Here is a 136,869-nt window from a genome sequence, read left to right on the forward strand (position 1 = left end):
CCACCACCTCCACCACCCAACCACCCAACCACGTACCTTCCACCACCACCACCGATTCACGTACCCCCCCCCCCCCCCCGATCTCCTCCCTCGCCCCCCACCCACCCACCCGCCACCACCGCCACCGCTTTGCCAGGAGGGGGGGAGGAGGTTAAAAAAATGCGTAAAAGTGCGATGTCTCATTCCACACGTCCCGGCGAAAATTGGGACCGAAGTCTTAAAGGGGATTCGCTTTCTTCGAGTCAAATGTAAAAGCGTTGTGCGGTGCTGCAGTTGACATTTATTAAATCCACTGCTAGATGAGAGCCCCCCCACCCCCCGCCGTGCGCGTCGTGGTGGAGATCGAAGGGGTGGGGGGGGGCATTTGACCCTACTTGGCAAAGGTCGCGCAACATTGAAGTGGCAGCATAGAAGCACAGCACAACTTTTGATTTTGCTGTACACGTATACGAGGGGATAACACTCGATGCTGCGCGCAGATGAATTAAATAATCAATTTCTGTTCTGCCATGCCCTGGCCATCATTTGCCATCTCCTGATTTGTAATATGAACAATGATAATGCTGAGTCCTTTGTCAATCCACTGCCTTGATGAGAGGCTCCCGACGATGTCACCATACAGCGCTTAACTTCACGGAGGTCTCAAATGTCTACGGATCATTTCCCACTCTCAGTGTGCCGCGCTCCAGGCTTTGACGCTGGGGTGACCACCGGGCTTTCGTCTGCACGAAACTCAGTCTCTGGAATTCCCATCGCAATCGATAGAGACTTCTAAGTCTCGGCTGAAGACCCCACTGCCTGTTTAACAAGGCCTCTCTCTCTCTCACTCTCTCTCCAGTCATCTGGCTTGTTTCTTTAGTCTTTCTCTCCCCAAGTATGTCTCGCCTATTTTCCTCCTTGACACGCATTGTGTGCTCTGATATAAATTGTTGAAGGGTTAATCTAAATTATTATTTATTATTATTATGCTGCTCAGTGCGTATTAGTGTAGGAGGGAGGTGCCACTGTATCAGATATCACGCGCCACCGATGTTTAGCTCTGGCCAGGAATCGAACTCGGAATTTCGGATTCATAGCGCAGTGCCTAAACCACTGCCCGACTGTTCCAGGGGGGAGGGGTGAAAGGCTCCCCCTCCTGTCTTGAGAACTAGAATATTGGTATCTTATTGATATTTCCCTGAGAAAAAATGCATTCATTGCATTTTTATTAATCCAGGGACCTGCCATGGGTTTTCTCGAGATTTTTTTATTTGAATTTTGTGACTGCCCCCCCCTCCCCACTCTCTCCTTTGGAAAGTTTTTCGATCCGTCTCTGGTTCCACGTGGATCTGTAAATGAGTCTTGAAATCCACTCTGTGCAACGAGACACGCACGTGTGCATTTTATTTGCCGATATTTAGAATTGCTGTAACGTTATCATTACCGTGTATGTTCATGATGGGGTTTTCTTTTTTTTTATCAACCTATGTCTCCCTTGAAAAATAGACTTGTATTCTCACTGGGTTCTCGAACGGTTTTAAATAAAAACAAAATGAATGAATAAAGAGGCAGTTTCTTTGCCGTGGTCATTCGACGATGTCATCAAATGTCTTCATAATACACCACACAATTCACCTGTTCACGTTTGTAATGCAACATGTGGTCGGTGGAGCAGTTGAGTGGTGGCTCACCCATTGCGCCGTGAATCCCGCCACCCGAGTTCGATTCCTGGCCACAGCTAACATCAGTGGCGAGTGATGTCAGCACTGATCATGCCCACCCCCACTAATTCTCCCCCGTTCCTTCACCGACCCGCGAAGACTAACGTGGTGAAGTATGGTCAACTCCCCCTCCTCATAACCAGCACGGCGTGGGGATTGAGGATGTCTCATATCAAAAATTATATACACTTCGTATAAAACAGAAAAAAAGAGTCTTATACTGCGATGCGATGCAAGCATAGTGAGCTTAAAACATCAATATGAACCGAATACCCGATACAGTACATTGTTACGTCCATAATAATACAAAAATAATTCATGCAGCAAAATCTCAATGAGTCTCAAGACGATGTTTTAGGTCGGTCCTGCATTTGAATATTTGGCTAATTCCGTTATTGAGCGGTTGTCTTTTTTTTGGGGGGGGGGAAGAAACCGGAGTACCTGGAAAAAACCCATTGCGCATACGGAGGGGATAACACTCAAAGCTCCGCACAAATTGATGCAATACATTTGCTGATACCGCAATCTCGTGGCCACCTCGAGCTCCGGAAAGTTTATGGACTAAGTGATGTGTGCCATTCGAGCTGAAAGAGGGTGAGATTATGGGCCCCATAAAATGCGCCGTTTAAAAACAATCTTTAATAAAATTCACTTTCTGTACTGCCACCTCTTGACTACTTCACAGCCCCAGTAGCGGGTTGAGAAGTTCCACACAAGTCTCTACGTGATCCGCCAGCCCCACCTCTAAAGGGCTTCATCCACAAGGGCCACATAGCGCCCTGCCCAGTTTTTGTGGGGGAAAGCGGGCAGGGTGTAGGGCTGCGCGGTAGAGCGTGGGGTGGCTGGGGTATAACTCTTAGAAAGAAGGTCCAATATTAACAGAATCTACATTAGTGTCTACGTGGTCCGCCAACCGCACCTCTAAATGGCTTCATCCACAAGGGCCACATAGCGCCCTGCCCAGTTTTTGTGGGGGAAAGCGGGCAGGGTGTAGGGCTGCGCGGTAGAGCGTGGGGCGGCTGGGGTATAACTCTTAGAAAGATGGTCCAATATTAACAGAATCTTCGTAGAAAGGCGTGAAGGCACTATGGACTTGCCGTTTTGAAAATCGGCAAAAATTTGATGGAAGAAAAAACTCAACACATTCGACAATGACACAGTGGACCAAAGATGAAGAATATGTAAGGCGACGTTTCGCGCAATGGCCCTTCATAGCACACAAATAAAGATGCCAGACGGGGAGAGTGGATATTAAGGGTTGAAGGCTGCACTTCACACCATGGGCCCAAATCTCATTATCCACTCAATCACTCTGGCCTCTCTATATGCTTTGAAGAAAGGACATTGCCAAACACGTTGACTATTACGTATTTTGTATTTTAATGCCAAAGTATTATTAACGAATGTTGTAGCAGCAGTATCACCAAATACGTTGTTGAAGATTGAGCAAAAGATTTCTCGAAACGTGGAAACACAAAAGAGCTTAAAGAGCAACTTTACTGTATTTGCAAATATGCCGATAAGTTTTGCCCTGATCAACTGCCCACGGATGGACTTCTATGTTGCTAATTCATTCCGAAGACTTAACTCAATGTTGGAAAGTCTCGCACAATCAACGCATGCGTACGCCTGATTTTTTTTTGTTCCTAACTTGCTTTGTTTGATTCCTTTTGAGTTAAGGCACGGAGGGAGTAGTGCTCCTCCTTAGGAATGGAGACTACCCTGATGTTTACACACATCAATAACCCACCTCTCCTCGCTCTCTCGCGTGCAGCAAGTCTGTTTGCTGGGCCGGCAGCTCGAGTGAGTGTGTGAAAGTCAACGTTTGAACGGTGAGAAGTTTTTGGAATGCCTGAGCTAAACGAGGTAGAAAAAAATAGGCTGGGTAGGGGTGGAAACACACAAAGCCTATATTGGGTTTATCATCATCAGCAGCAGCAGCATATACCATGGTCAATCCACTGCTAGATGAAGAGCTCAAGCTACTGCCATCCCTCACGGTCCTGCGACTGGACATCCGTGAAAAAGAGTGCCATAGCTCATCTGATTCTTCCGGTATAGATACATTTGCTGATTCTGAAATAATCTACCGAGCAGCTACACACAAACTGATTTCATGGCTCCATCTCCACCCGGTGGACGCCCTCTGGAATGCGTCCCATTGCTTGGCTGACGCTTTGCCAATCTTCTTGACCCTCGGCCGCGATTCCTCCTCGCCATCACGTGTCCTGCACACGGCCGTTCACCCATTCTGAATAGAGAATGCTTTTATTTTTAAATTTGTAAAAAAATATACTTTTATTTCTTCATGTGAAGGAGACAGACGGTGTTATCTGCTTATTATGTTTTATTACTGCTCCGAACAGTTTTAACTATGTCTTTAACCTGCAGAGTAAGTTCTCTAATCTATGCGCTCCTCTTTCTGTCTCTCATTGTATATCCACGCGTGCATCTCCGTATGCTTCTTAGCCTACGATTCAGTTGATTCGTTGTTTAAATCCTTTATATTAAGTTCACTTGCTTGCTTGCTTACGACCGTGCAAATCTTTCGGTCGTTTTTTAACCCACTTCCCGTGATCCAATCGAGCTGTTTGCATACAAACTCGTTGTGCGTGACAATGTATTTTAGTGAAAAAATGTTCCCAAAATTTTACACTTTTTAGGAAAAAATTAATTATATTTAATTACCAATTGCTTAATGGTGGCAGGCATTCATCTGACCCATAGGTGGCAGCCATCTCAAGCCAGAGGACGAGAGGACTCTAGCCGCCACGCATATAAAGGATTTATAGTGAAAAACTTTATTTTTACGGGTTAATTTTTTGTATTCTAGTTGACGACTGTGATCCTGAACCACGTACCATAGGCAGGTGATACACAATGGATTAAATGCACCTTGGGCTGTTGCTTTTCATTCACAAGATCAGCTTTCCCAAAGCACTGACTTGTATAATATTTTCTGCTACGTAATTAAATGCCATAATAATAATATGAATTATGATGGGGTTTAAAAAAAAATTTAGGATTGAAAAGTTGGAGACATTTTAAATTAATCGTGTCAATATTCTGTGTTTATTACTCCCATCTCTTTGGTGTCGCTATTCATTATTACGTCTGTCAATTTAACGTTTATTTGTTACCGAACCTACCTAGCTAGTTTCGGTAACAACGCCCCGTAGAAGCCACTCACAGCAGAGTTATCGTTGGAGGTTGGTGAGGAGCCCAGCCAGCAGCCAGCCAGGAAACTCGAGGCATAAATTATGTTTAATAGGAGTATGATAGCAGGATGATGTCTCACTATAGCGCTTGCATATCACTTCAGTTATATCTCGCGCAAATGTGCGGGCAGTGCTAGTTTATTTATATTCTCCACAACGGCGCTAATTTTTAAATCCTTTATATTAAGTTCGCTTGCTTGCTTAGGACCGTGCAAATCTTTCGGTCGTTTTTTAACCCACTTCCCGTGATCCAATCGAGCTGACATTTTCCACACAGACTCGTTGTGCGTAACAATTAATGTTCGTGAAAATTTTTTTCCAAAATTTTACACTTTTTAGGACAAAAATATTATATTTAATTACCAATTGCTTAATGCTGCCATGCAATCATCTGACCCATAGGTGGCAGCAATCTCAAGCCAGAGACGAGAGGACTCTAGCCGCCACGCATATAAAGGATTTATAGTGAAAAACTTTGTTTTTACGGGTTATACTTGTTATTAAACTGAGTTGTCTATTACGGCGTCGTTTTGCAACTGACTGGGACTCCGTGTCGCAAAGAGAGGGTCCTTGTCTGTGAGATGTGGCACTTCACCAGAACTGCTTCAAGCAAGCCTGACTCTGCCGATGAGACGCTCTGCGTCGAAACCGGCCCAGAGTTTTGCTCGTCTTGAATCAATGCTGCTGAAGTTATGCTCTCCCACGAGGTCATGAGACCCGATGGGTTGTATAAGAATCACTTTTTTTTATTGTTTGTGTCTGGATAGATAGATATTTGAAGGAGACATAATGTCTGCTTATTTATTTTGATATTTGTATTCTCCACGATGACGCAAATTATTAATTATTGTCAGATGTCAGAAGCGGAACTGAGCCTGGATATTGCTTAAGGGGACGTCCATAAATGACGTCACGCACCTAGGGGGAGGGGGGGTCAGACATTTGTGACGATGTGTGACGAGGGGGGGGGGGGTTTGAGAAATGTGACGTCACATCAAAATGCGCAACTTTAAATAAATCTAGAATTGTTATAACAACACTAATTGTTATAACAACACTCCTACAACATCAGAGTGCAGCGCCACATTAAATACGCACTACAATGACAATAGTTTAAAGCGATTTGAAGAATGTTTTATTTTCAAAATAGAAATATGGTTTTGGGGGGGGGGCAAAGCTTTGTGACGTCATATTTGAGGGGGGGGGGGGTCTGACTTTTTGTGACGCCGTGTGACGAGGGGGGGGGGGTCAAAAATCGTCCAAAATCGCGTGACGTCATTTATGGACGGCCCCTTAGTTGGGTCTCGACCAAGCGCGCAAATGTGTGTAGTGTGCGTGTGCTTGCCCTGCAGAGGGCAGTGCAGTTAAACCCATTGTTCTGTATGACCCACACCTTCACCAACGCGATGAAGTATGACCCGCGTGGTGAAGTATGTTCAAATATCCCTTCCGGCCCCGCAAGGCACGGGGAACCCCTCATCCAGCAGCGGATTACCAAACGAGCCGGCGTGTGTACGTGCCCAGCAGCAACAACAACAAACAACATGTAATCAAATCTTGATTTGAAGCTTTCGTGACTGCAGGAATCCATACTCTTTGGTTCTTTCGGTAAAGTCACGTAGCTATAAAATAAATCACGACGTTTCGGGCGCAACACAAGCGTCCATCATCAGGTGCTGACGCAGCAGACCATGCTTTTCCCACCTGTTGCGCCCGAAACATCGTGATTTATTTATTTTATACCTACGTGACTTTACCTAAAGAACCAAAGAGTATGTAATTACAATTACTGAACATTTTCAAGAGGCTCTGGCTTCTCGTGTGAGGTTCGCCCAACTGCTTGCTGTTGTCAATTCCAGTGTTTTACATTGCAAGTCTCGCGGCCCACTGCGGCCTCTGCTGGCCTTTAGTGCGGCCCCCCGACACAATGCACAGCACGTGGCAACACCGCCCCAACAGCATCATCATCATCGTGCCGCTGTCAATCCCCGCAGTGGTTTCAAATGTGTGGCGGCACTCACACCGGTGATATCTTATAGGCGAAAGTGGGCCCCCTCCCCCTCTGAAGATGAGTGAATAAGGGGCCATTCATAAATGATGTCACGCGATTTTGGACGATTTTGGACCCCCCCCCCCCTCGTCACACGGCGTCACAAAAAGTCAGACAACCCACAAAGATGACGTCACAAAGCTCTGCCCCCCCCCCCCAAACCCATATTTCCATTTTGAAAATAAAACATGCTTCAAATCGCTTTCAACTATTGTCATTGTAGTGCTAATTTAATATGGCGCTGCACTCTGATGTTGTAGGAGAAAACATTTATTGAAAAGTCTATTTAATTAAGTAAAACGTGTTGTCTATATTTATTTAAAGTTGCGCATTTTGATGTGACGTCACATTTCTCACCCCCCCCCCTCTCGTCACACATCGTCACAAATGTCTGACCCCCCCCCCTAGGTGCGTGACGTCATTTATGGATGGCCCCAAACGTCGCTGTAAGTGGACATTCAAGGCGCTTGTCATTTAAGTAGCGGTCGGCGCATGTCCTTCCCCCCCGCACCTCTGACTAGCACGGTTGGCTACGTACGGTGAGAGAGAAGTTCAACAAAGACGAAGATCTCTCGTATAGCCCTTAACAAACTGTTGGGGCAAGTGTTGTTAGGGTGTTTGCACTTATGATGGTCGGCACGGTACACGAGGGGGGTGGGTGGCCAGCACCACGCCCGGCCGCCTTTATCTCCCCAGTGGCGATGTTTACCACACCGCACCAAGTGCTCATTTGAGGCTGAGTCGACCGAGGGGATGCCAAGGACCGGTTCAGATAATCGTCACTGGTTCTGGCCGTGAACGGGAATCGAACTTGGGTCGCCGGGTTCGTAGCGCAGAGCAGCAAACCGCCACACTGCGTGTATTTTGAAGTTACTGCATTCCTGTGCATACAATTAGACTGGAGTTTGATTTCAAATTAACCAGCTACAGTAATTAGTGGTAAAAATCGATTGTCGCTGCCTTAGGTTAATTGAGTAACGTCAAGGCGCTGACACATTTCTCTTTCAACTTTAATTAGATAATTGTCTCTCCACAAGTCTTACGAATTACTTCAAAGCGTGCCGGCATGTAGACAAATAGTTAAATATAGAAATTGCAAGGGGCTTCACACGAAAGTCTTATACGGGCACAAACTCGTTTTGTCAGGCAGAAGTCATCTTTGACTTGGTGTCTCACTGTGCCCCCTGCTGCTCAAATATCGGTCAGGCAATGTTATGATTCAATTAATTTGGTGACACTGCTACGGCTGCTGCTCCGTTGACAGTGGGTGCCCTCCACGCATGCACAACTAACAAAAACAAAGTCTACACATTCGTCAATACCAGCTGTGGCCGAAAAAAAATTTAAATTGTAAAATAGGCCACGTTTAGGGCAATGATTTTTCGTAGCAGATTTTTTGGTTATTTGATGTAGTGTTGTTGACGAACAGTGGCGGCTCCTGCAAAATCTCTCAGGGGGGGCAAATGTCTGGATGATTGATAAGGATAAGGTCCACCCATGCAATGAATAAATTAACAGCTTAAGCATGTAAAGGCAACTTCACTTCCTTAATATTAATGAAAAATAAAGTGACTCTTACAATACATCTTGTTTGTTTATATACTCACTATTAAAACAAACCACTCAAGTTTATTTTATTAAAGATTCCACTAGGTAGCGATAAATTATATTGTTGGATGAAACGTGCCTACGTATGATGACGTTAGCACGTATGATGACGTAAGCACGTTGGGGCTTGCCCTCCCAGAAGCCATAGAGAATGCATTGGAGCGCCCCCGTTCGAAAAAATAACATCTTTGAATGTAAGTCTATGGGGCCACTCGGGGCGATTCTCAGCCGTAGTGAAATCGCCCCAAAAGAGGCGGTACTCCACAGAACGTGACATGACGCTGATTGGACTATATCCAGAGGCTGACAGTGACGGCTAGCGTGACTGTGGTTGAATGACATTGGTGGTGCGTCGCCCAATCGCCCTAATGAAGAAACCGCCCCTGTTGACGAATGTGTTGCTAGATAAACGGGTAAAAAAACAATTATCATATTTTTTACTGGCAAATGAGGTACCAATGGTGGAATGTGTTGAGTTTAAAGTTACGTGTATACAATGACTAATGTCACAACATTTATATTAACATAACTGTTAAGGCAAAATACATGTCAATTAACTGGTGAATGAAGGCCTTCTCACGGCAAGTCGGTCACAGGGGGGTTGTTAGACCATACTTCACCACGTTCGCTAGTGCGGGTTTATGAATGAGAAGAAGAGCCCACGACTGGTTCAAATATCACATGGAATTGGCACAAACATCCAAATGTAGCAGGACCCCCCCCCCCGAAGAGTAGTCTTGGGATTCAGCGAGGCTCTCCTGGGTAAACCAATCAAAAGTTATTTATCCCTCAAATTAGCATTGAGGCGGCGGCGGTCTTTTGTTTACAGCAGTGGTGGAGCTTCTACTTTATAACGATCCGGGGTGAATCTATCCCAAGGACTACCAATCTTGACCTCCCCACAAACTGGTTACTCATTGTATCGACCCCGGAGGGACAAAAGGTTGAGTCAACAACCTCCCCCTCCACCCAACCAGGATTTGAACTCGCAACTTTCCGATGACGAGCCGCTCAGCCCACTGCTAAGCCACCTGACCGGTCCCCTCGGTAAATAAATGACATCACGATTACGATCGACAGGTGACCGTCATCACGCATTGGAATCCAACTGCGAGTCTTGAGTCACGCTGTCGGACTGGGAGTGCAGACGTAGAGATGCATCTATTCCGCGTGGCACACAGGGTGTGACCAAAGTCATTTGCGGATGTCAGATGTTCACCCCACCCTGCCCCGTGGGCCACTCCGCCCACCTCTGTAATCCCCCGGTGGAATCTTGACGTGTGCACACGGGGAAATGTAAATCCACTGCTGGATGAAAGTTTCCACGCGCCTTCCGTTCGTGGTCATTGGGGTTGTTGGACCAATGGCCCAAAACCCAGTAAACGTGGTACGTTGGGTCAACGTTGATCCAAAGGTTCCAACGGCATGCCAATGTTGGCCCAACGTTGCATACTCACTTTAAATGTGCCTAAAGAAGAACATATTCATCAGGGCATTTGGCGTGCTATAGACCTAATGGATCAGAAAACATAGACTAACTGGATACATAGGACAGTTGCTGAAGGCAAGCCGAGATTAAAATGAAATAGAGAGGCAGACGAAAGCAACTTGAAGTGCTTTCAAAATACATTTTATAATGAAAAACAACATGGAAATGCATCTAAAAAGGAAACAAAAGATTTGATTTATTAAATTATTACCTTCCACGACACGGATTGAAAATAAGGACCCTGACCAAAAAACAGGGAACAAAATATTGAAAGTGCACAGAGAATCGTCGAGAAAGGTATGCTGGGAGGTTGTGTGTTCGAAACCGACCCTAACACCTGTGCATTTGGAGTTTGCGTGTCTCTCTCCCCTTGGCCGCGTGGATTTTCCTCCGGGTCCTCCACTTTTTATCACCATATTTAGAATCGACATCACGCGTTGAGAGTATTTGGCCGCTGTAAATGTCCCGGTGATGAGCCACTTCGTTGAGCTATCATTAGTGGCAAGGTCGCTACTGAAAAAGGAGCTATATAGCTCAGTGGTGCCTTACCTGGTAAAATAAAATAAACATTGTTTAGCTTATAGTCTTACTCTGAGAGACAAAAAGCTTGGAGCTTTAAGGCGCTCTTCTTCCACCTCCAACCCAGCTTATATATAAGCTCCAAGCTTGGCAGTGTCTCATTCTTCACCTGAAGACGGCTGCTTGCGTTTTAGCCGAAACGTCGTGAGAATTATTTTATTATGTTTTATTTTTATCATTTTATTACTTCCCTTCTACGTGACTTTACCGAAAGAACCAAGAAGATGAATCCCTGCAGTCACGAAAGCTTTAAATCGAGATACATTTATATTGACAGCTCACCATGAGGGAGGATGGTGGATGGACGAGACTGGTAACGAGATGGCAGCCAAAGGAGGGAACACCCAAGAGGACGTCCACTGGCGAGATGGATCGATGAGATGAGCTCTCACGTACAGCAGCAAAATGGATTGTGGCATCACGTGATTCTTTAGGGGTTGGCAACGTGGGGATACTTGCATCCAGCATTGGATAGAACATGGTTAGCGATGATTATGATTGATAAATCACATATTACGACAATATATCTTTAATGTTTTCTTTCATTTGTAATTGCACTACGATCAGTCTAAACATAATCTGCCCGAGCCGACTTATGTTACAGATAATTTATTAGTTAACATTGATTTATTTTTCCGTAATATTTTTTATTTTTTATTGATACACAGTTGTTTCTGCGCTGATTTATTTTGCTTCCTTGCTGCATTTTATTTAGGGTTTTTTTTGGTAACCCATCAGCTCACTGTTGATGATGAGACTCAACCTTGCTCTCTCAAAATCTAAACATGGTTAAACTTTATCTGGTTGTTATTTGCACTCACATCATGTGTTTGCATTATTTATTGTTGTAACGTTCTTACCCGTCGCCTACCGGACATTTGTGAAAAGGAGCTTTATAGCTAATCGGATTCTTCCAATATAAATAAATATTCTGATTCTGAAACCAGTATTTGATGAGATGATTGACAGCTGTCACGTAGCCGAGTCCCCCCCGCTCTACCCTGAAGAAGGAGGGGCTGGTGGGGGGGGCGGTAGTTTTGATGACATCACTGCCATACCGCCTTCCCATTGGTCGAGGCGTGGCCACGCTAACTTGAATGGGGCAGCAGCAGACGCGGCTTGTGGCCGCCGCGTCCCAGCGTCGTCTGCGCGCTCTCGCCTCCTCTGCGTCCTGGGTGAGTCCGCGGCGTCCGAGATTCTCTCGCTCGCTCCCTCTCTCTCTCTGTGCCGTCGAAGAGCCACCAGGTAGCGCGTGGGCTCTCTTCCGTTGTGTTTATTTAACAACAAAAATATGGTGTTGCTGCGTTCAGGATTATTGCCTTCCCCCCCACCCCACCGGTGTCGACTATATGGTCAGGCCGGTCATCGGTGCGGCTTGGTCGGTTGGTGACACTAGTTGAGATCGGTGTAGGCCGCATCTACGGGGTGTTGTTATCGAGTCGGTTGTAGAATTTGCAATTAATACAATGCGATTTAACGTTTTTTAAAATATATATCGCGAGAGATGGCGACTGATTGGAGATGCCTTCATCCAGCAGCGGATTAGCGATGGCTGATGATGATGATGGTGGTGGTGACGATTTAATGTGTAAAGTGTTGAGGCGACTGATTGTGTTGTGCGATTCGCGTACTCACTGCAGGTGTCGTCTCTGGCTCTGTGAGCCTCGGACGGTGATGCTGCAGTGACGAAATTCCTCAGGATTTTAAGTGTGTCGTCGTTGGCTTATTCTGGGTTTTTTTTAAACCTGGACTTAACATTGAACCTCAGTATTTTAAACGTGCCCGAGTCCGACTTACGTGAGCCCCGTGTTATTAGCGCTTTACCCAAATAATCCTAATTGTGCCTAAATCTGGGCTGTGGGGACTTGGATATGAACAACGCAGAACCCTTAATGATCCTCAGAGACAACGAGCCTCTTATATTCCTACCGAAAGCTTTAACATCCTACATGTCGCCTTATCCTGACTGTCTGAGCTCTGTGCATTTACGCCAAACTCTATGAATCCCAAAGGAGTCTAATCAATTCGATATTAGAGCTAATATCAGTGATTAACATGTCAGTGAGATTTTATTTGTCTTCAAATATAAATGAAGAGGTTGATGCAAAAAACTATAACGCTGGTATTCGTTTCTGTCTTTGTCTGTAATCGGCAGGAAAAAAACACGTACACAACACCTCAAGTGATGTTCTTATGTCCTTTACGTAATGCACTCAATGACGAATGGGTTTTACAATATGCCACTGTTTATATTTTCAATTAACAAATGGCATCAATTCACACAGATATTTACGTTTTATAAAGGAAAATCCTGTAATGGAATGATTGGTCAGTTCTATTTTAATGACTATTTTGTTAAAAGTAGAATCTCAATGTGATTTATAATAAAACCGATCATTTAATGATACATCTGATGGAAACAAATGGCACAATAAAATGTTCCGAGATCATAATTTTCCCCTTTTGCAGGAGCACGTTATGTAATTACGCGCACAGGTATGTCATACACAGTGATGTTATTGATGAATGCCCAGGTATATCCTTCCCCACTGTACAGGAGTCTCATGAGGATCATTTCGTTTCACAACTGTCACGCGAGACTGCTGAAAGGAGCCAAAAAAATAACTACCTAGGCTGTTTATCAGAGGTCGCAAACGGGTTTTGATTCCTTACCCGTACCCGGCTGCACCAGGGTTTGCAAACGGGTACCCGTACGCTACCCGTACCCTATCCGAAATGAGTGACAAACGGTTACTCACCGGTGACTCACGGCCTACCCGTACCCATACCCGGCCGCACCAGGGTCGCAAACTGGTACCCGTACCCGGCCGGGTACGGGTAGCCGGGTATCGGGTAGGGTACGGGTATCGGGTACCCGGTTGCGACCTCTGCTGTTTATGCCTGTACACGTGCCGGTGTGTTAGGTGGATCAATAGTAACATCGCAGCACTGTGAGAAGTGGGTATCAGCTTTGGGGGCTCTTCATCCAGCAGCAGATTGACCATGGCTGAAGCTTTATTGTTAATTAGATTAAGCATTTTAAGTTATGGGTCGTGGTACTTTATTGACGTCACTCATTGACATTAAGGAGTGTGGCATGCCCTAGAGTAGTTATTAGAGTGTTCCTGACCTTTTCCCCGAAAGCTAAAAACCAGTTTCAGGTAAGCACACAACGCCAAGGTGGTCATCTACAAAATAATATGCTTGTGTATTTAACGGTGCCAACATGGTTTGTTGGAAGGAACTGACACTTTTTAAGTATCTTAATGTCGGGGGGGAAATGTATGTCTCCGGCCTAATTGGCGTGATTAATAACAACGCCAGTGTGTTATCGCAGAAGTGTCATTAGGATGTTCCCTGCGATTCAGCTCTTGGAGTTTACTGATCACAATACTTTGCATGTTTGGCGTCGCTGTGGTGTCATTAGCAGCACACGTTTGACTGTAAAACCACCAGCTGATGAAATTTTAGCGCCGTGAGGCAAATGACGTCTGCCCGCGTTAAAGATAGCTTCATAAATGCATGTTCTAGCACAAGTTTTTGGGACTAATTAATTCATCACCATCAAGTTGAATGTAACTTATGTGTACTGTGCATGCAAAAAGTCTTACGTGTCATTCCACTGCTTTTGTAGCAGTTTTTTTTTTGTAAAAATATGCCCCTAACCTGTTGACATGTAAAATCAATGCACAGTTGTGTTGATGTGTAATTAATTGTTGATCAAGGCTTTCGTATAGAGTACACATTGTTGACAGTATTGTGAACAATGACATTAGATTATGCATCCAACTGCATTTCTGCACCAATGTATTTTTAACAGCATTTGTTTAATAATCAAACTACGCTTAATTTGTTAGATTATTTTTTGGTTTTGAAATACACGCGCATGTCAGTTAATATATTCATTATTTATTACTCACAGTCCAACAACAGAGCACAACTCGGTTTTCAAGCCAGCAACCTGCATTTGAATTCTGACAACAGCTAACATCAGTGGCAAGTGATATCTGAACCATTCCCAGACCTTGTTCAACGACCAGCATGGTAAAAATATGTTTCAACAACTACAACCCTGGTCTACATATCCCTTCATGGGCTTGCGCCACCATGTCTTGCCACGCTTGTATTTTTCTACGTGCCCTCTGACCCTCTACGTTCTCAATTTTTGCTGTCTCTCTCTGTTACTGCTCCTCCTTGCGCTCAATCCACGCTTTCGCTCTTTCTCTCTTTCGATTTAAAGCTTTCGTGACAGCAGGGATTCATCTTCTTGGTTCTTTCGGTAAAGACCGTCTCCCCGACAGACCTGGTCTTCATCTGAGGACGGCTGCTTGCGTTGTGGCCGAAACGTCGTGAGAATTATTTTATTATGTTTTATTATTATTTTACTACTTCCCTTCTACGTGACTTTACCGAAAGAACCAAGAAGATCATTCTCTCTTCTTGCCCCCCCCCCCCCCCCATTTCACTGGAACAAACTTCCCCCTGCATTAAGCAGTCACCTTCGCTCACTAGTTTCCACTCCGCACTCAAAACTCACTGATTATACTCTCTGGTTCTTTCGGTAAAGTCAGGTAAAGACGGATGCTTGTGTTGCGACCGAAACGTCGTGTTTTCTTTTGTTATTTATTCTACCTACGTGACTTTACCGAAAGAACCAGAGAGAATGGATTCCTGCAGTCACGAAAGCTTCAAATCAAGACTGAACTCACTCATTGTTCCCGAGCTCACCCCACCACCCCTTAATCCCCCCCCCCCCCTAATAACCACCACCGTTACTGTACCCTCTTCATATTCTCATTACATGGCTTTCATTCATTCCCCATTCATTCAATCCATTCATCATCATTTATTGTCATCAATTTCGCTTTCACTGAATTCATGCATCACAGATTTGCCCGTTGCTTCCTCTCATTTATTTCATTCACCTCATCTCCACCATTAAATCCGTGTGTACCATTGTTATTTTTTTGTAAAGCGCCGTGTAGTTAAGGCGCTAAATCAATTGCTTTAATATAAGAAACGGCCGTGGGAAGGCCATCATCCAACGTGTATTTACAAAGAGCTGAATTTTTATTTATTATACGATCCACGTTCAAGTAAGACAGCTGGTGGAGAGTGAGCGAGTAGACTGTACATCTTCATGAAAGTGGAGAGTCAATTAGAAGTGATTGTGCTTTCAAAGGTAGACATTCATTCACCGGCGTATGCAAGCTTCCTTTGCTATTCATCCAGCTTCTCACTGACAGCACCAAGTTAATTACCACATTGCCTAGGATGGATCTCAAGGACATCTGCATCATTATTCAGCATGGATTTATAATTTGCTTGCACCAGTTAGGATTATAGTCACGTTCCTCGAGGATTAGCCTTAACAATTCGTATTATCACGGTGTAAATGCACGGGAGTATTTAATTCGCACCTTAATCTTACCACTTATTAGGGTCGTTGCGAGTAAGCGGTTTGTTTAGGCAGGTTATGCCGGGTCATGGTCAGAAATAGGAATTATCTATTACTGTACTGGCAACCCTCATCCATTCACGGTAAGCCTCGGAAGGCCCCTTGGTGAATAGAAGTAAGATGACACTTATTTGAGAACAGCTGATGGATGGTTGTGCTATGCACGCAGGCATTCGAACCGCAAGTCTCTTGCAAGCTCACAACGGTGTACACAATTTGTATTTTTTTTTTAAACGCAAAAACACGTGTCATTGAAATTATAAATGCAAACGTATGACTCGCTGCTTTTTTTTATTTTGCGCATTTCGGCTGTATGTTATTACACAATGACATGCGACTGTACAGAGAAAACCATTATAAACAGGTGGATTTTTGATTAGATGATGTTTTAATAAATTATGCTTGCCGTAATTGCGTTCTGGTGGAGCAAGTATGACCGCATCATCAATACTGGCCACCAGCATGTCATTTCATAATGAATCTGCGTGGCAGGGGTGAGCCTATTCATACCACATCCCTTCCACATTGATTCAATGAAGTGTCGTGATTTGGTGTCCAGGTTACCATTCGAGATGCAACAGTCTCATCTATTGTTTGACTTGTTTTCTTGTTAGTTTTTTGTTAGCCTATAAGCACATTGGCATATAATTTGCAGGAATCATAGAATGGTATGTCTATATAAATGATGTATACATGTAGTGGTTGGTGCGTTACTCATATTGTGCGGAGCAGGGGGCAGTTCGGCAAATTCTATGGTTGTACTGTATTTCTAAACATCTACGCCTCTGTTGCCCTGTCTTCACCAACCCGTGCTGCCCAGCGTGATGAAGCGTGGTCCAATCACCCCCATTCTGGCGAATTGCCCGATGATGCTGGATGCAATTACCAGTGAAACGTCGTACTCAAATTGTAAATGTTGTGGTTTCACGCTTCAACACACCGGTGGGCTAAAGCAGTGAACTATTTGTCTTTTGTCAACGTGAGACTTTTTTTACTGATTGGCCGTGTCGGGTGGTGGAGGGTTACGACACATTTATAAATAATGCAATCTAACCCAAAAACGTTGATTATGAATAATATTGGTCGCGAAAGCCTACGTGTTAAACCCCCATAACCTGTCTGGAAAGGGGATGCCTTTATCCAGCAGTGGATTGACAGAGCTGAGAATATTTATCATTGCCATGAACCATATACAAGTAAGGCAGCTGGTGCAACGAGCGAGCGAGTTGAAGCAACATGTCTTAATTAAAGGGCTGTAGTAATAATAATATGGACATTTGATATTCGTGCCATTCTTATAACACGAAGGCTATAACCACAAAGGCTGTGTAAACTTTACAGAACGTTTCCAACTCCGTTCCTCTGCATAACTGGCTGACAGCGACAAATCCTAGGCAGTTATACTCTGTGTACATACCGTGAGTATAACTATCGATTTAATAGACGAATCATTACATTCTCAATCTTGATTTGAAGCTTTCGTGACCGCAGGAATCCATACTCTTTGGTTCTTTCGGTAAAGTCACGTAGGCAGAAAATAAAATATAACCAAAAATAATATATCACGACGTTTCGATCGCAACACAAGCGGTCGTCCTCAGGCGGAAAAAAAATATCCAGCAGTGGAACTGCTGAACATTCTCGCGGCTTGGCGCTTTTCTCTTCCCCCAGAACCCCCTCGCAGTAGCTTTCTTCGTTCTGATGCAGATGGCCCTGTCTAAGCAGTGGCTGAGGATCGCGGAGCGTGGCAGTGGGATGATGATGGCAACGTGAAGCGGAGAGGGGCGGCGAAGGTGGTCTCGAGAGACGGCGGGGGGAACGCCATGGCGGAGGCGCAGGCCACCGTCGAGTTCTCCGTGGAACTTCACAAGTTCCACAACGTGGACCTCTTCCAGCGAGGGTACGTCGTCATGGAGACCACTCGATGATGCGTTCAGGGTTGCTCCGCTGCCGTCGGGTCCCGTGCTCACGATGGACACGCCTCCTTGTCGGTTTTGCCGCATTCAATAAATTTCACCTTTTTTTTTTTTAGACCTGCTTCAAGTGTTACCTTCATCATAATAATCTTAATCAGCCGGCATCTATTGCCTGCGGAATGAAGACTTCCCCAATCCATCACCACCACCACTCATGTTTATACGATTCATCATCTCACTCTTGCGAATAAACTGACCAGAAATTTAGCTCACAAACAAGCATACATCTAAACACGTAAACATTAATGACCGGCTAAGCACAGGGAGGCTGTCCATAAGTTAAATGACAAAAGGGCTCTCTACATGTGTTGGAACAATTGCTGTTCAAGAGCACCTTTAAGGCTGGCACGGCACATGAGGCGGGTGGGTGGCCAACACCACGCCTGGCCGCCTTTGTCTCCCGAGTGGGCGTGTTTACACACCGCACCAGGTTCTCGTTTGAAGCCGAGTTGACGTAGGGGAGGCCCAGGACCTGTTAGGATATCCCTCACCGATGTTGGCCATGAGCGGAAATTGAACTCGGTGACTTGGATTGTAGTGCAGCTCAGCGCTACCTGGTACTCCACCACCAGCCGCATGCATCATCTTTAGCCATTGTCCACCTTTGGTTGAAGGCCTCTCCCCATACAGTCACCATCTACCACGGTCCTATCGTGCCATTATCCATCTTAGTCCTGCACATGAGCTGATCGCTTCGCTCCATCTCTGTGGTGTGTTCTCTCCTTTGGTTTCCATTTTGTCATCAGCCTCGTCCATCGGCCGTCATCCCGCACCTCCGATAAGCACGGTTAGCTACATACGGTGCGAAAGACGTCCAACATACATACAGTCCTTCTCGCGATGCCTTCTGCCCAAGCATACTTTTCTACTCTTAGTCTCTGAGTGCAAATTCCAAGCATGCACCTCTCCATCTGTCAATGTGTCTTGTGTTGCCTCCCTGCGCGATGTTATGCGAGACGCATGCTACTGGTCTTGTTTTTACGTATCGTGTTGCATTTCATATCAGCCTTGTGTATGTCCTCCTTGCTAGACTGTAAACAAAACGTAATGTGTGTATTTTTTTTAAACAGCTTCGAGCTGTCAGATTCACTTTTACGAGCAGGTGTAAAATACAACCAAGTGTCTGCATGTAACTTACAGCTCTGCTTTGAGACCTTCATTAAAACTAAATAATTTAATGATAATCCTTTCTTGCTGTTTTTATTCTTGCTCGTCGAGTAATAATTTTAAAAAGAGGCTATGATTGAGTGTTTACCCACCTCCCTCCCCTCCCCTCTGGAAATACTGTCCATTAGTATGTCACTCGGTACACACTCAAATCTGCAGCCTCAAAAACAGAAATAGACCATTAATAATCCGCACAAGCCTGCTGTACGGATTAGCCTCGTGCAAACTATTGAAGTGCTGCTGTGATGGACAGGTTTAAGCATGGTGACACCTTAGAGTCACTTTCTCCCCTCTGCTTCTCGTCGATTCCAACTGGCAGCTGCCACCACCGCTGCTGCGGTGTAGTCACGGTCCAAACAGCAGAGCTAGCGGTGTTGACGCTGGCTCGCACGCACACGGCACAATGCGGACGTTCGGTGAAGGTTGCCGTTGCAGGACTTTGCACACGCAAATTTTTGTATAACCTGCATTGGTGGGTTAGGGCTAAGCATTGCTTGCACCGCCGAATGTGTTTTTTACATTTTAAATGAGTTCCGTTGCGATTGTTATTTCTTGTCAGGACAACCCTTGTGCACGCCTGTTTTTTGTTTTGCTTCTCCGAAGCTTGTTGCGTAGTCGCAGACATAGCACAAGCACACCGCTCACAGCAATGCTTTGGTGGCGCTGTGTCGAGCATGCTCCAGCATGTTTTGCACTTTTTTTTTTCTTCTGTCGTAAATGTGTTTCGTTGCGAACCATATTTCCTAACTAAGAACGCCTTTGTTAGATTTTGCGTCTCATTAGTTTCGTTTTGTGGTTTGGACTCGCGTAATTATTCTGCAGATGCTGGAAATGCAGGAGCGGTGCATTGGATACATTGAGTGCTTTTCACGTGCGTGCAAGTGTTGGCTGCTGGTTCGTCAAGGTTAACGGACGTCGTTCTGAAAAGGAAGATTCTGAATGCTTTACATTTAAACCCCTTACAGGCTGACGTACCAGGAACATACATTCTTTTAAAAAGATTTTTGTCCCCATAGTCGGTCAACGAAGTAAATAATTCTTTAATTGTATATCAATACAGAGGGTTCATATTCGTTCTGGATGTAAGTGTTGACCCTGCCTGCTATTCGATGTATATAGTACTGTACAAAGTCGGATACCCAATGGTCACATTCTCGCCCTGATCAATTAACCACCCGTAGCCAGTGCAAAATATTTGTTCCGTTGAATAACCGTAGTGTTCCATTTTTATTGATAAATGTGATCTGCTCTTTTGTACATTTGCTTGGTTCTAAAGCACGGTCAAACTTTCCCCCCCATGTTTAAAGCAGTTTGTACCTTATTTTTCTTCCAGTATACGATTTGTGCGCAGAGGTGTAACTGTCATCTTATAAAGATGTAATTTTCACACCTCCGCCTGGTACCCCAGTCCCCAGCGAGTCACGTAAGCGAGATTGTCCTGGGTATGTAATCTGCGATGACTGTGGGGTTTCTGACTACCAATCACAAACACACGTGTGTGCTTTACTGAGTGTTATTTAAGCCAGATCTCAACGGGCTGCCACCTGCTTATAGAGTGCTCCTACTAAATATAAACTTAAAATCGGCGCATTTCATGGTTTGATGCGTTTATCGCTCGCATCATTTAACTTGTTTAATCTATATTTAATACCGATGATCAAGAACGTCTAAATATGTATGTATGTTGAACTTCTTTCACCCTGCACATAGCCAACCGTGCTAATCGGAGGTGCGATAGATGCATATTCATTATAACATGCCTGAGACGGACGTTCTCCGTGGAGATGGAGTGATGGAATCGGCTTGCGTGCATTTGTTAGACGGATTGAGGCATCGCAGGGCCGTGACCGATTGCAACGGCTTGAGATTGCCTTCGCCCATCACTGCATTGATCATGACTCATTGTTCATTACTCATGAATATAAAACTGTCAAGGAAATTTATTCAAAATTGTCAATTATTTTCTGGGTAAGATCGCCTGAATGAAATTCCCATTGTGTGTCATACACCCTCCTCCACCTGACACAGCCATATTAATACTGTTGGCACCCAGACAAAAGTTTTAAATTATTATTGCTTCATCCCACCGGTATGTCGGCGAGCAATACCCAACATTTAACAATTGGGTGCGAAGTTCTGCCGGTAATTACAGCCAGTATCATCACACGTTTGCCAGAATTGTGAAAATCTCCTCCTAGTCTTGACCCTTGAAAATGCGTCTGGATTGCTGCCCAACATATACCGGTGTGCTGAATCGATCATAAATTGACGTGCTTGTTCATGCGACAACTTTTATTTATTTTTCCGTGTCGGGTGGAGGAGGGTTTACCGCACACACATTTGCATTTTACTTGAGCGACCCAACCCAAAAAATCAATTACGAATTGCAACATTGACCGCAGAATTGTGCGTGCTAAATTTAGACGTGTATTCCGTTGCAGGTTTTACCAGCTGCGGGCCGCTCTGAAGGTGCCTCCGCGGATTCCACACAAAGTGGAGGTCAGCTTGCCCCATAAAAATGGTACGGCAATCCCACCGGTGCACTCACATTTACGTGGTCTGCATTCGGATTGGCTGTGCCCTGCCCCGCAGCCATCCGCAACATGTATATAAGTGCCTGTCGCATGCACTGTGCTCACAGATAAAGGTTGTCTGCCAATTAGTGTTCATGGCAAGTTTCCAGTACGCAAGCAGAGGACACTCTTTCATTTTAAGCGTACTTCTGCAACTGCAACGCTTACCTGCACTTTAACATCCACGTGTGCATTAATCCGGGCGCTTCTTTTCATAATGGCACCCTCTTCCTTATTGTTATTCCCTATGAGTATCCTGCTACAGTTGAGTGCAAACAGATGGCGATGAGTTATCGGATGTTCATCGCTGCCCTAAAGGGAGATTATTCTCAATTTTATTTAGTTTTTTAGAGAGGGAAAAAAAGTCGCTTGCATTTGGTCAACGTTTACCGTGGAAACCTTATTGCCACCTCTTTTGCTCAAGGGACGTTAGCGGAGTCTTGTTTCGTGCGACAGCGAAGGGTGCTTATTGCTTTATAACCACGGATAAATTAGCAAGGATGAAAAAAATTGAGTTATGGAGAAAAAAATCGATTTGGAATGGGGATGAGTAATTAAATTATATATCTTTTTTTTCTTGAGCACATCATTGGTTTTGGTGGGTTTATTTCTTTCTAAATCTACATAATGATGATTTAACTCTATTACTAACGATATTGCACGGCTCTCAGAAGAGCTGAAATGTATTGGTGCGTGCATTGCATTGAAAATCCCGGTTTGCATGAAGTTGTCCGGAAAATTGGCTCGTGAGACAATGTATTGAAACCAATAAACCATCTATAATCCCATACTTATAGTGCATATTAAGATTTTAAAATGTCAGCCATCTGAACCTTCAACAGGAACACTTTTAAAGCATTATAATTTCAGTTGTTTCTCACATTTATCATTGCATCTTGGCAAATGACATCTGTCTTTTTTTTACATTATGTGCATTTATATTGTCTATTGGGGAGAGGTGCAATAACTCTCCGAAAGATTATCTAATTTGAGCTAAGCTGGTTTTTTAAGTTGTTTTGGCCAAACTTGGAGATGTAAATAAAATATTAAAAAATACTTTTTTTTTTAAACACGCTTTAATGAAATGTACCGTACTCGTTAATGGCAGAACTCCACGACTCCAGGAAGTGGCCCCGCAGCTTGCCATAGCGTAAGGAACCGTGGTGATTTACAGGCAACGTGAGTTGAGCGTGGACAATTAGACCCGTAAAAAATAATGTTTAAAAATATATATAAAAAATTTAAATGATAAAATATAGTATTGTCATCAGTATGACATACGTATACCAAGTTGGCAGTCGATAGCACATTGGGAAGTGGGTAAAAATTGAGTTACACGATTTTTTAAGGTACGACAACAGACGGAGTGAGTTAAATAAAAGCGTGTAAAAAAACTCTGGCACAAAGGTAAACGTGCAGCCCAGTAAGTGCTTGCTCCCGCCACTGCCGTTGGGATCGCTTCCACTCGAGGGAGCTCGTGAAGGAATTTTGGCCTACTCTTCCTTATGCTGGCCAACTGTCGAGGAAGGAACGGGAGTACCCACACTTTACCCCACCGCAGGCGACTTGCCAATCGACTAACTGTGGTACTGCTGGTGGACACAATCAGCGGGATTTAACAAATAATAAAGATTAAAGAGGTTGCTAAGAAATCTTACTCATGGCTTCTTGAAAAACAAATGCAGATCTCAGATTGCTACACCCATTCCGTGACACTGGGCGCTGCTATGATGCCGGTGGTAGTGTCATCAGAAAAAAAAATCTTTACTGTGAATCTTTATCATTGAAAATGTTTTTGTATATTAAAAAATAATTTATTTAAGTCTTTTTCTTGAGCGCGTAACTGTGAAACGCATGGCGTAAGTGGGAAGTACGGCCCTAAATGGTGCATCTCGTAACTGCGAATTTACGCTGTGGGGTGGTGCGGGGGATGGGAGGGGGGCGGGCGTTATGCGAGGGATGCCTGTATTTGCAAATAAACAAAGCCATTTAGGCCTCCCTGCTACTTGTTCCATATCGATAATTCAGAGACAAACGCCTGTAGCAACGTGTTACATAATCAATGCATGAGCATGAATTATCCTAACTTGGCTATGCACACCTTTATTCTCGCACGTCATGTACGTATGCAAATAGCGCAGTGATTTTTTTTGGTGGGAGTTGTACTTTGCTGCAAAGCAAGTGGCGTGCCATTTTCTGCTTAAAGCCGTAAAGCGATGGAAAGAAAATGACGACAGCACACGAAACGGACTAATTTAAAAAATGTCCTTTAAATTGATGCAGCCCTGCGCAATCGTGCGTTACGTCACGACGCACTGGTCTTACACCTAAAGCGCATCGGTGCATACGCACGCGTCGTACGACGCCTTCGCCTGGGGTTATTGATGAGCCGGGGCTCGGTTGAGACTGCCCGGGGCTCGGTTGAGACTGCCCGTGGCTCGCCTTCGTGCCTGGCTTTTGTTCATTTTCAATTATTGTATATGTAGTGGAGTCCAACTGAGTAACAGACGTTGTCTTAGGGAGCAACACTTTTATTAACTACGAGCTTATATACCCAGCATTGCCCGGGCCAAAAAAATATTTCAAAACTACTCTTAAAAATCTAACAGCAGTGCGTACTGATTGTGGTGGTACCTTCTATCGTTGCAGTAGTACATGCTGACTCTATAGCACAAAGTACTCGTCTTACAGAATGGCATGGTGAGGCCTAGTCCCGTGCAGAGCCTCCGGCCTCGCCTAGATTGTCCAGCCGGCCGAGGTGGCACCTTGGCAGGCTGGGGCTGGGCTGCTACCCCTGACCCCCCCCAGCCACGATCTCCCCGGCTGCTCTACAGTAATATCTATGGCCTATAGTGGTAGCATCTAGCAACTGTATATATTAGTAACTGCACGCATCAGGGTGGGGGGGGGGGCATCACACAGTGAAGATATAAGCTCAGCGTTTAGTGTATTTTTAAAGCATTTTAAACACGAAAGAAAATGTCCCCCTCCCACCTGGGCATGGGCCGTTCCCCCCACCAAAGGCGCGTGAGTTGGTATGGTCGTGCATGCGTCATAAATAAATAAATAGATAGTGCAAAAAAACGCACTAAATCTCTAATTAAACTTATTAAAAGTTGACGGATGTGAAAAAGGAATAGCGCTTGCTCACTGCGGGGCTTACGGCGTGGTACCTGGATATTTTTAATTAACGTAAATAAAATATCCATGTACCACACCTGCAAGCCCCGCCGTGAGAACAAAACGAAGAGTAAACCCCACCGTTGGAGAGCCAAATCCTTCGCAAGCGCGCGAACACACACAAAGCCACAAACCGACAGACAATTTTTGACTTTTTTATATATATGAACTATTACCACAACATACTTTCGGGTGGTGACCATCCAACTAACCACGCTACGGCGGAACTAGACACGGCTCTACTATCCCGGTCCGGACCACACACTGGGTCCCGGGACCGCGTGGCTGGAGGCTTCTTCAAGCATGACATGGATCTCCTGCCTCGCTTCTCGCCCCGCCCACCTTCTCGATCTCTCTCGCCCTTGCCCGAAGGCTCTCGAGAGTTCTTCCCGGACCATGTGACCACCCATTGGCCCCCTCCACCGGTGGCCCCCCTCCAGTATTATCCGGTCACGTGTCTCCGGGTCAGCCAGAGTATCATGCCCCCAACGTAGCCCTAGCTAGCTGACTCTCTTGCTCTCTCAACGGGAGCCCACACCGCACGCTGTGCGTGGTGCCACCGTGCTTAACCGGCGCTCACCCAAGCCACCACTAGGGCTGGTACTACACCCCGTGTCCGGGGTGTACACACAACAGTAGACATCCCGCCGTGGCCTCGCAGGCCCGGCACCACAGTGACATTCCAAGTCACTACACATACATTATCCCTGAACACTGCAGGAGGAGCAGTGCGGCGTTCTTCTCAGGAAGTGGGTAGATGACATGACTCGAGCCGTGCCTGCCATGCAAATAACGTGCCGGAGTGCTGTTCTTCTGGCATTGTAGGCAAATATAAGTACCTTCTGTTGTTTATTTTGGGAAGAATAATCTATCTGTCTTTTTTTTGCTTTGCACAAGTGCGCGCATTTTTCCGATGACTGGCATGCTGGGAGAATGGCGAAAGCCTCCGGAGGCTGAAGCCTCGTGGTGCTTTCAATTCCCCCACCCATATCTTGACCTAGGAGACGAGATGCTTTGTAGCCACTCATGCGGTTGTGCTCATTGTGGTCAAGCACCAAATACGATGGGAGAGTGGTTCATCATAATCATCATCAGAATCAGACTATTTATACTGGAGGAATCCGATGAGCTATAAACCTCTTTTTCACAGATGTCCGGTAGGGGCAGGTCGAAAGGTTACAACAACAAACAATACAAAAAGTATATACGAATACAACTAAACCATTTTTGTTCTTACCAGGTAAAGCCCACTGAGTTATTCACATATTTTTCAAAGACGACCTGGCCACAAATTATTGCTCAACAAAGTGGCTTATCACGTGGAAATATATAGCAGTAAAATACATGATCTAAATGCCTCTTTCTATATGTGGAGGGGAAAAACTGGAGGACCCGGAGAAAATCTCTGAAGGTTAAACTACTGGTGAACTGAAGGCTTTCCCAAGCCATCGCTATATCTCATATTCTTGCGATGTAAACACAGACAAATTAAATTGCATACTGGTCCCGATTACATTAGTCTACAATATAACTTTGGCCGGATATTCTGCGAGACATCAATTTAGTATTATCACTAGCCAAGTGGCCTCATGGGGCTATAATGCGTGCGGGCGGGAAAGTGAGCGGTGGCGACTTCACCACACACGCACATCTGTACGATGACGTCACCCACATCCCACATCATTGAGAAAGGCAACTTCTAGTATTCCGTGAATTAACTTTTTAATATTTAACCCGTTCTGAGTTGTATCTCCCGTATCTGGGAGACTCGGTGAAACTCTTCTGCATGAATAGCAAAAAATAGTTTCTTCATTACAAGGCAGCGATCAAATAGCTGTTTGTTTGCCAAGCTGCTGACATTTCAATCACCTCTTGAATTACTGTGTGTGTGTGTGACCCAGATTTCTACAACTGTATTTCCACCAAGTACAAGTTTGGGGTGCATCTTACTTTCCGGAGCATCTTAAAATGCAGAGGACGTGCTGTCATTTGGCCACCCCTTGGTTTTTTTCTCTCAAAATAACACCTCCAGCCTTACTCTTTGGTTCTTTTGGTAAAGTCACGAAGGTGAAAATTAAAAAATATAAATAATTAAATTAAATCACGACGTTTCGGAGGCAACACAAGCTTCCATCATCAGGTGGGACAACCACAGCAAAAAACATAATTACTATAGTGGGCAGAGAGAGCTGTTTGTGACAAGCGATTATATATGGGGTAAGAGGGGGGGGAGGAGCCTTCTCACCACGCTGCGTTCACTGCGTTTTTCTCATTAAGCCAGACGGGGGCGATGGGGGGGGGCGCATTGAGCAATATTGTTGTCACTGGGGTTTAGTTTTTGTGGTTTTTCGATAAACTCCCTTTAGACCTGCATCGCAGGAGCAGCAACCCTACTTGGCATGCCGGACGCGTGCAGCAACGTTTGGAAGGGGCGAGCGAGCGAGCCAAGCTGACGCCACGGATAATGTGATGCGGCGTAACTGGCCGGGCAGCGTCGTGGCATCCCCCCCCCCAACCCCTTCATTCAACAGCACCAAAGTGCACACAAACACAATCCCGGACCACCAGAGGCGTCCGTCGTGTCGGTCGTTTGAAATTTGTGGCGATCGTGTGCACGCGCTTTGTTGTTCTCCATCCCCGTTGTTGTCACATGGGGTAATCGCGATCGTTTTGTGACGACGCAGATGTAATTGCGTCTGGTTCACAGCACGGGTAGTGACGATTTGAAAATAAAATTCGCTGAATTAAGTGTAAATGCGTGTTTCAACGATGGCAGTGTAGATCTGTCGTGATGTCTGTTTATATTCAATTCAAAACAAGATTCGTCCAGGTGGCGTGCTGGTTGGAAACGTGTGAAAGGTCGCGAGTTAAAATGCGGGTCAGGTGCTCGACTCATCCCTTCATCCATTTGTGGTCAATGAAAGATGTACCTCTTTGTGAGAATGTAACTGTGGTTGTCAGTGATCATTCTTTCTGGGAGTTTCTTGAGCAGCTTCCAGCACATGCAGTGAAAAGTCGGGACATTATGCCAAACAACATGCAGTACGACCCGAAACCGCATCGGAGAGAGTTTTTTTTTATTTAATGGCCTGAAGTGGTTCCATTATGCACAGATTTAAGTTTTAATCCAGTGCACTTATCAAGTGCCACCCCTCGAATCGGACACAATTATCCACTATTGACCACGCACGCTCTTCCATTTTCATGAGAACAGAAAAACTTAAGTGGTAGCCATAGAAATTTTCATTTGCTGCCGAAATACAATTTAGCGTGCGAGATTTTGTGCAGGACTGTGTTTTTTTGCATGGCAGGGCTAAGGTATCCCGGAGGGCAGAGGTTAACATCGTTGTGTATGTGGTTTTTTTTGTGTTTCATCAAAATTAACAACTCAATCGTTGTTTTGTAGCCTGGTTTGTGTCACTTTGGTGGGATATGTGGTTTAACTTTTTGCCAAAATTGTGCAAAATATTGTCAATGATGTTTTAAGCTCTGTCATAAAGAAGGCTGCAAAGTTGGACTCAGTTTAAATACCAGCAAAAAAACAGAGCCCGCCGAACAATTGGAGACGTCCATCAGAGAGTCACGCAATTGGGAAAAGACAGCAGAGTAATTGTACCTCGAAGAGCCATTGAAGGCGAATTGGAGTCCAAATGTTCGAATAAAGAGGCTGACCAAAGAAGTGGCAGGCTGAGGCTGAGCCAGCGCTGCTAACGCTTGTCCAATCGTTGGTAAACATGACTACACAACAGAGATCCTTAAAACAGAAAAAAAAAACGATTAACAGAGTTATTTTCAGAGTTAAAAAGCCATTAAATGTTCATTACTTTACACTGGTACCTTTTTTTTCTCTTTTTTTCAGGGAAGACTCATTATCATTCTAAATGGAATAGTAATGTACCGTACTGTTAAATTGTTAATCCCATTACTCCATTATTTTCCCATGTTTAAAATAGTTTTCCTCTTCATTGTTGTCCAATGTGTGCACGGTGTTACCAATAAGTTCCTGTTGCCGTTCACTTATCTGACCTTTTCACATATGAACCTTATGGCGGTACCCCGGGGTACCATAGTACCCCGGCTCTCGCATAGTCTGTTGATGATCGGCGATGCGGCAATGGACTCATCTCGACGAGCTGTACACGATGCACCACTACGGTGCGTACCACGAGCGTTCAGGGTTTCGGCGCAATCATCCTCGCTGCGTTTCGACATCACGGAGTAGCACTGATTTCGAATTGATTGGTGCCCCAGTCACGGAGTTAAGTACACCCCTGAAAAAATTGTGTCCCAGAAATAAAATATTTAATTGCCTGGGCCATTTTGTATTATTTGGTACCCTGAGGTACCGCCATAAAGATCATCTCCTCCTATACCTTGGTCCTCCAGCCACGCTGTACTGCGCTGTCAAACATAAGTGTGAACGTTGCATTCTTGGTCCCGAGCTCGTTCCTGTCCGTCCGTGATGCGATTCTTAAAAAACGTGCTCCATCCCTCTCCGTTTTCTTTCTGCCACACACAGGAGGGGACCCGGTGTCACAGGCCACGGTGTTAGGCCCCGCCTCCGTGTCCAGCCGCACCTTCCAGATCCTGTACAAGAGCGAGGAGGTTGTGCTCGGTGACGTGGTGCTGTTCAAAGCGCACGTGCTGCTCGACGCACGCCGGGTGAGTCGATTGGCCGATCGCGTGCTACGTCTTCCGTGTGCCTTATGTAAATACCGCAGGTGCGATAGCTGTTGCGGGTAGTACGGTATGTGTATGTATATTGAATCTTTCGCACCATACGTAGCCAACCATGTTAATCCGAGGTGCGGGGGAAGGAAAACAAACCTAAACACAAAAAAACTGTTCTACAGAAATTCGTTTTCAATCCATATAAAATAGTGCATATCCCCAGTGGCTTCCGAATATTGGAAGGAAGACCGTTCCAGACGGCCGCAGAAGCGCATCTGAAAACGCGCGATGCGGTGACCGTCTTTGTTCGATGGCTAGCCAAAAGCCGCGGTGAGAATGACCGGCGTTTGCATGATGGTGGTTTATGCCCCTTGAGATCACCATGGTATTGTGGTTCATTTGTGGCTCGTTTGTGGCAAGCACTTTGTGTGTAATGAGTGCAGTAAATTCTGTTCTTGTTCTGCTCCTCCACCCCACCTTCAACCCACGCTGATGACCAGTGTGGGGAAGTATGGTCAAATATACCCTGTGGCCCGCAAGATGTGTCGGTCTCAAGCCAGCAATAGATTCAGAAAACCGGGCCGTATGCGTACATATGTAACACCATATATTCATACCACTTTAAATTCTGAATGTACCAGAAGAACAAAAGACAGAATCCATACGTGACCCTGTATTGCATATTGTCTGCTTATTTATTTCGTTATTTATTATCTTCACAATGGCCCTAAACGACTTTTTGTGTTGAGTATCATCTAGTTTTGCATTGAACTTGAATCCATATCTAACAGAGAGGGTTATTGTCCGTTAACAACTGAAAGTTTAAATTTTTATTTAAAGCTTTCGTGACTGCGGGGATTCATATTCTTGATTCTTTCGGTAAAGTCACGTAGAAGGAAAATAATAAAATAATAAAAAATATTAAACAATAAAATTCTCACGACGTTTCGACTGCAACACACGCAATCATCAGTCGAAACGTTGCGATAGTTTTATTGTTTTGTATTTTTATTATTTTATTATTTCCCTTCTACGTGACTTTACCGAAAGAACCAAGAATATAACTGGCAGTTTACCAACATTAGTTCAAGTTAGCCTAGCCTGACTGCCGATGAGGCAATGAATGTCCCGACTGGTCCAGAGTTTGACTGTGAGGAACCAGTGCTGCTGAAATTGTACACTCCCAGAAGGCCCCTGTGGCTGATGGGATGTGTGCAAAATAGTTTGTTTTGCTAGAGGGACAGAAATGGGCGGGAGACTAAATGTGTGCGTGTTTATGTCGGAACGGTATTTTTTTAATTTGTCGCGTGCAGATGGAGGAGTCCCTTGCGGAAGTTGACTTTCAGCTCATATTGGAACTGTGTTTCACCGACACAAACTGCGTGTGAGTCATCTCCCTTGCAACATTTTCCCGCCCCCCAACAAAACAAAAGACCACCGCACACGTACACCACACAGCCACCATAAAGATGCGTGTACACAAATGTACAGCACAACTAGGTTCGTAACTGCGCCAGGGGGGGGGGGTAGGTGGGGTGTCGAGTTTTCGACAGGTTTTAACGTACGTACAAATAGACGAAGCTCATCAATATGTAGCGACACTCGACACAGCCGTCTTCAACAATAGGAGTCTTTATGTCCTTAGACACGAGACATGATTCCCTTCACTCCAAGCGTCTTGTGCTCTCGCGTTTCCTCCTCACATATTCCTCAAGCCCATTTCTTGAAGCTTCCTTGATCCACTTTCCCTCCAGCCAATCACCTTCAACTTTCTCTCACGGACCCCAACCGACCTCACTGTTAATCAGCCTCCGTTTCCCGCTCTTTACATTTGGCATTTCTCCTCCAATCCCTTAAATTTTACCCGCCTCTAATCAATCTCCTTTCAGGCCCATTAAGTACCAATCAGAGGGCTTGTTTTTGCTTGCTGATTATCCGTGTCGCCTAGTGTCCACCACGTCAGGTGAGTATCCGTTGGTAGTGATACAATCTATAAAAATATAATCTGCAAGATACATTAATCGAGAGCAGGAGCCCCGCAACTCGATATCATCAAGGGAGAACACGAGCTGCTCCCTTGAGTTCCGGAAGACTGCTCGCAGCATGCGGCATGAAACGTCGGACATCGTGCCAAACAACACGCGGTGAAACCCAAAAACACATCGGAGAGCATGCACAGCACACCCGTTGAAACCTACGTAATAGGAACAGCATGCAATTTGATTTTATATATCATCCAAGCACATCCTGCATCTTAAGATTCTGTACAGGTAGGAGACCCCACACATCAAGAAGACGCCGAAGAGAGGATACACATATTTGGAGGAGAGTGAGTGAAGCAGCAGGGGATTGCATGACACATGGTGAAAGAACAGACGATATGGTAACGTCAGTTGAACACGTAGGCTTTCGCGACCAATATTATTCATAATAATGTTTTTTGGGTTAGATCGCATTATTTATAAATGTGTCGTAACCCTCCACCACCCGACACGGCCAAACAGTAAAAAATGTGTCACGTTTACAAAGGACAAAATAATTCACTACTTTAGCCCACCGGTGTGTTGAAGAGTGAATCAACATAATTAAAAATTTGAGTACGACGTTTCGCTGGTAATTATATCCAGCTTCATCGGGCAATTTGCCAGAATGGTGAGGCTCTCCTCTTGCTCCCGGTCTTAAATAGAGCAGCAGCAGGGTGATGTCATCATTTAATTCATTCAGGTGCAGTGATTTTAGGCAGGGAGGGTATTTTAATTATATAATAGATTGGTAATCATTCAATTGTTATTCATTGGTGTTTGTTTCCCTTATAAGGAATTGTAACTGTATTATATATTTTATTTATTTAATAATACGCTCGATATAGTAACGTGCTTAGCTCGCACTCGCACCGTTTCCCGTCGCTGCTTCTTAGCGAAGTTGGCACACTTGCTGTGTGCGTGCGATGCTGCAGGCAAGACGGCTGGAACCTGATGCAGCCCATGAGCACCCGCACGCTGGCGCTGCATGTGAGTGCTGGCCGTGGCCTGCACCAGCACCGGCCCGTCATGTTTGACTACTTCCACCTGGCGGTGGCGTCGCTGTCCGTGCACGGCTCACTCGTCGCCCTGCACCACCCACTCGTCAGGTGCGATTCCCCGGGGCCCATCCGTATGTCCGACCGTAATTCCGTCTTGTCAGCCTATCCGTCGCTGTAAATGGTTTTCAGTCCATTGTTTTTTCTGTTCAGTCCGTCCATCCATCACTCCGTTCATTGATGCGTCGTTCTTTGATGTAGTGATTTGTCCGTCCAATCCATACATCCATCCATCATTCCGCTGTGATGGTGCATCAGTTCTTTAGTCCGTTGATCTGTCCCATCAGTCTGAAGGAGAATCTTTATTTAGGCCGGAGGAATCCCATGAGCTATTTTTCACAGATGTCCAGTTGGGGCAGGTCGGCAAGTTACAACAAACAATACAAAAAATCTAAATGATAGGAGTGCAAAGTAGAGAAAAGGTAAGCATCATCACGAAAAGGAAATAACTAATAATAAATAAGTATGCAAATCAAAATTGCACAAGTACGTAAATCCCTGCGGATTTTGTAACACTAAATGCAAGCTTGGCCATGGCGGCAAAACGACAACAAAAACATTCCCATACCACACCAAGACAACCCACAGTCCCTCAATAAAATTGCAGTCTGTCCATCGGTCCATCCGATGGTGCGTCGATCTTCGGGTCCCTCCGTCGTTTTGTTCATCCGGCTGTCAGGATGTTTACCTGTCGTTACAGTCCATCCACCTGGCCGTCTGTCTGTCCGTCCATTGCTGTGTCGGTCTTTAGTCCATCGATTGGTCTTCAGTCCGTCCATCCGTAGGGTCATCCATCAATCCGTCCATCCAGCCGTCTGTGCATTCATTGTGCCAGAGTGCAGTGACTGGCTACTCATGCATTATTAAACATTTTGATATGAAACACTGTTAACAAATTGCATATTAAACTTGATCATAGCCGTTGATATTAATTGTATTATATTCTTAGGTTTTTTCGGTAAAGTCACGTAGGTAAAACATTAAAATTAATAAAAGTAAAATAAAATAAAAATCACGACGTTTCGGAAGCAACACAAGCTTCCGTCTTCAGGTGAAACCGTCACAGTCCGACAGCTGTATCAGCTGTATCAGCTGTCGGACTGTGACGGTTCCACCTGAAGACGGAAGCTTGTGTTGCTTCCGAAACGTCGTGATTTTTATTTTATTTTACTTTTATTAATTTTAATGTTTTACCTACGTGACTTTACCGAAAAAACCTAAAAATATGAATCCTTGCAGTCACGAAAGCTTCAAATCTAGAATTAATTGTATTTTAAGTTGTCATTAAGATTGGCTGTTGAGCAGCTTAAACAATGACGTTTGGAAATAGAAAATGCAGGGTTTAAGTGTGCAAGCTTCTGTCGTCTAAAGCATTATTAAACATTAATATGTGAAACAATCTTGACCTCATACATGTGAAGCTTAATCTTAGATTTTCACATGAATTATATTTAAATTTAAAGATTCAGATCTTCTTGTTGAGCAGCTTCTCCAACAATGTCATTTTAAGACGGAAAATGATTGGACTGTCTTGGCCGGTGTGTACAAGCACGAAACATCTCAACATGTTCACCATTCACACTGCCCTACAACAACAAAATAACAGTCTACTAACCTTCAATCACCAATTTTCAGAGTAAGGAGAGCAGAGAGTTTGATTTAAAGTTATACTTCACACTTTAAAATGTGTTGTCTATAAAAACGTCTGGGCTGTAATCCGATTATCCAAGTTGTATGTATGTTGACCTTCTTTCTCACCCTTTGGTTCTTTCGGTAAAGTCACGTAGAAATGAAATAAAATAAACTATTTTGTTATTTATATTCCTGCAGTGACGAAAGCTTCAAATCAAGTTTCTTTCTCACTATACAGAGCCAACCGTGCTAAACGGAGGTGCGATTACTCACCGACGTGGCTACTCTGTTCATTATCTATTGACTATTGGGTAGATTATGCGACTAATCGGATAACATGAAAACTATTAATAAAAAGCCCCTCTATTCCACTGCACAGGAGGTGATGCATGTGCGTATGTTAAACGTTCACACCATACATAGCCAACCGTGCTAATCGGGAGGGTGTGATGGGCAGTGGTTGGTGATGTCATTGGCATCATCAGCCTTGTCACGCTGGCCAAGCCCAACGGGGTTTCCCACCTTCACGAGACAGGATGTTGGGGCGGCCACAATTTTGAAGAAGGCCCGAGTAAAAATGCGGTCGATTACAATTACTCGGTTGACAAATGGACATCATCGACTGATCATCCCAGACATTTTGCTTCTCAATTGGCGATTCATTGTGAGAAATTAAGTTAGGTATGCATCGTCTGCTTCGCAGCGGGCGTTAATGACCCCGAGACGTCATTCGATAAAGTGAGGCCATGCGGACTTGCGTCATGGTCGAAAAATGCCAAATTCATTAGGAAAAGCCAACATAGCATCATCAACCCCTTCTATGAAACTAATGGAGACTATGCCCAGCAAGTTTGAGGAGAGCGCCTTCTCATATGCTGGGCCGTGCTAATTGGAGGTCTGATTAGCACAGCAACTGCGTGCCGAGAAAAATTCAAATATTTTTCGGAAACTTGTAATGTCTTTTATTTTTGACCTGGCTTTCGATGTATTTACTCAGAATTCATCATGTAATGCACTACTCGTCAATATTGTAAGCAGCGCAATAATTGTAACGTTCGCGTGTCGTATATTTGTCGAACGGCGTCTTCGTGATAGCCTTGCTTCATAACGATGATCTTCACTCATTTTCAGAGGGGGGCTCACTTTTGCCGATAAGACATTATCAGTGCGAGGGCTGCCACACCGCCTGCACTCAGTGTTTTCACATTTGTGTGTTGTCGGGGGACCACACGTCAGAGGCCGCACTCAAAGCCCACCAGAGGCTGTCAGTGGCCCACGAGCCTTGCAATGAAGAACACTGCTTTGTAAGAATGGTGGGAATGCCAAATGTACTCGTAATTTGATTCGATCGTGATTATACGAAAAGGCACGGTAGTTAGCATCGCTTACCCCCCCCACCCCCGCCTCGTCTCTCCGCCAGCTTCCCGCGGCAGGTGAAATCGTGGCTCGGACGGAGCTCGCAGACGTTGCCGGCGCGAGACTGCGACATCCCGGCGCCGGAGATGGTGCTGTTCGGCAGCGGATACAGCAGCCAGGGCTCCCCCAATGTCAGTGGCCCCGTGCGTGTGTGTGTGTGTGTGCATGTACGCTAAGCCTCAGCCGGAATCTCTCTCCCATGCATCTCTGTACTTTGATATTTCCCCCAACGAATCCAGGCAGGCATCCTGCGAATAAATGTTTTTTCTCAAGTACAGCAAGTTGATTCAATCCGGTCACCAGTGACTGCACGTAACATTTGGTTCTGCACTGAACCCTTTTCAATTCCGGAACGTCTGCAAGTTGCAGGGTGGGTGTCCCGTTCGCCGCTGAATTAATATTTAAAGAGACGTAACTCCACTGTTTTTAATGGCACTGTGCTCACCGCTGGGAACTGTAGGGACACGACTGCGTCATTGGAATGGGAAAGGGTGAATTTGGCAAAAAATCCACCTCTGAATTCAAATATTGGTTTGACCTGTCTTGTGACAAACATTGTTGTTGTACAGAGCCAGTGGGAAAGTGCTGCCATCTACTGTGTGGGACCAAAGGTCACTTTTCAGAGATCTGAGGTCACTCTGCAAATGGTTGTGCTGCTGCTGTGCAAGAGATTAACATGGATATTTCAATCTCATTCTGTGGCACGCCAATAGACTCAAACCATGCGCCTCCCCTGTGCATGCAGCTTTCCTGACTCCAGATAAGAGTGATTAATACCACCGCCATCATCGCTGTCATCGTCATCATCCCCCTTCTCACCCTCTTTCCTTTTAATTTCGGTCTTCATTGCACCTTTGCACATGAAATAAATATTGGAGGACTGTATGTACACATCCCCCCCCCCCAACTCCTTCCCTCACCTTCTCCTCCCCTAAAAATACCACGTCTCCAAACGTTTCCCCTACGTGAGTCGGGCAGTGAGTCCAACCCCCTTCCCTCTCTCCTGCCCAGTGGGTACCTGGCCTCGGGCTTGTCGTCCGCAGAACATCTGTACCCCTCCCCACCCCCGCGCTCTACCTGTCGCTCAATCTTTGTACCGTGCTATCGTTTAATGAAAAAAATATTATTGGGCTCACTGCCCCCCGACCTGGGTGGGGCGGTGAGCCCAATCTGCCGCCCCCCCCCCACCTTCACCAAGCCCTGTCTCTCCAATCTCGGGCTTTTGCTCGCGGAAATTCTACCCTCTTGTGATGGCTGCTATGTACCGGGCTCGTGTTCAGTTGAAATAATGACCCCCAACGATTATTGGACAACAAATAAACCGGCGCCTGGATGTCACCGTGGGTGTGTGTGTGCGTGCGCACGCGTGTCGGCGCGGTGTGGAGCAGGGCGGGAGCCTGGTGGTGCCGGAGAGCTGCCTGCAGCACGCGCACGAGTTCCACCGCGCCGCGTGCGCTGCCCTGCTCGCATCGTACCGCGCGCTCTTCAACCACTGCGCCGCGCTGCAGCACGACGTGCCCAGCCTCCAGCTGCCCGCCCAGGGTAAGGCCCCCGGGTCGCTCCCCCACCTCCCCCCCCTCCCCCCCCACGTCGTTGTGGTCGAGCTGCCACGAAAGCCAGCGGGAAGGCCTTTTGTATTTAGTTCGTCCCCCCCCCCCCTGCACCTCCAATTAGTACGGTGCGAACGAAGTTCAGCGTACATACATGCATACAGCGGAAAGTGGCCGTAATAGTAAATAAAGCAAAGCAAACGTTATACACTTTTTACATGCGCACATGGTCAATTGTCAGAATTTTTATCAAATGCAGACGGACACAAGCTGGTGTGAGTGTCTTTGGAAAATCTGAGCTCGATAATGAAAAGCAATTAAAGCAATGTGCCTAAAGAGGAAAGTTTTTCATCAGTATGTGTTACCTGCTATGGAATAAATGTTGAAAAGTGCAGCATAGAAGCACGGAGAGGTGCACGCGAGGACTTACACCGACAGATAGCTATAGGAACACGTAACTTCGAAAACAAATGTAGAACAGTTAGAGGCATCATAAAAGTGGGCTTGTACAGGAGATGTCCGCTAGAAGGGATGATGGCCAAGTCGAACAATAGAGTGGCAGCCAAAGCAGAAAGCATCTATCAGAGCAGGTGGCATCTAAGCGGATTAGTTCACTGAATTCTATATAACAGATCAGTGTGTATGACATTAGAATGGCTCGTGCACATACGTATGCTGCTTCCTTCTGCATGCAGCTTACTTGTGGTGTCAACAGTGTTCCGAACTGAGTATTATTGGATTATGTTGACATTTTGCTTTTTTGAATAAATATTTCGGATATCCTTTGGGGTTACCCCAAATTCCAGCTTATTCGAGTCCGGCTTCGAGAGGTTTTACTGTACAATCAAGGCCGGGGTTAAGCATTGTGACTGAGGAAATAGCTGACATCACCAGAAATGTATAACATGTTAAGCTACGTATATTTGAGATGAGAGACGCGGTCTGTAGGCTTGATTTAAGCTTGAAATGGATTTAGCAGTATCGCCTGCAAAGTGGATACTTGTTTTAGACAGGAGAAGCAAGATAGAGGAAGTGAGATATCGTGCCTAGGTTTAGTTGTCATGTCAAAGGATAAATTATATCACTCGGGTAATTCAGACGGCTATGGCCCTTCCCTGGGTTTCTGTGAGCTGAACAGACCTTGCATCATCGTATTGTTTGCAACAGGTATGAATTGTCACGATTGAAATTGTTCATACTGATCCGTATATAATGTGTGTGTGCGTGTGACATCACGGTATGCATTGCATTGCCACGTTTTTTTCCCCTCCCTCATGCGTTTCTCAACTTGTGTTTTACATCTTATCCCCTTGATTTTGTTTGAATGATTCACGGCACCTTATTTAAATTGAACAATTATTTTGTGATGCTACCAAGTTGGTGCACAAGCAAATAACCTGCTGTGAAGAAGGTCCATTGCCTGAAACGTCACTTAAATATTTTTTCTGAATTGACAAATGGGAGTGTCTAATTTAAATTACATGACTAGAACATTGCTAATGCATAACTAGCACTTGAAATGATTCTTGCTAATTATTTAGATTGTCCGGGATTTCTGAATTATTTCCGCACAAGAAAATTGTAGGCATGCATAAAATGAATGATAACATTCACATATTAAATACCATACATGTTTAACAAGTCAGTAGAAGTGATGCTCAAGGAATCATGCTGTTGTACAAGTGTTAGGTTAAGTGGTTTTAATACAATAATAGTTCCAGCTATCATCATTCGGCTTCACAGAACAATGTCTCCAAATAAATTTTGAAAATAATACCGTATCCTGCAGATTATAGACGCTCCAGATGGTAAGACACACTTGTCACCGGCCACCATAGAAGCCAGTGGCCTAAGAGCAGCACAAACTGCATTTTAGTTTCTTGTTTAGGGTCTTTCCGGAAGCAGGAACGCATAGGTTTTTTCCCCCAAGAGTCCACACGACACTTCAGCTGATGAAAAGTGTTCCGTTGGATTCCAGTTAACCACCTTCGATCCTCCGAAACTTCACATGGGCTTATATTTAAAGCCTGCGTGTTCAGGGAAATCTTGAATTGTCAATGAGTGGGAGTGACGGTTAATGTGACGGTTAATTAATAACTTACACATTAACGGTGCTTAAACAGCATCACATTGAATCACTCAATAGACTGATGTACCGGTAATCGATTGTGTAGAAATCGAACACCGGTGTCGTCAACAGTTACTCCACCCCCCCCCGCCCTAACCCCCAACCTCCCCCCCTCACCCCCTGGCCGTATTTTAACACTAACGCTAGCCCAGGCGGGTTGACAGCGTGGCGTGTGTGTGCCGTCGTGCGTGCGGCCAGCCATCGCCAGCATTCAGGGGCTGTACTCGCTTCTGGTGCAGACGCAGAATCCTGCTCCGTACAGCCCTCAACTACGCATAGGTACGTCTGCGCGTCCGTCCATCTGCTTGCAGAAGCAAGCAACACTCGTCAAGAGTTCAAACAAAGAGAACAAAGCAGTTTATTCGAGGAAACCCGTTCACTTACAACAAATTCAGATTTCTTCGGTGTAATTAAACTAAACACTTGTTTTATTTTACCAGGTGAGGCCCACTGAGCTCTATTCTTATTTTTCAGAAGCGACCTGGCCACAAATGATGGCTCGACAAAGGGGATCACGTGTAAATTTATAGCAGCCAAATTCTCTCAACTCGTGTTGATTGTAAATGTGGAGGGAAAAACCCGGAGAACCCGGAAAAAAAATTCATACGACCACTGGGAGAACATGCAAACTCCAAATATTAGGTGTCAGGGTTGAAATCAAACCCACGACCTGTATATTGGGTGAGGTAGTTAACATCTCGCCACCACGCAGCCCATTTACCAACACCACCATCATCATCAGCAGTGATCAGTCCACTTTTGGACAAAAGCCTCCCCAAGTGGTTGCCATCTGTCACGGTGCTACGATCTAACGATCCACTCGGCACACAAGCTGGTCACGTCACGTCACCTCTTCCATTCTCAGTCACTTGCAACTCTGATGCTTTAAATAAAGCGTCAACATTTTCAAGTGCTTTTTGAATGAAAAGGGCATCCCCTGTTAATTTGCTATAGTGTTTTTAACGTTTGCCCAATGGCCAAACAATTAAAATAGTGCCTTTTTTGTTTGTATCGTAAATAAACTATTAAGTCTGTTTTAATAATAAGTAATCCGCCTATGGTCTTTTTAGAAGTTACTCAATTTTAACTTATGATGTTTATTTACAAATCACCTCTTTGCTGTGTTTTATTTGTTTACCAACAACGACAATGTGCAGTATTTACATTCTCCATTATGTTTGTTCGTGTAATTTTTATTGCCATTTTCACCGATCTCATTGAACGTTCTTCCGAGCAGTGCTTACCTGGTTGTAATTGAGATGGAATTTTATAAATAAGTTGTTCTGGAAGGCGCAGACTCTGCGGCCGGTGTCACGATTTTGAAGCGAGTTGTCTTTTTACTCCACAGAGAAATGTGATGTCTCCACCAAGCTCTCACAGCTGTGCTCACACGTACAGGTGAGAAGACCAGCTAGTGGGCCCCTTTAAAGATTACGCAGCACCTTCCCTATGTGTACATATTCACATGCCTTCGTACACTTGTGCATGTGGGGCCGTGTGTGTGTGTTCACATGTATGCACATCCGTGTTTGTGTATGCATGCGTGTGTCTGCGTGTCTGTGTATGCACAGGCACGCGGTAGTGTAGCAGTTAGCACGCTGCGCTACGAAGCCGGTGACCCGAGTTTGATTCCCGCTCACGGCCAACACCAGTGACGAATTATCTGTACCGGCCCTGGGCCTACCCTAGGCCGACTCTGCCTCAAATGAGTACCTTGTGCGGTGTGTAAACATCGCCACTGGGGAGACACCCATCCCCTCGTGTGCCATGCCAGGCCTTCGTAGGGTGTTCGCTAACTGTACTTTCCCCACCAGTCTGTTAAGGCTATATGGGGGGGGATCTTTATCTTTATAACACGCTTACACATACGCGCGTGTCTGCATCTGCATGCGCTTGCTCCTTGCAAACGGACCCAGGGCCTGACCAGTGCGGAGGAGCTGGTGGAGGCCATCACAGTGGACCTGGCCCAGCTCTGCTCGCTGCTCATGGCGCTCTGGGCGCAGTTCCTGCAGAGCGTCGCCCTGCGCCCCGACGTCACCGGCCACCTCGCCTGTGAGCACCACCACTCGCGGGTGAGCGGGGCCGGTGGAACTTGCGCGCGTTCGATACATTTTCTTGTTGCGCTAGCGACGGTCGCCGCCATGAGGCTACGGCGATGCGTCGTGCGACTATAACGTAACGTCCGAATGCGTCTCGCCTTGTCGGTTCTCGTAAGCTACGTTGGGTTTAAACTTGGACGGTGCTTTTTTGAGTGACCACACATGAATAATTTTCCCCACAGTGACGCGACTGATTATTTGAACCGCGACTAAGAGGTTGTCATGGTTTCTGGGAGTACGTGGGCAGTATACAGCAAACTGTTGTTGTACTGTTTTTTCTATCCTCCCACGTCTACGCTTCCCTCCTTCACCAACCCTCACCGGCAAGTTTGCTGAAGTAGTAACACCCTTGACCCACACGGCGTGGGGAGGCCCTCGTTAAGCAGTGGATTTACAGAGGCCTGTGCATTTACACTCAGCGCCGTGATGATGAATTTTAACAGGCTTCGAGTTTATTTTGATTTACCAGGCGAGAAGTCGAGCGCTACCAGGAGGGGACCTTGATTACTCCTCTAGTTTGTTGTCCCCCACACCTCCGACGAGCACGGTTGGCTACGTACGGTGCGAAAGAAATTCAACAAACTGCTGCTGTACGATTACCCAGCTGGAGTAATAGGGCTCGCCGGCTAACGTCGGATAACTGTTTTGCCCTTCAGGTTCGCAGGTTCTCGGAGGCGTTTTTCTGCATGGAGCACCCCCTGCAGTCGGCGCTCACTTACCAGGAGATGCAGTAAGGGCAGCAGCCTTCGTCAGGCACTGACCACACGCACGGGTTTTGTAAACTTTTGTTTAGCTGTGACAGTACAGCGAATGCGTTTGCAAACCGTGAGGCAGTGTTGACCTCTGCTTGAGAATCATTGAATGTTGTGAGCAAAGCACTCTGCCTTGTTGGCCAGTGTGTCAAGAGAGTGTACAACGATTTAATATGTGTATTCAGACATGTAGAGGCTTTGATGTAAATTTAGTTTCCACTGTTGATTTCTCCATATTGATTTAATGTGGTATCTATAAAATCGAACCACCCTTTTATGTATGTAATCTGAATGCAGCATCACGTCACCTATCCGATTCACCAGGGAACACAGTGGCAACCACGGTGGCGAGACAACTACCTTGCCTCGTATACAGGAGGTCGTGGGTTCCATCCCAACCCTGACGCCTGTATATTTGGAGTTTGAATGTTCTCCCTGTGGTCGCGTGGATTTTTCTCTGGGTCCTCCAGTTTTCCCCTCCACATTTAGAATCCGCGTGCGTTTAGAGTATTTGGCTGATATCCATTTCCACGTGATAAGCCACTTCGTTGAGCTATCATTTGTGGCCAGGTCGCTTCTGAAAAAGAGCTATATAGCTCAGTGGGCCTTACCTGGTGAAGTAGAAATTGCTTAATAGTTTTAGTTTAGGCGGCGGTTATATAAAGAGATGAGATTTGTGAACACCTAGAAAAAATTACAGGTACACCACCGTGTGCAACGACGTCACGTAGAGGGCTGGGCAACCTCCTCCACGACGAAGCTGCGGGGGTGACCATTGTAGTGAGAGCATGTCAATGTAAGGTCGTAGAGTCACCTGCCACATCAAGGAAAACGAGCAACGGTGGCTGTGTTAGTGAGACATTTAACCTGTTAATGTAAAGGCATTTTATAACCTGTTAATGTAACACCAGATAGTCGAAAATAACTACTAAACATCACAGCCAGTTATGACTTAACCTGATTAATAACGTCCTTCCAATGATTGCTCAGTTTGTACCCATCTTCTCGGTTGAATTGTGTCTGTGTCTATATATCTGGATGGCTTCATGAATGAATCTTTGCTGATAGCCAGTGGGTTTGCAGAGTACCTTCGTCTTGGCAAAATCAATTTCGTGTGTGCCCACAGCGTTAAAATAATGATCAGCCATGGCCGAGGTATTGGTCCTACCGTGTTTCAGGTCTGCCTTGTGTTCATGAACACGGTCCGAGACATGTTGCTGAGTTTCCCCAATGTAACTGCTGCTGCAGACACAGCTTAGTTTGTAGACGCCAGAGTATTGCATATCAGGGATCACATCCTGCACAGATGGGATCAGATCACGAATTTTATGTACCGTGTTGAATCGAACCTGTATTTTGTGTTTGCTCATGATCTTGGAAATCTTTTTGGTGACCCCTGCTATGTATGGCAAGGTGATGGTTTTGATTGGTTCCTCAGATGGTTCTTTCCCAATAGTTGGGGTGATAGCTTTACGGATTGTGTAGTCTGAATATCCATTTATCTTGAGGGCTTGGTGTACGTGTTCCAGTTCACTGGCTAGGTGGTGATGGTCAGAAATAGATCGACCTCTATGGTGTAGAGTTTTGATGAGGGAATTATTCTGGGATTGATGGTGGTGGGAGTCAGGTTTTAGGTAGGCATCCGTATGGGTAGTTTTCCTGTAGACAGTGTCCCATTGAGCCATCTGGTCTCTTTTCGATTAAAACATCCAGGAATGGTAACTTGCCATCCTTTTCCACCTCCATGGTGAATTTGATGGCTGGGTGTATGGAATTGATGTGGTTGAATAATTGGTCCAGAGCTGGTAGGCCATGTGGCCAGATGACGAACGTGTCATCTATGTACCTCTTCCAAAAGGAAGGACTATTGCTTGCGTTGCGATCGAAACGTCATGATATTTTTTATTATTTTTCCTATCTAGGTAGCTTTACCGAAAGACCCAAAGAATATGAATTCCTGCAGTCACGACAGCTTTAAGTCAAGATGTGACTGGACAAATCTATATGAAGAGCAAACTGCTTTAAACATGGGGAAGTCGCTTTTCCTTAATTGTAGCAGTAAGCAAATGTACGCGAGATGAGAAATACATGAACGTATGTAAAGAAGCCGTATTTGCGAATGCCTATAGAAAATGACAGTTGCACCATGCAGAAACACTGCGCTGGGTGTGGGCTGTTAATTGGTCGGGGCGGATATGTGACAGTCGAATGTGTGACGCCGTACTGAATATACTCGCCTGTGTGCGCGGGTGTAGTGCTGTGTGTAAACATCGCCACTCGGGAGACAAACGCCGCCGGGCGTTTGTCGTGCCGGCCTTCATCGGTGCTCGCTGACAGCACTCGCTCCTACAGTCTGTTAATGTTATACGGGTGGTCTTTGTCTTTGTAGTGCACAAAGCCACGCATACATTGCCTCGGTGGTTAAGAACTCCCCGTACCTGAGCAGCCTGCCCAACCTTCCCCTCGAGTGCCTGGAGCTGGATGGGGACTTCACTTCACTGCCCATCATATTTGAGGACCGGTACCTTCACTCCGTGACCCAAGGTGAGACACGAGTAGTGTGTGCGGATGAAAACCACCTCCCTGCTCCTCCTGAACCGTTCGTTCACGTAAGAACTCTCTTTTAGTTGCAAGTGGTTGATGCGGCAGCTGGTCAGACGGAGCCATGAAATCGGCTCATGCGTGCAGGCGTAAGGTGGATTGTTACATTGCGCAACTGAACGATGGCGAGGGCTTGGAGGAGGGCCTACGTTCTAGCAGTGGAGCGAGTTTGGATGATGGTAATGGTTCAAATAGATTCATTCCCAGGGTCCCGGCAGTGCCGGCGTCGTGCTCCATCTTGGTATTAGCCCCCTACCAAACTGCAAGTGAAAGCTGTTGGCACAGAGCATGAGCATTAGAAGGGAGGACTTTCTATACATTCAGCCAACCATCGTATTTGAGCCCAAACCTGCGAGGCTCGTGTCCGGATTGGCCGTCTCATGATGCACAAATCTTGGCTCAGGAGATTGTAATTTCCGGGGGGTTTCACACTCGCCGCTGTAGACACAAGAGGAGTGGGTGCTTTGCACTGCAACGGTTTGGTGTTTTTTTATTTCATTGCAGCTGCTCCTTAGCGATCGAGGAGTGTCAAGCTCTCGCAGGCCCGAGAGCCCTGAGATGTGTTCAGCGAAGCAGGGCTTCAGCGATTGGCCGGTGGCCAGAAACCATTCCACCGGCTGCACGAGATTGGCATTCGCTGAAGATTTATTTGTGGGGAAAAAAAAAAAATCGGTAATGCATAGAGCGGCAGTTGATGGTCCATTACGGCTTATTCAGCTGGGTGTGTTAAGTGCAAGTGCCATTTGGAAGATGGGTAGAGGGGCGGAGAGGACGAAAGCAAGGTCTCTCTGCTGTTTATTTCAGCGAGCAGTGGATGAACAACCAGGTTCAGCATTCTTGCTCGCCCATATTACTGATTGTGCACCTATGAGCTGTTATTGATTTACACTAAGCATCCATAAAGTTTCAAGTGATATCGACTCTCCTGTTCAATTCATAGAATATGTTGTTGTCCACACACTAATGTTTATTGGAATTACCATCCTTTTACGCTATCCCGTGGGTGGCATGGTGGCATCGTGGTTGGCTCAATTGCACTCTGAAGCCAGATCTGCGTTCGACTCCCAGCCATGGCTAACATCGGTGGCGATTGTAATCACAATCTGCACTGACCAGCACTTTAAATGATCCCCGCAAGACTGACACTGTGTGAAGGCCTTGATCCAGCTGTAGATCGACAAAGGGCTGTCATTTATTATTTTACGCTTCTCCGTTGTTTTTGGGAGCAACACTGTGAAGTGCGATCTCTAACTACGTCGGTCAGTCTTTCTGTTCACCCTGTGCAAACAAGTGGAAGCGCTTGCCAATTCCGCCAGTCGGAGCCAAGTGTTTTAAGCACCGCCGCTGCCATTTTCCAAATTCTCTTCTATTTCTTCTGGAGACGCTGGGATGGACCTGGCGGACGCCTCCATCTCCTGGAAGGAGGTGCGGGAGAATGCACGCCGCTCCTCCTTCACCATCAAGATCGAGCGGCCTGAGAACCGCGAGCAGCGCCGTACCACTTCCTTCTCGGGCGGCTCTCCCCGTTCCGCCACCCGCCAGCGGTCGCCCAAGCTTGGTGGCGGCACCGGAGGAGGAGGAGGTGACAGCCGTTCCCCGGTGGAGCCACGTGACGCCACCGACGGCGTCGTGAGGGCGAGGCAGCGCAAGGCGGACGAGCTCGGCGCCAGGTTGGTGCCATCTCTGCTCCCATGTTCCCAATACGATGATAGTACAACAATTTTTATTTTCACATGTGCAAGTCTCCCAAAATGTAAACATTTAATGATCGCAACTCGTAGGCACGGAGCCACGCGCAAGAGTGTACCGTATGCTCGTCGGAAAAGATGTTGCCATCAGCTGCTTCCTGAAGCAAGGGGAACTTGGATGCTTCCTGAATGCACATGACAGGAGACGGGATGGCCTTGGACGAAATAAAATCATGGAAAGTGCCAAACCAACCATTTGCTTCCAAAGCACAGGATCACCGGCATGTGCCATTACACCCAGCTCAATGGATATTGGTTATTATTTTTGTTTTTGTAAGGAATATCTTTTGTGTTCAGTGTGAATTTCATCGATAAAAAGAAGAATACAGCCAATGAGGTTATCTTTGTGTAACCCTCTTACTTGTACCTGTTGTTCATTAACAGCCGGCGGAAAGGTGGCAGGGGCAGCAGTGGAAATCTCACGATCGGGTCGCCTTCAACCGACAGGCCAGACGAAGATGGCTCCGTGGTGTTACTCGGCTACCGGCATCTGGAGGGTGACGCCGCAACGGGTGACGCAAAGCTACAGCTCCCGCCCCAACACTCGCCCCAGCGCTCGCCCCAGCCCTCGCCCCAGCGCACGCTGGACGCCGACCAGCGCTACGCCACGCTGCCGGCATCTCTCGCCAAGCGGGGCAGCTTCTCCAAGGCCTCCTTCAAGAAGTACTTGAAATCCGACCATCACAGCAGCTCACCCGAGGGCAAGGCATCCAAGGCGGCGGTGCCCACAAAATGCTTTCCCAGCCCTAAGAAGTGCGCCCCCTTCGGAAGTCCGGAGGGATCTCCCAAGGCAGCCAATTCGAAAGCTGAAGCGGCCGACTTAAGCGAGTCGGGGATAAAGGCGCTGTTTTCGCACGGACTCTCGGGCTTGAAGCATCTTGGCCAGGCCGGCTCGCAGTCACGCACCTCCTCCGAGACGAGCTTGCTGCGGAACAAAACGGACGAAGCCAAAAGCGCCGCCGTGCCCTCCGCCGTGGGCCTGACGTACCGGCCCCACCCGACGCGATCGCTGTCGGTGACTGTCGTCCGACCCGAGGCGGGGCCGGCCCCGGCGTCCGGACTGCGGCGGATCGAAGTGACGCCTAGCCGCAGCGACCCGTACCGTGGAGAGAAAGTGACGCTGCTCACGCCCACGAGGACGCACGCCGCTCGGGGTGAGCGCGCGACGGAGCAGGCGGTCACGCTGCCTTCCCTGGACCCCGTCTCGGAGCCATGGTCGCCAGACTACACCAAGAGTTTGTTCTTCACCCTGCCGCGTGACGTGAAGGGCGGCAACAAGCGCACGAAGCCGGAAGAGACCGTCGCCCAAGCTCCGGTGTCAGAACGCAGCACGGTGCCCTCGATAACCGGCGACGTGTCCCTGCTTAAAAGCTCCTCGCTCGCGTTCTCCGACTCTGGTATTGAGAGCGAGATGAGCTTCTGCCTCATCGGGGCTACGTCACTCGAGGATCGCAGCTCCCAGGCGGTTAAGGTCCCAAGCCAAGAGGTGCCCCAGGGTCACGTGACGCAGAGGCCAAAGGGCGCGTCGGATGCGCCGCAGTCGCGACACGAAGCGAACCTGACGCGGGCAGAGAGCGCCAGCTTCCTGAGCAGCGGCGTGCAGTCGTCGCTCGCCTCCATCAGCTCCCTGCCGTGCGACGAGGATGCAGCCGGGGACGTGCTGCTGTCCCGCGCCATCAAGTCCTCGGCCTCCATGCATTTCGGCGTCCTCGCTTCCTCCTCCCCTCCTTCCTCCTCCGGCCGTGCTGCAGAGCGGTTCGAAAAGCCCACGACGGAGCCGTGCCTCAAGCACGACGTGGCGCTCAAGCTGTCTCGCTCGGACAACGCGCTCAACATCATTACGCACTCCGCCGCGGAGTCGCTCGCCTTCTCAAGCGAGCAGGACCAGCGCGCGAAGACGGACTGCGCAGCTGGGGCAGGTTGCCCCCCCTTCCCTCGCGGCGGCAACAACAACAACAGCGCCACTGGACTCTGCATCGTGGAAAATCACTTCTCGCCACGAAACAGCGGCGGCGGCGCAGGCGGCGGCGGCCACCCTGATGCCAGCGGCAGCGAGATGAGCAGTCCCTCGAAGGGTGAAGCGGAGCGAACGAGCGGGGATGGGGAAGACTCGGACACCGAGACAGAGGACCTGGAGATGATCCAGAATGGCTACTACGACGAGGATGAGGACAGGACGGCGTTCGACAGCGCGACGGAAGACGGCGCGCTCAGCGACAGCTTCTCGCCCATGCACGGCAGCAGCGTGATCCTCAGCCAGAGTGCGACGGTACTGAAGCCCATCGGCGGAACATCGCCCTCCTTCGACGGCGGGGTAGGAGGCGTGCCGTCTGACAGTTCGACGGGGGCGGCGATGCTCGCACCCCCCGGCACGGGCGCTTGCGTCGGCTGCACACCGACCTGCCTGGCGTTTTCGTCAGCGCCACGTGACGCAGACACTTCGCCCGTCCACTCCGGGATGACGGTGGCGCGGAAGGCGATGGGTGGTGGTGTCGGGGGCGGCGGGGGCGGTGGGGGCGGAGGCTCCACAGTTCAGGGTTCACGCGCCCAACTGCTCCACCCCAGCCCCGAGACACCAGAGGCGATGATTATCACAAGGCAGCCAATTTCATCGGCCGCCCAGGGATCGCCCTGGGGTCAAGAAGACGTGGATGACAATCCGCAGCTGCAATGGTAATTCCGCTTTAAATGTCACCGTGCGAATGTTTGCTTTGTGTCTATAGTTATCTTGGGTAGAATGTTTGACTAAATTCAAACTGGTGTCGGTTTTTTTGGTTCTGATGTATGGCCAATGTGTTAGTCGGGTTGTATTGTGTGTTGTCCAGTTTGATGTCCCAACGTTTTGCTCCACTTCCTGGGTGCATCTTCAAGTTCAGCTTAAACTCTATTATTCGACACTCATTATTACAATTTCTACAATGTTTTTAACAATGTGGAGCTGTCGATCGAAATGACTACTGATGTAAACATTTACTATTTATATTGTTGTTATTGACTGGTACGAGTGAACGCCGCCGGTTGGCACCCCTTGCAGAGAAAGTTGTTGACGTCCCAGGTCAAAGTTGTCGCTTAATGCTTCATGTCACACACTCTTCACTTCTTCTTTCCCTCGGCGTTTAAAATTAGCGGTCGAGTTCATAACTGTACGTCGAGCCTGGAAAGCCATTCGGTGGCAAAGCTCCGTGCTGATGTTCCCCGCACGTGTGTTAACGCTTAAACCCCAGCTTCATGCGAGCGAAGGAGGAAGTGAAGAAGCAACTCAAGTTCCCGGGCTTCCTGTACAGCGACCAGGCGACGTTCGCCTCGGCCGTGCCTTACTTCGCGCCTGAGACGCCGGACGGTCTCGGCGACGCCGACGCCATTCATCTGGTGGTGTGCGTGCACGGCCTGGACGGTATGAGACATGCGTTCGAATGTCACCGATGCGCGTGCGCAAGGGAGCGTCCATCAATGGGGCCCGGCCGGCACGGGAGGATGATTGCGTCTCTGGGCCGATGCTTCTGAGATCCTGAAGTTGTGTGGCCGGTATGTTATCGCCGGCAAATGGGCCTCCCTAAGGATGCCCCCGCAACTCTTTTCGTGATTGCGCCACAACGGCAGCCCCTCCAACCCCCCAATGATCAACGCATGATTAGCACGATGGGTTTTAGCGCTATAATAATAACACGAGGCTATCCAGATGGCGCTGCGTTTCACAGATGATGATGCAGTAATTTCACGGTCGGCTTTTGACAGTGTGTTATATGTGGCTTTCCCTGGGACTCGCGAATGGGCCTCCGTCCCCCCTGGGACTCGTGAGTGCTGCCCTGACTGTCCCCCGCAGCTCGTTGTCCTTAATGTTGTCGATGCTAGCGCCCCAGTTTTTTGGTTGCTTTCTGGCCTGTTTTCTGTGTTTCCCTGCCCTGACCCCACCTCTCCCTAGACCCCACTTTCTCTGTCTTCGCGTAGTTTTGTTTTTTGTGATTGCATTTCGACGCTGCGCAGCGCAACTGCTAAATACTATGCGGTAGCGTCACTGCCAGCCTGCTTTTTGTGCCGTTGTTTAGGGAACAGTGCCGACTTGCGTCTGGTGAAGACCTACATTGAGCTGGGCCTCCCAACAGCCAAGATTGACTTCCTCATGTCAGAGAGAAACCAGGTGAGGTATTGTAAATAGGAGTGTGGATATTTCATCATCTAGGACCCATATTGTAATGAGATGGTCCTTGCCTCGTAAAAAGCATCAGTTCACCAACATTGATTCAAGCAAGTCTGACTGCTGATGAGACACTGCATGTTGAAACCGGTCCAGAATTTGCTCGTCTTGCTGAAAGTATGCACTCCCAGAAGGCCATGGTATGGCTGATGGGTTGTGTAAGGAATACTTCAATGTTTTGTACGTGCAGAGACAGATGTGAAGATGTGAACCTTATGGCGGTACCCCGGCTCTCACATAATGATTCGTGATGCAGTCATTTTTAGTCTGTTGATGGTCGGCGATGCGGCAATCGACTCATCTCGACGAGCTGTACACGATGCACCGCTACGGTGCGTACGAGCGTTCAGGGTTTTGGCGCAATCGTCCTCGCTGCGTTTCGACATCACGGAGTAGCACTGATGTCGGATTGATTGGTACCCCAGTTGCACCCCTGGAAAAAATAGTCTCCCAGAAATAAAATATTTAATTGGCTCCGCCATTTTTTATTATTTGGCACCCCGGGGTATCGCCTTAAGGATCATGTATCCTCTGCTTATTTATTCAATTGTCAGATCAAAGGTAACACTTCTATGTAATTTGAACTTCATTCACATGAACTGCAAACCACACTTCTTTCAAATGGTACTGTATTGAAATTTGTGGAGTGGTCTGTGAGTTTGCCAGCAATACAGATTAACTGCTTGCTTCATAAATATGTTTCGGTAATTTTAATGCCCAATTTCTTCGTCAAATTGTGAGAGAGAAAAAAAAATTTACCCGAATATAACGAATATTTTCTTAAATTGAGTTTCAACAACGTAAAAATTGCACAAAGTCACATGTTATGACTTGGCACCTAATGGTTGTGAGTTTCTAACTTTGCGCCGAATGAGTCGCTGGTGAGTAATGAGAGCCCTGCATCCCCCCGCCGGTGTCTGTCTGTCTGTGTGCATGTGCGAACGCCAATCAGAACGACACATTTGCCGATTTTGAGACGATGACGGATCGCCTGCTGGATGAAATAGTTCAGCACATTCAGATCTACAGCCTCACGCTGTGCAAGATCAGGTCGGTACACTGCTTCAATATAGCCGGATAAATATATTAGACGTTAAAACGTCGTGACGTGCTTAAGAACATACAATAAGTCCTCATTTACTTCCGGCAGGCTCCTGCATTGGGACGTTTGGCCAATGCCAATGACGTATGCTACTGGACATGTATGAATAAGTATAACCCGTAAAAACAAAGTTTTTCACTCTAAATCCTTTATATGCGTGGCGGCTAGAGTCCTCTCGTCCTCTGGCTTGAGATTGCTGCCACCTATGGGTCAGATGATTGTCTGCAGTATTAAACAATTGGTAATTAAATATTTAATTTGTTTTCCCTAAACAGTGTAAAATTTTGGAAAAAAATTTTCACGAACATTAATTGTCTCGCACAACGAGTCTGTGTGCAAAATGTCAGCTCGATTGGATCACGGGAAGTGGGTTAAAAAACGACCGAAAGGTTTGCACGGTCGTAAGCAAGCAAGCAAGCGAACTTAATATAAAGGATTTAAAAAGAGCTGTATAGCTCATCAGATTCTTCCAGTATAAATACATATTCTGATATTCTTAGCTGTGGACAGAAACCGGAAAACCCAGAGGACACCCATGTAGAACATGGGTGAGAATATACAATCTCCACGCAGAAAGGCGACCGATTCAGGAATCGAACCCAGGTCCTTGCTGTGAGGCATGGGTGTTGCCAATGCGCTACCCTGCCTACCTATGGAGGCTGCATGTAGAAAAACCTTTTTAGTGACTAGTGTGTTTTTTATTACATCTGTACTATAATTAACTTGTCAGTTATTTTCTGCGTGTAATGGATGCTGCCGTTCTGTAATGGTTAGCACACTGGACTTGCAATCCAGAGGCCGCCGGTTCATTCTCTCGTTGCAACAGTTGAAACAACGAGGTAATTTTATTAAATTCCCCCCTTTCATTTCCGTACAGCAGTATAAATGAGTACACCACAGTTAGTCAATCGGTAGATCGCATGTGGTGGGTTAGAGTGTGGGGACTGCCACGTCAGGCCGCCGTTGAAGAATAGGCCACAGATTCCCTCTTGAGGGGCTCTCTGGGAGTTCCCTCTCATGGAGGCCCTTCTAGCAGCAGTGGCGTGAGCAAGCAATAATCAGGGCTTGGGCCTTTACCTAGTTAAAATTCATTATTGCGTAAAAGAAAGTTTGTGAAGATGAGTTTTTTGTCACAATTTCCTTCAACATTGCAGCACTCGTGGATTTTAAGCGGACCAGCATCTCGCTGCAGTGCGGGGCTTCTCACTGATGTCGTTCTTTTTGATTTTCTCCGCTGCTGTAGCTTCATTGGACATTCGCTGGGCACGTTGATCGTGCGCTCGGTGCTGACAAGGCCACGCTTTCGCTGCTTCCTACCCAAGCTGCACACCTTCCTGTCACTGTCCGGCCCACATCTCGGCACCCTCTATAACAGCAGCGCGCTCGTCAACACTGGTACCGTCCGCTCGCTCGCTCACTCACGCATTCAGTCAATCGCTCACTTGGTCATCTGCTCACTCACTCATTCCTTCACTATCTTGCTCATTTACTCGCCAAAAATAATTGTCCCTATAATTATTGTTATGATCACAATTAGTTTTTTACACACATCTCAAACATTTATAAGGGCAATCCTAGTGGCAGCTGTCCCTGTGGGCACAAGGTGACTCGGCATTTGGCCAGAAAAGGGGCATCAGTCTGGAGGTATGGGGCGACGATTGCTGCTTTGTGTAATCCCTGTTGATTTATTTATTGATGCACAAAAACTGGAAAGCATGCTCCTAGCAGCGTCTCTCTGCCAACTGACAGCGTGCACGTAAGGTAACTCTTTCCAGGCTTGATTCTTTGCGCTGCGTCATCGATCATCAATTGTTTGTACATCGTGTGTGCGTCTGTGCGTCAGGGCTGTGGTTCATGCAGAAGTGGAAGAAGTCTGGATCGCTGCTCCAGCTGACGTGCAGAGACCATCCTGACCCTCGGCAGACCTTCCTCTACAAGCTCAGCCAAAAACCAGGTGCCAGTTTTGCCCCACATCGTCTCATTTGGCATACGACCAAATTTGTTCTAATTGCCTTCTGACTAAGGTTGAAAGCATTAATGCATTGGCCGTTTCTGTCCCACTGTAATGGGGGAGGGGGGGGAAGCATTACACCTCTCAAAAAGATAATCCGATATTCTGGACTTGCCCTTTTCAAAATAGCCCAATTGATCAAAAGAGTTGCTCCTAATTCGGTGAAACAAACCACAGCGGGAAAGGACGATTTGCAAATATGCGGATGTATTTCGCCCCAATAGTCTTTCTGCTTCTGCATTAAGTAAATTATTCCAAAGACAAATGAGTGTTAGAAGGCGTTGCATAGTCCATGGGGGTGCGCATGATTGCATAACGCTTGTTATACTACATACTTGTACAGTAATAATAATAATACTGTACGTAAATATAAATAAGTTACTACTGAAAAAATGCACCAATCGTCTCAGTGGAATTGGGAAATAACTTACGTGAATAAAAATAAAGAATGGATTCTTACACTCGTGATTTGACGCGCGTGTATTCTGAGCGTAAGAATCGATTTTTAATCTTAATCGATGGTTCGCTAGACGTTCCATTCTGGATAGCAGGGGTTATGTGATCAATTCCTTGGTCAATTCTGTTTTTTAGCATTCCACAGGCGATGGCATCATATGGGTTTTTAACTGGCCTTCAATGAGATATGTCAGCATTCTCCAGCCAAACCACACTTGACACATTTTAGCCTTCCACGCTCCAGAAACATTTTTAATAGCTGCTAAAAAGCAAAGTTAAAACGAGTGTTGTTTGTTTTAGTTTTTTGCGTTGTCGATAATTGTATGTAAGATAAAAAAAAATGTTAAACTGATTATCAGTTTACTGACCACTAACCAGCACTGACTCGCATGGTGAATTATGGTCAAATAAGCTCCATGATTGACACGGCGCAGTGAGGCCTGGACTGGCAAACGTTTTCTGTTTTGATTGATATATATTGAGTATGTAATAGGGTGTCACGTGACCCGTCGCATGCAAACGCGATGTGCGGTTTCGACAACACTCGCGTTACATCGTTTCTAAAATCCAACTGGATTCCATTGTAGATTCCGTGACTTTCGGGCATCGATAACTGAATCTATAAACGATTATTGACACGATCGATTATCGATATTATAACCCCGCTTAAAATCCGCTGTAGGTTTATTTCGCACGTGCTCGTCGTTGGCTGTGTTCACGTGAGCGCGTGCGTAAACTCGCGGTTCTATCCTGCCCCCAACCCCCCCCCGCCTCTAGGCCTGCAGCACTTCAGGAACGTGGTACTGGTGGGCTCCCTGCAGGATCGCTACGTGCCCTACCACTCGGCTCGCATTGAGATGTGCAAGCTGGCGCTCAAGGATAAGCAGTTGGGTGAGTGGCTGGACCTCCGCAGGCCCTCTTTCCCGCGACCCTTTGTACACGTACAGCCCGCTGACAATTTAAAACCGTTGTTACCCTTGAAATCGGTACAGGTGCTAGGCATATTAGTAACATCAAAGGCTGGTGAGAGGTGGCTTGGAGAGGCCTTCGTTCGGCAGGGGATTGATCACAGCTGAAGATAATTATTTTGTAAGAGGTGACGGGGGTGGTTTAGATGTCATATCTCTGCTGGTATTGCTGAGATCCCGGGTTTATAATCCACACAAGTGCCTGTGCTTAAACCGGCCTGCGGATCGACCGTTGCCAGCGATGACGATCGTGATATTTGTGTGAAACAGCCACGTTTCGTTGCCCCTCCCCACCTTGGTCCAGGTGCGGTGTACGCCGACATGATTGCGAACCTGCTTGGGCCCGTGCTGGCGTCCGAGCGGTGCCGCCTGGTGCGCTACGACGTGGTGCACGCGCTGCCCAACACGGCGAACTCCATCATCGGCCGCGCGGCCCACATCGCCGTGCTCGACTCCGAGCTCTTCCTTGAGAAGTTCCTGCTCGTCAGGGGACTCGAGTACTTCCGATAATGGCCTGGCAGGGCAGGGAAGGGGGGGGAAAGAGCTTGCCCGAACAGATACGAGCACCGCGCGTCATCTCTCTGGAGAGACGCCAGCCGTTGGCTCGTGGCTCCTGGGGACGGGGGCGGCCGTCGATCGGTTGCGCTTGTGTGGTGAAGGTCAGCGCTTGAAATCGTTGAGGTAACATCATCATTCTCACGTTTGTTATTCGCGCAGTTCTCAGCGCAAAGGCTTATGCAGAAGGCGTTGGGTTTCGCAGACGAGAATCCGCAGTGGTTTACCCAGGTCACTCTCGCAAACGAGACTGTCCTGGTGTCTTGAACGAGTTCTTGCCTCGTTAAAAAAAATACGAAGGAAATGACTTGAGAGTAGGAGGGCGATGTTGCCCTGCGCTTTTGCCCAATTAGGTCATTTGCAAGTGACGTTTTTAGATTTGGAACGTGACGCCAGCACAACATGGCCCACACATTTTTTCGAATAACGTCACGGGGGGTCTATGGTGACACGTATTTACGATTTAATAGGGTCCCGCGGTATTCACCAGGGGCGAACTTTTGCGACAAGCGGCAAACTGTCCACCGCTCTGGCACGTTCGCGGCCCAGCTCGTGCCAGTGCGCTGCGCCGTTTCAGCTTAAGGCCTTGCGCGTCCGTCCACTGCTCCGCTGAGTTCCAATTCTCTTGCTGTTGTGTAATAAGCCAACGTGGAGCAAGGCAGTGGGGGGGGGAGGGGGTATGCATGATGTGCAGTTGGTGGGCTACTACTTGGGCATGTAGCTTGCTGCTTTTCCCACAACTGGATTAAGACCGTGACTTAATAGTGAATAATTGCAGTCAAAGCGAGCGATTCTCCTCTCCGTCTCGTGCTGATGCAGCCGATTGTCTGTTCGTAACTCGTTTTGTGTTTTGACGCTAATTCCACTCCACGGAGATGCATTTTGGTTCCTATTTATCCCAGCTTTGGCAGGAAAATCTGCTGGTTTAGACGCCTCATGATAAGAGCACTGACGCCATGAGTTTTCCGTAGCTGAACGTGGCATGCACCATCATGATAGCATGCAAACACACAGAGGCAGCCACCTTCAATAACATTTGCTTCATACCATGAACAGAAAGAAAAAGATCCCCAATGCAGCATACACAAGCTGTTGGGGTAAGTACTGTTAACGTGCACCTATGAATTCTGGCACGGCACACAAGGTATTTACACACCATACCAGACACTCGGTTATGGTTGAGTCGACCTGGGAGCGGCCTAGGGACCGGTTCATATATTCCTCACCGATGTTGCCCGTGAGCGGGAATCGAACGCAGATCGGCAGGTCCGTAGCGCGGTGGGTCAACCACTGCACTACCACCAGCGTGCACGTGCGTACACGGAAGCGAAGTCATGCCTACACGCGCACACACACACCCAGGCAGCTGCCTTCAAGAGCATTCCAGCCACTTTCTCGGTTAACGCAGAATCAGCGCTACGCTTGCCAGCAGATGTTTACTTGTTTCTTTAAGTGATTCGCAAGTGTGAGATGATGTGTTTATACGTGTTTTGTTAAGCGGTCGTTAATTTTTGCGCAAACAGTCTCTTCATTCCAACCACAGCAAGAACCATTGGGGCTGCACCACAATTAATCGTGAGCAGTCGTATACTGTATTACAATTAGTTTTTTATCCTGTGGAGATCGGCTTTTATTTGCGCGTATCTGATACTGTGTGGTCGGCTTGAGCGAAGTCTTAACGATCGATACGACGAGTTCCGCAGAATGCGCTCTCCCCTTTGTCCTGTAACTGCCAAACACGCGAGTTATAACCATTCCGCATACTTGACGGCAATAATGCTGAACGGTGAAAACATTTACATAAATTTCAAGTCATTTGCCAAGCCCCAACCTCTGCTTTTCGATCAGCAACCACCCTCGTACGTTTGTCACCGGCTACTGGCGCCGGATGGCACATTTGTAAGATGCATATATTTTTTAACGTTACGTCGTCTTAATATATATGCGAGTCCATGTATATTGGGTAAGTGCGGGAGTCTGCGTGTGGAATATTGTGGACAGCACGGTGTTCGTTGCAGGTGGAGTAATTTAACGGAGGTGAGAGACAAGGATGGATTGTCAAATTTCACGTTTAAAGTACGGTATATATATAATGTAGATGTACAGTTTTTGAATGTAATATTGAGGATGTAGTGGACAAATATTTGATTCAGTGCTAATATTTCCGTTTACCAGGTCCGCATTCTAATGACCAAGCAGAGATGTCCTCTGTTGGACGTTTTTCGTTTTCAGACAGCGGTAGAGTTGGAGAGCCTCCCTCCCATTTAAGCTGTCTCGTTGTAATATCGGCAATGCGGATCGTATTAACTAACCCAATGCAGAGACGATATTTAATTTCGCGAAATACGGTCTCCGAATAATGGTTATTACTGTCCGTTCCTTCATTGATTAACAAACAAAATCAATCCACATTTCCGCTGTGATTGGTTGATTGAATTGTGGCGGCTGCTGCTGCTGTTTCTGCGACTGCTGCTTCTGTCCAACAAGATGGGCATTTCTTGCACGGTTCGGCAATTACATCCTACGCACAACCGTTAAAAGACGCAAAGATAAACATTTGACGTGATTACAACCACGTAGTTATTCCCAGTTGCGCCGTTAAGCTCTCCGATTTGTGTTGGGCACGATGTCCGGGCGTTTCGCTCCACGAGCCGGGAACATCCTGAAGTATTAAAATCTTTAAATCTCTCAACGACGAGAACTAATCGCAACAATTGGTGCAGGCCAGAAACCAAAAGTTTTGTCAACACACAAAAATACACACTGTGTATCACAGAAAAGCTCTAAGCCGTATAAATGACCACAGTGCAGTTCTTCTGAACAGGTAGTTTCCTAGATTTGAAGTTTTCGTGACTGCAAGGATTCATACTCTTTGGTTTTTTCGGTAAAGTCACGTGGGCAAAATTACTGTGACGGTTCCACCTGAAGACGGAAGCTTGTGTTGCCTCCGAAACGTGATTTTATTTATTAAACATTTTTTACCTACGTGATTTTACAGAAAAAACCAAAGAGTAGGTAGTTTCCTGTATAAGGCTGCGAGTTCTCTTGTACACGCAGTGCACACTTGTGCGTACTCTGAATTAATTCAAACTCCCAGGACGTGACGCGAAACGGTGGGACGTCACGCAGAACAACACGCGGTCCAACCCGAGCGAAGACCGCAAAGATATTGGACGGGACTAAATTGAAGCGTCAGGGGGTTCTGCCACAGTGGACCCGTCACTTTAACGTTGGTGCTGTAATGCTGCTTGGTTGTTATGTGTCTTTTTTTATGGAGTTATTTCGAACGTTTTTTTTTGTTTATATCGTTTTAGACTTCATGCAATGCATGAATCCCGACGGTGTGTGTTTATATTGTTGCGCTGCGTGTAACTTTTCTTACAGTGACGTCTATGGTTTACACTTGGCAATGCTTGTGGTCGCTCTGTTACGAGGTTATTTGCATTTCTCTTTTTTCTATCGAACGGTGAGGCTCCGGGGGTGTGGTAACTTTGGGTTTTGTGTGTTTTTTTTTCAAACTTCGCATCATTTTGAGCAAAAGCATTGTTGTGGATATGCACGTTTCTGCGGACGTTAGCGGATCTGGTCTGTGACTATGCGGTAAAGATGTAAACTAATTACTGGAACGAACATTTTAAACGTGACTATCGCCGTGCTCGAAGGATAATTGAGATGGTCATCGTCGGCATTGGTGGTATTGAGGCAGCGGTTGAAATTTCACATTTTCTATGGCGAGTGGAGACAAAGCGTGTTAAAGTTTCTTTTTTGTTTGACCAGGTGAGAGAAATCTCGGGAGCAGGACATCTCGTTTTTTTGGGCGAGTCGCCCGTGTCACCAACCTGACGAGCAAAGCCAACGCAGTACAGCACGGCGATGACGCGAATGGGAGTCGGTGCCAAAAGCAACCGTGTCGCATGCGGAATCGAAAATTCGGCAAAAACACGAATCAGTTTTTTAAATGATTAAGATATTGGATGATACAGGTTTTTTTTTGGGTTAGTTTGCGTAAATATATAAATGTGCTGTTAAACCCGCCACCACCCGACACAGCCGATGAGTAAGGTTTGTCACGTAAACAGAACGTGGCAATTCGTTAAGAGTACAGCACACCGGTGTGTTGGAGAGCCAAGCCACAACATTTACAATCAGATTGTAAATACAATCCACAACGTTTAAATGTTGTGGATTTTCTCTCCAACACACTGGTGTGCTGTGCTAGTAACGAATTGGCATGTTCTGTTTACATGACAAACCTTACTAATGGGCTGTGTCGGGTGGTGGCGGGTTTAAGGACACATTTATGCGATCTAACCCAAAAAAACTGTCTTATGGATGATATTGGTCACGAAAGCCTACATGTTAAACTGAATATATTGGTGATAAATTGACCCTGGGCAGGATTTAAGGCGAGGAGACTTGCTGCTCCGCTAACTGAGCTGTATCCCAGCGATAGCAATAATGTTATGATTATGTACACACACACACACTCCCTTTTCCAGTCCACTGCTGGGCGAGGAGCTGCGGGGATTGTATGGCCATGCTTCAACCGCGCTGGACAGCACAGAATTGGTTGAGCTGGAGAGCATAAATGTTGGAGCGACAGGGTACAGGATACAGCAGTTGATTTTGCTGTGCTTGCCCGGTCCCTCCTTGCTGCCCATCACGTGGCTCCACGGAAGCCTATAGCACCTATTTTTTTCACGTTGGACTCCCATCCGAACCCCTGTCCAGTGCCAACATTGCTTAGCGTCTTGGGATCTGACGAGATATCGGCTGCTGCTTTTTCAGGCGGTTTGGTCAAATGTGTTGAGGTGAGATGTATAGTGCCCTGAGACGCTTTAAACAAAACAAATAACACGTTTTAGATCGTTTAGGTTTCTCTTGCCAAAGCGAGCGGTCGTTTGAAAGGGACGTTTATTTTATGGTAACAGGTGTCAGTCACGCGAGACGAGGTTCATTTGTTTCTACGTGTCGCTTAAACGATCTGTTCACGAGCAAAGGCATCGCACGCGGCACGAACGACTGAATGATGTGCAGCACGCACTGGTAGGGTGTCTCGTTTAAATCCTTCTGCCTGGTTTTTGTTGTTGTTGTTCCGGAAGCCAGGTGATTATCTTAAGTATGCAGAACCCACAAGGTCAAGATATTGCGCGTCTGTGTAGATAATTAGATGTAAATGTATATTTATATATCATAAGTTCAGTCCATACTTAATAATGTGACGCTGCTAATGGTCAATTGGATGATGGCACATTGTGTCGCACTGTGTTTCTCTCAAATGTGCAACTCACCCGGTCGCGGATGCAGCCTGCCAGACTTGAGCAAGACAGAGGAGCAAGCTGGTCTTCTGCAGAAAAATACATTAACGTAAATATGGGTTTACATTTGCATGCGAGACTTGTGTTTAGTCTGTTGTCCTTCCCCCCGAACCTCCGATCTAGGGATGGTTGGCTACTTACGGTGCGAAAGAAGTTCAACATACATACGATGGCGATAGCGCGTTTACTTTTAAGCCGAGGTCTCAAGGTTTTGCGTTGTATCACTTTAAATGTAAGTCAAGCCATCCGTTTAATGTATATGGTGGGAGCTGAAGGGCGGTAAGGAGGTTTACATGAATGCATGCCCTCTCCGAACATTACAGTTTTGATCCAGATGTGGTTTTCAGTGATGGGCTACTGGTTGAGAAATTCGTCTTCAGGAGTTGAATCTGCAACTAAATTATCGATTTGATTTCTCGAGAGAAAGCAGAGCAGGGAGCACCAACAACATTTTTTTGTTTCCATATTGAATCTTCCAACTCCTGTAGATTTTCCGCAGTCGTGTGTGGCAAAAGCCCAACGCAGAAAAACAGCCACATTTGGATTCCAAATTGCACACGTTGATCATTACTTCTTCCACGTCGTTTTTTGTTATTCCATTGTTTGTACAAAAATGTCCTAGTGAAATGCGACGCGCGCACATTACGACACACGACGGACAATTCACGTGTACGGCAGAGGTCGCAAACGGGTTTTGATTCCTTACCCGTACCCGGCCGCACCAGGGTCGCAAATGGGTACCCGTTCCCGGCCGGGTACGGGTTCCCGTTCCCTACCCATACCCGTACCCTACCTGAAATGAGTAACAAACGGTTACTCACCAGTGACTCATGGCCTACCCGTACTCGGCCGCACCAGGGTCGCAAATGGGTACCCGGCCGGGTACGGGTAGCCGGATATCGGGTAGGGTACGGGTATCGGGTACCCGGTTGCGACCTCTGGTGTACGGTGTAGTGGAGAGCAGCAACGAGGTCGGTTGACTCCCAGACGTTGCGACGTTCCGAGTAGAAGGAAGCCGGCCGGATTCACGGGACACTCCACGAATTGGTTTCGATCGTACGGCTCGGTGGCATTGGTGTTTTTGACGCGTGGCAGGTTCACAAATCGCGTGTATTGTATAAATGGTTTATGATGTTACAGCAACAAACAAACAAAAAAACCTTTCCACACGTGGGTAAAACTTTTGTAATTGTACCTCATAGTTGTATTTAAGAAATATTCGGCACATTAATTATCGACGCCGTAGTAACAAAAGAAAAAATAAGGTGAAAAATGTGAAATTGTGGTTACAGATTAATGCGATGTCCATGACTGTATTGGTACCGCAGTAACTGCCTTCTCACCCAATAAATATCGGTGCCTGGTTTAGCAATTCCTTCATTTGAACCTGATGGCGGGACCCCGGGGTCCCATAAGCCCCCGGCTCTCGCATAAACTACGTTGCGACGTCATTTAATGACTGTTGAAGGCGAACGATACGGCAATCTTTTTCTCTCGACGAGCTCTACACGATGCGCTAATCAAAGTTTTGTTTTTGACTGCGGCATTCGTCCTCGCTGCTGCGATTGGACACGACATAACAATCCGCGCCAGGCGGGTCGCGGCGTTGATGTGCGCGGTGGGACGGAGTCGCCAAAAGAAATAAATTAATTGATATTTTGACTGACGTTTATTTGGGCCCCCCTGGGTCCCGCCATAAGGTTTATCTAGTAAGTCCTTCATTTTCGTGTATCACACCAACTTAAGGGGGGGGGGGGGGTGGGTGGTGGACAGGTCCACGCACGGTCAGTGACGATGCTTAAGTCATCATCGGCTGTGCAGGGCTCTCCTCCAGCAGACAACGCTGGAGCAGACGAGCAAGGCATCGCCTGCTCTTCAAGGAGCAATAACCTATCATCACGTGAACTCCGGTCGTCCTCGCAGCGGCTTTTGGCTCGCCATCGAACAAAGACGGTCACTGCATCGCGCGCCACTTTACAATCATCCAGCTTGAAAACGAATTTCTTTCGAACTGATTTTTGTGTTTGGTTTGTTGTCCTTCCACCGCACATCCCAATTAGCATGGTTGGCTACGTGCAGTGCGAAGGAAGTTCAACGCGCATACGTACAGACACAGTTCGCCTTCTGCTTACTGAGGTTTGTGTAGCAGCAGCAGGCACCTGTACGTAGGCGGGCAGTCATTAAAACAACGAATGGATGTCGAATACAAGATGATGGCAACTTTGAAAATAATTGTCTTTGTTGCGATCAAATTGGAAGAAGAAAAAAACACGGATTGCATTGCCATTACAAACTCACCACATTCGTCATTAGCACTGCGTTGTGAGACAAATATATACAAGTAGAGTCACGTAGAAGGAAAGTAATAAAAATAAACATAAAATAAAAATTCTCACCACGTTTAGGCCACAACACAAGCAGCCGTCCTCGGGTGAAGAAAAAGAGCTGTCGGAAAGACATTGGGACGCTGTCTTTCCGACAGCTCTGTTTCTTCACCTGAGGACGGCTGCTTGTGTTGTGGCCGAAACGTCGTGAGAAATTTTTATTTTATTATGTTTTCTTTTTATTATTTTATTATTTCCTTTCTACGTGACTTTACCGAAAGAACCAAGAAGATGAATCCCTGCAGTCACGAAAGCTTTAAATCCACAAATATATACATGTAGGCTAACATTTGAGACAGTGACCGTTCTTCGAGAGCTATAAATTAAGTTGTGTTCATCGCAGCAAAAAAAGTACCCTACCTATATAGCTCTAAAGAAGTGCCTTTTGCCCGACACGTCCTCCAGCATATGCTGGTCTCTCGCGCACAGTGCTAATAGTGAAGTTGGCGAGATTTAATTTACGGCACTTGCTGCCATTGGCCCGTGTGGTCACCGTTAAGGAGGAGGATTTGGCTCTGCGGTACCAGTCTGCAGTGGGTGTTGCTGTTGGCACCGTGAGGCCAGACGGCATCAGTGTGTGGAGCTGGCCGTGAAGTGACAGGCTTTTACTGTGTTCAGCAGTGCAGTGTTGGTGCACATAGACCCTTACAGACCAACAGGACACCTTGATCATGAGCCGATGTGGTGACACACCAGTGATTATATTTATCAAGCGATTTGAAGATGGATCACTTTGAGATTTATAACAAAAGTCATTGACCTGGTAGGCTGTGAAATGGTCCAAAAAAGGCAAGTGGGTTTGATAAACCATGTATTTGGACGTTTGAGTGTCATCTCTCTGTAGAAGTATGGGTTTTCTCTGGGCTTTCAATATTCTTCCCAGATGAGAAAAAAACATTAATTAGACAAAGCTATCCAAACATCCCAATGCAGAACCGTTGTAAATAAGACTCTCAAGAGTCGATGAGGCTTTCTTGTATGAATGAATAATGATGCTGTTTTGTAATTTTCTTACAAATGCAAGTGTGTGTGCTTACCACACTCATTCTAAATTGACCAACAACAACAAAGGACGATTGTTACTGCTTTGGCATTTGTGCACAGGTCACAAACATTCCACATTTATCAATTACACTGCCCAAGAAGGAAACAATGTAATATTAATAATGACTTGCCACACTTCTCTTGAGATGGCACTTGATTGAAGACACGTTCACTTGACATCAGGCGGAGACCCCCACCGCAACAGCCCCGAGTCTCCCGCGCGTCTCCCTTTTATATACCGACACGAGGCCACGCCCCCCTTCTCGATCATTCTCGCTGACTCTGGAAGCTCGCTCCACCGGCAGACTCCACCGTCCTCTTCCGTCACCTGACCACGCTCCCTTCTCGAACATTCCCGTAGCCACCGGTCCCTTCGTACTCACAGCTGACACCCCTGTCATTACCTCCGGTGGCCACTAGTGCATTCACATTGTAGGCTGACTCCCCTGTCATTACCTCCCGTATGTAGGCGCAATTGTCATTACAAATGTATGTTAATAGTTTCACAAAATAAAATAGTCTCCACTTATTCGCCATCATTGTCAACACTTCTCGATCATTCCCGTAGCCACCGGTCCCTTCTCACTCACAGCTGACACCGCTGTCACTACCTCTCGTGGCCACTAGTCCCCTCCCACCGCATGCAGGCGCTCTTGTCATTACAATAGCACACACAGACACATCTGTGCTATGAAAAAAGGACCACTGCCCGGAACATCACCGATTATATCATCATTAGTAACGCCATAGGCCCGTTGCGCCAACCAGCGTGTTATATCCAACATAAATTTTTGAAAATTGTTGCCGTGTTAGGGTAGTCAAATGGACGGAATACGTTGAGTTGGTGTTATTTGCACCCAATCTGAAGTCGTCGTCCCCCCCCCTTATCCGCGGCGTCGGTGGGGATACAGAAGATGCTCGCCTCGTCGTGTGAATTCTCCAACCGGGGGGGGGGGGGTGGTTAGAGACACTCGGCCGACAAAGATCGCGACGTCAATGGAACGAGCAGAGATGTTCACGCTCAAAAGGAGTGCGTGCGACCACAACATCGGGCAACTCGGTTTTTTTGTTGCATCGCATTTTTTACATGCAGTGCGCGCTCCTTGGTTTCTGTCATCGCGCTGAGCTTGTCATCTCTGTCTCTGTCGACGAACAAATTTATTTTTTACGCAACTTGTCATAACTGAGTTACCATCATCACGCGGGTCGATCAAAAACACAATCTCCGCCGCGGGTCGCGGTACCCATGTGGTCGACCGGAGGCAGGAGGATATAAAGTTATCATGTTTCGTTTCTTCCTCCTGCGTGGTCGGTCGGTCGCTCGTCGCAAAAGCAAAACAAAAAATAAATGTCTGCTGTATTTTGAAAAAAAATGCTCGTCCTCAACGCCTCCTTTGAATTCCGAAAAAACAAACGCAACAGCCATCGTCTGTTCCCCGCTGTGCACATGCGACGTTGGAGCAAACGTTGGTCTTGAATCCAAGATCGACCGAGTAATGGTAAACCCACGCTAACACTTTCAGAATCGGAATGCGTATTTCTACTGGAGGAATCCGATAAGCTATAACGCTCTTTTTTTCACAGATGTCCGGTAGGGGCGGGTCAGAAAGCTACAACGATAAACAGCACAAAGACACGATCGGAGTCGAAACTATCGGAAAGGTAGGCAAAACGAAGAGTCACATATGACTCGGTAAAGTCACGTAGGTGAAAAAATAAAAATAAATAAAATAAAAAATTTTTAATAAATACATTTTTTGTATTTGTTCACCTACGTTACTTTACCGAAAGAACCAAAGAATATGGATCCTTGCAGTCACGAAAACTACAAATCTAGAACGTCAGATATGAGACACAGGTGAGTGCAGGCTAAAACAAAACGAGTAAAACACGCGAACGGCAATTTCGAGATTGCAAATGCGGGACAAATGAATCAACCCAAGTAACTGTGGAACGTTGGGCCCAACGTTTGATCTAACGGTTCCAACCACATGGCCGACGTGAACTCTACGTTCCATGTTCACTGCGTTATGTATCAATGCAATCCCTCCACTCCCCGCTCTGTTGGTGTTGCTGCATACCGAGACGCGGTTGCGTTTGAAAAAAAAACGCTCCGAAAATCCAGACGCGCGCGTGGAGAAACGCGGCTCTGTCGCGTTGGTTTCGATGCTCCCTCCCCCCTGTAACCGTGATTTATTTAGCGCAGTAGGTAGCGCATTGACGCCACAATGCACTCTGGTGCCGTGCAGTACTCTGCGTAATTTGCAGGATGTGCACGTACGTGAAGGCATAATTTCTCGCGATTGTTTTTTTCTCGTGGGATCGCTGGCAGGCACATGTAATGGTGAGATGTTAACTACCTCGCTCGGTATACAGGAGGTCGTGGGTTCGATCCTGACCCTGACGCCGGCTGTATACAGGAATACCTCGCACTTTCGTCTGGTTAGGGACCAGAGCATGGACGAATGTCAATGCAGAGCCTTTATTTAGCTTGCAAATTTATTTTGGCCGGCGAAAAACGTACATGTAAATAACTACAGTAAATATAAAAACGTACATGCAAATACCTACAGTAACTATGTAACACATGCGTGCAAAACCTAAATAAATAGAAATAAAATTAAAATAAACAAGAATAAATACAAATAAAAAAATTAAAAAATATTTCCTTTAAATGTTTGTATTCTTGCGTAAGTGGACGATGAATATATTGGTGATAAGTACCGTATTATTAATATATCAATAAACACAAATATAAGAGATGCTCACTGAACGACTTATTCAAAGACTGAACGAAAAAGATGGCGCGTGGCGCGAACGACGTGGAAGGTTTGGGATGAAATCGGACGAAAAGAGGAAAGAACGTAGACGAAATTTGAAATGTGGTTAAAATTTAAAAAGGCCGAAAGAGCGAATCGACGAAAGTCAAGGTGATAATTGTTTTTTTACCCTTCTATCTGGCAACAAAACTGACACCTTTTTTACAAGGAGTCATGTTTACATAGACCACAATACCTGCAGTCATAATGCAAACAAAAAACATAACTCTGATAATGTGCACTGTCCTTGAAGTTGATTGGTCCACACCCGAGACGTAAGTGGACGATGTGTGGACCAATCAACTTCAAGGACAGTGCATACATTATCAGAGTTATGTTTTTTGTTTGCATTATGACTGCAGGTATTGTGGTCTATGTAAACATGACTCCTTGTAAAAAAAGGTGTCAGTTTTGTTGCCAGATAGAAGGGTGAAAAACCAATTATCATATTTTTACTGGCAAATGAGGTTCCAATGGTGTGAAAGTGAAGGTATCGCTGTATTTGTAGTTTGCGTGTTTCTCTCTCGCCATGGTCGCGTGGATTTTTCTCCGGATCCTCCAGTTTTTCCCCTCCACATTTAGAATCAACAACATGCGTTTACAGTAATTGGCTGCGATAAATGTCCACATGATAAGCCACTTCCTTGAGCTATCATTTGTGGTCAGGTCGCTTCTACAAAAAGTTATATATCTCAGTGGGCCTTTCCTGCTAAAAATTGGTTTTAAAGTTTAGTTTTAATAATAGTGAGATGTATACTAGATGTGGTGTGTCGGGCGCGGAAAAACATTTTCGAGGTCTCTGGTACACTGGAGTTGGCACTCGACTCGTAGTAGCCCACAGCCTGAGTTGGGGGTTGTGAGTATTGTGGATGTGGTGTGCCGGGCAATACCCCAACATACACGGCCAAGCTAAAAACCCTGATGTGCATGCAGTAACACATCTGCTGCATCTTCTTGGTTCTTTCAGTAAAGTCACGTAGAAGGGAAGTAATAAAATAATAAAAACAAAATAAAATAATTCTCACGACGTTTCGGCCACAACGCAAGCAACCGTCCTATTACTTCCCTTCTACGTGACTTTACCGAAAGAACCAAGAAGATGAATCCCTGCAGTCACGAAAGCTTTAAATCGAAACTCCTGCTGCACTTGATTGTAACAAACCCATCGACTCGCACCTCGCGTGTCCTGTAGTCGTGGACCTTAATCCAGTGAGCGTGGGGTCACGGGTTAATCCCTGAAGAGTTGGCCTGTCCGTGGCTCAGTCTTTTAAGTTGCGTTGTAGGATTCCCAGTAAATGCCACGCGCGTGTGTCACCTTACGTAACCCAGTGCGGACCCAACATCCTCAGGGCTCTCCTATCTTCGTCCTGCAAACTGTAAGGGTGGGTGGGAAACGCGACGCCACGGCAGCTATTTATGAATTTTCGTGGGGGTGTTGAACCGAGTGCTCCGTTTCATTTTTTTTGTCCCCTCTCCTTTGAAGTTCACCGATCTGGTAGATAAGTTGCGTTCCTTTTCCTAGCCACCCACCAGCAACTACCTCAACCGATCTCCACCACGCCCCGATAACAACCACCACCAATGGCAATCACCAACGCTAACCACCACCTTCAACCACCACAACCCTCGTCTCCTCGACAATAACCACTACCGCCCCCAGTATCCTGTACAGCTGCCGTCGTGACGGAACATTTTTGTTGTGTTTTAGTTTGTTGGCCTTTTCCCGCACCTCCGATTAGCACGGTTGGCTACGTGCGGTGCGAAAGAAGTTCAACATACACACACACACATCGTCATTCCCCATGAAACCAACAACCTTCACAACCCTCTCCTCTTGCCCGACCAACCACCACCACCACCAACATCGCCACAACAGCCAGAGAGACGCCTCCGATTAAAACCGGATTTTCAAGTACATCGAAGTTGATAGTCGCAACCCGTTCGCCTTTTGACTGCACGCAACAACAAAAATCAGCGCGTAGCGTTGAGAATTAATCAAACATTCGTTTAACTGTCACGCGACGAACATTACTCTCAGCTGGTGTGGGGAAGTGCTGCCCTCTCAGCGGTAGTTCTGCGATGTCTGATTCCGTGGCCCATTCACTTCACAAGATGAGGAGGTTGCGCTGCTCTGCGTAAGAGATCCGAATGGAGACTTTGTCTCAGAACATGACGTCGACAACGCAGTCGTGTTAAAATTGGAGGGGGGGGATTTTTTGTTAGTGTGTGGTTCCTAGATCTTTCTCCACTTGTTATCGTTAAACATCGTTGTGCCAAGGCTCTGTCTTCTGCGGCTTCTAATCTGCTCCTTGGGCTTCCTCTTTTCTCTCTTCTCTGTCTGTTTCCATTGCAACAGTTTCTATATTATGTTCACCACCTAGCCTGACATACAGGAGGTCATGGGTTCCCCTGTATATTTGGAGTTTGCGTGTCTCTCTCCGCATGGTCGCGTGGATTTTTCTCCGGCTCCTCCAGTTTTTCCCTCCGCATTTAGAATGAAAACGCGTTTAGAGTATTTGACTGCTGTAAATTTCCACGTGACGATAAGCCACTTCGTTGACCTATCGTTTGTGGCCAGGTCACGTCTGAAAAATAGCTATAATAGCTCATTCGGTACTTACCTGGTGAATTCGTTTTTTTAATGATCACGTGAATTTTTCTCCGGGTCCTCCGGTTTTTCCCTCCACATTTAGAATGAACACGCGTTTAGAGTATTTGACTGCCGTACATTTCCACGTGTTGATAAGCCACTTCGTTGACTTATCCATGTGTGGCCAGGTCGCTTCTGAAAAATAGCTATCAAAGCTCGGTGGGTAATTACCTGAAAAAAATTGTTGTTTTAGTTTACTACGCGTTATTCATTCTTAGTAGATACCCCACCAATCCTGCCCCCTTCTTCTCGACAATAAGCCTCGCTGCCTGCTCCCTCTTCCTCTTTCTGACCTCTTCCAGGCCCCCCCCCCCCCCACCGCGTGCTGTTTGCCCAGCACTGGTGGATTTGTTGCCCCCCAGAGTCATCTTTCGTGGAAACGGCGACTTGTTCCACGTCGATTTGTCGTCTACAACACAAGTCGTAGCCTTGCGTAAGAAAGAGAGAGAGGTGCGGCGCGCGTCTGTTTATTCATAGATAAGGCGGCGGAAATGGCAGGTTAAAGTTATCGAGGCGTGAGGTGTTAACCACCGACTGGTGAAGCCTCGCTGGCAGGCGAGAGGGGCGTTGCTGGTTATGTAACGCGCTTATCCCGTCGTTGTGCAATGTTCAGTCCGTGAACAGAGCGTGCAAGTTCAGTGGGTCTCTCCACACGCGCCTTATCGCCATCGGCTCGCGGAGTTCTCTTTACGGCTCGTTGGGTAGGAACATGTTGGTGCCGAATGTAAAACACAGCCTAAGTTGTTGCGCCACAAAAAAATAACTCGAAATAATCGTGTCGTTATGGACAATATAAAAAACACTGGTCAAAAAAAACAAAATTCTGGCCTGGAATTTTGCAGCTGTTCTACACTAATTTCAGGGTGCTGATTCCAAATCTGATCTCAGATTTGCTCTATCACATCTCATTTGTATGCTATCGGCATACCCCATTTTCATTGATTTTACCCGAAATTAACTCTGTCACTTATGACTGCAAGTTGTTGCGAGTCAGTGACTACTTTAGTGTTAAAATATGGTGCTGTATTTTTAGGATAGTGTGTTTATAATATAATTTTATACAGATATCCACATTTATTTAATATTTTTCTTCTGCAGTTTTTATTGAAAATGCAATATTTGATATCTCAAAAACCTTATGTGATACACAAAAACTGATGCCAGATTTGGAATCAGCACCCCAAAATTACCTTTAAAACGTTGGAATACCTTATGCCAGAAAAAGTGTGTTGACCAGTGTAATAGAATAAATAAGCGACGTCTCCTCTCGTGTGCATTGTCCGTCTTCGTCTTCTTCCACGCGTTTGTCCCACTTGTGTGGGCTCCCGCTGTCCTTGCGAACCTTCTCCACTGCTGCCTTGTGCTGCGCCATCTCTCGTTCCGGGCCACCGTGTCCCATCGCATCGCATCGCCCCCCCCCCCTCACCTCTTCTTCCGCCTTCCTCTTGATCTCTTTCCTTTCACTTGCATCACTTGCACCTTCTGACCCACATAATGTTGCTGCTGTCTCTCCGCATGACCGAACCACACCAGAGCCTTTTCTCTCTCTCATCTTCTCTGTGATGTCTACTGCCTTGAGTCTTCCTCTCACTTCTTTATCTCACCCTGTCGTTGCTTGTTGAACCCAACATCCACCGCGACATCCTCATCTCTGTGACTGCCATGGCTTGGTCCTCCCTCTTTCTTGTGCCCCAGCACTCGGCCCCATACAGCAGCGCCGGTCTCACCACCGTCTTGGACACGTTTCCCTTCGACCAAACTGAAACCCTCTTATCGCACACCACACCCGCCATCCAGCCCTTGTTCTTGTTCTCATCTCTCCTTCCAGTGACCCATCAGCAACCACATCGTTGCACCCAGGCACTTCAACTCGCTCGTCTTCATTAAGTGGTTATTTACAAATTGCAAACCTCCATAATTTCCACTGAAATTTGCCACCATATACTGTACTGTCTTTGTCCGACTGATCCATCAACCCATTCCCTTCAATAATTTGCACCCAGATCTTCAAATCATCTTCCACTACCCCTCTGCTTTCACCGCATAGCACAATGTCGCCTGCAAAGAGCGTACACCACTATCTGTCTCTCGACGTGCAAAAAACATATCAAATTTATTTTTAGACAAAGCATCGGACCCATATGTCAGAGAGAGGCTCTTTGCCAATAACCTGTGGCAGTTGAAGCTGCTGATGAGACGCTGTAATTTAGAAACCTGAGTTTCACTTTGTCTCGAAGCAATGCTGATGAAATTCCCCACCCTCAGAAGGCCGTGGCGGGTTGATAGATTGTACAAAATGCTACGAAAAATTACGTGGAGGAGACATTGCTTATTTATTTTGTCATTTATAGTCTCCGAAACGTTGCTATAAATTACGTTTTGAGTTATGTACAATATTACTCGTCTTTACCATTGCGTCGAACTGGCGAGGATCTTGGCTTGCAAGCAAGATGTTACAAGTCCAAACCGCCCCAGAGATTGTTTGTACTGAATCAACGCTGCTCATCGCATGCCCAGAATAATATGGGGGCGGTGGTTTGTGTGTTATTGTTGATGTGGAGAGACAGGTACACCCATAGTCCAGGTTTTTTGGGGGGGTTAGATCGCGTAAATATATAAATGTGTCGTTAAACCCGCCACCACCCGACACAGCCAACGAGTAAGGGTTGTCACGTAAACAGAATGCGCAAATCCATTACTAGAACAGCACTAACCGGTGTGTTGGAGAGCCAAGCCACAACATTTACAATCTGAGTACGACGTTTCGCCAGTAATTACAACCAGCTTTATCAGGCGACAGCCAGGCTTGGCTCTCCAACACACCGGTGTGCTGTACTAGTGACAAATTGGCCACGTTCTGTTTACGTGACAACCCTTACGAGTTGGCTGTGTCGGGTGGTGGCGGGTTTAACGACACATTTATATACTTACGCGATCTAACCCAAAAAACCTCTATTATGTATGAAATTGGTCGCGAAAGCTTCCTACGTGTTAAACAGACAGGTGCATATATGAGCGAGACGTATCATCAGCAAGATGAGATTGGCTTGATGCTCATGGTGTGTTGCGTCTTTAAGATGATGCGCTTAAGTCCGCAGGAGTGTGGGTCTCGTTTCGGCCATGCAGGCACGCGGTGCATAATGCTAAACTGGTGGACACCAAACCGCTTACAAAGGATCCTTGCAGCAGCAAGCAGCCTTACAGTGCAGCAAGCAAGACACTCTCTCTCTCTCTTCACGGTCAGGGTCACAGGTCGACTTGAATGAGTGAGAGTGTACGTGAGTGTGTGTGCGCGCGTGGACTTTGTTGTTTTTTAACGAAAGGAGCCATCTTCGCTTGCAGTTGCGGCCGCCCTATTTAAAATTCGGCATTTCTCATTAGGCTCTTTGAATCGACAGCGCGCAAGAGGTAAAACACATGGCTTTCCGTGTCGCTGCTGTTTGGCGCGTGTGAATCTACGCCCCGACAGCCGCTAATATAGCCACGCCGTTCCTGCTGCTTGCTGCTGCTGCTGCTTGCTTGCTGCTGCTGCTTGTCGAAGCGTGCGATGCTAACGCGAGTCTGACATTCCAAGTCGCGTGCAAGGCCACCCGGTCACGTAAGTGTGTGAGTGTGTGCTGTGCTTTTCAGTGAATGATCGAAGCAACTTATTCATAAATTGAAAATTAAAAACGCGAGCCACGGCAGTGCGATTTTGGCCATGCATTGCATACTATGGAATGATTTCGTAAAAGCATTGAGACGCAGAGTTCTATAGTAACACACATACACAAATAGACTCGTAGAGATACGTAGAGATACATAGAGATACATGAAATATGAGCCAAAGTAGTGTGATCGTGGCCACGTGATTCAAACTATGGGCCATATAGTAAACTCAATGAGACACATAGCAACACATGGACTCATAGATATACATAGAGACCTAAATAGACACACATAGATACATATAGACACATAGAGATGCATTAACGATTGCCTAATTAGTGTGATTTTGCCCATGCAACTCAAACTATGGACCATATGGTAAACCGCACCTCCGATTAGCACGGTTGGCAATGTACGGTGCGAAAGAAGTTAAACATGCATACATATAAACCACCACAGTCTCTGCTCCTTCAAGGAAGGAATATAAAAACTACACGAACTCTCTCCTCTCCCCTGAAGCCCTCTCGTGGCTAGCAGACCTCAACATTGGCACGCAACTGCCAAACATATTGCCATAGGCAAGAATAGAATCTGTTATGCGCGTCTGAAATTCTAAAGATTATCTGATAATGCTGCTGCTGTGTTGACAGTGTGTGTGCACAAGGACAAGAACAAAAACATAAAAACAAGAACTCAACACGTCCGCCAATAACGCTGTGGCCTGAACAGTAAAACAATATAATAAGTGACGTTTCAGGCAATGGTCATTCTTCATATTTTCTCCCGTTATTTACGTATTCATCTTTTTCGTTTTTGATTTGTTTTTTATATCACCCGTGTATGGGACTGGTTAATTATGCGCAGCATTGTGGCATGCGATTGCACGAATTATGCAAAATAACATGAAATTATGATTATTATTATTTCCAAAGTTTATTCTGGCAAAATTAATTTGGAGCTTTCGTAACTGCAGGAATTACTCTTTGGTTCTTTCGGTAAAGTCACGTATAAAGATAAAATAATAAATTAAATACTAGCATACGACGTTTCGATTGCAACACAAGCAATCATCATCAGGTAGAAATGAAATAGAAACACAAATCTATTGTACTTAGAAATGTAATGTAATACAACAGAGTCGGATAACATAACAGTCAACACCCTACCTGGTTGATTACGTTCTTCCTGAGAATGCTAAATTTGAGAGAGAGATAAAACACAGAACCAGAGACATATAGACAGACATATAAGCAGACAGATATCACAGAGATACATAGAGAGAGAACAAACATACTGTAAATTAAGACATCCCCACAATGCGACAGTGGAAGCAGGGTCAGTGCTGCCTTATGGATGCCAGTTAACGGGGTTCAAACAAAGTCTGCCCCAGGTTCCTCCAAAACCAGCCCCTCCGAGCCCCGGTTGACAACACATGCAGGGCGGATGGCTCCTGGTGCACAAGCAGAGCCAACAGAGTGGCCTGAGACAGGCGGGACCGATAAGTCGGGGACCGATTGCGAGAGTGGCATCTGCCAACTACAGGGTGCTTCAAAACAATGTGAACACTTCTGAGAATTTGCAACAATACGCCTCCTCCAGGCTCTGGAGACCACCTGGAGAAGATCCCAGGCACGCGTTGACAACGATGGCGAGCAAGTGGGTTCTCAGCTAGAATGAGTTGATGGTTTCAGCAGTTGAAATGAGTACACCGCAGTTAGTTGATCGCAATATTGCATGTGGTGGAGTAAGTAAAGTGGAGGTAGTCACATGTAGCACTGTTTGTAGATGGAGCGATGCAATCATCTCGTGCAGGTGCTAGGTGGATTATTACATCTCAGAACTGTGAGAGTTGGCGATGGCATTGCGGAGGTCTTCATCCACCGGCAGTAGATCGATCGATCAATCGATAATGGCTGATAATTATTATGAACCTCAATCATCAACCAATCTTTATTGGACGTGCCTATGTCGCCCTCAACAAAGCAGGCATCAGCGCAACGCGATCGAGAGGCGAGAAACGCAGCGGAACAAAACGTGCGCGGGGGGGGTTCGCGATGCAAGCGCCTCCCAAGGAGTCGGGACGTGACGAGAATTCGCAGGTGACGGAGAAGATGACCGACGACGACGACGATAACGACGAGACGAGGAGGAGGAGGAATCCCGGGCTGTCCGTGGTGGTCGTGCACGGCGGGGCGTGGGCCATCCCGGACGATCTGGCCGAGGCGAGCGTGGCGGGGGTGAAGGGCGCCGCCATGCGAGCCCACGAGCTTCTGTCCCGCGGGGGAGGCAGCGCGCTCGATGCCGTGGAGGCTGCCGTGAAAGCGCTGGAGGACGACGCGGCCTTCGATGCGGGTCTGCGGTGCCGCCACTCTCTCTCTGTGTTCATCGCCGGGGGTATCTGTATTCACGTTGATGACTTAAAGAAAAAAATTACATCTTCTTGGTTCTTTCGGTAAAGTCGCGTGGAAGGGAAATAATAATATAATTAAAAATAAAACATAATAAAATAATTCTCAGGACGTTTCGGCTACAACGCAAGCAGCCATCCTCAGGTGAGGACGGCTGCTTGCGTTGTAGCCGAAAGAACCAAGCAGATGAATCCCTGCAGTCACGAAAGCTTTAAATCGAATTTTTTTTAACAATTTTTTGTTTTACCAGGCAAGGCCCACTGAGCTATATAGCTCGTTTTCAGAAGGGACCTGGGCACAAATGATAGCCCAACGCGCAGTGGCTTATCAAGTGGAAATGTATCGCAGCCAAATGACTATAAACGCATGTTTCTTATTGTGGAGAGGAAATCGGGAGGACCCGGAGAAAAATCCACGCGACCACGGGAAGAGAGACACGCAAACTCAAATTCTACAATAAGCATCAGGGTCGGGATCGAACCCACGACCTTAGGGTTCTATTTTTTTTTTATGCAGGTCCTTCGGCTGTGTCTCGTCGACTAAACGTTGAGCCTCTTTAGTTATAAATGTCCGATTAGAACAGTTGGCTACGTACGGTGCACAAGAAGTTCAACTACATATATCCATAGGTTGGAGCCTCTTATGTCGAGGCCAATATTACAGCAAAAAAAAAATGCGTTTATGACCGTGCAACTCGCCTCCCAGGCCATGGCTCGGTGCTGACGGAGGCTGGCGAGGTGGAGATGGACGCGCTCATGATGGACGGGAGGACGCTGCGCCTGGGCTCCGTGTCGTGCGTGCAAGGGGTGGCGAACCCGGTCAGCCTGGCCCGCGCGGTCATGGAGAAGGTGCGGTGATGGACAGGAGGCAGAGCCCCGTGTGTGCGTTCTTGTGCACCCGGTGACTCGACGGCAGAGCGAGCTGCTCCAAATCGAAACTATACTATACTGAACTTTTTATTATATTTTACCAGCCCACTGAGCTATATCGCTATTTTTCAGAAGTGACCTTGCTACAATTAATAGCTCAACGAAGTGACTTATCATCATGTGGAAATGTATAGCAGCCAAATACTCGAAACGCATGTTGACCCGCAGAAGAATCCACGCGACCACGGGGAGAACATGCAAATTACAAACATACAACCTTCAGGGTCAGGATTGAACCCATGACCTCGCGTATGCCAGGTGAGATAGTTAACATCTGCGGCGCCCAATCAAAAGGTTGCGAGATCAAACATTGCTTGTTGGTTGGAAATATTACTTTATGGGGAAGTCAACAATGGTTTCCCTCGGAATAGACTCTCCTCCACCATGGGAATGTGGAATTTCCACCACTGGCTCATCACCGATCCCCTCTTGTGTATTTTCAAGTACTATATATATATGAGTAGTTTTAGTCGGTGAGAGTTGACCCGTGTGTAGGTAAGCTTAGGGAAAAATAAGCGTTCCCAGTCCATCGGCAATCAGCTGCAAATGATTGGTAGCAGTAATGAATGAATGTATATTAAACTTCTTTTGCACCGTACGTAGCCCACCGTGCTAAACAGTGATTTCACCTTGGAGATGCGCGGCTTAGCCTGTAGGATTATGGCCATTCAACTGCTCCCAAACAACATTTCAGGATTTCTACATGAAAAGCGAACGCCATATTTTTCAAAATTCAACCTTTAAAAAATACCAAATGCCTCCCCGACCGTCGGTTGCTTATGTGGGGGGGAGGGGGAGGAGGAGAGGGAAAGGATTGGGGGTGGGGGGGGGGACATTCAGGATTTTCAGCTCGGGTTGCTCGGCGATTGAATTCCTCGTCGCCACGTCACCCTGAAGGTCGCGTTAAAGACATCGCCCGGCTCCAAATCGGGCGATCGGAGCACGCGTGACCTCGCGAAGGTCGAATTTAAATTTGAGCCGCCGAGCCCACGCCCAGTTTTCATGAAGCCCAAAGGATCCTGAGCGACAAACGCCGCTCCCAGTTCCCGCAACCCAACAGCCGAGCAGTTTACACACTGCATCACGTTCACACGCCAGCATTCGTAGATAAAATAATAACAATAATATACAGCCCCTTGGTTTAATCCATCGCTTGACGAAGGCCTCCCTATGCTATAGCAGCCATGTCACCGTGCTGGTCAGTGCAGGTTATTTAATTGGGGGGGGGGGGGGGATATCTCTCGCCACCGATGTTAGCCGTGGTCAGGAATTTAACTCCTTTTGGCGGGTTCACAGTGCAGTGCGCTAACCATTATTGTGCCTTCGCTCCCACTCGTACATGTGGACATGACGCGCGCTATGCACAACAACAAAATGTGCATTTGTAGATACGTGGGGGAGAGCAAGGAGCAAGCGGGTAGCGCTGCACTGCGCTACGGACACGGCAAACATGAGTTCAAATCGTGGCCACTGCTTGATGTCAAGTGACAACCGAGCCGTGTCCCCGAGCTGTCCGGCATGGTGAGGTCTGGTTAAACGAACCCCTACAATCCGGGCAGTGTGCGTAGGCCCTCATCCACCAGTGGATCGATGCGTACCTCTGTGTGTGAAGATACCTGTCCTGGTGTAACGGTCATCAGCGCCCTGGACTTGCAATCCAGAGGTCGCCGGTTCGATTCCATCTTCCAGGCTCGGTAGTTGAAACGATGAGCCAAGTATTTTTTAAATCACCCCCACCCCCACCTCCTCCATCCACCAGCAGTGTAAGAGGGCACGCCACGGTGAGGCAGTCAATCGGAACGTCACGTGTGATGGGGTAAAGCATCGGCAATCCCAAGATGCTTGGCCAGCGTGAAAGAGGAGACCAAATATCCCCCGAGAGCTACATGCGTCTGTCAGGTCTAAATGCGTTTGTATCGTTGCTAATACTGTGCTGTATGTACGTTGAATTTCTTTCGCACCGTACGTAGCCTACCATGTTTATCGGAGCTGCGGGGGGAGGACAGCAAGCTAAAGACAAAAAGCAGTTTTGAAGAAATCAGTTTTCAATCGAGATTTAAAAGTGCATAGTTGCAGTGTCTTCCTAATAACGGAAGAAAGAGCGTTCCAGACGGCCGCAGAAGCGCATCTGAAAGCGCGCGTCGCAGTGACCGTCTTTGTTCGATGGCTAGCCAAAAGCGGCTGCGAGGATGACCGGAGTTCCCGCGATTGGTTTAGCGGTCGGCACACTGAACTTGCACTCCAGAGGTCACCAGTTCGCTCTCCCACCACGACAGGTGAAACAACGGCGCAAGTTTCGTAAATGCCCCCCACTGCCTCTGTTTGCCCAAGCGGTATAAATGGGTTCACCCCAGCTAGTCGAGCGACAGCTGACTAGCAGATCGCGCGTGGTGGAGTTTAAAGTGTGGGCCCACACGCCACCTCTTCCAACAACTTCCTGCCAATGTTGGTGGAAGAGGAAACCAAAAATGCCACTTTAGAGTTCCCTCCGGTGGAGGTAGGGCCCTTTCCGCCAGCAAGAAGCAGTTGCAGGAGACCCTCACTGAGTCCTCCTCCACCTCTCATCGTTCATCATGAAGGTTTGTGTTGGGTTAGATCGCGTAAATATAAATGTGTCGTTAACCCACCACCACCAGACCTCACGCCAATTCTCACAATCGCCTGATGAAGCTGGTTGTAATCACCGGCGAAACATCGTACTCGAATTATAAGTGTTGTGCGTTTATTCTCCAACATATTCTTAGGACTGTTTTCTTGTAATTTCTCTTACTTGATACAGCAAGCGTGCTGTGACAGTTCCACCTGAAGACGGAAGTTTGTGTTGCCTCCGAAACGTCGTGATTTTTATTTTATTTTTATTTTACTTTTATTAATTCTAATTTTTTACCTACGTGACTTTACCGGGAAAAAAACCTAAGAATATGAATCCTTGCAGTCACGAAAGCTTCAAATCTAGAATTATTCTCCAACACACCGGTGTGCTGTAGTAACGAATTGGCACATTTTGTTTACGTGACAGACCTTACTAATCGGCTGTGTCAGGTGGTGGTGGGTTAACGTCACATTCATATTTACGCAATCTAACCCAAAACGAAATCTTCTTGGTTCTTTCGGTAAAGTCACGTAGAAGGGAAGTAATACAATAATAAAAATATAAAACAATAAAATAATTCTTACGACGTTTCGGCCACAACGCAAGCAGCCGTCCTCAGGTGAAGAATGAAACACCACCAAGTTTGGAGCGTATATTTAAGCTGGGTTGAAGGGGGGAAGAAGAGCGCCTTGACAAAATAATTTGCATATCAAGAGGAATTTAGCATATTTATTTAGCATATTTATTAAAACGAAATCTTTGCTACACGAATGACATCGGTTGGCGCAAGCCTGCTACACGTTAAACCGACCTCTCATCGTCGTCATCGTCCCGTGTCGGTGCGACAAACCACGCTGCAGACGGAGCACGCCATGCTGACGGCGGCGGGGGCCGCGCGCTTCGCCGAGGCGCTGGGGGTGGCGCGCGTGCCCCAGCGCGAGCTCGTGACGGAGGCGGCGCGCTCCGAGTGGGAGCGCTACCGGCGCTACCGCCACGCCGTGCGGGCGCTCTTCAGCTCGGAGCGGTGCGTCGCGCGCGGTCACACACGGACGACGCCCGTGGACAAAGATAAAAAATTAACCCGTAAAAACAAAGTTTTTCACTATAAATCCTTTATATGCGTGGCATCGGTTTTATTTTATTATTCATTTCTGTTTTTCTTGAGTAAGAGTTTCATTTTTATCACATTGGTATTTTAAATTAAATATGCATTTTTTTTTTGTTCCTAGAAAGTGGAAAATTTAGGAAAATTTTTTTCACGAAAATAAATTGTCACGCACAACGAGTCTGTGTGCAAAATATCAGCTCGGTTGGATCACGGGAAGTGGGTTAAAAAACGACCGAAAGATTAGCACGGTCGTAAGCACGCAAGCAAGCAAGCAAGTTAACTTAATATAAAGGATTTTAAAAATATCCCCCGTATAATTCTAGATTTGAAGTATTCATGACTGCAAGGATTCATATTCTTAGGGGTTTTTTTCGGTAAAGTCACGTAGGTAAAAAATTTAAATAATAAAAGTCAAATTAAAATAAAATAAAAATCACGACTTTTCGGAGGCAACACAAGCTTCCGTCTTCAGGTGGAACCGTCACAGCACGATTGGGTGTCTTGTATGTTGCTGTACTTCCCCCGCACCTTTGATAAGCACGTTTAGCAACGTACAGCACGAAAGAAGTTCAACATACATTTACACGTGTACAATATGTTTTTTTATATATAAATGCGTGTGTTTATGTGTGTTTGTAAAGCGGCTGTCTGTCCGCAGGGCCCACGACACTGTGGGTGCGGTGGCCCTGGACGCGCGGGGTGACGTGGCGTGTGCCACCTCCACAGGGGGCATCACCAACAAGATGCCCGGTCGCGTCGGAGACAGCCCCATTGTGGGTACGTACGTACGTTGAGCTTCTTTCGCACCGTACGTAGCCATCCGTGCTAATCGGAGGTGCGGGGGGAAGGACAACAAACTAAAGACAAAAAGCAGTTCTAAAAAAAATGTCTTGGTTTCAATCTAGATGATGGTTTAAAAGTGCATGGCTCCGAGTGGCGTCCTAACATCGGGAGGAAGATTGTTCAGGACGGCCGCAGAAGCGCGTCTGAAAGCGCACGATGTGGCGACCGTCTTTGTTCGAAAGGTTAGCCAAGAATTAAATATCGTAGTACTCTACCGTGCGCATGCAGTGGTGCACGCAGATGCACGTTTCACAGGAGACATTACTGTATTCTATACGTATATAAGTTTTGCTGGCTGGCTGGCTGGCTGCGTGTTGTCTATTACTTTTCTCTTACTATCCTATCCCCTGTAACGGTGACGTCCAAAGAACGGTCACGTCCGGAGGGAGGGATGGACGCACGGACGGTTACGTCCAAAGAACGTGCAATGTTGCCAGTAAAACATTAACACAGCTGCTGAGCTGTCAAGTTAGGGAAAAAAAACGTATTTCCAACTTGGTAGGAAAACAATTGTAACTATTAACTTTTGCAAATTATGTTTCTGTTTCAAAGGAAACACTCCAGTGCCTCCAGTACTGGTTGCTTATTGGGCAGTCAATTAGATCACGCACACTTTTTATTTTACAATTGAGACGATTATAAGTAACGGGCGTCGATAAATATCAGGGGGCAATTGCCCCTTTTGCAACCCACCACCAATAGATTATGGAGCCGATCTAAAGCTTGTGGAGTTGAGCAGTCTCCAGTACAATACCCTCCACCTCCTACCACCTTGTCCGTCACATGCCACTATTCGGCAATGTCTCACTACCACTGCAGTTAATGCAATGTAGCACCCCCCCCCCCTTAATGTCAGAGGCGTGTCCGTAATCAAGGCGAACGATATCATCCCTGATTGTGCGCCCAAGTGTGGTGAGGATTTCCCCTCGTGTAGTTAGCAATTCACAAGTACTGCAATTAACTAATTACGTGGGACGCAAAGCTGCCGAATGTTATATTCAAACAAAAATTATACATATCAAGAGAAATTTCCTGCTTAGTTGATTTCAGATGCAATTATCTCTGCGATGTGTTTTCCGCCTTTATAGGCTAATTGGGAGATATTTTGTCTATGTGTATGTTGTGCAGTACAATCACGCGGAGACGGGGAATACTATAAGGGCTGTTGGCGTTTATTAAAACACTCTCACACTCGGCATCCTACACTCACACCAGTGTAGGGGCACTCTCTCTCGGTCCTTCACCCGAACACTGAATAACTATTTGGACCCTACCCTCGGCTATCCTTTTGGCTCTCTCACTCATCAGCCCAGAGCGGGGGATCAGCCAACACCTCTCCACGACGAGGAGAGACCCCCACTCCAGCCGGTCCTTACCCTGGCTCCCCACGACGACCACGCCCCCGTCACGGGGTCCCTCTTAAGAACCCTTTGGGTGGCTCCTCCCCCCCAGCTCGGCTCCGCCCATGTTCCCGAAAGTGCTTTCCGAAAGCCCCTTGCGTAACCCGCGACGTTACGTCACCCTTGGCCCCGCATGACCCTCAACCCGCTCGCAACTCCTTCCGCTCGCCCCCTAATTGGTGACTGACAATACTCCTCTACATATGTATATAACACATTCCTGCGGAGGAAGCTGGTAGGAACGTTGGGTTGCTCGGTCAATGGCCAGGGTCAACGGCGGCGTGGTGTATTCCGCAAATATGGCCGACTGTGAGGGCAGGCACAAGCCGGCGTGAGTAGGTTAAACGTTGAGTTGTATAGGGGCACCACGGGGTGACCAGCCCCTCCCCACCCAGCCCCACCCCTCCCACCCCCCACCCAGCCCCACCCTCCCCATCCAGCCCCTCCCCACCCTCCCCACCCAGCCCCTCCCCACCCTCCCCTCTCCACCCAGACCCACCCCTCCCATTTTTGGATGCACGACGGACGGACACAATGATCCCCTGTGGACTGGTGTAACCAGGAGGTTCCTACCAGTATGAGTATGTGTATCGTTGTGTATCTGTGTGCATATCTGCATGTATATCTGCGTATAGTCATCGCTGGGCACTGATGGCTAACGCACGTGGCCTTTAATCCCATTACTCTTGGAGCCGAGGGATGGTGGATCACACGCAGATGTCGTGAAACTCTCTTGCCGTGGGTGTCGATGAGGTGCCATACCCTGGCTCGCCAGCAGAAGGTGGTAAAATTAAATGTGGACTAATCTCCATCTTTTCCATCTGTATGGGGATTGAGTGTTGACCCCTCACACACGTGGGTTTTTCTCCAGGTGCCCCGATTTCCTCGCACGTGTATAAACACTCATTAATTGACTGAAAACACAAAAAAATCACCACCACCTCTTCCCAGGAGGGGCTGGGTGGGGAGGGGAGGGTGGGGAGGGGCTGGGTGGGGAGGGTGGGGAGGGGCTGGGTGGGGAGGGTGGGGCTGGGTGGGGCTGGGAGGGGTGGGGCTGGGTGGGGAGGGGCTGGTCACCCCGTGGTGCCCTTATAAAACTCAACGTTTAACCTACTCACGCCGGCTTGTGCCCACCCTCACAGTCGGCCATATTTGCGGAATACACCACGCCGCCGGTGACCTTGGCCATTGACCGCGCAACCCAACGTTCCTACCAGCTCCCTCCGCAGGAATGTGTTGATGACATCCGTGTGTGGTGTCTGTGCAAGGGTGCGGTAGTGGGGAGCGGTGGCATTGCGGTGATCGCACCGCTCTACGAGCCCGGCGACGCGAGTTCAATTCCCGCCCAACGGCAAATACCAGCGACGATTATATTATCTGGACCAGTTCTGGGCATCCTCTAGGTCGACTCAGCCTCAAATGAGAACCTGGTGCCATATGCAAAACATCGCCACTGGGGAGATAAAGACGGCCGGGCATAGGGTCGGCTACCTACCCCCCACCCCGTGTGCCGGGCCGGTCTTCATCGGTGCTATTCGCTAACGCCGTTTGCCCCCCAGCAGCCTGCGTTTGTCTTTGTGCAAAGGGTGCGGAGGGTACGCGGATAACGCTGTGGGCGCCGTTTCCACCACCGGGCACGGAGAGTCGATCATGAAGGTCACGCTGGCGCGACTCATCCTGTTCCACATGGAGGCCGGTGCGTGGCGTGTGCGTTTGTGTGCGTTTGCGTGCGACCGCGTGCGAAATTGCGTGTGAGAACGATTGTTTAAGGCCGCTTTATACATTTCAATTACCATTACATTACAGCAGCAGCACCAGCAACAACTGATTGCCAATTCACTGCATTGCATAATATATATCATAATATGAGTAAATAACGCACTGACGTTTTTGTTACTTTTCCTCATACAGCACGACGTCGCATATCCAACTCACTGGAGACAGATGTAGGCGGATAACCGAAAATAACATGCGTGGAAAATTACAGGGCGCATGCATGTGTGTTGAACTTCTTTCAGCGACACAAACGTGCGTACAAATCGGTCATTGGGCAAACATATCGTGCGAGCCACTTTCGACGTGGGAACATACCTTTCGACAGAGTGAAAGTAACATGAGATTAGGAACACGTGCGTCAGATTTGCGGACGTCTTATCGAAGGTGAAAGCTGCACCTTGCATAAGCACTGCACTGGGTGTGGGCGGTTAATTGATCAGGGCGGATATGTGACGGTCGGATCCGTGACATTGCATTTTTCAATCATGATTTGAAGCTTTCGTGACTGCAGGAAGCCATACTCTTTGGTTCTTTCGGGAAAGTCACGTAGGTATAAAATAAAATAGATCACGACGTTTTGGGCGCAACAAAAGCGTCCGTCATCAGCTGGGAAAGCATGATCTGCTGCTGATGCAAACTGTAAAAACAGACTTTACCGAAAGAACCAAAGAGTATTGCATTTTTTTTATTTAAATCTTTGATTACTTTTTTCTAAACTTCTTCGTGGGGTTTAAAAAAAATATTTTTATATTTGTTTAGGTTATTGGCTAAATTAGTTCCGTTCCTTGCCTAGATTTCCACTTCGATTTAAAGCTTATTTTATTATGTTTTATTTTTATTATTTTATTACTTCCCTTTTACGTGACTTTACCGAAAAAAACCAAGAAGATAGATTTCCACTGTCTGGAAATCTGCTTCGGCTTGGCTTCGAAAGCCTGATGCATTGCGTGACCCCGTAGCGGTGACGAGTGACCCCTAGCGGCACGGGCTGGTACAGCTCACACCTTGCTATTCTCAAACATTGACAGCACAAATTCATTAAGTTTGCGTTCATTTAGTTGTTGTTTTTTTAAACCAGGTGTAGTCCACCAAAAGACGACCAGGATCGAGTCTCGTTTGCGAGAGTGCACCTGGGCCACCAAAATTGAGGACGGATAGAAAAAAAAGTACGGCAATTATGCAAATAAAAATCAAGAGCTAAAACGACAGTGTCACACGATGAATCGAAAACAAAGCAGTGGTAATTAATAGATTTCCCGGAGCGTAATCAAATCAGATTTTTTTAAAAATATATCATCACAACAGAAAAAGAGTGCAGGCGCGGACATCATGGAAGGGAGAAGATCTAACACACACACACAGAGATCCAAACAACTTTCCCCGTGTAGCTTCAAGACCGCAGGTGCAAGTTTCCATTCGAGATCACTTCCTAAAGCCGGTGTGGCCAGAAACCACGCCCGGTGACCTTTGTCTCCCCAAATGCTTGACGGTCAACGTACTGCGTCAGGTACTCATTTGAGACTGAGTTGACCTATGGGGGGGGAGGCGAGATAAGGCTTGCCTGCCACCTCTAATGTACAAGAAACTGGGCAGAATAATATCTCGCAATGCCAGAAGACGGGAGAGCTCGCTTGCACGTGCATTGCCTCGAGTGGCGTGCTGTTGCGCGATTGACAAAAACCCGGGACTTTTAACGACACATTTCCCAAAAAAGCTGTCTCAAATTAGATAATGGCCCTGGGGAAAACCAGGACAGGTGGCAACCACAGTTGCCCTGTGCATCACTGGAAAAGTGTTACAAAGTTGCATGCAAGGCAGTTGCCCTTGTTTAAGTTGCCCTGGTGCCTCACCAGTAAACATGCAACGTTGGACGAACGTTGGCATGTAAGTTGGAACCTTTGCTACCCATAGCTTCTAAAACAAAACCCTAAGGTTCAACACTGTTTTGCTTCTGAGGTCTGATAGGATCGGCACATTCCATGTGGTTTTGGACATCAGCCTCCTACAGTATTCGCAAATATTACTGTGGTCGACTCGAGTTGGCAGTCCATGGAATTTACCGTAATCTCCAGATGAAAAGCCACCGCAGAAAGTAAGCCGCACCCCAAACGAGTGCCCAAGTGTCAATACGGTTAACCAAATCTGGTCTCACACACACACACACACACCTACCAGATTATAAGACGCATCCCCAAACATTACTCTAAAATCCTGGGAGGGACAAAAGTACGACTTACAATCCGGAGAATACGGTAGGTGCAAGTATGAGCGTGGCGCGCTACCTGGATGGAAAGGAGAATGCGCCCAACGAATCGTCACGCAGTTTCACGTGACTTTTACCGTGGAAAAAAAAAATCTACCAAACCGACCACCGCCAGCAGCACCGAACGCATGCATGCACCCGCGGTATGGCAAGGTCGTCCCAAGGTGCCCACTGACAGCCTCACAACGACCAAGTGCCGTCCCCCTACCCCACCAACACTTCCCTTGCATGCGATAAAGTGCGTTAGCAAGCGCCTATGAAGGCTGACTCTGCATATGAAGCAAGGTGGAGTGACGCCACTGCCGTCAGCCGCTCACTCGTCCACAACAGAAGATGCCCCGACAATTTTCCAGCGGTGCCGTGCATTTCACAGGGTTCGAGTCCATGTCGCGCTACAAATTGGCATGGAACACAAACGGTTGCACGATAAATGACACACGTCCACGGCATGATGGTTGCTCAAAAAGCCAAGAGGCCAATGGACTTAAACACTTTTTTTTATGTGGAGGCACCGGTGGGAGTTCTCCTTATTTGTGATTTTACGAAATATAACAAAGATCAATTGTTGAGTCTCGCACACCGTTCGGCTAAGCGTTTCGAGTTGAGCTCCTGTTCAGGTTGATAAATACATACGCACAATGACGAAGATTACTCATTTAACCTGGCAGACCATATGGGCCGGTGCTCTTAGTGAGCACCTATTAACTATTTAATTTTACCAGGTAAGGCCCACAGAGCTATATAGTTATTTTTTCAGAAGCGACCTGGCCACACATGATAGCACAAGAAGTGGCTTATCATATGGAAATGTTTAGCAGCCAAATACTATAAGCTCATGTTTTTAAATGTGGAGGGAAAACCAAGGGACCCGGAGTAAAAGTCCACGCGACCACGGGGAGAGAGACACGCAAACTCCAAATATACAACAGGCATCAGGGTCGGGATCAAACCCACGGCCTCCTGTATACCAGGTGAGGTAGTTAACATCTCCGAGCCACCGTGATGATGATGAGAGAGAGACACGCAAACTCCAAATATACAGGCATCAGGGTCGGGATCAAACCCACGACCTCCTGTATACCAGGTGAGGTAGTTAACATCTAGCCACCGTGGCACCCTATTATTGTGGACACGTAAAACAAAGTGGTGCGGTATTCATCATACCCTGCCACCTTTGTCTCCCCAGTATAGTACTGGGGAACGGTTGTTCACACACTTGCGCAACAAACTCAGAAACCCAGACTCAATCTCCAGCCAGAGTACACGGCATCAGTGGATGAACTATGCACGCTAATCGTGTGAAGTTTTACTAGCATGGAATGCACTTGCATGCCAGCTTTGGTGTGCATGCGCCCTGTAAATGATTATCAACTATAGAAACTTGAATTATCTTACCTACTGTCACTAATTTTACTGTACAAAAATAATTCCCTGGTGTCTTGAGTGCGGCTCGCTGAGCTTTGGACACTTCAATGACAATCCTGACACAGAACTTGTCCTGACCTTCACCGGGGTCAAATCAGCCTTAAATTGTGATTACCTGTAGTGGTGTGTAAAAAAAAAACCCCCACACGCACACATTTACCTGCACAACCCGTAGAGGTATGGCACTGTGCTCATAATTTTCCACTGGCTGTTTCTCGAGCCTGATAATCCCCAAGGTCATCTCAGCCTGAAATGATTTACCTGTTGCGGTATAAAAAAAACACAAAGATCCCCAGTATAGCCTTTAACAGACTTTTGAGGCAAGTGCTATTAGCAAGCAACTATGCAGGCTGGAACAGCACACAATGGGGTGCCGTGGCCAGGACCACGCCTAGCCCGCCTTATCTCCCAGTGGCTATGTTTATACATCTTACCAGATACTGATTTGAGGCTGAGTCGACCTAGGGGAGGACCCAAGACCAGTTAAGATAATCGTCACTGGTGTTGGCCATGAGCGGGAATCGAACTCGGGTCGCCAGGTCCGTAGCACGGTGCGCTAAGCACTACACTATCGCTCGCCACGGTGCAATAACCACAACGCCACACACATAGAGCTACCTGCATAATTTTGTAGGGTAGAGTACCGAACATGCAGGTACCTCATTCTGAATGAGATTTGTTTTTTTTGTCCTCTGGCTGTTCTTCCAAAAAAAGTTTCAGATGAGAGATTTCTTTTTTTTTGCCAGAGGCATGCACTCAGCAAATCTTTCAACGATCACATTCGCACCTGTCTCCTGACACAACGCACACAGACCGGGTCGTACACGATAGAACCTGTACGCACAGGGTCCCGGTTGTACGTGCAGCACCACGCGCAAGCAGCCGTATAGAAACAAGACACACGGGGGGGGGGGGGGGGGGGGAAGTGATTACGCAACAGATGGCCTCAATATTCAAAAGAATTGTCGGTGAGGAAAGATCTCAACCAAGACGACGCTGCTCTAGTCGGTCACAAGACCTTTAATTTCTGCCAGTCCACGCGCCAATTTCCCAGTGCTAACTGCTCATGATATTTTCCACAATTTACACGTTGTCGTCTTCTGCTGTCCTCTTCGTCGTGAAAACCTGTAGAAAATCCACATCAATGCCATGCAACGCAACTTGAATTCTTCAAGCACGTAATTATTTGCCGTTGTACATGTGCACGTATGTATGTTGAACTTTTTTTGCACCCCAAGTAACCAACCGTGCTAATCAGAGGTCCAGCCCGTTTGTCAATCCACTTCCAGATGGAGGCCTCCCCATGCCATACGGGCCGTGGAAGGTTATTTGACCATACAGTAAATTTGGCCGTGACGGTCCTACCTGAAGACGGAGACTTGTGTTGCCTCCGAGACGTCGTGATTTAATTTAGTTATTTTTATTCATTATTATTTTCATTTATTATTTTTTTACCTACGTGACTTTACCGAAAAAACCTAAGAATATTTGACCATACTCCACCACGCCGGTGCTGCCCTTGCATCTCAAGATGTGCCCCTTGTGCCCCGACCCAAGGAAAGTCCCCGGATGAGGCGACGGCGCTGGCCCTGAGCCACATGCGTGACCGGGTCGGAGGTCACGGCGGGGCCGTGGTGCTGGGCCGGGACGGGCGCTGGGGGGCTCGCTGCTCCACCGAGCGCATGGCCTGGGCGGCCGTGGCCGCCGGCTCGCTCTACTACGGCCTTCAGCCTGGGGAAGTCCACATCGAGCCTCTCTAGTAAAGCCACCAAACGGTCCGGTTGGGGCCAGGACAGTTCCCCCGGTAGTTGGTTCAGCGGCTTCCCCAAGAAGCTTTTGTGAAAATCGGGATTTTGTCACAGTTTAACATTTGATGGCTTCATGCCCGATGGGTGTTGCAAACTTCTTACAGCGGAAAAGTCGCCAAACAGTGCTCCAGAAGTCGGTGATGGATCTTGTTAGGTTGTTACAAATGCCAATAGACGATTTCACAAGGACTGTATTACACATAATTCGCTGATACAGGATCTTTAATACCTTTAATACACAGATGCAATCACGTCACTAGACAATTAACTAGAAGTATTACTCAAAGTAAACGATGCAGGATATGTATATGCATACTATCCGTGCTATCGGTTCTCTGCCTATATTAAAGTCTCATATCCCCTTTTCCTCTACCGATGACTCACTGCCTCTGTACAACATTATTTGCCCAGTTTTTATACGGCATCTTGAAATGCAATATATTAATCCACATCGTCAAGCGTTGTAGGTATTACCTCCTAGTAATATATAATTTCCCTAGTTTATAGTCACACAATGTATTTGCTGATTAAAAACTTCGCAAAAATATTGCCTGCGGTGCTGCGATAGCATAGAGTAAGAACTTCAGTGTTAACGTACTGTATTTCAAAACTATAATTACCGATTTTCATATCAAATAAAATAACTTGTTACGTTTACAGTTCGTGATGATTTGTTTCGTGCGTTTCCCTGTCAATGGAGTGTTGTGAACATTTCATGGAATCTCGAGAAATATTTAGAGGCAAATCCAGAGAAATCTGAACAAATCCGATTCATACTCGACATGGCTCCCAGTGGCATCCACGTGTTTTCCCAGTTTAAGGATCAATTTTCGAGTGACAGTGAAGTGACTTGAGCTGTGAATGAATTGAGGAATGAGGCAGAGGATTCTTCAGGGTGGTGATTCTTTACTCAATTATGTATTTCATGTGCCATTGAAAAGCAACGTACAAACCATTATAACTGTGCGTTGAGTCTGCTAATCCATTTAGTGGCATCGGGAATTGATTGATGTATCTCCTGCGACGCGAGTTCAATTCCCGCTTACGGCCACCAACAGATAATTATCTGAATCGGTCCCAGGCCTCCTCCTCTCGGTCGACTCAGCCTTAAATGAGTACCTGGTGCGGTGTGTAAACATCACCACTTGGGGGCACAAATGCAGCCGGGCGTGGTGCTGGCCACCCTTGTGTGCTGTGCCGGACTTTATAGGTGCTCACTAACAGCACTTGCCCCAATAGTTTGTTAAAGGCTACACGGGGATCTTTGTTTTTGGATTGGTCTGCATGATGCTGTGCTGCTCCTGGGTACAAAGTTCCCATTCGTTCTCTTCACGGGGCGTTTCAACTACAGCTGCTGCAGTGCTTTGGAGCCATGGGTCACCTGCAGTTATTAGTACATTATTATTCTTGCACAGGTCAGACTTGTCACGGGCCAATGTCCAAGTTAATAATCAATCCCTCCAGTAACATATTCTACAGGCCAGGTGGCACTGTGGTCAGAGCACACGGCTTCTCAATCGGAAAAGGTTACCAGTTAAAATCCTGGTCAGAGGTCAAACCCGGCCCTTCGTACCTTCATCCCTCAGTGGTCAGTATTAATGAGTGCCAGCAAAGTAGAACTCCTCTTATTAGCGACCGTATTATCCGCAACTCCAAGTAACAACGGGAGCTGTAGGGTCTGCAACAAAAAAATGAATTGATAACACCGATCTGTGATGTTCGTAAGAGGAGTTCCGTATAATACGAGAAGTCGCCGGTTCTTGCTTTGACTCACACACGCCATAGGAATGTGGAATGCTCACCAAATAGCTTAGGGCTGCTAACCGGAGAGAAGCACCAGCATGTAATTTATTTTCATGGGAGACTATTTTGACGTGCCTTTTTATAAATATATATTTTTTGTTATTTACCCACACTTTTATCCTGATTTGGGTTATCCATTTGGATCTATTGCCAGGCAGTGCAACCTTTTATGTTCGAGAGAACAGCCCACGGAAGTGGTTATCGCAGAGCTACCTCTAAGATACCTTCACGTGGTATCTCATCCGTATGGTAGAGTGATGCTCCTTCCCAACACCCTGCATATGATAGGAATGAGAATAGGTTTTCCCCTTTTTTCTGGCAACAAACAGGTGTGAAGATGTTAAAACACCAAACTGATACCTATTACAAGGAATCATGTCTACATTAACCACAATACTTGTGTTCAGAAGGCAAACAAAAAACTTATAATATATGCATTGTCTTTGAAACTGATTGGGCCACACCAGAGACAGCTTTCTTTCGTATGCCTTTTAGCTTACTCTGGTCTAACATCGTTTCGAGACTAAATAAAGCTGTCTCTGGTGTGGACCAATCAGTTTCAAAGACAATGCATCTATTATCATACTTTGATACTGGCAAAGGAGGTCCCATGATATGATAGGAATGTTTGTCGCATGACAGTCACACCGATACGTTATTGTCAGAACTGGAAATTAGCCAAATTAAGTACAGAACCAATTTTGTCTTTTACGTGTTGGGTTTTTTGTTGTTGCAGTCATTGGTGACCAAGCTTAGATCATCGACTGACTACACTTGAGAACCACGGTTTAACCACAGGCGGCTAAAACCTGTATTCGAACCCAGGTTCTCGTCAGTACTCTGACCTCTGAGCAACCTTACCTCCTACCTATTTAGAATCTTCTGACTGGCATTTATCTCGCATTGCCAAAGGATTTTAGCCGGCACTCAGCTCTGTCATCAGGGCCCTGAGCCCGTGTTGGAAATTCCACATTCGCATTGACAGCACCTATCTTCTACGGGTGGTCTCCAGAATCAATGGCTAATGCTTTGACTGTGCTCCAGCAGCCTGCCAAGATTTTGGTGATTAACTTAGCGTCAGCCCGATCAATATGAGCCATCCGTAGGCCGGAAGCCAGTGCAGTTTTTTTCATCAGATTTACTTCAATAGTGTTGACAATAAATATGCACGATTCAGCTTTGCCCCCCCCTCCCACCATCCCCGACATACATGGAAAAGACAAAAAATCCTTCAACAGATCATTGGTTTTTTACCCTTCCATCTGGCAACAAAACTGACACCTTTTTTTAACAAAGAGTCACGTTTGCATAGACCACAATACCTGCAGTCATAATGCAAACAAAAAACATAACTCTGATAATGTGCACTGTCCTTGAAGTTGATTGGTCCACACCCGAGACAGCTTTCCTTAGAGCCTAGTCTCACAGAGGTTGGACCAGATGACGCCAAAAGGCCTTTTGGCGTCATCTTATTTTTTTACTGGCAAATGAGGTTCCAATGATCCTTCAACAGAGTTACATATGAATAGAATACCACAGTGTAACGCCGTATATCCGGACGTCGCATATTCGCCCTGACCAATCAACTGCCCCCACACACCCAGTGCAGTGTGTGGTATTGGTGCAACGATGTAGCTGTAATTTCCCATGGATGATCGCAAAATATGACACCTTCGCACGCAGTACCGTATTGCGTTCTTAAACTCGCGTACATTTGCTTCCTTTCAAAATCCCAGGGAAGAATGGTCCCCATGTTTAAGTCATTTTCGTCCAGTCACCAGTTTGTGCGTGGGTGCTGGTATCTGTTCACTTATCGGCCGTTTTCACACGGCCGCCAATACCTCAGCGCCCCTCCCCAGAAAGTTGGATATCCGACGTTCTGTACGTCATTGTATCAGCGAATTGGGTTCACAATATACAGGGTTGATCCAGATGTCTTGTGACCCACCATTTAATTCTCCAAAACTTGTTTATTTTTAAGTAAGATTTACTTAACACAGAAATGAATATGCAAAGGAAACCAATGTTAGGGGTCACTTCATTGGGGGTCACAAGACATCTGGGCCACCCTGGCGGTCACAGGCATCTGGGTCAGAACCAAGAAGGAGAAATCACTCATCTCAATCGTAGTAGTGTAATTATTTCTCTATTCACTGTGTCCGAAATGCATTTGAAAGCGACGCCGGTGTTACGTTTGGATACAATTTGTTGTTGGAAAGGATTTATAAATTATAATCCATCTTATCACTATATCGAATCCATTTCAGTCGAGTTAACAGCACTTACTGAAACAAAAAAAACCCATTGTGATATGAAACCTAATCTTTGTCATCGTTTAAGCATTGCGTGTGTAACCCACTGTACATTTTTGTATAACCTGTTTGTTCGGGGTGGTTTTGGGGCGCTTGTTTTACAGATTAATATCATTACTTTTGCATAAACCTCGACACACACTGCCATGCACTTGCATGTTCTCCGAATCATCACCATTTTTTTTAATAGCCTCGCATTGCTGCGTGCCCATCGGTAACACTCCGAGAGTGACCCATCACCAGTGAGATGCACCGTCTATGTTTAAACAAATGAACCGATTCACTCGTTGAACTTCTTTCGCACCGTACGTAGCCAACGGCGTTAATCGTCATCATCATAATCAACCACCTCCACCATCTCCCTCGATCCTGCCATGTAGAACAATCCACGCAGAACGCCTGCGCGCCAGCTGATCTCATCGCTCCATCTCCTCCAGCGTCCGTCCTCTCTCGCGGTGCGTTCCGTTCCGTCGCCGTCACAGCCATTGTTCTCGATCATCGTCCACCGTCGTGTCTTTGTTTCTCCTCCCGTTGGGTCGTTTCTGACCACGTCTCCGTGATGCGCGTCACGGCGCTGCTTGAAGACCTTTCTTCATTGAGCACATCGGGCACGTTACGCTTAATGATTAACATTGTTTGAATGATTTATGGACGGCAAAGGAATGCTCGTGAATTCTAATCTAGACAATAACTTCTGCAGTGGTGTAAATCCGCGCACAGTATATTGTTGGGCCAACGCCTTAAATTCTCGATTTGCTGTTGGAGCAATTCATATGTCCATGGGCAAGGGCAGAAAAGGGTTCTGCCGATGTGGAAAAAAAAACCTTAGCACAATAGCACCGGTTTCCTTTAACGACCAACGAAAGTGAATTACCAGGGATTTTTTCGCATATGGAATGGTTGTGATGGAACGCCCATTTGTGCAACCATTCCGCTCCCCCCCCCCCTCCATGTCAATGCTATTCGAAGTGACTTTCAAAATCTGCTCAGGCAAGGCAGATTTCAGATATCTTGAGTGCTGCCAAATAGAGCCGAGACGACCCCTGCCCCTTGAGGCAGGAACCCCCTCCCCCACCACAAGCCATCCCCAACGTGACGCAGCTGACGATGTCAATGACACCGCCAAGCCCAGCCTGGCACCTCCCGTACAGCGGCACACGTGACAATAGAGGTGCGATTTCCGATCTCCCCCCCCCCCCCCCCACAAATACTTTAGCGTTATCCGATTGGTTGAGTGATTTAAACTGACCGTCGGTAGATGAATCAATTATTTAAATCATCAGATAGCCCAACTCTGCTGCTGAAAGGTCAATTGCAGAGGTTATCGTGAACTGTTCAATGTGCAATGGGCGGGAAACTTTCAGAGAAAGAGGCAGGCCCAGAGGTTTAGCGTGGGTGACATGTGCCCTGGTGCAAGGAATGAAATGCTCCACCACACCCCTGTCCATCTTTCCGTTCTCTTTATAGCCCTGTGCCATTGTTTCTGGACTCATGGGCCCTGCTGCAGTTACGCCATTGTCCATCACCTCCTTCACCATTCAGGCAAAGAAAATTATAAAAACAGTACTGCCAGTAAACATTCAAAGTCGGACCAACCTTGATTCCAATGTCAACCAACAGTGGCCCAACGTTTGAGTGTTTATGGGGCTTTAAAAAATTGTAATGTAATTCAAATAACTGTGTTGTGTTATGTAACGTCACTTGTAATCGCTGTATCAATATTGTTGTTATACAATAACTAACGTTGTCAAATATTTAAGTTCATATAATTATGACGTGCGTTGAGCTCTGAAATGAAAATGATACCCTATCACGTTGCAGAAATTGTGGTTTTAGCTCTTTGCATGGACTGTATACTGCTGAATATCCCCTTTATGTTACTGTACAGCACTTGAAAATGTAAAATGTTCATCGATAATTATAGCTTTAATTTGTAATATACAACACTGCGGTGTGTTCATTGCTTAGTTGCCAAATGGAACTCCAGTGAAAGGTAATGTTGGTATCAAATGGGACAAAGTGGAGATGTTCAACGTTTTAACGGTAAAAATTAGGCCGAAGTGTATTTATCTGTGCGGACACCCATCCCTTTGCCCCACGTAAGTGGCAGCACGGAGTGAGAATTGTAAAATTGTGATAACGGACTGAAAGCTAATTTCACGCGTAGGCTTTCACGACCAAATAATACGGTTCATAATTGCAGGGATTCTTTTTTTGGGTCAGATCGTGTTGGGTAGAACGTCAATTCGAGCTGTACCCCACCACCATCCGATGCAGACAAACACATCAGTTCTCACATGGCAAAATGTGCCAATTGATTAAGTCTTTCAGCAAACGAGCCAGATTGAAAGCAAGGATAAATGTAACAATAAAACAAATTCTGACTCATTTGAAAAGGATGTTTACAGCATACACAATATACACCCGGCCACTTGAGTTCGATTCCAGGTCATGGTTAAAACTTAGTGCTGAGTGATATTTGAACCGGTACCGCCCAGGTTGCCACCAATATGTGTACCAACCCACACTGACCAGCGTGGTGAAGTATGGCCAAAAAACACGATGTGGGGAGGCCTTCGTGCAACCATGGATTGACAAAGGTCTGTAAATATTTTAATGGCAGTATATCATTCAGATATTAGGAACCTTTAATTCGTCCTGCCATCTCAGGTGGTACCAGCAAATAAAGTATCTGGAGTTGGCTCATTAACTTTGTTAAGAATGTATGTACGTATGTTGAACTTCTTCCACGCCGTACGTAGCCAACCATGCTAATCGGAGGTGCGGGATAGTAACGCAATGCCCTTTCCCTGTAACACAACTATAGGGGCCGATTTGGCCAAGGCAAGAAATAAGAGGATAGGTTGTTGGGGCACTGAGGCTCGGAGTGTGAACACGTAAGGACAGGGCCCCTTGGGTGTGTCACCATACACAAAGCCAAGGGCCATTGCCGCATGTTTAAAGCAATGTTTAAAGCCACAATTTTATCCATTTTCATTAAAGCCTTGGGTCCTGGACATGGTGGTCCAAGATGGCCGTTGACCCCTCCCATGATATCTATAAGACTTAATTTTTTAAAAGGTTTGTTTTAAAACAGAAGTGAGTATTAAAGTAAAAACAAATGTTAGGGGTAAATAAATTGGGGATCACGAGACACATGGGCCACAAAGAACTTGAATTTCCTTTATTTAAAATCAGATAAGATGAAGTTGACACCAGAAGAATCCTTTCCAGTGGAGACCTGGATAATAGCATAGAACTACAGTACAACATAACCAGACGGCACACTTTATGTGTATTTGCTGTGGATAAAGCACATACGAGCTCTCTTAATTACACATCAGACAAATAAAAACACCATCAAGCTTAAGCATATAAAATTAGTGTCCACGCTGTTGTGATGCTAAAACATGCCTTGAAAGAAACATAGTAGTCGACGTTTGTATGTACAGGTATTGTATGTATGTTGAACTTCTTTCGCACCGTGCGTAGCCAACCGTACTAATCGGAGGTGCATGGAATTGGGCCAAATTCAGCAGTTACTTTAGTCGGTCATTCCCAAGTAATTTGCAAATGGGACCATCCTGGTCTCTTGAGTTCTCGCCTGGGTAAATACCAGAGGTGTGGACTCGAGTGATGTGACTTGGACTCGAGTCAGACTCGAGTCATGAATTTGATGACTTCAGACTCGACTTGGACTTGCATAACAATGACTTTGTCCCACCTCTGAGGTGTGGACTCGAGTGATGTGACTTGGACTCGAGTCAGACTCGAGTCATGAATTTGATGACTTCAGACTCGACTTGGACTTGCATAACAATGACTTTGTCCCACCTCTGAGGTGTGGACTCGAGTCATGTGACTTGGACTCGAGTCAGACTCGAGTCATGAATTTGATGACTTCAGACTCGACTTGGACTTGCATAACAATGACTTTGTCCCACCTCTGTTAAATACAATTATCAATATTTTGGTTTGACCACGTTTTGTGCCATGTGCTTGTCATCAAACATTCGACATTACAATTTAACTTTTTAACGTACATTTTTTTACCCCATTGGAACCTCCTTTGCCAGTAGCAAAATATGATAATTAGTTTTTTTACCCTTTTATCTGGCAACAAAACTGACACCTTTTTTTACAAGGAGTCATGTTTGCATTGACCACAATACCTGCAGGTCGGAATGTAACAAAAAACACAACTCTGATCATGTATGCACTGTACTTGAAATTGATTGGTCCACACCCGAGACAGCTTTTCTTCGAGCCTAGTCTCACATGGTGTTGGACCAGATGACGCCAAAAGGCGCACAACTAAAAGACAATGCACCATCAGTGCCAGTTTTGTTGCCAGATAAAAGGGTAAAAAAAACTATTATCATACATTTTTTATTTCGGAATATTGTACTTTTAGATTTCTGAAGGATTTGTCGTTCACGCAATAGCTACTATTAGGTAACTATTCATATGCCTAATTTAAACGCTGGCAAATCATACAACTATCCTGAAATGTAATTATGATCAGGTCTCCATTGTGTAAACAATTTCAGTCTCCAACTCTTATTATTTAGATTATTTTGCTTCTCTAAATTTCCAAATGATAAGCCAATTTGTTGAGCTATCATTTGTGGCCAGCTCGCTTATGAAAAATAAGTCAATACCTCAGTGAGCTTCGCCTGGTAAGATAACACATTTTTAATTTTATATGTATATATTTCTAAGCGAGTTCTTGACATTTCCTTTGCTTTGTACTCCTCTCGTATTTTTTGTATTGTTTGTTGTTGTTGTAACGTTCTGACCCGCCCCTACTGGATATCTATGAAAAATAGCTTCATAGCTCATTGGATTCCTCCAGTATAAATAAATATTCTGATGATACAATCTATCTCTCTACTTAGCCGGTCTGTTTATGCTTTACGAAGAAGGGCCACTGCCCGAAACGTCGCCTATTGCCTAACTGTTAAGGCCACTTGTTATTGACGAATACGTTGAAGTTTTTTTTAGATAGGGGTAGGTTTAGTGTTCGTGCCCTTAGGGCAGGGGTCGGCAACCTACGGCTCCGGAGCCGCATGCGGCTCTTTACGGGCTGCTTCTTGACGATGAGTACGAGATGCATTGCGGCTCTTGAAATACTGAATTTTGTACCGAATTGGAAAGAAATGGCTCTTCTTGTTATTTTGGTTGCCGACCCCTGCCTTAGGGGTCATGTTTGGTGTGTTCCTTAACACTAACCCTCGACTACCCCGCCCCCCGCCCCTCTCCCCCGCCCCCCGCCCCTCTCCCCCTCGGCCCCCTCCCCCGCCCCCCGCCCCCCGCCCCCCGCCCCCCTCCCCTCCCCCGCCCCCCGCCCCCCGCCCCCCTCCCCCGCCCCCTCCCCCGCCCCCCGCCCCCCTCCCCGCCCCCCCGCCCCCCTCCCCCCCCCTCCCCCCTCCCCCCGCCCCCCCTCCCCCCCCGCCCCCCGCCCCCCTCCCCCCCGCCCCCCGCCCCCCTCCCCCCCGCCCCCCGCCCCCCTCCCCCCCGCCCCCCTCCCCCCCGCCCCCCGCCCCCCCGCCCCCCGCCCCCCTCCCCCCCCGCCCCCCGCCCCCGCCCCCCTCCCCCCCGCCCCCCGCCCCCCTCCCCCCTGCCCCCCGCCCCCCGCCCCCCTCCCCCCCGCCCCCCTCCCCCTATCCCCCCTCCCCCCCGCCCCCCCGCCCCCCTCCCCCCCGCCCCCCCGCCCCCCGCCCCCCGCCCCCCGCCCCCCTCCCCCGCCCCCCGCCCCCCGCCCCCCTCCCCCGCCCCCCGCCCCCCTCCCCCCCCGCCCCCCGCCCCCCTCCCCCCCGCCCCCCGCCCCCCTCCCCCCCGCCCCCCGCCCCCCGCCCCCCGCCCCCCTCCCCCCCCCCCCCGCCCCCCGCCCCCCGCCCCCCTCCCCCCGCCCCCCGCCCCCCTCCCCCCTCCCCCCCTCCCCCCCTCCCCCCTCCCCCCTCCCCCTCAGCCCCTCCCCCTCGTCCCCCTCCCCTCTCCCCCGCCCCTCTGCACCTCTCCCCCCCGCCCCCTCCTAGCGCCGCGATCGCTTCCCCGGTTGTTGCTGTGCGGGGCGGAGCACGCTCCTATGCGGACTATGATTTTAAATTACAATGCGCTGCTTATCGGTGATAGGAAATATAAAGGCGACATGGGCCAATCAGAGGGCGCCGTCCGCCATCTTGGCTCTCGTCGTACCGCGGTTAATATAAATTGCGGAAAATAAAGAGGAGTCGACGATTAAATCTCCGTCGTAAAAGGGTCGCAGTGTCTCGGGAAAAAATCCGTCGGATAGAGTAAAAATCAATAAAAAATATCATCCGATCGACTGGCGTGTGCGGCGTTTCGTTAAAAATCCAAATAGCGCAAAGTAGTTTAATTTGAGGTATTATTGTTTAGCGCGCGGATTGGTCGGCCTCGTCTAATGGCGACGCGTCTCTCGGCTCCGTTCAAACTCTCCCCGCCTTGCCCGCCACCACAAGCAACTTTTACCTCCTTTTTAACCAATTCCGTTCGACTTCGCCTCTAATTTAACAACTGGCGCTTCGCATTTCTTTAAAATCGAGGGATTTCAACGCGTTCGGACCGAAATTTGTACGCGCACTATCGCGTTTTCGTTGGTCCCGGGCCGCGTAGGAACACCGCTGTCTGCGACCCGAGTACTCAGGTCAGAAGCACCCCGAGTTAAGTTCTCTCACTAAGAATTGCGTTTATTCACATGTTTATTTACATTCGTCGGCAATATATGAAACGTAACATTGCTGATGAAAGTGTGGTTCGCACGCACGCGGCTGGTGCACCGTGGCTGATGCTTTGTAACCCGGCGTTTGTTTGTTTGTTCTGCGGGAAATGTTTAAAGTTACACATCTATTTGTTATAATTATTATCGCCGCCGCCGTGTCTTTGTACGTACGTGTAATAGTTTACCGATCTTTAGCACGCTTTGACTACACGGTACTTTACGCCGGTAAATGCTGCTTTAGTGTGTTGATGATGGGGAGGTTTGTGGAGGTTCCAGGCCACGCCACTGATGATAGCCGTGGCTGGGAATGCAACTGGGATACGATGCTTTGATAACACATTTAGACAACTATCACCCTGTATTGTACACACACATAAACACAAGTGTTGTGACACAAGTGTTGTGTTTGTGGTGTACGGCGCAGCTCTTCAGTCTGTGGCACGTGTTAATCCAACACTGTCATCTTAGACGACTTACCGGGGAAGATGGTAGAGATTAAATTAATTCATACCCGTAGGTTTTTTCGGTAAAGTCGCGTAAGTAAAAAATAACAATAAAAAATGAAAATAATAGTAGAAATAAAATAATAATAAATGAAAATAAATCGATTAAATCACGACGCCAAGTCTCCGTCTTCAGGTGGGACCGGCACAGCTGAGTTCACCTACGTGACTTTACCAAATAAACATAAGAGTACGACTCCTTGCAGTCACGAAAGCTTCAAATCTAGAGATGAAATGAATTATTTTACAGATTGCTTGTGAGATTTAATGACGGCCACACGACCGTGATGTGGCTTTGCGTGGCGGGCGAGGGGACGAGGCCTTTATCCAGCAGTGGATTGACCATGGCTGGTGATTTGTCATCTGATGTGTACTTGTTCTGGCCGTGGGAACGTGGAATTTCCACGGGAGGCATCGATCTGATGAGTACCATCGCCCGATTGCGCGGGAAACCACTTGGGCCGTACAGTGCAGTATTGCGTAACGCAAGTCCTCTGTGCCATGTGTTTTGTAGTTGATGATTTTAAAGGTTATAACCAGCACTGACCAGCGTGGTGAAGTATGGTCGAACAAACCCCCACCCACCCACCAGCATGGAGTGATTTCATCCAGAAGTGGCTTTGCAAAAGGGTTGTAACAGCACTGACCAGCGTGGTGAAGTATGGTCGAACAAACCCCCACCCACCCACCAGCATGGAGTGATTTCATCCAGAAGTGGCTTTGCAAAAGGGTTGTAAATTATTGTTTTAGGTACAACATGTACACAGGCATTTGTTGTATTTAATGTCTTTCCACGTCGCTTTTGTGTGCACAAGCACACACGTATGTAGCCATGGAAATGTACTGTGCATTTATTAATCCACTGTTAGATTAATCCCTCCCCATTCCGTGTCAGACGTGGGTTTTTTTTCAATATAATTTAACCACACTGAGTCGGTGTGTGGGTTGGTGAAGAGGAAACCCAATAACCGGTGTAGATATCGCCACTGATGTGAGCCGTGGCCGGGAATAGCGGAGTGCGTTAACCACCCGATAAACACTATAGATGATGCGGTTGTACACAATACACGGATGGCAACACACGTACTTGTACTGGGAAATGTTAAGGAAGGAGAGTGCAGATTATTATTTTTTTAGACATCAACGTTTTTGTTTAAATTTGGGAGACATCGGGTTCCAAAAAATTCAAATCGTCAGTTTTCTTAATTGCGATCTCAAACTGTTGTCCTTGGTTCTTTCGGTAAAGTCACGTAGGTAAAAAAAAATAAGAGATAAAAATTTTAATAAAAATTAATAAAAGTGAATTAAACCACGACGTTTCGATTGCAACACAAGCAATCATCATCAGGTGTGAAATCGCAGCGAGAAATGTTTTACTCAAGTGGGAGAAATTACTTTAACGAAAGAACCAAAGAGATGCTTGCAATCACGAAAACTTTAAATCTAGAATGTTGTCATACAGCCTGTGTGTACGTTGGCTCGATAGAAGGGCAACTTCCCCTAACGTCAACCTATTATTGTAGTTGTAAGATAGTTGCAGCGTTAATGGTGTTTGATAAGTTAATGTTTGCTTATCTATCACTGGCGGTCCAATGCCCTAATGTTTTGTCCTCTAGGTAAGTTTAATATCTATTGAGACATACTGTTTAAACGTATGGGAATATCTATTCGGTACACGTGTGCAGTTTACGTGTTCTCTATGTAAAGTGTGTGTATGTACAAGATTGAACATAGATGTACACATACATTACACGCAAACTGCGGTGTGCGTCCTTGAATATTACAGTACACGCCCAGGTGTGGACTCAACACGGCTGTTTACATTCAACATTATTTCAACATGGGTGTGAACTCAGGGTTAATAGAAACATCTTATTTCGGACCCAGATCCGCCTTTTATTCAATAGGAAACTTGCCCTAGCAGTTAGTACTGTCTCGTAACAATAATAGTGCATTGTGTCAATGAAGTGCCGTCCGACTTCCCACACGTTTGTTGAGTTAGAGGGTGGAGACGGCCTTTTTGGTAAGTAGCCTTAAGGAATCCTTAACACCCCCCCCTTCTCCATTGTAGAAACCACTCCACGCTTTATCGCAATGAGTAAGCTGGTCAATGAGACCCAAACGTAAGCCGTGCATCTTGACACCGATGCAGTTCAGAGTTGGCTTTTGGCCATGTGCTCGCTGACAACACGCAAACAGCCAGGAGTCGACTTAGCGTGATACTGTTTAGCAGTAATACAACACTGCGTGGACTATAATACTGTGGGCAATTGCATTGTTATCCTCTTAATATTGTACTGTGCGTATACACTTTGAGGTATAAATAGGATTAGGGATAAGGAGCTATGTGCTTAGTACAGTGAACATGAATATGAAAAAAGGAAATGAGCAGCAGGGGGGGGAGGGAAATAATTATTGTTATGCAATGAAGACAATGGGTGAGCAGTTTTGTGAATGAGACTGCCCATGCTGAGTTTCCAAAGTCCCTGAGTTTTTGTGCGTCAGTATTTACGCTAAGATGTACCAGTGGCCGAGTGTTAAACATCAAAAAGTCATTTCAGAGATGGACGACCTTTTGTAAGTCACTGACATTGGTGGTGGCGTCTCTCCCACTTTTAGATTGACTCCAGCCAAATTCTAGTTGTTTCACTGGTTCGTGACAGATCTGGTGTTCCTATGTTATCAGCCTCTGCCGGTGGCTATGTTAAAGGCACAGTCATTGTTGGCCTACCGAATGCCTTGGTCATTGTCTTATTTTGGTATGGATGACCCAATGTATTTGCGTAACATCAAGTGTTGTTGGTGTGCCAAACATATGCAGTATTGGTACGTGCGACAACACCATTTGGTTTTGCTTTGGTTGATCGTGTTGGTCTGCCTTACATCGTGTGCTTGATGCCGTGTACGTGACTATGTCTTGCTTGAAGTGCTTGTGAACGGCGAGTATGTGGTGGGATAGCACCGGCGTGCGTGTGACAAATCGTGTGACCAGTGCGTGCTGTGTGTATGTATCCACGTAGAGTGCACACACACACACAGAAGCCTGCCTGTATTTTCATTGGCTGCCCAGCTTATCCCTGCCGTAACTGGACGCTAGAATAAGGTCAAACCAAAGGCAAGGCAGGCACACACACACACAAAAAAAAACCCGGAATGAATATGGCGGGGGGCTGGACTGGGTTGGGCTTTGGCTGGGTTTGTGGGATGGGGGCGGCGTTATTCGACGTAATAAAATAAAGAATCAAATGGAAACCTCCTCCCCCTTCCCGGCACCGCATGGCACTAGCATCAGTGGGCAAGGGGACGGTGCAAGGGGGAGACCTCGGCCACAGCGGCGGTGTTTGGGGGGAGAACCATGGCTTTGGGGGTGGCTTTTCGGCGGTGAGTGCGGTGGGTGTATCGGTGCCTCTCTCTCTCTGGGCCGCGGGGTTTGTCGGTCTGCGGGGGTCCTGCGTTGTGCGCTGCAGCTTTTTATCGCACGGTGTGTTTGTGCGCTCGAATATTGTACGTGCATTGATTTTTAGTACTAATGTCCGTTACGATCATGTGCTGTTGGAATACGTGGATTGCTCGTGCACGGTATGTGTGTGCGCATTTTTGACCTGGGATGCAGTACAGATGCAGTTATTTAATATTTGCCTTGGGTCTTTTCTTTAAAAGGAGGCAGCTTTTCGTGCTCCCCCCTCCCCTATTTAAATTGTACAGCACTCCTTTTATGTACATATTTTATATTCATGAGCATTGCGTTTTTGTGTATTCATTTATAAGCTTTATTGAGAGTGAGTTGACGATCCACTCGCTCCACTAACTAGCAAGAAGGCGGATATTGTCGTACAATGAACCAAGGACACCACACGACAGACACGATTTTGTTAGCGTAAGAGACGGCGGTGCAAACGTTTGTATAACAGCGTCGACGGTGGCGTGTGTTGGTGGGTTTTTTTTTGTATCTTTTTTACACCCTTGTTTCTACGAAACGTTCTTTTTGACCAAAAAAAAAACACCGCAGCGGTGAATGTGTGTAGCAGGAACGAGTGCTGGAAACGAGGAAGAGCGGGGCAGGATGCGGTGTTGGTGAGCGGTGGCCGGGGCCGTAGGGCGAGCGGGTAGTGGGGGGGGCATCTCTCCTACTGTATGTGTCGTTTATTTTTTACGCCGTGTCCACTGAAGGTCACACACACACACATGCGCGGCTAGTGGTGGTAGCAAGAACTTAGCTGAGCCACTGGAACAAAAAGAAACAGCTGACGGGCCAAAAAAATGCGTTACAGGGTTCAGATTCTAGTCGAGGTGGGGGTGGGGGGCTAGTTTTTAGGAAGAGACGGTGAAGAATATGGTTAGGCCACCCATATATTGTGTCTGCGATAGATTTTGTCTTTGCAGTGGTTGAAGATGTATCGGTCTTATTTGTAGTACTGAGAAAAAATATGCAGCTTATACATAAAAAATTATAAATTCTGTAGCATTGCTTTTTGGAAAGCATAAATGGCAAAGACTGGTGGATTATTAACGGGTGGGGGGGGGGGGCGGTTAGGCGGCACCATTGGCGTGTTTGAAGGGGGGGCCCACTGCGAGTCCACGCACACTTGTGTTGTGGGATGTTTAGTGTTGTATGGCACAGGCTAGACAACGCGCTGGTTCTGTAGACACTCGGTCACAATTTAGCATTTTTAAGCCGAGCACTGCTCCATTGCACTTTAAACCGCTACTAACCACCAGCACTAAAACGGCGAAGGGTCACGTAAAATTATCCTGGCGTTTTGTGGTCGATTTGTTCAAGGTGATTGTATGGGTTGAGTCCCTGCCAAGGTATTTGCCCTTCTACCCTCATAGTTTAATGGACAGATTCACCTTGGAGTGGGTTTTTTTTCCATTTACTGTACACGTATATGAGAAGCAAAGTCAATGGTGGCATGCGTGTATTCCGCCAAAAGGCTGTTCGAAGCATCGCCTAATAGGTTTGAGTCTGCAAGTGTCACCTTCAAAATTAATAAACCGTATCAACAAGGCAAGGCACCGTGTATAGTATTTCGTACCTGCCACTGCAAGCGATGCATTAATACACAGTGAACTTGGCCTGCGTCCTTGAATATACACATGCGTTGCTTGTGATTTTTTGTTTTCGTGAGATTAAAGTTTTTAGTGGACGAATTTGTGTGCTTTTTTTCCTATTCCTCTGAGCCATGTTCCTAACGAAGTGCACTATTGTGCGATATGGTACTGTGACGCAAGTATGCAGTTTTTCCGGTTGGGTTGGAGGTGACGGGGTGAACCTTACCTGTATTTTCTTGTTTCGGCTAACGGTTGCTTCACATATTTTAAAACAAAATACGGGTACTTCGCCATCTTTACTCACCGCGATCGTTTCTGCGGAAAATTCCAAGGTCAATGCAAGTAAAGGCAGCAAGCGGAGGGGATCAGTTTTGGTGAATTCACATTAAGTTATCGGAGCCAGAGGCTCTTGAACTGTGATTTAGCGGTTTTTGTTTCTGTAAATGAATGTCACACCCGACGCCGACGAAGGCCCCCCCCCCCCCCCCCCCCCATCTGAAGAAAATAATTACTGTGTGACAGCTCGGTTCGCTTCCCCCCCACCCCCCATTCGTGTTTTTAATTCAAATGTTGTGTTGTTTTTCATCAGCTTATGACAATGGCCTTGGCTTGTGTGTACGTGTGTGTGCCTCAGTGAGGCGAGATGTCCAATTCGTCGGACGCGGCGTACAGCCCCGGAGGAGGGCAGGGCGGCGGCGGAGGCAGCGGCACCGACGCCCACCTCCTCCTGCAGAACTTCTGGCCGCGCGTCATGGAAGAGATCCGAACCATGAACACTGTGAGCCGCGCCAAAGAGGTGGAATTGTTGAGATTGCGATGACACCCACCACAAACTAGATTTCGGCACCGACCTCCTATGGACCCCCACTTGGCTGCGGCCATGAAACCGTGGCACGTGTGGGAGGATAAAGGAAGATGCAACTCGAGTGACAAAAATATCGTTTATCTTGTAGACAGGAACTTTAGCTGCATGTTCCAAGCTGTTCCGACATGGGTTTGAAGCATTGTTTGCGAGTTAAAAATTGTCGAAAATAACAGTTTTCACTGCAGTGATAAAATACATGGGAGTGATACTAATGTGGTGTTAACAGCACACTCCTGCCAGTCCCTAAATCAAGTCGTTTTTCTCCATGGTTTTTTAACTTTGGCCAGACAGTGTGGGACATTGCAGCCATGGTGCTGCTACAATATAAGAGCTGTTTGTTTTTTAAGTTGCTTTTATTAAGATCCCGGTTTGCGTTCACGTTGTGAATATTGTGTTCACGTTGTGAATGTTGTCAGATGGTTATCCCACAAACTCCCAACAGACTTTCAGAAAAGTAATCTTGCTTACCCTTTGCAATGCATATGTTTTTAATGGAATTGAAGAGACTAATGATAGGTACTTACTCCTTAATGCCATCTTGATTACGTTCATCTTCACCGACATTTGAGTCCTAATTATGGATTTGCTGTTTTAATCTGGTGTGTAAAATACTACGAGTGTCTATTTCTGTAAAGTTACGTTGGCCATAGAGATTCAGTCGGCAGATACAGAAGTGTGTTTTGCCATACTTCCAGTTTCTCTAAGAAACATATTTCTTGGGAAATTATTATTTTCAGAAGGCAGAACTTAATGTAGTAGTCTTAGTCATTCCAGCCTCTTACTTTGGACTGCAGATGTATTGTGAATGTAAACACTCGAGTGTTATGTTTTTAACTGAAACAGAAATTTCATTGCTTGTACATGAAATGCTACATTTCGAAGGTCTGTTAAAATGACCGTTTCCCATGTCATAATTATTTACAATTTGCTCAACTAACCGTATTAGAAATAAGATCAAAGGTAACATGGCTAATGTGCCAATAAATGTTTCTTCTGGTACATTGCGTTCTCACCAGATGGTGGTAGTGAACTGTAAAGAAGACCCCTCCACAGAAAAATTCTCGGCTTATCGCATAAACTGCAGTGGCAAGTTAATAGTTTTTTTTTTAAACAAACCAAATGTGCTGTTTGCTTCCAGGAAGCTGATAGTGCAGTAATGGGCTGCTGTTTTGATGATACTAACAAGAAATGGGTTTGCCTTTGAGCTTCGTGGGCCACCGTAGCTTGTCGGCACTGACTTCCTGTGCCTGCACCACTTCACTCTAATTAATATTCATGAGTGACGTGCCTTCCTTCATATTCATGAGGTTAAAAGGTCAGTGGCACAGCATCGTGGAAACATGTCCACATACGTAGTTCACAAAGGAAAAGTGGAGCCCACCAAAGTTTTAACATGTTACATTTATATTGCTATGCCTTTTTTAATTATTGTTTGAGTTTTTAGACGTACATTTTAATGTTTTTGTAATTTTGGGTTTTATGGAAATAGAACTTAGGCTCATTGTCGCTCCATGTTTATATTCATTATTTGTTTATTTTAGTGGTTTTGCAGAAGGCAAAACAACGGACATCTTGTGCATTTTATAAATTGATTTCCTGTTCAAATGAGCCTGACAGCCATGAACCACTTGTGAAAATCCCCCATTGCTATGTCGGGGGCAAGTCCATCCATGGGACAACTGTTGACTTCCCACAGTGGTGCTTGTTTTATCGACCCCCTCCCAATAGGGTGATGAGCTTGGTCAACCCCCAACCAGGAATGCAGTAACCCAGCATTATGTACAATTTCTCCACATTGCCATGCATGCCAATGCTATTCCCCATTGATAGTCTTAATTGACAGATCTAGTGCACTTTCACGATTGTTATGTGTGTGTGTGGGGCTGTTAGCCCTGCTGTGGGAACCCCATGTTACATGACCTGGGGTGACTGTCGCTTCGCGTGGATCCTCGTGTTCTCGGGGCTCGCTCATTCCACCCTGGAAGTTATATGCACGCTATAATATTGTTCCCGAAATGGGCACAAAAATAAATGGGGAAACGCTGCTGAATTTACTGATTTTAGGTACCCATGTTTTGCAGAATGATTTCAAGATCCAGGAGCTGCCATTGGCACGAATTAAGAAAATAATGAAAATGGATGAAGATGTGAAGGTGAGTGCCGATGACAAGTTTGACTGGAGTCCAGCTTAAATATGTATCTCAATTCTGGATGTAATTACCAGTGAAATGTCGTACTCAAATTATAAATGTTGTGGATTTATTCTCCAACACACCAGTGGGCTGAAGTGGTAACTAATTGGCACGTTTAGTTTGTGACAAACCTTACTAATTGGCTGTGTCGGTGATGGTGGGTTAATGACATTTATATTTATACGATCTAACTCATAAACATCTTTACGATAATATTGGTCGCGAAAGGCTTACGTGCTGAACTAATATATCGGTGTTGGATGGATACATTTTTTTCCCCAATCTGCCATGACCTCCACAATTTTATAGTCAATAAACTCCTGAATAAATGGGAGTACTAATTCACATGCAAAATAAATTAATGGGTTCCATAGATGAGTAGCATAAGCCACATCTGATGTGAATTTGGCCACAACAAAGCGGCGTTTTTTACCTAATGCAGTAGCAATGGCTCTCCGGACCCATGTGTACACGTGTGTGTGTGTGTGGTGCACAGATGATTAGTGCTGAGGCGCCGGTGCTATTCGCCAAGGCGGCGCAAATATTTATCAGCGAGCTCTCCCTCCGCGCCTGGATCCACACGGAGGACAATAAGCGCCGGACCCTGCAGGTGAGATGCAATGGGGGGAGGGCCTTTGGCAACGATTTCTTATTTTGGTATCCCACCTTTGTGTGACCAATGACTTTAATTGTGATTATTAATATCGCATCTTTTGTATTCTGTTCTTGGGGCTTCCCTCGTAAACGGTTAAACAAACTTTTATTTACGTCTCTTTAAGCTGGCCTGCTGTTGAATAATTCCATTTTGTTGTTTCGCAGAGGAACGATATTGCCATGGCAATAAGCAAGTTTGATCAGTTTGACTTTCTCATTGACATTGTGCCTCGCGACGAGCTGAAGCCGGCCAAGAGACAGGTAATGCAACGAAAGCACACCGCCTCATTAAATTCGCAGCCTCTGATGTGTGCCCCAACACTAATTGTGTCCCGCTGAGTCGATCAGACAATGGAAACAATGTGAGTCGTTGCATCCCACACAGTAGACCTTTCAGTCCATTAAGGACTTGCTTGTCATGGTGCGTACAAGTGCTTGTTTTTTTCAGCACAGAGTCATAATAACCGACTTGTTCCTGAGCATAAACACCACTGGTTCACATTTGAGTGGCAATTTTTCTGCATTGCTTGTATGCGAAAATTCTCAGAAAACCGTAGCAAAATGGTTTGAATGTTTTTAGTTTTACCCTTGACAGCCGCATGCAAACCCTTGATTTACAGGTGCCGATGAAGCTCCCATTTTTGGTAGTGCGAGGGTGATGTAAACATCTCAACTGGAAGCTGTGACGTAGGTAAAGGCTTTCAGTTAGGTGTTCACGTCAGCACGCTACCCAGCTGCAGCTACTGCCACTCGCTCTCCGTAGTCCAGCAACCAGACAAATGTGTGCGAGGGGTTTTTTTGTCGTCTTTTGTGTTAGGTCCCTTTTGCGTATTTTTTTTCCATCGCCAAACAGCTGTTCACAATTGTGTAAAGGTGTATGAGGGCGTGTGGGGGTTTTCTTTTTATGTAAAAACGGTGCAAAAGGTGAAACTTTGACCCCTGTTTTATTGCCAATGATGAGTAATTTCAAATGATTTTTGCGAACAGATTAGTTGGAAAGGAAAGTAAACACGATATTTTTGCCCCGTGCAATTAATGGCAACATGACATTCAGTTTATTGAATTGGCGTCTCGGACACTTAAATCTTGCAATCACTGCAGACTGCAGTAGGAGTCTATATTAAGGATCGCCAAACAAATAATGTTCTAATTATCCAAGCAGGCAATTGTATTATCAATATTAATAACGTATAAACTTGGGTTTCCAGGGGAAGGCCAACCAAGTATGAAATTTACGAGGCATGGTTTAATAAATAAAAACATTGTCATTTAATTATCCAGAGCCTCGATGAAACTACTATTTCAGGAGGGCTCCTTAAGTGTGATATTGCCAAAAGCACTCTGTGTGATTATGTAACCATAAGTATTTGTGTGCATCTAGAATGTATACAGTACACACCGACGTTGGACAAGAACTGGCAGTGTGTACATCTGTAAACATCCTCGACTGGAAGCCCGTGCTTTAACAAGTGCTTTTAGTCGGATGTTTGCGTCTGTCTCCTGCTCCTGTGCTTCACTCAACGTGTCCTTGGCTCGTTACCACATGAAACAATGGAGAACGCAGCCCTAATCCTAATCAATGACACTGGACTCTGGGTTACATTCTTGGTCTCTTGTGTGAGAAAGCTGAAAGAAGAGAATACATGGCTAAACAATTTGGGGGCTTTGGATTGTAACCGACGTGCGAAGACATCCCGAGTTTCAGGTGGTGTAAACATCCTTCACTCTCAGCTGTGAGATGGAAGCACACTGAGAGGGGGGGTGTTGACACCAGCTGGCTCGGACATACCTCCTCCGATCCCAGCTCCCCCATGTTGGTGTGACGGACACAGGCATTCAGATCGGTTTATTTCCCCCCCCCCCCCATTTTAATTCTTTGAGCTGTCTGCATAAAATTGTCCCCATTTTTAAATCCTTTATATTAAGTTCACTTGCTTGCGTGCTTGCTTGCTTGCTTGCTTAGGACCGTGCAAATCTTTCGGTCGTTTTTTAACCCACTTCCCGTGATCCAATCGAGCTGACATTTTGCACACAGACTCGTTGTGCTTGACAATAAAATTTTCGTGAATTTTTTTCCAAAATTTTACATTGTTTAGGGAATTTTTTTTAAATATTTAATTACCAGTTGCTTAATTGTGGCAGACAATCATCTGACCCATAGGTGGCAGCCATCTCAAGCCAGAGGACGAGAGGACTCTAGCCGCCACGCATATAAAGGATTTATAGTGAAAAACTTTGTTTTTACGGGTTAATTTTTTGCCTATTAGAATGCGTCTCCATGGTCGGCGGTAACACGTGAAGTTGCTTTTAGGAGTGGACGTGTTCCCGACCTTAGTGCGAATTTGAAAAGTTGTACACAAATTACAAAGTTTATTTCATGGAGTCTTTGCTCTGAGGGCTTTTTTTAAATAACTAGGATTCAAATTTTTATACACCTTCAGTGGTAATGCATTTTTGTATCTTCACATTTGGTCCCCCCCCCCCCATAGTAAGTTTACTTACACGATGTTTCTGGGGCGGTTTAATGAGTGGTGAGAAGTTTTTGCTGCCAGATATGCTTAAACGTTTCAACATACCCTGTTGAGTTATGTTACGCAGTTGCAGACGCCACTCCTTGTCGCGAGACGAACCACTGAAATATTCAACAGAGTAAAAAAAAAACTCAATTAAGACGGATTTTTTTCTAATTAACTTTCACCTGGATAATCCGTTGTAGATGGAAGCTTTTTTTGCTATGGTGTTTTATAGTAAAACCCTTGCTCGATAGGTTCCCCTTTACTGCTATGCTGCAAACATATGCTGTTGCATATCAGCAGTCGCAGTCTCATCAGGTGAAGTGTGTTTTTGACTGTTTATTATATTCTATTTTGATAGTCACAAGGAAAAATATTAAGTAAGGTGTTTTACTGTGTATCTTTTGGTACGTGTGTGTGTTTTTGTGCCCGTTTTATGTCCAAATGTGTCATCTACATATCGTGTGGTGGGGTTATGTGACGTGTGGTATGTGCATGCTGTGTCTCTGGCGTGTCCATGGCGTGCGTGTGCACGTGTCCGTGGCTTTGTGTGTTTGCGGTGCGTGCGCGTGGTGTCTGCACATCCCGTGCTCTGCTAAGGAGGAGGTGAGGCAAGCGGTGATGGCGCCCGAGCAGGTGCAGTACTACTTCACGCTGGCGCAGCAGCCCACTGCCGGGCAGCAGGGGGCGCAGCAGGGAGGGCAGCAACAGACGGCAGGGGGTCAGCAAGCCATACAACCTAACATCATCATCGCACAGCAGCCCCAGGGACAGGTACTGGTCACTTTGGTGGCATGGTGTCTTTTACGGCTAGATTTTTTTAAAGTTTCAAAATGAGGACTCGCATTTTCTTTAATCGTTAATTGAGTAAATTGGAGTTTGTCTATGCGAGCTGTTACATTTAGACACAGTTCACTTACGTACAGGTAATTTGAATGAAAATATCTAATGAAAAGGTGTACATGAAAATATTGAGTTTATTTCTAATCGATGAGCATTGCGGTTTACATTCACAGTGCATATGTTGAATTGTGTGTTAAGACTCGATTTAAAATTCACATGTTGTATATAAACGGCTGTTGCTGTACAATCTAGGTTGTGCTTCCTGGACTGTCCGACATTAGTTTGAAGTTTATCAAGTTGAGACTTAAATTTTCTTACAGCTGCTCTCATGATGTAATTGACACGACTGTCTTTAAAACACAACAACACCACTGCAAGTTTAATGTGTTCTGTACATGTCAGGAGAGTGCCTGAAAATGATAAGTGTTTTTTTTTTATGATTCAAACTTGTCTGCCTGGGACAAAGAGCACGGTGACTTATTTGCAAGATAAGAATTACTTATTTGGTTGATGGTTACATTTTTACTGTAAATGTCGCTTTTGGAGGGTGCGGGGGTGAGCATTGTGCAGTGGTTAGCGCACTGCGCTATGAACCCCGGCTACCAGAGTTTGAATTGGTCGTGGGCCCTCCCTTCACCAACCCACACTAACGAGTGTGGTGAAGTATGGTCAAACAACCCCCATGGCCGACAACGGTGTGGGGCGGTCTTCATCCAGCAATGGATTGACAAAGGACTACATAATGTTTGATGGTTGGTGTTTGGTGTAGGTTGTTCAAGGCGGTGCGCAGCTGCAGTCAATCCAGGCGGTTACACAGGCACAGGCTGCCACCATCAGCGTAAGTTACGTCTTCAAAAGAATTCCATGAATGTGTACTCCATGCAGAAGTGCTGGTTACATTTCAGCTTCCATTAACGGTCGTTTATCAAATCGAAACGAATGTGAACAAGGGGAGACATGCTTCCCTGAGTAAACGGTGTTGTTTTTCACGCAACATTTAAGCTGATGGCAACAATGTGGTACTTTTACACACGTGAAGATAATTGACGTGGAACTTGATTACTCGTGTAAATTGAGTAGAATGCAAAACGGTAATGGTTTTGAGTTTTTTATTTGTTGAATCAGGTGAGAACTCGAGAGACCAGGATGGTTTCATTCGCTAGAATTATTTGGTTTACCATAATGATAAAAAAAGCAATCTAATAAAGTACTGGAATCAAGCGGATAGAAATCGGTGCAAACACAAACAAATGTAAATTAGCAAAAACAACCACATTACAAAATAAGCAACTTCTCACGAATGTCATTAATCCCTAATTGGTTAGACGAAGTAGGGGATTTCCTTCCTGGTTGTATTTTATCTCTCGCACTACTTAAACCATCGTTAAATACCTAGGGACCATGTGCCTGACCCACCCTTTTCCGCATTAAAACATATAACTGTGGGTTTGGTCAATGTAGTGGTAATGCCAACCCCACGCAGTTTTACCAACTTCTTAAAACCTTACCCATATGGCACTAATACAACTGGCCCCTTGACATCCATGTAAATAAAAATAAAACCGAATAATTATTGTACACATACCCAGACTGTGTGATTCCGAGTTATCCAATTTCTTTAGCTACATTTATGACGAAAGTTGTTTATGTACTCCCAGGCATGCCATCATAGTATCAAATTAAATACACATTTTTGTCATTATAAACAGCACATACAATATGTTTGTAAATTGGACAATCTTGGCACGTGGTATAGAGGGTTTATGCCAATCATTTTGGCATAAAACTGTTGTGGCCTTACCCAAAAACAAAAAGAAAATAAAGTTTCACAAATCTTGTCACACACACCTACTGGAGTATGCACCTCAACTTTTTCTTTAAAATACAGTGAACAAAGTGAACCTTTTATAATATATCTTATTCCAAGACAACAGCCAATCGTCGAGTCTACTGCAAAGATGGACTCCAACTTTTGTCCCCGTCACTCCAACTTGCAGAGCACTCCGGTGACGGTGCAAGTTGCAGACGGTCAGCAGCTTCAGATCGTCTCATCGCACCAGGGTCAAGTGGGCACCGGCGGGCAGGTTCAAACAGGCACCGTGTGCCAAGCTGGCACCACCACCGACAGCCACGACTGGCCAGACCATGCAGGTCATGCAGCAGATCATCACCAACACCGGCGAGATCCAGCACATCCCCGTCCAGCTCAATACGGGCCAGCTGCAGTACATCCGCCTGGCACAGCCGATGAGCTGGGGGCCAGATGGTGCAGGGACAGGTGCAGGCCATCACTACGCCCACAGGCCAACAGCAGGTGAGGTGGACTGGAAAAATAACAACGGCCTGTGCTTTGGCTGCTTCATCGTGTTAAGGCTACCGTTATTAAGTAGTTGTTTTAGGTGGCTGAGTGGTGGCTATTTAGTGATTCATCCATTAAAATTGGTTAATGCTCGTGTGCATGAAGTCGTGCTTGTAAGAATTATTTATAGACATGAAAAATGTACATTTTTTAGGACTGTGGCACAACATGAGAGCTCGACGCAATACACACGAGATGGTACACGCAAGACGATACAAACAAGATGGTACATATGAGATGGACATTGTCAATGAGATGGTACAAAAACAAATGATTTTAAATAAATAATGACTATCATCAATTAATTTCGTCAGAGGGAGGGTTACATTGCTTTTGGTTGCCATGTGACTGATATGTCATGAGGATGTGGATGAGAGGCAATTGAGTCCTGTGAAGTAGTTTTATGATTATCAGCTTGGAGGCAGTAGGCTTAGACTGGTGTGATGCACTTATTTACGTGAATCCGAATCTTTATTTAGGCTGGAGGAATCTGGTGAGCTATGAAGTTCTTTTTCACCAATGTCCAGTAAAGATGTGAGTGCCATGCAGAAATAGTTTAACTTATCACAGTGAAATGGCACAATTGAAAAATATCATTTAACAAAAAAATTCATAACGTGGCCAAAAAGGAGAGCGCATTTAAATACAAATTCCATTGTGCATGAGAATCGTCTGAAAATTGTAGGCTGAACGGTGGGCCCAGCCTAAGGCCATGCGACTTCCTATTGTAGTACAGTCATTTAGAACTGATGAGCAGTGGCAGCCACAACAGGGTAGTGGGACCACAGACAAGCCTAGCATCATCCTAGGCAGATGAGCCTCCAATAATGACAAGTGAGCTTAATGATTTATTTTCATCCCTCCCTTACCCCCCCTCCTTGTGCTTGCTGTGTGTCCACAGCTATACCAGATCCAGCAGGTGATCCTTCCATCAGGACCGGAGCAGCAGGTGTTCATCCAGCAGGCTGGCGAGACGCAGCAGGTCGCTGTAGAGCAGGTGCCTCAGTGAGGGCAACTTGCCCGCTCCCCCAGGCTGACGGCCGTGGGGCTGGCAAGCGGCGGTTTGTGGCGGCAGTGAAAAATAGTGGCGGCGCGAGGAGAGGCGCAGGCAGCGATAAAGTTGTCCTTGCAGGGAGCGGCCCTCTAAATAGGGAGGCGTGAGCTGAGCGTTCATGCGCAGAATTCGTACCAAGCACAGCTGAGTGGTAAACAAACAGGCTCTACTGAAAGTTCTGCGATAAACCCCAAAAGAGGATTGCAAACAAAAAGTAAATAAATGGGTGTTGGGCAATGGTGTGTGTTGTTAGTGTCAGGGGTGTAGGACGTGTGCCAAGGAATGGTTAGGGTTTACGGTAATGGAAAGTGTGTGGTTGGTTATTGTGATCCACGATTGACAGTTTGGCCCACCCTAACCCGCATGGATAGGTATGGATTTGTTTACATTTTTGTTTGCTTTTCCATTTTGATGTTTACAGCGCACCAGAGTCGATCCTTGATATTATTCCTAGGGGCATGAGAACCAAACATCTTTTTGTTTTATACACGAGATAAGCTGATTAAACGCGTCGTGGCGAGCGAATGAGGGTGGTGTTTTTATCATTAATTTCCAGTTTAACCCACAATGCGTTGACACCCTTATTTCATACGGTTCGCCAAGCATGGTTGGGTGTTTCATGCGGCCATAATCACGGGCCAGGCACACACCTTAATATATCTGTGTAGGGTGCTTCCAGAGCCTTCAATTTGGACCCGTTATGATAAAATAGCAGCAGAAGTTCTATATGGTGTCTGGTGCAACACTTGTTAAAACGTTTTCAAATTATGGGTAAATATTAGCCGCAATTCCCAAAGTGTTTCGCAATTATAATAGCCTAGGGTTCGGACTTTGCAGCATTGCTAACAGCAAGTAACACATCTAGATTAGCACAGGTGAGATCAGCCTCTTCCGTGCGGGGTAGTTGTGTTTTTTTCCAAACGGGCACATAACGATTTCTCCCTCGCAATGTGGGTTCAAATTGTTTAGCTCCTGGTGTTAAACATCAACATACTTTTACTACATGACTTGGCTGCATACAAATATGACATTGTTGCTAACCCTGCTTCTTTGGGAACTTTTTTGGAATTGTGCGGCAGTACATCTGGCGGAAAGTAGGAAAAGCTGTTTACAAATTGGTTGTGCGCACCATTGTGATTCAATTATGGTCTCGCCACTGTGGCACAAATGCTTCACCACATCGCCTTCACCGTCCTGCGACGTTTACAGTCTCGTACCTGCTTAACTTTTTTGCTCCTATTTACTGGTTGCCCTCGCAGACATGGTCCTTCATTTGGCTGCAATTCTGCCACCAGTCTCATTCGTCTGGTGTCATCATGTCTAGCTATGTGTCCTGCCCAAGCGAAACTTAACTATTCTGAACAGGTCAATATGATTTCTCTAACTTGCATCTTTTCTCTGATCACGTGTTTCTCTGTCTGTACTGTATTCTGAGTCCATCTATTATTTTTATTACGATGCTTGTTTACCCAGGAATGCCTCAGTTTTTCAGTTAATGCATTGCTTTACCAATGAGGTAGGTAATGATCTGATTTTTGTGAACAATTAAAAAATTTGGATCATGACATATAGCATACTCTTCTTCAAATAAGGTTACGGGATCTTTCACATCGGTAAAGAAACGGACGACGCATTTTATGGTTAATGCCCCCGGCAGTATTCTCGAGGGTGGCTCGCTGGATTTAAACTGCAAATCTTTGCAACAAGTAGCAAACGCGCTTCCACTGAGCATTTTCCCACCGCCCATTGGTGACGGCAGGTAAATGCTCTGATAACTTTCTTCTTGGGGATGTTTGTGGTCTGGTGCTTTTCATTCAATTTAATTTTCCAAAAGTACTCCATCTTGCTCTTGCTCAACTCTTTATCCCATTATTTTCATTTCAGTCCTCCACTAATCGCCCTGGATACTTTGTTGTGATTTCCAACCAGTCCCAACAATTCCTTTTAGTTCAGAAGACGTGGTGTATGTGACTTTTGTTTATTTTGAAAGCCTACGTGTTAATACTCTGTGGGGCTTTCCGGTAAAGTCACGTAGATAGAAAAAATATAACAATCACGACGTTTCGATCGCAACACAAGCAATCGTCTTCAGGTGAAAAACTATTATTATTTTATTATTTGCACGATGGGGTGGGTGGCCAGCACCACATCTGCCTTCGTCTCCCCGGTACTGATGTTTACACACTGCACCAGTTACTCATTCGAGGCCAAGTCGACCAAAACGAGGCCCAAGACTGATTCCGATATTCGCCACTGATCTTGGTCAGGAGCTGGAATCGGAACTCTGGTCTTTGGGATTTTAGCGAGCGTGCTACTAACCTCACTGCTCTACCTATATATAGACATGGTACTTCTTGGTCTTTTGGGGCTTACTTGGTTTTAAGTGTAGGACATGAATTAACAGTCACCGTCTTTATCACTATTCTGTTTATTGAATCCTGCAGTGATGTGTAGGTTAGCCTGAGTTTTCAGATCGACTTCAAGTCAGCTCATCTACAATTTGGAGTTCAAATTGTGGCAATGGATCGGTCACATTACATTGCCTATGTGAGCGTGTTTACCAAACTTGGAGAAAAGTGTTTTTCTTCGTGTAATATTAAGTTTTTTTAATGTTATCCGTATACAGACTAATAGAGGATTATTATTACACAACATCACGGGTTAACGTGACATTTGTAATGGATTAAATGATCGCCCCCATCTTTTTTTACCCTCCGAATTCCCAGTGCTTTGGATCGGCCTTTGTCTTTCAATTTTTTTGTATTTGTGTACCTGTCCGTGACCTGTGATATTTACTTTTGTGTTTTTGAAATATGTTTATCGGATAAAGAAGAAAAAGCGAAGTGTGTTTTTATTGTTATTATGACTCGCAATTCCCGGCGATGTTGTAGAGCCACCTGTGCTCGTATTTAAAATTAGGGGTCGTGCTTCTGAAGAAAGAGGGGCGGGGGGGGGGGGAAACACTTCACATTGTACAAACAAAACAACAAAAGTGTGAATTTTGTAAACGTTTCAGCCATATTAATACTTTTCATTGTACGTATTTCCAAATGTTTTCGATGCTATTAAGTGTTGGTTAAATAAAGTCAAGCTGTTTGTAAACAATCTCTGCACCTCATACATCAGCCTCAACCAACCAAGAAATCTTCTGCTTTCGGGCAGATGCAACGTTGAAACTTTCTTTTGACATTTTTTTTGCATGTAGTCTTCGGCTTGAACTGCATGTCACTATATATCTCCCTGCAATTTAAATTCGTCTGGCAACGTTTGTCTATCCTTATAAGTTCTAGATTTGAAGCTTTCGTGACTGCAAGGATTCATATTCTTAGGTTTTTTTCGGTAAAGTCACGTAATTAAAAAATTCTAATAAATAAAATGAAAATCACGACGTTTCGGAGGCAACACAAGCTTCCGTCTTCGGGTGGAACCGTCACAGCACGATAGCTGTATCAAGTAAGAGAAATTCCAAGAAAACAGTCCTTGTATATATACTGGTTGAGGGTGGGAGGAGCCAAGGTAGGTCCTGGATATTATTATTGTGAGGTTTGGTCTTTAATGGAGATGTCTCCCATTTTGGGATTGATCTGAAATATCTTAAAACTGGGCTAAGACACTATGTCAGATCCGAAGGTTTGATCCAGAAGTGCATTGTTGGGAATGATGTCACGTATGACGAGTTGGTGCTTTTCATGTTAAAAGTGTTGCCTGTTGGCACTGATGGTTTATTATTTATTTCAAAGTATCTGCAAAAAAAGATTTCCTTAAAATTCCGCAGGGTTTTTATCTGAGATGTGTACCCCCCTCATCTTTACGCCATCCAACCTGATACTTAAGCAGACCCATGTCCTTAAACGCATTGGCCAACCTCAAACTTTTGATGCCCCAAATATGAAGGTTTTTATTTTTTTTATACACGTCCCTGAAAGGTATAGGGACCTACCACTTGTGAATTAATATTGCACACCTTGGTTTGGGTCATGATTTTTTAAATACCGTAGTTTAATCACAACTACATTGGACATCATTTTAAGAATGGCAAGATTTCCAACTTTTAACAAATAAAGTTTTCACTTTTTTATACTGACGTGTCCTTCAGGTGCTCCGGTTTGGTGGTAAATGTGTGGAGTGTCAATGCGAGGACTTGCCATGTTCAGCGTTGTATGAACTTGTGTGAAGACTGGATCTGTTCCTGCGATGTGGTGTCCTTACATTTCCAGTTTCGAAGTTGCTGTTTGTTTGCGTAGTCTGGTTTGTCTGGTAATGGAAATGCCATCACTCTTGATTTTGTTGAAATTGTAATATCACAAGTAACATTTTAAATCTCCACTTTTTCTGGTTGGTGTTTCCATCCAGTCTCATTCCTTGCATCAGTGCTGAATGGTGTGGGGGGGGGGGCATTGTATTTTTAGATTCCACTCGACCATGTGCGACATTGACTTATTGATGAGATGGAATCCTGCGCACATGCATTGTATCGTCTAAGAATAGATTCACTAATCAACTTCTCGATACTGTACATTATATTCTGATTCATGGGTTCTCCTTTGCCAGTACCAAAATATGATAATAGGTTTTCCCCTTTTTTTCTGGCAACAAAACAGGTGTTAAGAAATTTACCAAAGTGTGTTCTTTATATTTCACTTTTATCCTGATTGGGCTATCTTGCAACAACATCCAATTTAATCGCTCGCCGATCGGTGCAACCCTTTGTGTCTGAGGTTGGTCGATGGAAGCAGTTATCACAGCAACCTTCGAGCCCTTAAAGTGACCTCTCCTCCACACAACCGGTTGCAAAAAAAACCGTCTGGAATCGCGACCCCATTATTATTTGGTTCTTTCGGTTAAGTCACGTCTAAAGATAAAATAATAAATTAAATAATAGCATATTACGACGTTTCGATTGCAACACAAGCAATCATCATCAGGTATAATGAAATAGCGACATAAAATCTAACCAGAAAACTATAGACAGACATTAGTAGACATATCACCAAGATACATAGAGAGAGCAACACTGATAACAGAGAGGGTCCTCTCTGTTACCTTTTGCTTGTGTTGCAATCGAAACGTCGTAATATGCTATTATTTAATTTATTATTTTATCTTTAGACGTGACTTAACCGAAAGAACCAAATAATAATTCCTGCAGTCACGAAAGTTCTAAAATTAAGATCGCGACCCCATATTGTGATGATTAATCTCGTCGCTTCGAGAACGAATCGTTACGCGTGACCCAATTCTACGGCACATTTTATTAATCCGCATTCATCTTTTGCTCACCCACCTTATGCTCGTGTCCCAGTTAACCTAATCTTGAACTTGGGGTGTTAGCATTCCCAGGCCCCTCCCCGTTAACTACTGTGGGCCAGGTTGTTGATCACACCGCCCGCCTGAAGCTCGTCCCTCCCACCTTTTACATGTTTGCCTCTCCCTAGAGTAAAAGTAAAATAAAAATCACGACGTTTCGGAGGCAACACACGATAGCTGTATCTCACTTGATACAGCTATCGTGCTGTGACGGTTCCACCTGAAAACGGAAGCTTGTGTTGCCTCCGAAACGTCGTGATTTTTATTTTACTTTTATTAATTTAAATTTTTTACCTACGTGATTTTACCGAAAAAACCTAAGAATGTGTTAATACTGCTTCGTGAACGTTCGCGACCATGGAGTTTTATTTTACCATGTGTCCTTGAAATTTGACTCATTTAGTCCTAACCAACAACCACATTTGTGGAAAGTGAAGACTACATAAGTAACAAAAACCTTCGTTAGAATAGGTTTGGGAGTGGGGTCTCGGGGGTAGGGACAAGAGCAGCGCCGTTCGAAACGACAGACGTGACCACCAGGGCAGCACCGAGTCCCTGGACATTCATGGGGGGACGTTCGGCCCATTCACCAACCAGCCCCACGGAAATGTCCGAAGTTGGGGCTCCACAGTGGCGAGATGTTAACTACCTCGCCTGGTATGCAGGAGGTCGTGCGGTCGATCCCAAGCCTGACGCCTGCTGTACATTTGGAGTTTGCGTGTCTCCGGTCGCGTGGATTTTTCTCCAGGTCATCCGGGTTTTCTCTTCCACATTTAGAAACATGCGCTTAAGAGTATTTGGTTATAAATTTCCACAAGATAAGCCACTTCGTTAGGCTATTATATGTGGCCAAGTCGCTTCTGAAAACGAGCTATTTAGCTCTGGGCCTGACCTGGTCAGATTTTTTTTTAAACTCTAGTATAATTATAGTTTGTTCAGTTTCCTGTTGGTTTTTCTGATGCAACCGGGCCATTCATGATGGGAGAATAAAAATATGTCACCTTTCCCCCACGCCGCCATACTCGTCTGCCAAACGCATCGCATGCATTTGTGAAGTTGAATCCTTGAAGCTTGGCAGCGGCTTATTCCACGGCTCGCAAGCAACTGGCCGTAAGTGCCACTTAAGTTAATTGCGCTTAAGGAATGCGGTGTGAATCCAATTTCGACGATTCTCTCATTACATTAATGCTGCTTCCTTCTCTGCCGTGTGACTCGTCGCTCTCTCTGCTTTATGCAGCTGTTTGCCCGATCCAGGAAGTGCTCAATACTAAGAGTTTGAAAATCAAAAATAGACTAATGTTGTAGGGAGGCTCATGGACTCGTGTTTTGTCCGAGCACTGGTTTATTACTGAAATAGTAGATTCAAATATTTTCAAGTGTATTTACTTAACCACGTGAGAACTCGTAGAATTGAACGAAACCATACAATTAGAAATTCATAAAGTAGTCAAAATGTAACCATCTCAAGATTGGTCTCCGAAAACTGGGGAAATATTTCTGATTTAAACAGGGAGGGAGGGATATAAATACAGACTTACTCTTGAGGACTGTCCTTTCGGAATGATTGGCATGGGACAAGCACTCTACCGCGGGGCCCTTTAAAATATGTGCCACCTCGTGTGCATAATATGAACCGGGAAGGGGCTTCTCAAAGTCGTCGCATGATGTCATCGCCCGTGGCCGCTGTGACACGAGGCGGCGATGCTGCCGCTGATCGGCTGACAACTCCGGAGCGAGAACCCCACTCCGCGTGAACACGATGGCCCTTGACAAACTTGAATGTCTTCTTGGTTCTTTCGGTAAAGTCACGTAGAATGGAAATAATAAAAATAAAACTAAAATAATTCTCACGACGTTTCGGCCACAACGCAAGCAGCCGTCCTCAGGTGAAGAATAGGTCTGTCGAGAAGACAGACCTATTCTGTCTTCTCGACAGACCTATTCTTCACCTGAGTACAGACTTATTCTGTCTTCTCGACAGACCTATTCTTCACCTGAGGACGGCTGCTTGCGTTGTGGCCGAAACGTCGTGAGAATTATTTTATGTTTTATTTTTATTATTTTATTATTTCCATTCTACGTGACTTTACCGAAAGGACCAAGAAGATGAATTCCTGCAGTCACGAAAGCTTTAAATCGAAACTTGAATGTGCTCGTCCGGTCATCGGAAACGAAAACAAAAATAAATCGTAACCTTCGGTTACAACGACGTCATCTGCGTGCCTCCCGTGTGACGGAATGGTCCCCGGTCGTGTGACCGACCTTGTTTTAAAGTTGAACTCTGTTGGTGGTGGTGGTTGTGGAGTGGGATACAATATCATTCATAGCTGTCAACCCGGACGGGTTTACCCGTATTCTTGTAACGGGGAAATTAAGTTTTCAGGTCCATACGGCGTGCAGCCGTTTCAATACGGGCAATTTTTTTTCGTCTTTGTGTTTCTCCTTTGTGTTCTGTTTACGTGACAACCCTTACTAGTTGGCTGTGTCGGGTAGTGGCGGGGTTTAACGACATTTACGCGCTCTAACCCAAAAAACCCTCTAGTTATAGTTGACCAATAAGGTCTGAATTGGTCTGTAATAATGTAGACGCTGATAAGGGGTTGACAGGTATGATAATTATAGACCGAGACCCATAGAGGAGGTAGTACAGTAAGTGGACTCATCACCATCTGTATGTGGATATTGAATGCTGTTCCCTCGCGCAAGGAGTGGGAATTTTCTCCGGGTGCTCCAGTTTCCTCCCACCAGTATTACAATCACTCATCATGAATTGGCTACAGACACTTAATTTTAGCAGGTAAGGGCCACTGAGCTCTTTTTCAGAAGCGACCTGGCCACAAATTACGGCTCAACGAAGTGCTCTATCATTTGGAAATGTATCGCAGCCAAATACTCTAGACTCGCGTTTCTAAATATGGAGGGGAAAACCAGAGGACCAGGAGAAAAGTCCACGCGGCCACGGTGAGAGAGAGAGACACGCAGACTTCAAATATACAGGGATCCAACCCAAGACCTCCTGCATATCAGGCGTGAGAGAGAACATCTCCTAGCCACCGTGGTGCCCAACGATGCAGAACCCTCCTGAAAAAGAGTTAATCGACTACGACTTTCCTGGATAGATTAACACGTTTATTATTTTTCGATTTAAAGCTTTCGTGACTGCAGGGATTCATCTTGTTGGTTCTTTCGGTAAAGTCACGTAGAAGGGAAATAATAAAATAATAAAAATAAAACATAATAAAATACAATTATTCTTTGTTTTTTTCGGTAAAGTCACGTATAAAGATAAAATAATAAATTAAATAAATAATTTGTTATTAAATTAAATACTTTTTTCTTTTATCTTTATACGTGACTTTACCGAAAAAAAACAAAGAATAATTCCTGCAGTCACGAAAGCTCCAAAATTAAGATTAAAATACAATTCTCACGACGTTTCGGCCACAACGCAAGCAGCCGTCCTCAGGTGAAGAACAGGTATGTCGGAAAGACGCAGCAACATTCAGACGCTGTCTTTCCAACAGACCTGTTCTTCACCTGAGGACGGCTGCTTGCGTTGTGGCCGAAACGTGAGAATTATTTTATTATGTTTTATTTTTATTATTTTATTATTTCCCTTCTACGTGACTTTACCGAAAGAACCAAGAAGACGTTTATTATTGTAAATTAATTAACAACACTTTTCGGACGGTTTGTGTATCACCAAACGAAGCTCGCACATTAACACGAGGACAGCTGAGCCCCCTTTAGGCCCCCCCCCATTTCCCCTTCCACCAGCCACCAACACTCTGAGGCTGCGTGGGGTCGAGATTGCGAGGCTTGTTTATCGCGGTAAAAATAAAACACCGGGCAACATGGAACAAACAACAATCGAGCGGCAGGACATTGTGTCATCTGATCCGTTGTGACCTCATCAAAGCCGAATGCCATTAAACCTGGCAGCACTTTGGAATAGCACCACCTCCAGCAGCAGCAGCGTGCTCGCAGCACGTGCTGTGTTAGTGCAGAGATGGCGTGTCCTTCGTGGAGAGCGGTCGTGTAGCGATTAGCGCACCGCGCTACGAAACCCGGCGACCCCAGGTCGATTTCCGCTCACGGTCCAACATCAGTGACGATTTTCTGAAACGGTCCTGGGTTTTCACCTCTAGGTCGACTCGGCCATCAAATGAGTACCTGGTGCGGTGTGTAAACACCGCGCCACTGGGGAGACAAAGGCGGCCGGCCGTGGTGTTGGCCACCCACCCCCTCGTATGCCCGTGTCTACCTTCAGAGGTGCTCGCTAACAGCACTTGCCCCAACATTTTGTTAAGGCCACCCGGGGGATCTTTGTCTTTGGAGTGATGAGATTCATCAGCGCTTACGAATGTGCCAATATCCATGGTGGCAACTTCGACCGTTGTGTCGAGTGCAATGCTTCAATGCGTAGTGGCGTATTTTCGTACTTGCCGTGGTGTGGTGGTGAGCAGACTGCGCTTGCAAAGCAGACGTTGCCGTATCCATTCAGTTGTGAAGAAGACCATTTCCATATTCTTAGGTTTTTTCGGTAAAGTCACGTAGGTAAAACATCAAAATTAATAAAAATAAAATAAAACAAAAATCACGACGTTTCGGAGGCAACACAAGTCTCCGTCATCAGGTGGGACCGTCACAGCCGGATTAGCTGCATCAAGACCATTTCCTCCTTCACACTCCCAACACTGCTGTCCAAGCCAGCCAGTGTAGTAAGGGGCCGTCCATAAATGACGTCACGCGATTTTGGACGATTTTTGACCCCCCCCCCTTCGTCACACGGCGTCACAAAAAGTCAGACCCCCCCTCAAATATGACGTCACAAAGCTCTGCCCCCCCCCCCCTCCCCCAAAATATAACATGCTTCAAATCGCTTTAAACTGTTGTTATTGTAGTGCGGATTTAATGTGGCGCTGCACTCTGATGCTGTAGGAGAAAACATTTATTAAAAGTCGATTTAATTAAGTAGAACGTGTTGTCTATAGTTATTTAAAGTTGCGCATTTTTATGTGACGTCACATTCCTCACCCCTCCCCCCCCCCTAGGTGCGTGACGTCATTTATGGACGGCCCCTAATTAGGGTTCACCGCAGGCAGGTTGATCCGTAGGTCACGTGCGGTGGTGGGCAAACATCGTGGGTTCTTCCAAGACCGTGGAAGAGTAGGCAAACTACTCTCGAGAATAGCACCAGCCGAAACGTCGTGAGAATTATTTTATTATGTTGTATTTTTTATTATTTTATTATTTCCCTTCTACGTGACTTTACCGAAAGAACCAAGAAGAAGAAAAAAGCACCAGCAGTGTTCGTCGCTTTCGCCGATAAGACGTCATCCATGGCCGCCACACTGGGTTTCACACCATGATGGGGTGTTTTCACAATTGTGTATTGTCGGGGGCAATACACAAATTATGGTTTATGCTCAGGGGCCTTACTAAAGGCTACCAAGGGCAATCAGTGGCCCGAGGTTCTCGCAATGAAGAACACTGATCTGGAGGGGCTCTCTTGAAGCTCCTAGTGGAGGCCCTTACACCGACAGTGGCCATGAGCGAGTCAATTAATGCAGTGTTGCTAGCCGCTACGCCACTCACAGCGTCCCATTTCAAGTGTAATACGGAGCACTGCATTCACTTCGCACGCCTACACTGGTTGGCCTAGCGCAATAATCAATATTTGAGCTAAAAAAACTGATTTTTCATTCAGCCTCTTGCCTGGTCTCCTCCTACGAGCTTCCCCCCCCCCCACCTCCCCATTTCTCATGAACTCTGAAACTCACCCCAAACACTAAACATTCCTTACCCCCAACCCCTCTCCATTGCAGACATTCACGTACCGGAGATTGTGGTACGATGATGATGATGCTGTTCTTACAGAATATGGAAAGTGTGTGATGTCGTGACTAATTTATTTTTCCAGGTAAGGCCCATCCACAGCTGTTCTTTTTCAGAAGCGAACCTGACCACAAGTGATAGCCCAATTGAAGTGGCTCATCATGTGGAAATGTATAACGGCCAAGTACTTTAAACGCACGTGGATTCTAAATGTTGGAGGGAAAAACCGGAGGACCCGGAGAAAACATCCACGCGAACACTGGGAGAACATTCCAACTCCAAATATGTAGGCGTGTCAGGGTCGGGATCGAAACTCTGAACCCCTATCCTGTATATGAGGCGAGGTCGTTAACTTATTTCTACCGTGGCAACCAGGAGTGCAACCCACAAACGTTGCAATTTGGGGGAGACCCTCCAAGCGAATGGTTCCTGGCAGTCACTGGGTAGATTACAGATGGGATCCGTGAAGTTCTGCCCCTGCTGTGTGGCGGATAAATGGGAGTTCTGCTGCGCTAAAATTATATTAAATCTCTGCAACTATCGGCTAATGACTGGGTACTTAGTCTACGGTTCGTGCGCTGCTGTATAATTACAATTGTCAGCATAACTTAGCATTTACCTCAGCTCGTTGAAGTGAAATAAAGGCCGACACAAAAATCTAATACCATATTTGTCAAAACATTTTGTGGGCGTCTCTCAGCCACATCTAAACATGTTGGGGAATGTGTGGACACCCATACCAGCTACATGCCTGTGCCCCTGGCTGGGAGATAATGTAGGGTTAGGTGAGGTAAAGGTCTATAGATCAACTTTTACTTAGCTACTCAACAGTTCATCTGGTGTGAGACCGCCTTCTTCACGAAACAAGAAAAACTCGAACAAGACGAATTGACCGAACATCCCAACGCGGCACTCCAAACGTTAAAAATTTACATTTCAATGATTTTCCGTTAGCTCGTTGGAGAAATCACTCCACTTACTGCGATGAAGTAAATTAATAAATATTCAGTCTCATTCCTTGCCTCCCGCTGCTGCCGATATGCAATGGTTAGCAAAGCGCAGAAGTTCCAATCCAGAGGTCGCCGGTTCAATTTTATTTCCCGGCACGACAGATATAAAACAATTGGCATTTAAATTGTAATCACCCCAACCCCTAACCCTGTCCACCCAGCAGCATAAATGGGTTCATCAAAGTGAAAAATAGCTTCGTTGCTCAACGGATTTATAAATAAAGATTCCAATTCTAATGTCCAGGTCTCATGTGGTGGACCAAAGCGTAGGTACTACAGCGTCTTCCTAAGACGTCTGGGCAGTGTGGAAGAGTAGGCAAAACCACCTTGTAGATGGACTCTCCGGCGCTCCGTCGAGTGGAGGCCCTTCTGCCATCAGTGGCATGAGCAGGAAATTGCGGGGCTGTACCTTTAACTTTACCCGAACCCCATTGTATTCTAAAGCGATGTTAATATATGAAATAAACTAAAACTAATTTGTTCTATTTACCAGGTAAGGCCCACTGAGCTATGTAGCTTTTTTTCAGAAGCAAACCTGGCTGATCACAAATGATAGCTTATCATGTGGCAATTTATTGCAGCCAAATATTCGAGATGCACGTTGATTCTAAATGTGGAGGGAAAAACCGGACAACCCAGAGAAAAATCTGCGCGACCACCACGGGGAAGAGAGAGAGACACGCAAACTCCAAATAGACAGCAGGCGTTAGGGTCGAGATCGAACCCACGACCTCCTGTATACAAGGCGAAGTAGTTAACATTTCGCCACCGTGGCGCCCCCTGGTGTTGAGTGGAAACATTTTCTGAAGTGATTTTTAACAATTATTTATCTAAAATCTTTTTATATACTGTATATAAAATAATAACTTTGATATTTTATCCAGAAAAGCCACACTGAATTGTAGGATTCTTCTTTTATTTTTATTTTACTTTTATTAATTTTAATTTAATTTTTTTACCTACGTGACTTTACCGAAAAAAACCTAAGAATATTGTAGGATTCTTCAGGAGTGTCGCGCGAAATCGCGCTTTTATTTCAAGATATTTTCAGCCAATTAATGCTGAGTGTGTACACCGTGCAAGTGGGAGGAAACCAGAGCACACGGAGAAAACCCACGCACGCGAGGGGACAACGCTCAATCCCCGTGCAGATGGAAACAGATGGCGATTAAAACGGCGATTCGTCCACTTGCTGAACCACCCCCTGCTGGCGAGCCGGTGTATGGCAACCTCCCACGGGAAGGGAGAGATTCTCAACATTTGTGCGGTGATTCACCAACCCTTGGGGCTGCCTTCACAGTGCTGGACTACAGGCAGCCACGTGCAGAAGCGTAGCACAGTCACCACCGCCGTGGGGATATTTTCGGATTACTTGTTTGAACAAAACAAAAATTGGAAACTGTGTGAACAAAACTCGGTAGATTTCGATTTAAAGCTTTCATGACTGCAGGGATTCATATTCTTGGTTCTTTCGGTAAAGTCGCGTAGAAGGGAAGTAATAAAATAAAATAAACATAATAAAATAATTCTCACGACGTTTTGACCACAACGCAAGCAGGCGTCCTCAGACGCTATCCCCTCGACAGAGCTGGTCTTCACCTGAGGACGGCTGCTGGCGTTGTGGCCGATACGTCGTGAGAATTATTTTATTATGTTTTATTTTTATTATTTTATTACTTCCCTTCTACGTGACTTTACCGAAAAAACCAAGAAGAAGACTCGGTAGGAACACTTCTCCTGGGTAAACAAACGTGTTCTCACGATGATGCAATTCAATCTTGACTTTAAGCTTTCGTGACTGCAGGAATTTACATTCTTTGGGTCTTTCGGTAAAGTCACGTAGATAGTTTGAAAGAAAATAACAAAAAATTGCGAAAAAACTACGACGTTTCGATCACAACACAGGCGATCGTCATCAGGAGGAGAAGTCGCTTGTGTTGCGATCCGAAGCGTCGTAGTTTTTTGTTATTTCATTTCAACCTATCTACGTGACTTTACCGAAAGACCCAAAGAAGATGATGCAATTGTTTAGTTGTTGACACGGAGGGGGGAGGGGTACAACGAACGATGGTTGTCCTCTTCCCGTCGCTGCCTGAGATTGTTCGCGATTCTGACCCAACGCAGGCATCCTCCACGTGGTGGGTAGGGGGGTAGGGTGGGTTATCAAATGACCCGGCCTGCAAACACCGGATTCCAAACCGAGGCTCAACAAACACAGCCTGGGATCACAGGATTTTATATGTGTCTACTTGCCCTCGCCATAGGAATGTGGACTTTCCCCCACAGGTTCATCAGGCATCTAGGGGACGGTTTGGTTGTTAAATAACCCGCTCTGCAAACACCGGATTCCAAACCGAGACTCAACAAACACAGCCTGGGATCACAGGATTTGCTATGTGTCTACTTGCCCTCGCCATAGGAATGTGGACTTTCCCCCACAGGTTCATCAGGCCTCTAGGGGACGGTTTGATTGTCAAATGACCCGTTCTGCAAACACCGGATTCCAAACCGAGGCTCAACAAACACAGCCTGGGATCACAGGATTTGCTGTGTGTCTACTTGCCCTCGCCATAGGAATGTGGACTTTCCACCGCAAGGTTAATCAGGCCTCTCGGCAGTTGGGTTATTAAGTGACCCGCTCTGCAAACACCGGATTCCAAACCCAGGCTCAACAAACACAGCAGGCTGGGGTCAGAGGTTGTGCTCCGTGTCTCCTCAACAAGGTTCAGTCCCGTCAGAAGTCAGTGGTAGGATGCCTTTCTCGGATAATTGTAAACTTTTTATACTTACAATTTGTATTTTTAACAAGTGATTTATCTTATATTCACTTTCTTTTAAAGTTGTACGCTTTAATGTTTGCACATTTGTTTGTCTTTCTCTCTGCAGTGCTTTGAGGTGTTGCAGCAGCCCTTTTGCTCACTTCAGCAATTGTTTCTTGCTGTGGTTGTCCCACATGATAACGGACGCTTGTGTTGCGCCCGAAACGTCGTGATTTAATTTATTTTTTTATACCTACGTGACTTTACCGAAAGAAACAAAGAGTAGTGTGTGAATTATTGCCACATGAGCCATATAAAAATCACATTTGATTGACGATGCAGTACTCTCTTGACTTGGTACAATCAATGGCATCACAAAAAGTATACAGCATAAACATCCGATTGAAATGTGTCCATCTATGTGTGTGTGTGTACACGCGTGTGCCTGGGGAGCAGTGGGCAAAGTGGTTAGCGCACTGCGATACAAATCCGGCCACCTGGGTTCGATTCCCAGCCACGGCTAACATCAGTAGCGAGTGATATGACAACGGATCCTTGGTCTCCACTAGGTCGACTCAGTCTTAAATGAACGACTTGGTGCAGTGTCTGATTATCACTGGAGAGACAAAGACAGCCGGCCATGCCTCTGGCCACACCATCCTCTTGTGCACTGTGTTGACCTTCATAGGGGCTTTCTAACAGCACGTGCCCCAACAGTCTGAAAAGACAACGTGGCGTGTGTGACGAGAGTGTGTGTCTCTCTATAGGTGTGTGAGTGTCTTTGTCTTCTATTTGGGAATCGGTAGTGTACTGGTTAGCGCTGTGCGCTATGAACCCGATCCAGGTTCGATTTCCGCTCGCTGCCACCACCAGTGACGATTATCTGAACCGGTCCTGGGCCTCCCCTAGGTGGACTCAGCCTCAAATGCATAGCTGATGCGGTGTGTAAACATCGCCACTGGGGAGACAAAGGCGGCCGTGCGTGGTGCTGGCCTCCCACCCCATCTAACAGCACTTGCCGCGAAAAGTCTATTATGGCTATGCAGGGGATTTTTCAATTTAAAGCTTTCGTGACTGCAGGGATTTATCTTCTTGGTTCTTTCGGTAAAGTCACGTAGAAGGAAAATTATAAAATAATAAAAATAAAACATAATAAGAGAATTATTTTATTTTATTATATTTTATTTTTATTATTTTATTATTTTCCTTTTACGTGACTTTACCGAAAGAACCAAGGATATGCAGGGGATCTTTGTCTTGATGTGTGTGTCCGTTGTAATTGTTGTGCCTGTTTATCGCTCCATATGTTCCGCAGCAACCCTGAATGGTGAAGTTCACAGGCATTGTGGTCCGAGGGTGCAGCTCGGGTTTTGAAGGTTGTCGACTGAGCCCTTCATCCCGACAGATTCCATTAATTGAGTAGCCGCATGAGGAGGCCGTGAGCTGTGAATCTCTTTTTTTCAAAGACGTCCAGTCGGGACCCATCGTCCCGTGTAGAAACAGACCCCCACCACAGGAATATTGCATTTTCACCACTGGGCTGACAGCATGAGTGCTCTGATATGCTTGTTAAGCAAGAAACGACTTTTGACTCTTTTCACAAAATTACTTTCACTTACATTGTAAAGTAAAACATTTACTTTTGGGTCACCCTGTATTTGACTAAGAGGACCTATTAATCTTTCCAAAAAATACGTTTTTATATATTTTACTCAATGACCCCCAAATAACCTTCGGTGAACATTCTGTGGTCATGGCACTGCATATCTTTCTCGGTCGCACTGTACAACCCTCCGGTGTGTGTTTCCGGTTGAGTTCCTGAAGGAGCACGTGGAGCGAAACGTCGGACACCATGCCCGAACGACATGCGGTACGAAGCCGAAAACACGTCGGACGTTTTGTGGTCACGTTTTGAAAATGCCAAGTTGACCGTTTGTGTTGATTGGGTCTACCTTGAAAAAATACACTTTTACTCTCAATTGCTGTCGTTCGATTCAAGGTCATATTTCTCTGACTCCAGAAATTATGACGAATATATATAGTTACCTCCCCAACAGCAGTCATGGAGATTATTTTTGTGTGTTCAGTTTATTGTCCTTCCCCCACACATCCGAACAGCACGGTTGGCTACGCACGGTTTGAAAGACCTTCAACATACATACAGCAGAAATTAACAGATGTGTATCTCTACCCAGCTAGGAAGATTGTTAGACTATTCACAATGTGTTAAAAGGATGATAACTCACCACATCACGAACACAACCTTATATTATAATACATTGGAAGGGCAATGGACCATCTTCAGGTCAGAAAAGAACGACAGCAAGAGGAAACGATTCTAAGTAGGAGGTTGTACAGCGCACTATGTAACACGGTGCCCTGAGAAAACTGCTCATCGCAAACATGATAAATGAACAGTTTTGAATCGACATTTGGAGCAAGTGCTGCCCTGCTGCAATGGGAAGCACGCTGAGCTTGCGACCCAGAGGACGCCGGTTCAATCCGAGTTCCCGGCGCGGCAGTTGAAACGATGTAGGGTGCAAGCTCCTTAAATCTATCACTGCCTTTTCCCCACCCAGCGGTAATAAATGGGTTCTCGCACGGTTATTTGATCGGCAGATCGCGTGGTATGTATGTATGTATTTTGCACTTCTTTCGCACCCTACGTAGCCAACCGTGCTAATTGGAGGTGGGGTAATATTGTGAGCATTCTCACCCGCGTCGGAGACGTCTGGCCGGCGTGGAAGAGTAGGCCAAATGCCCTCTCGTGTGGCTCTTCTGCCAGCAGGGGCGTGAAGCAGGCGATTGCAGCGCTGCACCGTTACCCTTTGTAGCAATCACAGTCAGCGTTGGTGATTTCACATCGCAAACGGTATGTACTGAAATCGTCAGTCAGCATTAGGTAATCATCACAGTCGGCGTGACGGTATTAGTTAGCTGCATATGTGCGGTAGTGCGACCCAAAACTCCCCTTGGAGATCACCAATACCCGACTATTCGCCATTACACGACCGTGGCGTCACCACGGCGCCTGTGCCAGGCCAGGTGCACTGCGAGGCCACGTGAAGTGTCGAAGGCCTCGCTTGCCGAGAGGGAGGCTACGTGCTGCGACATAAGCGACACAAACAGGCGACGATTTGATTTGACGTCCATTATTACCAGTGTAATCATTGACTTGGACATCGATCCACAATTAGGAATATTCCGGTGTAAGGTTTCCGTTACGCTACAATAATTATGAGCGTGTGCGTTATGGGTATAGGAGGGCTGGGGTGAGAGCAAGGTCATGATTAGTGGAGGGTTAGGATTTACACTTGTCAATCCGAATTTCATCGCGGGTGGCCGCCCTGATTTGAACCCCAAATCTCAGCTGCGTCGGCTCAGTGGTGTTCAATTTGTGTTCAGCTTCTTGTCCTTCCCCCCCTCCCCAACCCAGCGCCTCCGATTAGCACGGTTGATTACGTACGGTGCAAAAGAGGTTCAACGTACACACGCAGTGGTCCTGAGAGTATAAATCGCTTAAGGCACGAGATCAACCTCAGTGGCCAGGGTTGCCGTTTAAGGTTCGGTCGGAGGCGAGGAGGGGTAGAATCCCTCCCAGGCGCCTCCGATTAGCACGCTTGGCTACGTACGGCGCGAAAGAAGTTCGCCGTACGGTGCCACAGAATCGAGGCGTCGTGGTCATCTGGGGTGAAATCTTCTTCTAAGCTCGGCACTCGCGGGGGTTTGCCCGTGTGACTCAAAAGCCCTGGACGCAATCCACATCTGATCGGATCAGCGTCGTGCACGCGGGTTTGAACGTGTTCCTTAATTATTATATTAGCAGGCGGCACGGGCTAATTGGTCGGCTTCCCCGTAAAGGGGAGGGAGGGCGAGGCGCCTCCAGGCCCATTAGAGGCCAGTCCATAAATGACGTCACGCACCTAGGGGGGGGGGGCGGTCAGACATTTGTGACGATGTGTGACACGGGGGGGGGAGGTGAGAAATGTGACGTCACATCAAAATGCGCAACTTTAAATAAATATAGACAACGCGTTCTCCTTAATTAAATAGGCTTTTTAATAAATGTTTTCTCCTACAACATCAGAGTGCAGCGCCACGTTAAATACGCACTAAAATAACACTAGTTTAAAGTGATTTGAAGCATGTTTTATTTTGGGGGGGGGGGCAGAGCTTTGTGACGTCATATTTGAGGGGGGGTCTGACTTTTTGTGACGCCGTGTGACGAATGGGGGGGGGGGGTCAAAAATCGTCCAAAATTGCGTGACGTCATTTATGGACGGCCCCATTACGAGGGTACGAGGCGAGCACAGCGCCGTGGTGCAGTCGTAGAGAGAGAATCGTTTGAAATTCTGAACGCCGCTGCTCTTTCCCATTGTTGCGTGGTCATGCATGATGATGGTGTACGCTTATTGCTGAATGCGAACGTGCGTTTGAATGATGTTTTTAGCCTTCGTGTGTCCTCCAATCCTCGTGTCCCTCTTGCTTTTTCTCGACGCTGCTCCCAAAGCGTGCAGCTCACCACGTTTCCTTTGCGCACTTTTACTTGTTCAAAAAAATTATAATTTCAAACTCAAGCTGCTAAGAAGAGGACGTTGGCTTGGTTACAAGACCCGTCTCGCTCGACGGGTACGACGGTCGATGGCCACGGGTAGTGAAGGAGTGGCAGCCGAGTGAATGGGACGC

The 136,869-nt window shown here is 46.3% G+C and overlaps 3 protein-coding genes and 1 long non-coding RNA gene across 10 annotated transcripts; 3 read left to right on the forward strand and 1 right to left on the reverse strand.

Annotated features, from left to right (window-relative positions):
• Window positions 1–11,728: 11,728 nt before the first annotated feature.
• LOC133352842 (protein FAM135A-like) lies at window positions 11,729–59,999 on the forward strand. Of its 3 annotated transcripts, none has more exons than XM_061568793.1 (22): window positions 11,729–11,819; window positions 17,810–18,002; window positions 21,687–21,766; window positions 29,518–29,660; window positions 30,983–31,053; window positions 32,626–32,799; window positions 35,801–35,927; window positions 37,185–37,338; window positions 39,673–39,753; window positions 40,823–40,872; window positions 41,391–41,546; window positions 42,230–42,303; window positions 44,715–44,869; window positions 46,308–46,596; window positions 47,059–49,347; window positions 49,899–50,068; window positions 50,721–50,812; window positions 51,822–51,919; window positions 53,215–53,366; window positions 53,815–53,925; window positions 55,216–55,329; window positions 55,711–59,999. In XM_061568793.1, the coding sequence occupies exons 2-22, from the start codon at window positions 17,926–17,928 to the stop codon at window positions 55,914–55,916; spliced, it is 4,863 nt and encodes a 1,620-aa protein (XP_061424777.1). In that variant the 5' UTR covers window positions 11,729–11,819; window positions 17,810–17,925; the 3' UTR covers window positions 55,917–59,999. The 3 variants fall into 3 exon arrangements, with proteins under 3 accessions (XP_061424777.1, XP_061424779.1, XP_061424778.1); XM_061568794.1 differs by having other exon boundaries at window positions 11,745–11,819; window positions 17,774–18,002; XM_061568795.1 differs by lacking the exon at window positions 39,673–39,753.
• Window positions 27,885–61,307, reverse strand: LOC133352912 (uncharacterized). Of its 2 annotated transcripts, XR_009756308.1 has the most exons (5): window positions 61,253–61,307; window positions 57,188–57,299; window positions 55,740–55,920; window positions 33,437–33,563; window positions 27,885–29,585 (listed from the first exon to the last, which is right to left on the reverse strand). It is a non-coding gene; the product is annotated as an uncharacterized LOC133352912 (long non-coding RNA). The 2 variants fall into 2 exon arrangements; XR_009756309.1 differs by lacking the exon at window positions 33,437–33,563.
• Window positions 61,308–70,785: 9,478 nt separating this feature from the next.
• Window positions 70,786–91,013, forward strand: LOC133352886 (isoaspartyl peptidase/L-asparaginase-like). 4 transcript variants are annotated; one of them, XM_061568875.1, is made up of 8 exons: window positions 70,786–70,877; window positions 75,808–76,176; window positions 76,938–77,080; window positions 80,615–80,778; window positions 81,521–81,639; window positions 81,768–81,887; window positions 84,691–84,801; window positions 90,127–91,013. In XM_061568875.1, exons 2-8 carry the CDS (start codon window positions 75,879–75,881, stop codon window positions 90,327–90,329), a joined length of 1,158 nt encoding a protein of 385 aa, XP_061424859.1. In that variant the 5' UTR covers window positions 70,786–70,877; window positions 75,808–75,878; the 3' UTR covers window positions 90,330–91,013. The 4 variants fall into 4 exon arrangements, with proteins under 4 accessions (XP_061424859.1, XP_061424860.1, XP_061424858.1 ...); XM_061568876.1 differs by having other exon boundaries at window positions 70,828–70,877; window positions 75,811–76,176; XM_061568874.1 differs by lacking the exon at window positions 70,786–70,877 and adding an exon at window positions 73,465–73,774 and having other exon boundaries at window positions 75,811–76,176.
• A 13,919-nt stretch (window positions 91,014–104,932) lies between these two features.
• NFYC (nuclear transcription factor Y subunit gamma) lies at window positions 104,933–121,347 on the forward strand. The gene is given in 11 exon segments (XM_061568883.1): window positions 104,933–105,118; window positions 107,424–107,585; window positions 109,736–109,807; window positions 110,343–110,456; window positions 110,666–110,761; window positions 113,614–113,787; window positions 114,626–114,694; window positions 115,854–115,979; window positions 115,981–116,109; window positions 116,111–116,170; window positions 117,117–121,347. Coding segments are annotated over 10 exon segments (1,101 nt in total). The 5' UTR covers window positions 104,933–105,118; window positions 107,424–107,432; the 3' UTR covers window positions 117,225–121,347.
• Window positions 121,348–136,869: the final 15,522 nt, after the last annotated feature.

The sequence above is a fragment of the Lethenteron reissneri genome, chromosome 42 (genome assembly GCF_015708825.2).
Source record: "Lethenteron reissneri isolate LAM-NWPU_2019-01 chromosome 42, ASM1570882v1, whole genome shotgun sequence".
Taxonomy (NCBI): Eukaryota; Metazoa; Chordata; class Hyperoartia; order Petromyzontiformes; family Petromyzontidae; genus Lethenteron; species Lethenteron reissneri.

Bases quoted from the DNA above. Each gene is read 5' to 3' on its own strand.
- LOC133352886 (XM_061568875.1), top strand. From the start codon at position 75,879: ATGCAAGCGCCTCCCAAGGAGTCGGGACGTGACGAGAATTCGCAGGTG. The intron at 76,177-76,937 runs GTCTGCGGTGCC...CTCGCCTCCCAG, and splicing joins CGACGCGGCCTTCGATGCGG to GCCATGGCTCGGTGCTGACG. The intron at 77,081-80,614 runs GTGCGGTGATGG...ACCACGCTGCAG, and splicing joins CCCGCGCGGTCATGGAGAAG to ACGGAGCACGCCATGCTGAC.
- LOC133352842 (XM_061568793.1), top strand. From the start codon at position 17,926: ATGGCGGAGGCGCAGGCCACCGTCGAGTTCTCCGTGGAACTTCACAAG. The intron at 42,304-44,714 runs GTAAGGGCAGCA...TTGTCTTTGTAG, and splicing joins CTCACTTACCAGGAGATGCA to TGCACAAAGCCACGCATACA. The intron at 46,597-47,058 runs GTTGGTGCCATC...GTTCATTAACAG, and splicing joins GCGGACGAGCTCGGCGCCAG to CCGGCGGAAAGGTGGCAGGG.